Source organism: Cygnus atratus, chromosome 17 (assembly GCF_013377495.2).
Source record: "Cygnus atratus isolate AKBS03 ecotype Queensland, Australia chromosome 17, CAtr_DNAZoo_HiC_assembly, whole genome shotgun sequence".
Classification (NCBI taxonomy): domain Eukaryota; kingdom Metazoa; phylum Chordata; class Aves; order Anseriformes; family Anatidae; genus Cygnus; species Cygnus atratus.
Window position 1 is genome coordinate 14,529,046 of NC_066378.1, and position 134,895 is coordinate 14,663,940.

At 61.1% G+C, this 134,895-nt stretch overlaps 8 protein-coding genes across 13 annotated transcripts; 4 read left to right on the forward strand and 4 right to left on the reverse strand.

Annotated features, from left to right (window-relative positions):
* Window positions 1-14,427: 14,427 nt before the first annotated feature.
* On the forward strand, window positions 14,428-30,362 carry SEZ6L (seizure related 6 homolog like). Its single transcript, XM_050714292.1, has 17 exons — window positions 14,428-14,485; window positions 14,764-15,450; window positions 15,734-15,867; window positions 20,268-20,460; window positions 20,908-21,093; window positions 21,240-21,405; window positions 22,298-22,464; window positions 23,397-23,591; window positions 23,673-23,811; window positions 26,041-26,237; window positions 27,182-27,376; window positions 27,593-27,784; window positions 27,987-28,181; window positions 28,836-28,868; window positions 29,652-29,766; window positions 29,904-30,006; window positions 30,282-30,362. Exons 1-17 carry the CDS (start codon window positions 14,428-14,430, stop codon window positions 30,309-30,311), a joined length of 2,985 nt encoding a protein of 994 aa, XP_050570249.1. The 3' UTR covers window positions 30,312-30,362.
* Window positions 30,363-36,348: 5,986 nt separating this feature from the next.
* On the forward strand, window positions 36,349-45,888 carry ASPHD2 (aspartate beta-hydroxylase domain containing 2). 2 transcript variants are annotated; one of them, XM_050714167.1, is made up of 4 exons: window positions 36,349-36,480; window positions 39,620-40,706; window positions 43,047-43,160; window positions 45,728-45,888. In XM_050714167.1, the coding sequence occupies exons 2-4, from the start codon at window positions 39,827-39,829 to the stop codon at window positions 45,730-45,732; spliced, it is 999 nt and encodes a 332-aa protein (XP_050570124.1). In that variant the 5' UTR covers window positions 36,349-36,480; window positions 39,620-39,826; the 3' UTR covers window positions 45,733-45,888. The 2 variants fall into 2 exon arrangements, with proteins under 2 accessions (XP_050570124.1, XP_035421640.1); XM_035565747.2 differs by having other exon boundaries at window positions 36,350-36,480; window positions 44,443-45,888.
* A 1,754-nt stretch (window positions 45,889-47,642) lies between these two features.
* On the reverse strand, window positions 47,643-61,095 carry HPS4 (HPS4 biogenesis of lysosomal organelles complex 3 subunit 2). The gene is made up of 13 exons (XM_035565688.1): window positions 61,038-61,095; window positions 60,815-60,905; window positions 60,215-60,358; window positions 59,105-59,212; window positions 58,898-59,014; window positions 58,686-58,780; window positions 57,046-57,118; window positions 56,287-56,320; window positions 55,546-55,642; window positions 54,172-55,090; window positions 51,436-51,568; window positions 50,513-50,621; window positions 47,643-48,954 (listed from the first exon to the last, which is right to left on the reverse strand). Exons 1-13 carry the CDS (start codon window positions 61,061-61,063, stop codon window positions 48,783-48,785), a joined length of 2,118 nt encoding a protein of 705 aa, XP_035421581.1. The 5' UTR covers window positions 61,064-61,095; the 3' UTR covers window positions 47,643-48,782.
* Window positions 61,096-61,176: 81 nt separating this feature from the next.
* Window positions 61,177-63,627, forward strand: SRRD (SRR1 domain containing). The gene is made up of 7 exons (XM_035565707.2): window positions 61,177-61,288; window positions 61,361-61,401; window positions 61,670-61,803; window positions 62,342-62,440; window positions 62,516-62,670; window positions 62,910-62,955; window positions 63,227-63,627. The coding sequence occupies exons 1-7, from the start codon at window positions 61,182-61,184 to the stop codon at window positions 63,449-63,451; spliced, it is 807 nt and encodes a 268-aa protein (XP_035421600.1). The 5' UTR covers window positions 61,177-61,181; the 3' UTR covers window positions 63,452-63,627.
* An 862-nt stretch (window positions 63,628-64,489) lies between these two features.
* TFIP11 (tuftelin interacting protein 11) lies at window positions 64,490-72,962 on the reverse strand. The gene is made up of 12 exons (XM_035565689.2): window positions 72,663-72,962; window positions 72,211-72,370; window positions 71,382-71,538; window positions 70,753-70,880; window positions 70,130-70,282; window positions 69,015-69,524; window positions 68,194-68,300; window positions 67,804-67,972; window positions 67,356-67,599; window positions 66,549-66,691; window positions 66,105-66,270; window positions 64,490-64,932 (listed from the first exon to the last, which is right to left on the reverse strand). Exons 1-12 carry the CDS (start codon window positions 72,851-72,853, stop codon window positions 64,577-64,579), a joined length of 2,484 nt encoding a protein of 827 aa, XP_035421582.1. The 5' UTR covers window positions 72,854-72,962; the 3' UTR covers window positions 64,490-64,576.
* A 181-nt stretch (window positions 72,963-73,143) lies between these two features.
* Window positions 73,144-89,112, reverse strand: TPST2 (tyrosylprotein sulfotransferase 2). 5 transcript variants are annotated; one of them, XM_050714176.1, is made up of 8 exons: window positions 89,007-89,109; window positions 82,749-82,873; window positions 82,317-82,389; window positions 78,212-79,130; window positions 76,608-76,806; window positions 75,252-75,302; window positions 74,149-74,197; window positions 73,144-73,369 (listed from the first exon to the last, which is right to left on the reverse strand). In XM_050714176.1, the coding sequence occupies exons 4-7, from the start codon at window positions 79,045-79,047 to the stop codon at window positions 74,168-74,170; spliced, it is 1,116 nt and encodes a 371-aa protein (XP_050570133.1). In that variant the 5' UTR covers window positions 79,048-79,130; window positions 82,317-82,389; window positions 82,749-82,873; window positions 89,007-89,109; the 3' UTR covers window positions 73,144-73,369; window positions 74,149-74,167. The 5 variants fall into 5 exon arrangements, with proteins under 5 accessions (XP_050570133.1, XP_050570135.1, XP_035421583.1 ...); XM_050714178.1 differs by lacking the exon at window positions 89,007-89,109 and adding an exon at window positions 88,635-88,652; XM_035565690.2 differs by lacking the exon at window positions 89,007-89,109 and adding an exon at window positions 84,052-84,066.
* Window positions 89,113-89,679: 567 nt separating this feature from the next.
* Window positions 89,680-92,013, reverse strand: CRYBB1 (crystallin beta B1). Its single transcript, XM_035565708.1, has 5 exons — window positions 91,885-92,013; window positions 91,032-91,150; window positions 90,522-90,654; window positions 90,262-90,404; window positions 89,680-89,863 (listed from the first exon to the last, which is right to left on the reverse strand). The coding sequence occupies exons 1-5, from the start codon at window positions 92,011-92,013 to the stop codon at window positions 89,680-89,682; spliced, it is 708 nt and encodes a 235-aa protein (XP_035421601.1).
* Window positions 92,014-95,107: 3,094 nt separating this feature from the next.
* CRYBA4 (crystallin beta A4) lies at window positions 95,108-96,579 on the forward strand. Its single transcript, XM_035565742.1, has 5 exons — window positions 95,108-95,146; window positions 95,270-95,388; window positions 95,932-96,073; window positions 96,196-96,338; window positions 96,432-96,579. The coding sequence occupies exons 1-5, from the start codon at window positions 95,108-95,110 to the stop codon at window positions 96,577-96,579; spliced, it is 591 nt and encodes a 196-aa protein (XP_035421635.1).
* Window positions 96,580-134,895: the final 38,316 nt, after the last annotated feature.

Below are 134,895 nucleotides of genomic sequence, written 5' to 3' on the forward strand. Positions count from 1 at the left end.
GCAGCCATCTCGTCGGTGAGGAGCTGGAGCTGCTCTCCCAGAAGGGGGTTTATAGCTGACTTTTAGATAAAATCGGTAAGGCAATTTCAATTAAAAGCAAACTTTTCAAGCTATCTAATCAGAAAAAAATATAAAGGCTTCTTTTCAGCTTTTGTTTCCAGCCCACAGAGGAGCCCATGCCTGCCAGCGGTGAAATGGCTGTCTTTATTGTGTAGATGGCTGTGAAGGACATAGCGCCGCGTTTCCCATTTAAGAATGCATTGAAGCTTTCTTGGAATTCATTAGGAAAGGTAGGGAGGGAAGGGTGCAACAAAACAGGAGCCCTTACAGCTACAGCCTAATGTTCTCCTGACAGTGACACATGGGAGGATTAGCCTGTTCCCCCCAGAGGCGCATCCTTTCAGTTTTTTCCAGCGCAAAATGTCTTCTACAGCATCTACATTCAGAAGCGTTCCCATCCCTCTAGCCGGGGCTTTTCTAGAGTGTCTGCAGCACGAGGCAGGCTGCAGCCCCCCCCCGTCACGCCGCAGCTGCTCCCCAGCATCACGGGCAGAGGCCACCACGTCTCCTGGCGAGGACCTGCCTGGTGCAACCAGAGCAGCTCTGCCGGGCACCACCACGTGCTGGCTGCTTTCAGCCTTCTGCTGCTTGCTCCTGCCCCAGAGGCAGAGGTTTCCATGCCCCCCAGCCCTCCCCAGGCATTGGGGCCGTGCCGTGGAAGCTGCTCTGGCATCAGGGTGCGGAGCAGGGGGGGCTGCACTTCATTACCGCGTGTCGGTACGTTGTCACCCAGCCGCACAAATCGAATTGAGTCACGGCAAATAACATCTCCTCAAGTGACTCAAATTATCCAAGCTGGCTTCCATGGGCAAGGGCTGTATTTTTCCACATTGCTGCTCCACATGCATCAAACCGGCCTCGCAAGCGAAGTCTTTCTTAAATTATACAGCATTGCCTCTTTGATCAAAACAAAGAGCCTGAAAGAATAGCAAAGGCAACAGTCTGCTTGAATTCAGGATTATGAGCCCAGAGTTAGAGTCTGCTCTGAAAAAGACATTCAGCTCTGAAAGATTCCTTCCTGAGTCCCCCTGGCACCGTTCCCAGCTGCAGTCCAGAGCATTTGCCGGCAGAAAGCACAAGTTATGAGTCTGTGTTGAACCTACTGCCGCTCTTCCTGCTCCGGTTGCTGCTCCCACGAAGTCAGCTGCTGGGTTTCACGTGCGCAGCCAGCACCAGCCCCGGCCTGCTGCGCTCAGCCCCCCTGCCCCTCACCGGCTGCTGCTCCGGGAGCGCTGCCTGGGCTGCAGCCCACCTGCAGCAGCGGGTGCAGGATGCGACGGTCCCCAGGGGGTGAGGGCTGGGGAGATGCCGAGCACCTTGCGAGGGGCAGACAGTGGGGTCTGGGTCCTGGTATCAGCCACCTGGGTTAAACACAGCGCTGCCAGCATGGAGAGCGGCACCTGAGGGCTGTCCCCACGTGGGGACGGCCCAGATCCACTTCAGCAGCTGCTGGTCATCCCTTAAGCATTCCCAGTCGTGCGTCAGAGACAATCCTTAAAAACAGATAGATGTATCTGTGAAATCAATCTTAATCATACTATTCTGCTATCAAAAGTACATTAAAAACAACTATTACCCTGTAGGAACATAAACAATAGCAGTAGTAGGAAAGAAACGTACTCAGGCTGGACCACACACTGGTTTTTTTATAATTCGCTGATTTGTTACCTGCTGGGAAGAACAGAGTCAGGTATTTTCTCACTGCATTTCCCAGTCAGCAGGGTGTGTCAAAAATAACGATATAGCCAGGAAACACGCACAAGCACCAGCGATATGACATACATGTCGTGCAGGAATACATGAGGAACATCTGACGAAGCCCCCTCTGCATGTTGATTCAGGTATCAAAGCACTTGCGGATGGGCTCGGTTGGTGGTGTTCTCTCCCAGAACAGGAGCAGTAAAGCAACTGCAGTGTCAGGCACCTGCCAAATCCTCGTTTCAATGGGAGCAGAAAAGCTGCAAGCTGGAAAGTTGCCCCTGAGGAGCCCCCACGCTGCCCTCCTGCAGGAACCTGGGGACCAGCCCTGCTCCTGCTGTGCCCCCCAACACACCAGGCACTGCTTGCACAAGGCAGGGTTTTAGGAGCAACCTCGAGGGCCAGTATATAAGAGCTTTCACACTTAAATCAATCCAGCTGTGATTAATGAACAAAACAAGCAATTGTTTACGTATTCTGTTTCCTGATCTTCTGTGTATGGAGCTGCTGGGGGACAAGGAGGGAGATGTGTTCCCGAGCCCCCCCGACTGCTCACCTGGGTGGGATGGGGGCACGGGGGCGCACAGCACGGGCCGGGCAAGGTGTGCTGCTGCGGGTGGTGCGGGAGGGAAGGGCTCTGCTCTGCTACCGGGGAGCACCAAGTCTGCTTTGCCCCTTTACGAGAGCCTTCTCGCCCCAACTTGGCATTCCGGGGGAACATGGGGGCTCCTGGGGGCGAGCAGAGACCTGGCAGCAGCACCACGAGTGGAGGGCCAGGCACTGGTCATGCGTGATGGCTCGTGGGGCACGTGGAGCTGCTGAGCTCCGGGAGGCTCGTTAGCAGGGGGAGGCTCGTCAGCAGGGCGCAGGGGCTGCTCCGAGCGGCCGTGCCTGCCATCTATGCCCTGGTGCGCTTGCGCTCTCAACAAAGAGCTTGTCATCTTTGTTCCCAATGTACTTGCACCCCCACAAAGGCTATCATTATCCTTTCTGTTATAATTAAGATCAATCAAATGGAATAATAGAGCAGAGGTCAAGGAAGGCTTTTACTTCCTTGGGGAATAAGGGACTGCTTTCGTCAGAAGTACCAGGGAGCCGGTTTAATTGTTCCAAATCTCAGAAATTACTATCATGCCTTATAATTGCATGTCCTCCTGTATCGGAGGGAGGAGGCCACCGAGAAGTCCTTTGTTTCAGAGCACGCTCACTGCCTGGCCCCGAAGCCGGCCCCACAGAACTCCCCTGGGGGTCACCGAGGGAGCCCCGCAGCCTCCGCACTCCCCCACAGCCCTGGGGGCTGCTCCTATCGAGCAGCATGGCTAGACTAATTTTTACCAAGATCTGACGGGTAATGTCACCAATACCGGGCTGGTAGGAAACTCTCTGAGTGTGTATGGGTGCGGAGCTTGCAGCAGCCCCCTTCCCGAAGAGCCAGGCTGGCAGGACACGGAGCTGTCCCTGGGAAGTGGGGGACCCAGCGGATGGCCACCATGGCCTGCCCCAGCGTGGCTCTTTGCACCGAGGTCACCTGAAGGCTTGTGGTGCGTTTGCAAAGGTGCAAGAGGCGTGCGGCGTGGCGTGATGGGGTGCGGTGCCATGCGGTGCCATGCGGTGTGGTGCAGCATTGCACCGCGGTGGGGCTCCCGTGAGGCTGCCTCACTGCTGGGGCAGCGGAGCTGGGCAGGGGCTCATCCAGCATGGCTTTACTGCCGCTGGGACCGCGACCGTGCAGGCACAAGCAGCTTCTCTGTGCCATGGTAATTCAGCACGGACCCACAGACTGGTGTTGGGAGCGGAAGGGCTGGGACGGGAGCACTCTTGGGCCAGCCTCCTAAGTGCCACCCAACTGCTCAGCCCCGGGCACAGGCTGAATTCTGCAGGGCAGGGCGCAGTGCCCAGGGCTGCTGCGTGCCCTTTCCTCACTCAGCAGGGATGTGGTGCTGTCCTCGCCACGCTGCACCCCGGTGCTGCACCGATGCCTCTGCCGGGCAGGGCAGGGCTGGGTCAGGGTGCAGCCTTGCTGTGGGGCCGTGCCGTGGGGCTGCACTGCGCCTCCGGCAGGGAGGGTACCGCCACTCTGCCACCACACAGGAGGACCCTGCTTCTTGGCTGACACTGCGACAGCTAATGGAAACATCTTTGCTATCCATATTAATTAAAATAAAGTGCAACGGCTCGTCGTTAGGCTCTGTGGGAGAAGCCGTACATAGGTTATCATCATCCAGCAAGACACAGTGCAGAAATGGAATTAGTTCTGCCAGGCCATACTTAAAACACAGCTCACCGATGACTGATACAGCTGACAATTAATTTTATAAAAAGCAGTGCCACTGAAGTGAAGGAAGGTGGGGAGGAGCAGCTGCCGCCCGCCTGCCCGGCGTGGTGGCCCTGGGGTGGGCTGGGGGCCCCGTCCCCGTGTGGGGCAGGGCAGGGTGAAGCCCCCCCTGCCCGCCCAGAGCTACTGCTCTGCCTCCAGCAGGAGGAATGCATTTTTATGGGAAAAAAAGCAAAATAAAAAGATTGAAATTTAGATTTCTTTAGCCAAACCTTTTCTAAAGACAGGCTCATTTCTGGAGATCAGGGCTTTGCCAGGACAGCTACCCGGGCAGCTCGCAGGGCACGGCCCCATCCGTGGCGCTGCGGTGCTGCCGTGTGCTGAGCCACGCTGTGCTGGGCAAGACGAGAGAACAGGGGTACAGCCAGATCCCAAACTGCTGTGACACGGCGAGGAACAGGCAGCTGAAGTGCTTTGTTGCTTTCCTTTGAGGGAAAATGCCAAGAAGCGAAGGAGGTGACTCTGACAAAGTGCATCACGTCTTCCCCGGGGGGTTTCAAGCTGACAAACAGCGTTTGGGAGCAGCACGTGCCCTGTCCCTGCCCCGTGGGCCACCTCGTGCCGGCGATGCCGCTGCTGTGCCGGGCCTGGCACCGGCACGGGGCTGGGGGTGCTGGGCTCTGCCCCGGTGCTGGCGGCCTCCAGAGCTCCGGCAGCCCCGTAATCGATGCAGCCCAATAACTGCGATAACCACAGCCATCAGTAACCCAACACTTCTCCTGCCTTCCTGACTGCGAGCAGCGGGACTGTTCGCAATCTGTCAGGAATCATTAGGCGCCAGAGCCGCGTAATTTCGGAGGAGTGCACCAGGGGTCTTTTCAAGGGCAGCAGGCAGTGACAGCCGGCAGGCGGGGAGGTTCTGCACAGCCTCTGTGTGGGGAGAGAATGCAAACAACGGCATTTCTCGGGGAAAGTTTGTGCCCCAGGGGCAGGTAAGGGGGGGACGACACAAGCACCCCTCTGCAGCGGGACAGAGCCACCTTGGCACCCAGAAAAGTGATGGAGCAGAGCCCCGCTTTGTCCCCAGGGAGGCAGGGGCATGCAGGTGGGCACAGCCTGGGGGTGGGAGAAGCCCCCGCACCCCAGGGCCACCCCCCTGCAGCCGTCCCCTGGCCAGCCCCTGCCCGTCCTGCCCAGCAGAACTGTCTCGGGGCGCCCCAAGCACCCCACGGGCAGGCACACAGCGCTGCCGGCAGCCACCTGAGCCCCCCGAGGTTGCCGCCTGTCTGTTCTGCTCTCGGCAGCTTGGACGGGATCCACATTTGGATTCCTGTTCCATGCTGTGAAAGAAATACAAATCTTGCCAGGCAGCTCTGGCAAAGGCAGCTCAGCTGTACCCCGCGTCCTGCCGCGCACGGAGCTGTGCCCTCAGCTCCGGCAGGAGCCCTTCGCGAGGCTGCGATGTTGCGGCGAGGAGCGTGGGGCAGTTCTGCTCACCTGAGTCCCTAACGCTGTGTCGTCATTTCATATTTTCTTTTCTGGAGTGGAAATCAAATCAAACCAAGCAGCGAACGCGCTCCAGACAGGTAGAACAAAATCAGGAGATTCTGAATAGTCAGATAATCCGCAGATGTGACCGCCTGGGAGTGAGAGCATGAATGATTTATAACTACGCAGAGAAATAGTCATCTGTTATAATTGGACTAAACTTTGTGTCCCAGATGTTTTAGGGCTGTGTGTTTGTAATTGTTTCCCAGCAGTGCCCGGACACAGGCGGGTTCAGCTAACCCAGACGGTTGTCGGTGCAGCGCTGCTGTGCCCAGTGCCACGCGTCCCAGGGCCAGGATGAGGCCGACAGGGGACACAAGCAAAGGTGGAGGGAGCAGGGGACAGGGGAAGGTGGCCACCAGGTCACTGCCCAGCAGCGTGGGTGCTCTGAACAGAGGGATGCCAAGGGACACATGGACAGCCCCTGTCTGGCACCCTGCTCCCAGCGCCTTGGGGACATCAGAGCCTTTGGGGCAAAGCCTTTCTGGCTGTGCTGTACGGCCCCTTCCCAGTGTGGGGCAGCTCAGGAGGGTCCCAGGACCACCACGGCTCTGCGGTAGGGGCTGCAGGGGCAGAGGACCGGTGTGCCCTGTGCAGGGGTGAAGCTGAGCGTGGCTGGGGCAAGCTGAGCTGTGGTTCAGCAGGGCTGACCTGCTCCCGAAGGGTTAATGGCAGCACTCACTTCCCAAGATCTGCTACAGCGCATCTTAATAGTGATGGAAGATTAATTATTTTAGTCTCAGATAGCTGACTAGAATGGGCTTTTTGTATCTAAATATACTCTCTCTTTAGGAACCCATTTAATTTTATACCCTGATATAGATGACTAGGCTGGATGATTAGTTGAGAAAGAAGGAGCTTCTCTTCCCCCAGTTCAATTTGTAGCCTGAAAGGCTGCCAGAATGCTCCATTTCCTCCCTGCGGGCCGGCGCTGAGGAACCAGCACCCCGGCACCACATCGCGCCGCCCTCGCCCCCTGCCCTGCGTGAGCGACCTGGGGGCGCAGGGGGGCAGTGACACGGGGGGGGTCGTGTGGGGCCGGGCAGGTCCCGTCCCGTGGCGGTGGGGCTGCAAGGGGCCAGCCTGGGGCGCACCTCTGAGCGTGGAGGTTTGGTGCAGGTGTCTGGGCAGGGTGACCCTGCGGGGAGCCTTCTGGTTGCACCGGGTGAGGCCCGGCCCTAGGAAGGGGAAATTCTCCGTCCCACCACCCTGCCACCACGGGCGAGGGGTGCCCGTGGCTGGTCCGCGGGGACAGGGGGACCGCAGGCAGCGGCTGCAGCGTCACAAAGTGCCCCCGGAGCCGCGGGAGCTGGCGTGGCCAAAACAAATGCCTGCGAGTCAAAGTCGTATCGATTCCAGCTCCATGAAGCAGCACTGGGGAGGAAAATCCATTTTCCTCATAGCTGGGAGAAGTGTGTAATTTCCAGGCATCTGTCAGGTGGCCGCGGATCGTTAGAGCAGTTACAAGCTTCTCTGGAGCATGGGGGGAGAGGTTTGCAAGTTTAATTCGTGTATTTGTTGCGGTAAAGCAAATCAGGCACAAGCAGTACATATCCCCTGTTAAAGCGGGTTTTTGGACGAGCATTTCATTGCCAAGATGTCCCCCACCCCCTGAACAACCCCTGCCACAACCCCCGCTCGCCCACGGCCAGGCCTTGGGGCTTTTCGGCCCCTCTCAGCCCGGAGCTGAGGCCAAGTGCTTTCAGAACGGGATTTCTTGCAGCTGTCAGCCTGCGCGTGGCTGCAGCATCCTTCACCCGCTCCTGTTCCCTGCTTGGAGCACCCGAACCATGCCGGTGCCCCCGCGGCCCCCCTCATCCCCAGCATCAGCTCTCCAGCACCTCATCCAGTAGCATCCTCCTGCCACCACCCCATTTTCTTCTTGATGCTTCTCAGGTGCCGTTTATCTGGCTCTGCAGCTTTCTGGCCCCGAAGAGCTGCTGCCTCCCAGCCCTCCCTCACTTCCCTGCCCCGCCACTGGATGTGGCCGCAGCCCCTCTTGGGTGAGGAGCTGGGGTCAGCTCTGCTGCTCGCTCCCTGCTGTGGGGACGTGGTGTCCCAGGGACGTGGGGACGTGGTGTCCCAGGGATGTGGGGATGTGATGTCCTAGGGACACAGGCACAGGAGTCTGTAGGGACCAGCTCAGCGCCTCTGTGGACACGGAGGACCCCAGCACCCCGCCGAGCCCTGCCCTCCCCACGCGCTGCTTTCCCTGCGCGCTGCATTTCACCTGTGGTCGCAGGACAGACCGACAGCACGGAGCTGCCACGGCACGGGGAAGCGAGGTCCGTGTCCTCGTGCCCTCCCTGGCCACGGCGCTCTGCCATCACCCCGCGCCGCCAGCATCCTCTGCCTGTAATGAGAGGTTTCCATGGCAACCTTATTTGAGTGTTGCTAGTGACACAGATGTAAATTTTAAAGTGAAATATTCAGACCATAGTGCTACGAGCATAAATAAGCCCCTGCGCATGGCTAATTCGCCATCAACTTAAAGGCGCTCCGAAGCCCCCGGGGCCACCCGAGCCCCGGTGGCGTGCGGCGGTCCCCAGGGAACCACGGCCCTGTCTGGCAGCCGGCAGGGCCAGCGCAGCCCCGAGCTGCGGGGCAGCAGCACGTCGGGCAGCAGAGGTGCTGCACCAGCCTCAGCACCTGCCCGGGGGGCTGCAGGTCGGGGGGTTTTGTTGTCCTGACTCCCGATAACCGCAGCGAATCCTGACCTCCGGCACCCCGCGGCTCGCTCCAAGCCCCGGCTGTGCCGCAGCTCATTTCTTGGCTGTAGATCAAGCCATAGGAGAATTATTTTCTATTTTCTCTGACTGCGATATGAACATTTGGATGAAGCCCATCTCGAAGCCTTCCCGTCCCTGCTCACCGGCTCGCTGCCGCACAAAATAGCCTTTGCGCATGACGCTGGATCAGAACCACACGATGCGAGGGGCAGATACTCCTCTGGCTGAGTTATCTGCGCTCCCACATGTATGACTCACTGATGATTAGATTGCTACTATTTTATTTGCTTATAAATTGAACTGTCAGGATGCTAAGGAAACTTCTTTTTCCACTGGAAAACTTAATTTGCTGAAATAGTAACTGCGGGAGAGAGCAGGTTTCACATTTCCTGTTGGATATCCAGGCGGTATCATTCAGTTTTGACATTTTGAAAATGAAAGACTGTTTTGATTCAGCTTTTTCTGCTCTTCAAGATTTAAGGCAAAAATGTTTTAAGACTTGAAACCAAACCAAAACATTTCCAAGCCATCGCACCGGCGTGTTTTGATGGACCCAACCTGCTTTTTTTCAGATCCCTGCTTCACACTCAAGCTGTCTTTTTCTCTTCCCTGTGACGGTGAAACCTCCGCGGTGCTCGCTGGAGGTGGGCACGGGGTGGCAGCCCCCAGGATCACAACGTGCTCCTTCCCACCCATGCTGCCCTCCAGCAACACGGGCAAGGGGTTGCATCAGGGGATGCTCCTTGATGCCCCGCTTCCATTTGAGATAAGGACCAGCCCCACATGAACTTGTGGAAGAAGGAAATTTGGGATTTAATCAGCAGTGCGTGCGTCTGAAGCATTGCAATGCACAGGAAATTTGACCGTGTGAGTGAGAATGGTGCTGGCGGTGCTCAGAGCGCGGTCCTTGCTGGGCGAAGCCAAGGAACCCCTCAAGAAAAAGCCGGAAAGCTGGGAAGGGCAAGGGCAAGGGCTGGCTTTTCCCCTCGGGAGCTGCAGCCACCTTCCCCCTCCATCCCCAGCCGCAGAGCCCGGTGGTCCTCCCCTCCTGGGGGGACTCGGCTGCTTCCCAGGGAGTGCTGCAGGGGCTGGGGCATGCAGAGGCTGGGGTGCACTGAGGTATGCTGGGGTTCACTGGGGAGTGCTGGGGTGCACTGGGGTGCACTGGGGTGCAGGACCACTCCTGGCACTTGGGGATGGGCTCGTGCAGGACGCCCGGTGCGGACCTGCTGCCTGCAGACTGAGCACCCCATCAATCCGCCTCAGCCCGGCGCACAGAGCGTGGGGTCTGAGCAGCATCGTTAACAGCATCCGTGTAAGCTTCTCAGGGCTTCTGGTATAATCAGCTCACTAAAACCTTGAGGACGGCAGCTCCTGAACTCGAGCAATCAAGCCGCAGTCCTCCGGCAGCCTGGGAAGGGGCGCGCGCAGCCAGGCAGCGATAGCATCAGTATTAGTAATGGGAACCCAGCGATACAGCTACTCACGGTTTAGCTCTTTCAGGAGCACAGCAGCAAAATGAGTGCCTTATGATTATTTCAGCATCCTTTTATCAAGCATGTGCAGTTCCCTAATTCCTCTAAGCCCCTCCAGCTGAGATCCTGGCAGCAATCAGATTTCCCCGCTCCCTGCGGCGCGGCGTGGCTCCAGCAGCGCACAGGCGCGTGCCACCGCCGGCCACGGGACACGGACCTGCCACCCCGGCTGGGACACGGGGGATCCATGTGTCCTTGGTTTGTGAACAGCACATGCACGCTGCTCTTCGTGAGGGAGCGCTGAAAGGGCTGCTTCACTTTTATGGAGAGCGAGAGCTGGTAGTAAATGAAATCGTGGCAAAGGGGAGAGCTTTGGCTTGCATTTAATTAGCTTTTTTTCAGTCGCCAGGACTTACAATCTCATTCACTGCTTTGCTTAATACGTGACATGTCACTCATTTGGGCCATCAAAGCAAATTCCAGGCCACGACCTGAAATCTGTCGCTGCGTGTGCACAGAAAGCAGGCTTATTTCTGAGCAGCAGGAAAAACAAACGTCTTCAAAAGCGCGAGACAAAACCGCCCTGGCTGGGCAGGCGGCTGGTGCCCTGCGAGCAGGGTGCCCAGGGCAGGGGGGCTGCCGGGGCTGTCTGCAAGCGCTGGCGGGGCTCCGAGCATCCCTCCCAGCCTCCAGCCACCTCCGAGGTGTTACTGATCCGGTGACAACATAAACCCTTGTACGCTGCGATAGCTCTGCTTTCTGCAGAGCTGGTTTAGCAGATTAGATCAAGGTCAAACACGATCATGTCTCTTCCACCAGCTCGGTATCTGCGGATCGATTGTGCAGAGCTGCAGGGATTTCGCCAGCCGGGCAGGTTCCTGCTGCTCCTCCCCTCCGCAGCCCGGCCTCCCAGCTGGCAAGGGGCACGGGCATCCTGCAGCACCCAGGGGACATCAAACAGCCTCAGCCCATGCTGGTGGTGGCTGCGGAGACCGCAAGCACAAGGGGAAAAGCAGATTTCTTGCATAAGTTGCAAGCTTAATATTTTTTTTCCTGTAAATATTTGCTCAAACACATCATCTAAAAGGCTGTAATGCGGAGTTCAGGTGGAAACTGTCGCAGGGCCCTACAAGGGCAGAGGAGATGTGCTGCAGCAGCAGTCAGACATTGAGCCCATGTGGCCCAGGACACCCCAGACAGAGCTGGCGGGGCTGGCAGGGCTCAGAGCTGTGCTTCTTGCCCCCAGGGGGGGGCTTCTGCAGGCAGCAAACCCAGAGATGCCGGTGGGAAAGAGGTGTGGGGATGCCCAGGCCAACCTGTGCCCTGTGCCCAACTGGCCCCTGCACCCCGGGGACGTGACAGAGCGCGGCGCTGGCCTGGAGGCGATGCGCTCAGGAGTTGGCATCGTTAGTTACTGCTCCTTCTTGTAGTGAGGAGGATGCCCTAATTTGTCAGGGACTCCAGAGCCCCCCCACATCTTCATCTCCCCGCTTCAGCCCGGCCGGCATTTGCTTCCCTGAAATACGCATTTGCCCTTTACAAACTAAAGCCTGTTAAGTGTCTCATTACAGAGCCGCTACACAGAGTGTTTTATTTCATGCTTTGTTCAGGACAGAACTATTTAAATGCATCCTGGCAAAGGATCTAATAAGAAATTAGTCAACTTTCTGAAAGCATAAAATACGGCTTAACGGCGACATCCATTAAGAATCAGAGAGCACACGGCAAATAACCTGGGGACGCTTCCTGCTGCTTCTGCTAACGCGGCGACTTCAAGGGTGCAGGTTCCTGCGGGACCACCCCGACTGTCCCACCGTGTCCCCCTGCCAGAGGCCCCCTCCATCTGCGTCCTGGGGCCAGCGGCCTCTTCCTTGTCTGACAACCCCGTCCTGTCCCATAAAGGAGAACCCGCTGCCGAGCACGAGCCACCGGGCAGCGCCACGGCCGGAGCAGCCACCAGCAGCAAGTCCCATCCATGGACCAGGAGGGGAAGCTGGAAGCAGAGGAGAGCCCGGCAGAGCTGCCAGGGCGGTGCAGCTGCAGGGTGCCCATCTCGCCCTGACACCAAGATCAGCCCATAACGGGACGAGGAGGGGAGCACGGAGCAGCGAGGGGACGGTGCAGGGCCCAGCAGCGTGCGTGGGGACCGAGGCACCCAGCCCCGGGGGAGACGGGGCGTGATTCAGAGCTGACACAAGTCAGTGGCTGCAGACAACGTGTGTGAAATGTCTCCTAATGTGCTAAGGGAATTGGCTAATGAATTTGCTGAACCACTGCTAATTAAGGAATTAATATTTTAAGTCGTGGAAAGCATAACAGGAGCGGGGAGAAAGCTCTCGGTGGCTGGGGCTGGCTGCGGTGTGGCTGGGGCTTGGGGCTTGGGGCAGGCACTGGCCGGCCCCCTGGTCCTGGGACAGCACCAGCAGCCTCTGCAAGGAGCTCTGAACCCCCTGGGGGCAGGAGTGGCCTGGGGGCCATGGGGGCAGTGCCCTGGGGAGCGCCTGCCCCTGCCAGGTGAGCAGGGAGCCCACGGGCTGTGGTGGGGAATGCCCCTGGCTGCTGCTGTGAGCTCACCGCACCTCAAAAGCACCTCTCCTGCCTTTCAAGGCTGGATTTCAGAAACTCCATCCTTCAGGATAGCTCTCCCAGCCCTTGCTGTTCTTTGTTGTGTTCTCTTACCTTTGGCTCTCACCACAAACTGCTTTGGTTAGCAGGAGACCAAGCAAAGTCAACTGTCTGTCTGCCATTTGCCCCTGCCCAAGCTGCCCGTGTCTGTGTGCCTGCCCCCTTACACAGCAGGGGATGTTCCCCCCGCTGCACGGTGCCTGCACTGCTGACACCGGGCTGCTCGTGCTGCAGAGCGTCCCGCTGACCACCTACCTGCTGCTTACCCCTGCGCAAGCCTCAGCAAGAGAAACGATTGCTTGGTGGCAAAGGGGGGTGGCGGGCACCACTGGGATGTTCAGGGCCAGACCCTGCCACCCCATTGCCGCTGCGGGTCCCTTTTCTCCTTGGCCTGTGTGCAGGTGACAATGCCTGGTGTCCCTGGTCCAGCCGGGTGGGTGCCGACCCCTTGCAGTACATATGAGCCCAAGCCCTGCGAAGGCCCTGATCCAGCAAGTCCAAGGAAGCAGGGACTGAGCTTTCCACATGCAAGTCACCTCTGCGTGAGCGCACACCTCTGCGGAAAGCAGAGCGGGTACCCGAGTGTTTCCAGGATCAGCACTTAAATATACAATGAGAGGCAACAGATGGCTGGAACAAACAGGCTGGGGGAGCTGCAGAGCAGCCGGAGGATCATGAACAGCATAACAAGCAGCTCCGCCGCGCGCTCTGCAGCGTCACCGCCGCGGTGGGCTTAAGGTCCCTGCAACTTTCTTCCTCGTCAGGCGTCCTCCTGGCGAAATCCTCGGGGCGGGCAGGGAGGAGCAAGGCTGGCAGGGCTTGTGCTCCAGGCATCGTGGCACGGGCAGGAGCAGCTCAGGCTCCTGCAGCCCGGGCAGTGCTGCGGGCAAGCCCTGCCCAGAGCCGGGCTGAGGCTCGTCGGCACCCGCCGGCTTTTCCGTGCTCTGCTGATCCTGTCCTGGTGCCCATGCCATCGGCTGCCACGAGACGCTGGTGGTGCCCCGTGGTGCTCCACGCTGCCAGCACTGCCACCAGCCGGCAGGACCGCGCTGTCCTGCTCTGCCCTGGTGCTGGTGCTGCCAGCACGGCACCAGCAGCACTAACACATCAGATTCAAACGTTCAAAGGCATTAAAGTCACCAGGTGATGTTAACGGTGGTTGAACTCTGGGGACACTGCATGGTAATTACCCATGGTAATAACCCGAAGTGCCCCTGCGTTCCAGGTCTCTCATCAAAAAGCTCCTTTCTTCCTTTCCATGCCGGTCCTACCCTAATTGCTAGAACCTGAAATGCAGAAAATCAGGTTAAGTTTAAACGTAAGTGTTGTGCTTTTGTCTGAAGACGCTGTAATAGCAATTGAGACGAAATCCCCGGGGTGAGCCAGAGGATCACCGTGCCTTCCTGGAGGACAGCTGGAGCAGGGCACGGGGCTGTGGGGGCAGAACCTTCACCCCCGCTTACACCCCAGGCTGCACGTCCCCAGGCGGCCCCGCCGCTGGGGTTTGACCTCCCTGGGTTTGCACTCGCTGCCCCTTTGGGCTCCGGCGCCTCGCTGCCCCCGTGTCCCCTTGGCGCTGCCCTCAGGAGCCCAAGCACATCCTCCCCATCGCCGCCTGCACGCGTTGCGCGCCTCCCCTGGCAACTGCTGTTTCCATGGGAAATGTCGCCGCTCGGCTTCTGCTGGCTTCCTGCAGCACTTCGCAGAGCTGCGGTGGTGCTTAGAGCTTATTTCTCGCTGTGGGCTGCAGCCCAGCCAGACCCACCGGTGGTGCATACATCCACTTTTCACGCAATTAGCTCCCCGGCCGGGCGGCGGTGGCGCGGCTCTGCCTGCCCTCACCTCCCGCACGCGGCTTTGCCCCTGCCCGAGGAGCGGCTTCGCAGGTCCGGACGGTGCTTTGGTGTGGGGGGCTGGAGGAAGGTAATCGTGTCTGTTCTCCGTCAGGCAGCGGCGGGGGGAAGACAATAGGGAAGAGCCGCGGGCTAATCAGGCTCTGAAATAACCGTATTTGCTGATGGCAATTGCAAAAATAAAGGCTTTTCATAACGGCGAGGCAGAGAAACAAACTCAGCGTGAGCGAGCAAACCTCTCTGAACAGCTGACCTCTAGATAAAGACACCAAATAGCAGCTCTGAAACGGCACGATAAGGCCACCGAGTCCCAGCAGAAAGCCAACTTTGAGGGAATCAGCACAGGTTCATTACTGCTTCCCCGGAATAAGCACGTCTGGGAGAGCAGCGGGCTTTCAATCAGCCGCCGCTCTCTGGGGGGCTGATTTTGTGTCGCGGGCACAGCTGTAATTTCGTGTCCAGAATTGCCGAATTCCCACTTTTCCCCCCCTCTTTTGCAGACGGCAGGCCGGAGGCAGCGCTGCTCCCCGCGAGCCCTGACCCCCCGGGCGCGGAGCAGCCGGCGGACGAGGCGGTGGGCAGCGCCGGGGGGCCGGGGCACGGCGCAGCCCTCAACCTGCTGCCCCCGGCGGAGGACGGCGCTGAGCCGGCGGCAGAGGGACCCACGCTGCCCACGCGGAGCCACGTCCCCCCGGCACCCGCTGCCGCCCCTGGGGCTGATGCAAAACAAACCGTCAAGAAAAAGCTGCCGGCTCCAAAGCAAGCGAACGCAGCCAGGAAGCACCTGAAGCCCAAGCCCACCCTGCCGGGGCCCCCCAAGGCTGTGAGCGTGCCAGGCTCCAGGCTCCCCGTCTCCTCCCAGGAGCCGCCCGTGCCGGCAGAGGCAGCAGCTGGGGGGGACACACCGAGGCTGAGCCCTCCCGAGCTGCCCTGGGGGGGCCGGGACCCGACCAGCCGCCCCGTGCTGCAGATCTCCCCGTCCACCCTGCCGCCGGCGGCCGCTCGTCCCTTCCCCAGCGGCCCCAGTGATGCCAGCACGGCCCCGACCGCGGCTCCCACGGGGGCTGCTGTTAACCGCACGGACAGCGCGGAGAGCGAGGGGAACGGCTCCACGCTGGAGGAGAGCCAAGAAACCACCACCTCCACCATCATCACCACCACCGTCATAACCACGGAGCCCACCCCGGGTAAGCTGGCACGGGGAAGCTGTGCCGGGGGTCCGGGGGGGTTCCAGCAGCGGCGGGGGGCAGCTCTGCCCGCTGGGGTCCTGGGGACACCTGGAACCTTCTGCGCTTCGGGGGCGTGGGTTTCCCCAAAAGCTGCCCTGCAGAAGTGCCTGAGCACCTCCGGTGAGAAGGGTTGCTTCCTTAGCAGTGGTTTTCCACTCAAGAAGAGGTGGGGTGGGTGCATGCTGCTGGCGGGGCCAGCCTGGCCCCCAGGGCAGTGTCTGACGTGCGTCCCCCCCTCCAGTCCGCTGCAGCGTGAGCTTCTACGACCCCGAGGGCTACATCGACTCCACCGACTACCCCCCGCTGCCCCTGCACAGCTACCTGGAGTGCACCTACAATGTCACCGTCTACACGGGCTACGGCGTGGAGCTGCAGGTGAGAAGTGCGTCGGGGGGAGGGGGTCACCACGGCTCGGCCCCCCCTGCACCACGGCAGCAAAGGCTCAGCGGGCTGTGGGCAGGACCAGGCACAGCCACCCTGGGCTCCTGCGCTTGCTAAAAGTGCCCGTCCTGGAGAAAAAAATAGACAGTTTTCTTAGGCTGTGTAATAAATAAACTGTACGAGGGAACTGGTACATCCTGAACGTCAGCTATGATCAAAGCGCTAAAATGCCATACAATTAATTTAGCAATGAGGTGCTGCCAGGCGATTTGCAAAAGAGACGCTCAGCCCTCGTGGGAAGGGGCGAAGCAGCGCGGCCGACACGTCCCCTCCCCAGCCAGCATTGCTTGGACAGGCTTTGAGAAACTCCTGCCCTGGTGCGGGGCCACGTGCCTGATGGCTGGCAGCGAAACCACGTGTGCAAGCAGGCATTGCACACCATGCAAATGGGCATTGCACACCATGCGAGCAGGCGTTGCACACCGTGCAAACTGCGTGCTGAGCTGGGGAACCAGAGCTATGTCTACGTGGGAAGGGGTCTGTAAATGCGGGCTGGTTTTCAGGGGAGTGCAGAATACGCAGCAAGGGCAGGCTGTGGCACACCATAAGCAAGGGCCCCCCCAGCAGGCACTGTGCAAATGCCTTAAAGCCTGGTGAAGGCTGGGGGGGTGCTGGGGAGCAGCGCGGAGGGGCAGGGGAAGCCGCCAAGCACCCTCGGCACGTTTCAGACACTGTCGGTTCAGGCTCTGTGCTCTGCTCTGCCGTCTTTTGTTGTTCCTGTGTTCTCCCCATGTCACAATTTGTATCCAATTAAAATGCATTAACTTTTAATCTGTGTAGCCAAGCAGGGGCATTAAAAAGAGCGGCAGTTCCAGCGAGCTGGTCCGTGCCGTCCCCTCGGCTGGCACATGCGAGGGGCTGACCTCGTGGTGCGGCCATGGCCATGGGTCGAGCCCCAGTGGGGACAGTACCAGGGTCCCAGCAGCACGGCGCAGCGATGCTGGTGGCACGGGGCCACGCACTGCCATTTGTGCATGTCTCAGCCACTTCCCCGTGGCAGTAACCCTGCCTCCCCAAATCCTCAGGGTGCTAGGGACAGCTTGCGCCGCTGTAAACTCGCTGCTGTCCATAACCCATCGGGTGACACCGCTCCTGACCTTGCTCCCGTTGTAAGCTGAGATTTTAATGGAGCGTAAAATTAGCCTCCCCACCCCCCGAGCCTCGCATTTTGTTTTGCTGCTGCTTCTGAGGCTTCCAGACAAATGAAATCACGGAAGCGGGACTGCACTGCCTGGGCACAGCCTGCCTGGAGCGGGCCCTGCCCACGCCGTGCTCAGGCTGTGCCGGTGCTGGTAACGGCAGGGGATGGGGCCGGGGACAACCCCTACACCCTGCCTCAGTTTCCTGCCTGGTACCAGGGGTGATGGACTCACTCTGTGCCCCTCTCCTGCTTGCACTTTGGGGAGTAATTAGTGTGGGCATGCTGGCAGTCAGTGGTCCTAATTACGCCTTATTTCCCACTAGAAGGGTGGGCCGGAGGGGCTGGAGGGCAGTCGGCACCACTGCCCATCCCTAGCTGGAGGGCAGCACCGGCAGAGACAGCCCCCACATCCCTGGTGCTGCCCGTGCCTCGCCTGGCACCGACGGACTCCTGCATCACTTTTCGGTTCTTTACACGTCCAAGTACCGCGAGCTTCAGCGGCTCCGAGGCTAATTACATCGGGCAGGTGCTGAAGTAACACGGTGCAACTTCCTCGGCTGCCTCACAGTGCCAGGGATAATTGGTTAATGTTTAAATGATTTTGATTTAATTCCCAGCCCCTGTAGTGGAGATGAGCAGGGGAGGCCGTGCAGGGCGGGAGGCGTGGGGCAGGGCTCTCCTGCCCGGAGTGGGGCAGCAGGGAGCCGCGGGGCTCCCGGGGGAGCGTGGGGCAAGATCTGCCCAGGACTCAGCACAGAGGGGGCTGAGCACCCGGGGTGGGTGCTGCCTGTTACCTCTGCGTGTCTTGTTAAAGGCATCCCTAGGAGGGAAGAAAAGCCCTGCAAGGCGCTGGCCCCGCAGGAATGTCACAGGAGAGCCTGGTGCTGGTGCAAGCAGCTGCAGCATCGCAGCCCTGTGCGGAGGCAAGCTGGGAACGACCCTGGGCTGCTCCTCGGCTGCGCTGGGAGCAGTGCACGAGGCCCCTCTGCTTCCCTGAGGGCAGATCCTGAACCCTCCGGAGTACGGGTGAGATCTGCTTTTGGTGACGAGCGGGCACAAAGCCTGGCTGTCCCGTGGGGCGTCAGCGCAGTGCTGGGGCTGCCAGGGCCGTTGCAGGCAGCGTCCCCAGCACCGCCAGCATCCCTGCACTGCACTGGTGCTCACAGCATCCTGCAGGGCCCAGCCGAGCTCCATCCCTGCCCAGGCCAGGGCCCTGCAGCAGCTCGAGTGGCAGAGCCGCCAGCTCCAAGAATATTTTGTGAAATTGTATTTATTTATTTATTTATTTAAATCTTGAATTTTCTTGGCAGGAAATAGAATTTCCCTAAAGAGATTTTCTAGTGGGTGAGCAAGCCTGCCAGTCTGAGTTAAGGATCCCTCCTGGCTTCCCAGCAGACTTTTTAGGAGCTGACACAGGTTCCGTCTCCGATCAGAGCAGGAACTTGTCCTCCGCAGCCCCTGGCAGGAAGCGGCGCATATGGAGCCTTTCGCAGCGGCTGACGGTCCCTGGCGCGCGGCCACCGCCTTCGTCTGGAGCTGCCGGCTGCTCCGGAAAGGAAGGGGTCCCCTGGGGGTGCCCGTGACCCGGCACTGCCACCTCTCTCTCCGTGACGTCCCCACACCCCGGCCTGGCTGAGCGGGGCTGAGCGGGTGGCAGAGCGGTGCCTGCACCCCGTGGCACCCGCAAAGGGGCTGGGGACACCGCAGCTCCAGGGGAATGCTGCGCCTTCCTCCGCTCCTCTGGGGTCCGTCTGCCCAATGTCCCCCCTCCCCAAGGGCAGAGCTGGTTGAGGGAGGCAAGGAGGTGGTGGCAGAGCCGAGCTGCCTGGGTGCCCTCAGCTGCTGTGCTCTGGTGGCACCCCTCAGTGTCCGCTTCCCGATGTGCTGGAGCGGCTCGGAGCTAGGCAGCCTGTTTGATGCCAGTCGTACTGGAGGAAGCTAGCTGGGGAACAGGTTTGTCTTTGATTTCAGAACAAAATGTGTTAGAAACCCTGGAAACGGCTGAGCGGTGATTCAGACCAGGCTCAGGAAGCAAAACTGCCCCAGCGAGAGCTGGAGGGAAGTCATTAGCGCGGCGCGTAGCCACTTAGCTGCTCTTGGATCCCGAACTCCAAATAACTCATCCCCAGCGATGGATAATTCACCCCACTTGTTAGTGAGCACATCTGAGCCAGGTGTGATGCGCGCGCACGGCGTGCCAGGCAAGCCACGCTCCCAGCACAAAACCTGGAGGCGAGGAACTCGTGTGCGGCTGTCGGGTCCGGGGCTGCCCTCCTCTGCCGGGGCAAGTATTCTGCCTGCACCAGAGGCTCTCCGCTGCAAAATAGGGCAAAGGCAGCTCCTGGGTTAGAAGCACGGCCCAGGCTGGACCCGGGCTGGCTCTGCCCCTGCTCAGCCCTGTCCTGCAGCACCAACTCCAGCAAAGGCAACGAGGTGAGGCCGGGGCTGTTCCTGGCACCGTGTAGTGCTCAGGGGCAGGGAGGGAGCAGCGTGGCAGGCTCGGTGCCGTTCCTCCCGGGGAAGCCTTGCTTCTGCCCGCAGATCAGAGGGGGCTGCACGCGGGACGGCTCCACGCAGCTCCTGCCACGTGCCGCCAAAGCGCCCTGGCGCCGTGCTCGCGCGGCAGCCGCACATCTGCGCTGCGTGCAGCGGGGTGGGGAGACGGGCACGCTGGTGACAACAGCAACAAACCCTTGCAGTCACAACATCGCCGGGAGGGTGTGCAATTACAGGCTGAGGCTGCGGTGTGCGCTAAATATAGAGCCCTGGTCCTCGCACACTTAAGGAAACAAATGATCTGATGAGCATCTTTCTGCTGAAATATGAGCCCATTTATTAAGCTAAATGGACGTGAAATGCAAATGTGGGGTTACTTCTTCAGCTTTTTCCAAATAATAATTAAAGCCTTTTGGGACTGCTCATTAGGCATGTTTGCTGTGACTCCCCAGCCGCTCCGGGTGCGGGACCCCGGGGAGGGTTCCTGGTGTGAGTGCAGGCAAGCCCCGGGCCCGACAGAAGAGCCCTGCTCTGGTGGCACTTGTGCTGCACAAGTGCACCCGACCTCAAAAAGCATATCAAGCAAGCACGACACGCGGGAGCTGTGTGTGCCTGGGGCTGGGACGAGGCCGTGCTCCCGGCCCCCCGGGACGGCCGCCTTCGCCCCCGCAGCCTCACAGCTCTCTGCTCCCACCAGGTGAAGAGCGTGAACCTGTCGGACGGCGAGGTGCTCTCCATCCGCGGCGTGGACGACGACAGCCTGGTGGTGCTGGCCAACCAGACGCTGCTGGTGGAGGGCCAGGTGATCCGCAGCCCCACCAACACCATCTCCGTCTACTTCCGCACCTTCCAGGACGAGGCGGTGGGCACCTTCCAGCTCCACTACCAGGGTAGGTGCCCCCCGCCGGCTCCTCGGCCCCGCGGGGTGGGAACGTGCTGGGCTCTGACCCCGAGGCCGTGCACCAGCCAGGGCAGGAGCGAGCAGCAGCCTCCGTGGTGCCCTGGAGCAGAGGGTGTGACATGCGCTGTGGTGGTTGTGCTCCTCGCCCCATTGCTGTCCCCATTCGGCAGCTCTTGCTGCACAGACTCTGACTAAATGTCTATTTTTTCCTTGAGAAGCCATAAAAAATGCATGTGTTCAAGCAAATTTATTCTAAAATAGAAACTGGGTCTGCCCAAAAGCAGTAACAGGTGCAAAAGCAGCGCGGGGTGCAGCCGGCCCTGCAGCGGGTGCTGCCCATGGCACCGCGGGCGCATCCAGCACGCCCTCGGTGCTCAGCCCTGGCCACGGGGTGCCTCGGAGCAGCCCAGCCTCGAGCCGTGCGGTGTCGTTCCAGTGTTCATGCTGAGCTGCAGCTTTCCACGGAGACCCGACTTCGGAGAGGTCACCGTCATGGACCTGCACTCGGGGGGGATCGCCCACTTTCACTGCCACCTGGGCTACGAGCTGCAGGGCCCCAAGGTGCTCACGTGCATCAACGCCTCTCGGCCTCACTGGAGCAGCCCAGAACCGATCTGCTCAGGTGCGAGCCTTGCTGGCTGGGGGGGTGTCGGCTCCCCGCTGAGCTCAGCGGGGCGTCTCCCCCCTCTGCGGTGCAGAAGCCCCCCCATAAATAAGCGCACGGCCCCGTGCCCCTGCCCTCACCTCGCCCGTGCTCTGCGTTGGCAGCGCCCTGCGGCGGCACCGTGCACAACGCCACCATCGGCCGCGTCCTCTCGCCCAGCTACACGGGCAACCAGTCGAGCAGCATGTACTGCGTGTGGACCATCGGGGCCCCCCCGGGCCAGAAGCTGCACCTGCACTTCGAGAAGCTGCTGCTGACCGAGAAGGACAGGTGAGGTGCTGGGAGCCCGCGGCGGGGTCTGCGCCGAGCTTTGTTCTGCTCAGGGTGAGGAGCAGAGTGTTTTTTGGGGGCTGCCCAAGTACCACCAAAGCTTGGAAGCCCCGGCTGGGCTCAGCCCCACCTCCTGCCCTCCTGGTGCCAGGGCTGTGGGTGTCCCGGGGGCAGCGCCGGGAGGAGACCTGGTGAGGAAGGGGCAGAGGAAGGTCCCGGTGCAGGAGAGGAGGTCCCTGGCTGAGGCATTCAAGCACTCAGGAGGCAAGGTCTCTGAGCAAAAAGGGCTGCTTGCTGTCCTGAGGACGTGCTCCTGGTGCTGGGGGGTCATGCAGGTGCCCTGCCCTCGCCACGTGCAGGGTGCTGCAGCGTGCTGGGTCACGCTCGTCCTCTCCTCCCCCTGACCACCCTGTGCCCAGCACTGCTCTTCGCCAGGGCACGAGAAGCTGCAGGTCCCGAGCCGTCAGCATCCGTAACAGAAAGCACACGCTTATGGCAGTGATGCTTGTGTTTAAAGAGCGTTAGAATCTGGTCTGGCAACAGGCAGTAAAGCAGGTTTATGGCTTGTAGTAAAGCCAAAGGATAAAGCTCCTGTTTATGGCACAGTAAAAGAGACTTTTCTGGTTGGTGAAGTTCCGTTTGCATGATTTCTTTAAAATGCCGTGTTCTGGGCACACCGGGGAGCAGGCGCTGGTGTGAGGAGGAAGGGCTGGGTCCCCTGCAGCCCCGTGTGTCCCCATCCCCAGCAGGCACCGCGTCCCCCAGTGCCTCCCTCCCTGGGAGCGGGTCCCAGGGGCCGGGAGCCAGGTCCGGGGCTGGCCAGGGAAGCGGTGCTGTCCCCGCAGGGACCTGGCAGAGCTCCCCCTGTAACGCACCGTGTGTCCCGTTGCAGGATGGTGGTGTACAGCGGGGACTCCAACCGCTCCGCCGTGCTCTACGACTCGCTGCGAGCCGACAGCGTGCCCTTCGAAGGGGTGATCAGCGACGGCTCCTCCATCCGGATCGACTTTCTCGCCGAGGAGCCCGCCGCTGCCACCGCCTTCAACATCCGCTTCGAAGGTGACCCCCCCGTCGCGGCAGACCCGAGGGCAGCGGGCGGTGGGGGCTGCAGGAGGGGTCCCAGCCCCCATGCTCCGTGCGCTGCCGTCCCCGTGGTGCTGGGCACGCAGGGCTCTCCAAACCTCCTGTGGCTGCGGCAGCTTTGGGGAATGTGTTTCCCTAGCAAGAAACAGGAATAGTGAAATCCCGTTTGCTCCAACAGAGGGCCGTGTTGGTAAGCGTAGTGCCTGTGGGAGGTGTCTGTGTGCCTGGCACAGGGCTCCTCCGAACCCGACCCGAAAATGCCGGCAGGCTGTGGGAGGTGCGCAGCCCCCACGGCCAAAGGCCCCGTCTGCCCCCATCCCTCGGTGCCACGCAGGGCCGGGCTTGTCCTGACCCCTGCCCTGTGCACGTCGCCTGCCCTCCCGTGGTCACCGCATCCATCACGCTGGGTGTCAAAAGCTGTTGTGATGGTTCCTGCAAAATTCTTTCCTCGTGCTGGTTGAGTGGCCTGGCTGATATTTAAGTCCCACATTTCTGAAGTGTAATAATCTGTGCCCAGAGTCAACAGCTATATTTTTACACTTCCAAAACCTCCTGGCAAACCATCAAACCATGCTGGCCCCCTCGTGCCTGCCACCCACAGCACTCTCAGCTTCAGGGGGGTAGGACCCAGCGCCCTCACTCCTTCCCAAAGGAAGAAGCGGGGTTTGGTTAAGCCTGCGTGGCTCAGGACAGATAAGCGATTGTTAATCCTAAAGTACAACTTGGAAGAGGCATTCGTGTGGCAGCGTGGCTGTGCATGGTGGGGACAGAGGGACAGGTTTCTGGCAGAGCCCTGGGGCTCCTCCAGCACCCCCGAAGCTGGGAGCAGGGAGGGTCGAGGAGCTGGGAGGCAGCGCCGTCCCCAGCCAGCTCCGTGCCCGCACCACTACCGGGGGTTTCTCTCACAGCCTTTGAGCGGGGCCACTGCTACGAGCCCTACATTCAGAACGGGAACTTCACCACCTCCGACCCCACCTACAACCTGGGCACCACCGTGGAGTTCACGTGCGACCCCGGGCACTCCCTGGAGCAGGGCCCCGCCGTCATCGAGTGCGTCAACATGCGGGACCCCTACTGGAACGACACGGAGCCGCTGTGCCGCGGTGAGTGCCCTGCCACGGGGCGACGCCGGGCCCTGCACCGATGGCACGGGCACCGTCTGACCCTGCCTGCCTCTCCTGCAGCCATGTGCGGGGGGGAGCTGACGGCCGTGGCCGGGGTGATCCTGTCCCCCAACTGGCCGGAGCCCTACGCGGAGGGAGAGGACTGCATCTGGAGGGTGCACGTGGGCGAGGAGAAGCGGCTGTTCCTGGACATCCAGCTGTGAGTAGTTCCTGGGCACCGCTGCATGGCCCTGCCCTGCCACTGCCCGGCCCAGCCCGCTCCGCTGCAGCATCCCCCTGCCCAGGGGCCAGCTCTGCTTCTGTTCTCCCCCCTCGGTGCTTCTCTAATCCCCTGCAGTGTGCGCAGCACCCAGAGGGAGGCACCAAGTGCTGCTCCAGAAAGTCAAAGTGCTGTTGCAGCTTCCATTGCCTTGCAGCTTCCATTGCCTTGCAGCACCCATCGCGTTGCAGCACCCATCGCCTTGCAGCACCCATCGCATTGCAGCACCCATCGCCTTGCAGCATCCATCACATTGCAGTATCCATTGCCTCGCAGCACCCATCGCCTCGCAGCATCCATCCATAGTTCATTGCTCCTGAGATGGCTCCTGGGCCTCTCCCCAGCAAAGCCGGCGGGAGCAGCGCCACAGCAGGACGCAGCCACGCGCAGCTCAGAGCAAAGCACAGCCTCATCGTGAGCTGGTTCATCCAGGGCTGGAAAAGCCTAGGGAGATCCACGAGGAGGAAACCTCAGCTGGGTGCCTGGGCTGATGTGATGCAGGCGGCGCGGGGAGGCAAACGGGGGGGTGAGGAGGCAGGCGAGGCTCTGCCCAGCTCCTCTGTGCTGCCTTCTTGCTCCTGTGAGACCTGCATCGCTTCACCAAACGCACCAGTTCCCCTCTGACTGCCCGCCCACCCGTGCTGCTCAGGAGCTCCTCGTGTTGGGGCAGCCCCTGGCCACCTCTGCCCGGGCGGGGGCAGGCACCGCGTCCTCACCGCACCTCTGGGTGCTCGGAGGGCAGTGGGTTTTGGCACCGGGGGGGAGCCTTTGGCGTGATAAGGCTGCCCATGCAAAGGGAATCTCCTCCAGTGCTATTCTGGGTTTTCAAGAGGGAGGGCGTTTTTTCAAGTATGGGCTTAGAGTCATAAAGGTTTTAAGGCTTTCTGTAAAAATCAGAAGTCAGAGCTCCCAGCGCAGCTCTTCCGGATTTGTGGGCGCTTGGGCTGAGCAGAACTGGAGGCCAGGCGATTTGAAGTCATCAAACATAAATGTCACTGAGAAAATCATGTTTGACAGAAAGCAGAGATTTACTACAAATGTCAGCTTGCCATGGGGATTAACTGGGCGCCTTCCAAGAACATTCTTAATAAAATGTTTGGGGATCAGCTCAGGCGTCTCCAAACAAGGCCGAATTAGACGGACAGATGTGCAGGGCAGGGGTCCTGCGGTGACCGAACATGTCCCGGGCCCATGGGTACTGAGCGGATGCAGGTGGCCGGATCCTGCCGGGAGCCTGGCTGCAGCACCCCAGCACCATCCTGCACGGGGCTGGGCAAAGGCAGCACCAGCTCTGGCCCCAGGGTGCTACGAGGATGCTTGCTTGGGCCATTGCACAGGACATCCATGGGCAGGAGCCCGGGCTTAGCAGGGGAGGTTGCTTCAGCCTCAAACCTGGCGGAGACGTCTCCTGTGGGGCCGGAGCACCCTGGTGCTGTGCCCTGCCCACAGGGAAGGGGAGGACGCGGTGTCCCAGGCTCTGTCCCTCCGTGAGCTGGGCGCTGGGTGCGCTCCCGCTGCTGGTGAGCCCTGCTGGCCGGCAGGACGGGGCAGGACGGCAAGGAGCAGGGGACTCGTGTGCCCTTTGCTGGGGAGAGAGGCGAGAGCCCTTCTGTCCCTGCCAGTGCCTTTTGTCCCCAGTGCCCCTTGTCCCCTCCTGCTTGGGGGGCAGCTGGGGACAGCCCCATCCCTGCTGCAAGGGGGGTGGACGGGGGATGCGGCCGGCGCTGCGCTGCTGGCTCAGGAGCAGGGCTTGCTGCCTGCATGTCTTCCCTCCCTGTCCTCCCCCCGTGCCCTCCCCGCCGCCCCCAGCCCCGCCGCTCTATGGGCGGCCCCACACCGCTCCCTGCTGCGGCTGGGGCACGGCGGGGGTCCCCCCAGCCCCACGGAGCCGGTGCCGCTCCCCTGGGGATGCTGGCCCAGGGAAGCTGGGATGCTGGATGCTCGGACCCTCCTCAGCACCAGCAGCAGGGAGCTGGGGCCGGGGCTGGCGGCGGGGCTGCCGCTGGAGGAGCAGGGGTGCTGACCCCCTGGGGACAGGCAGCCCTAGGGCCGAGCCCTAGGACGGGGTGTGGGTGGCACTGGGGCAGCAGGTCACCTCGCTGCCCCTCGGTCCCGCACCACTGCGTGCGGCTGACCGCCTGCCCAAGCTGACCGAGCTCTGCTTTCCAGCCTGAACCTCACCAACAGCGACATCCTCACCATTTACGACGGGGACGAGCTCACCGCCCGCATCCTGGGGCAGTACGTCGGCAGCAGCGGCCCCCAGAAGCTCTACTCGTCCAGCCCCGACCTCACCATCCAGTTCCACTCGGACCCCGCTGGGCTCATCTTCGGGAAGGGGCAAGGATTCATCATGAACTACATAGGTAGGGGGTGAGGGGGGCGGTGGGCACAGGGCACCACAACGTGCAGCTGCTCCAGGCTGGTTCTGCAAGAGGGCAGTGGCATTTTGGGCCCAGTGCAACTGCAGAGCAGAACAGGGAGAGAAAAACTGCAGGGAATCGGGGTGCAGGACTCCTGCACACACACACACTCTGTCGGGCACAGAGCCGATGGCACCGAGGCACTGCAGTGAAGCACAGTCCAGGGGAGGTCACTAAAGCCGGTCCCCATGTGGGCTCCAGATGTCCCCACCTCCTTGCTCTGGCCATGGCTTGCACGACACCTGGAGACGTCTGTTCACATCGTCCTTTGGCACAGCCACATCTGCCAGAGCGGGTGCCCAAGGAAGGGACAAGGACTGGAAGGGCTCTCCTGCCCCGGCTGCCTGCAGTCCCGCTGCCTGCCTCCCTGCCCGCCTGTCTTCCCCTGGCAGGCTTCTCCCAAGCACGTTCCCTTTCTGCTGCCGACAGCCCCAGTTAGAGCAAGCAGAGCGAGCTGCAGTGCACATCACCTGCACGGCCCCGGGTCCCTGCTGCAGCGCTCGGCCAGGCTCTGCCTGCAGGAGACCCTCGCCGGAGCAGCCCAGCTCACCAGCAGGAGCGGCACCGCTGGTTTCATGCACCTGCAGTCAGAACAGAGCCTGGCGTTCCCAGGTTGCTCTTTTCGTACAGACCCCAGGGAAGGCACTGCCTTCATCAGCACAGCCCTGGCCTGACCTGAGGGTCAGAGGCCGGGGAGACTCAAAGACCCCCCCCGGCTGCCCCTTCCCCCTGCCCAGAGGATACCCCGCGCAGCCTGGGCTGCCGGCTGGGCTGCTTGCAGTGCACGGGGCCGCAGAGCTGTAGGGAAGGATGCGCGGCAGCGAGGAGCCGCATGTCCCTGGGCAGCAGCTCCGGGGGTGGCAGCCAGCACCTCCGTCTGCCTGCAGAGGTGTCCCGCAACGACTCCTGCTCCGACCTGCCCGAGATCCAGAACGGCTGGAAGACCACGTCGCACACGGAGCTGGTGCGAGGGGCCAAGATCACCTACCAGTGTGACCCGGGGTACGACATCGTGGGGAGCGACACCCTCACCTGCCAGTGGGACCTCAGCTGGAGCAGCGACCCCCCCTTCTGCGAAAAGAGTAAGTGCCCCTTGCACTGCCCTGCCCTGCTCCGCCGGCCCTGAGCAATGTGCTGGCTGTCCCGACCATGCCCCCAGGACCCCCACCGCATCCCCAGGACCCCCACCACGTCCCCAGGACCCACACCACGTCCCCAGGACCAACACCACATCCCCTTCACAGTGGCTGCCGGGTCGCAGCCCCGAGCTCATGACCCAGACGGCCTCTTTTCCCCAGTTATGTACTGCACAGACCCGGGGGAGGTGGAGCACTCGACCCGCCTCATCTCCGACCCGGTGCTGCTGGTGGGGACCACCATCCAGTACACCTGCAACCCCGGCTTCGTGCTGGAGGGCAGCTCGCTGCTGACCTGCTACAGCCGCGAGACGGGGACGCCCATCTGGACCTCGCGGCTCCCGCACTGTGTCTGTAAGTCCGCTGCGGTGGGGCAGCTTCTCCTCCTGCCCTGCCACTCCTCCGCTCCTGGGGGCCCTGGGACCTTCCCTGCACCAAGACCGTGCCCAGCCACCTGCAGTGGTGCAGGGTTTCACCTTGCCGGCAGGCTGGGTGCGATCTCAGGAGCTGCCTCCCCAGCCCTTGGGCTCACCCGGGGTGTGTTGTTCCCTCCCAGCCGAGGAGTCGCTGGCGTGCGACAACCCGGGACTGCCAGAAAACGGCTACCAAATACTCTACAAACGCCTCTACCTGCCCGGCGAGTCCCTGACCTTCATGTGCTACGAGGGCTTCGAGCTCATGGGGGAGGTCACCATCAAGTGCATCCTGGGCCAGCCGTCGCACTGGAGCGGCCCCCTGCCCATCTGCAAAGGTAGCGGCACAGCGGGGGCGCGGGGGCAACCTGCGTCTGTGCCGGGCACCCTTGGCTGGCCCGGGGAGGGGGAGCCAAGCCTGTGGCCACCACATGGGGTGCGCTGGGCTGTCTGCTTGCTTTCCTTGTGCCGCTCTCCCCGGAGCCGTTTGCCCAGGCTGAGCAGCGGTGCTTCCGCCGGGTGTCCACATGGGCTGAGGCGGGAGAGGTCGGCCCTGGGAACTGCCCTCGGCTCTGGTCTGAGCAGGCTCCGGTTGCAGTGTGCCTTCTGGACACGGAGGGCCCTCCTGTTGCCACTAAGCTGCAGGGATGGGTTGTTCTTAATTCCTGCTTAATTCCTAATTACATGGAAATGCTCTCGAGCAGTGGCACTCCGGAGGGTAGAGCAGAGCCATCCTGCTGCTGTCTTTTTGCACAGCCTGCTCAGTCACCGTGCATGCACTTACACAGACTGACTGCGTTTTAAAAGCTGAAAGCTTGCAGCAGTTTGGGACCCCACGGGGTATGGGGAGCTCAGGCCCGTGCTTTTCCAGCTCTAACTTCCACGGCAGCCACAGGCTGGGGCAGTGAATCCTCAGCAGGCAGAACACCGAAAGCAGCCAGCAGGCAGTGCAAGCCCAGTTCCCTACCAGTAACTCCCCGTTTCTCTTCCAGTGAACCAGGACAGCTTTGAGCACGCTCTGGAAGGTGAGTGACACCTGCTGGATGAGCCCCTTGCACAGCTCAGTGTGCAGAGCTCTCCCTGCAGGGAGCTGAGCCCCCCCCCCCAACCTCCTGGCACCCCCAGGTGCTCCCCAGCCTAAAACCCCACGGCACCCCGGCAGAGGTGCTTGGGCTGAAACCGGTGCAGTAAGTGCTGCATGCACATGGGGGGCACCGAAGGACCTGAGCAGTGCTCCCCGGTGTGTGTCCTCAGCCCTGTTTGGTGGTGGGGGGGGGCTGTCTGGCACCTTGAGCTCCTGGGAGGACTGGTGCAACCCTGCAGAACATTTATATTTATATTTATATTTATGTCTATGTTTATGTTTATGTTTATGTCTATGTCTATGTCTATGTCTATCTATATCTGTCTATATCTATATCTATATATCTATACCTATATCTATATACCTATATCTATATATCTATATCTATATATCTATATCTACATCTATATTTATATCCATATTATATTTATATTTATAAGGTGCCTATCAGCATATTGATAAACATTATTTGGAACCCCTCTGATGGCGGGGTAAGAACGGGAGGTGGCCTGTTAGTACCCCAGCACTTCTGTTCCCACCAATTAAAAACAAACAAACAAAAAAAGCCCCGAGACTGCCTGGGGAGGAGGAGCGGGCTCCTGCGGGTGCCTCTGGCCCAGGCAGACATCACCTGGGCGAGGAGCGAGGGCAGGAGCGGAGGTGGGGGGGGGGGGGGGCACCGGGTGCTGGGCAAAAACCCGCGTGAGAGATCTCGTCCTTTTAGTAGCAGAAGCTGCTGCGGAGACATCGCTCGAGGGGGGAAACATGGCCTTAGCCATCTTCATCCCGGTGCTGATCATCTCCCTGCTGCTGGGGGGAGCGTACATCTACATCACCAGGTAGGGCTCTGCAGGGCCCCCCGAGGACCAGCCGGGGCTGTCGAGCATCACCTGGGGTCCCGCGGGAGGACGGGGTGGGTGCGTGCTGGGGTTTGCCCAGCGCCGTGCAGCCGGGTGACTCTGGCATCGCCCCGCAGGTGCCGGTACTACTCCAGCCTCCGCCTGCCCCTCATGTACTCGCACCCCTACAGCCAGATCACGGTAGAAACGGAGTTCGACAACCCGATCTATGAGACAGGGGTGAGTGCTGCTGGGCCCCTCGCTCCCTGGGGGCTGCTCCGTTGGCTGGGAGCAAAGGGTTTCAAAGGGTTTGCCGCGCGTGCGGCATCAGGACTTCAGGGAGCGAGTGGACAAACCGTGAGCGGTCCCGGAGGCTTACAAAAACCCTGGGCTGGGCAGGGAGGGGACCACTCTGGGGAGCAAAGGGACCCCTGGAGCGCCTCTTGCCCCCTGGGGATGGGGTGGTTATCCCAAAATGCGGCTGCTGCCCTAAAACGGCTTTTCCTTCTTTTCAGGAAACCAGAGAATACGAAGTTTCGATATAAAGACAGCGCTACGAGAGTCTCCAGCTGCGAACTTAATGTGCTCTCATAGAACTTCCTCAGTAACTAATCCAGAGACTACGTGGAGTTTGGTTGGACCCCTGGACCTGCTGTTGTCTTTCCTTTTGCCTCTTTATTGAAGATTTTACTGTTTTCTTCACTGTATTTATTCTATTTAAACTGCGATAGGTGTGCTGCAGAGCCCCGGGGTCTGCCTGGACCCCGGTGCAGGCAGCAGCGGCAGAGGGGGCCGAGCCCCGTGCGCCGCACCCCCCCGCACCGGCCATGCACGCACAGAGGGGTTTTGCAGTACTTTTGTTGTTAAAAATTAAAAACGTCTCCATTGCAAGAGCCTGCAATTGATTGCTCAGAGCCGTCTTAGGCGCAGGGTTTGCCGCAGGGTCCCGCCGGCCCCGTCCCATGCCCCCCATGGCAGTGGGCACCGGGCGAGGGGACCGTCCCCGTGCCGGGGAGCGGGACACGTCTCAGGAAAGCATCCAGGTGTGGAGCCCCGCTCACAACACCTGGGGAGCAGGGCACAGCCCGGCACCTGCGGGGGACATGCCGCTTCCATCTGCCCCTTCGCTTTGGATGACGGAGAGGACACGAGCAGGACTCACAGCTCTGCAGAGAAGCACCAGCCCGCAGCCTCTCCACCGCCCGGCCCAGCTCCTCCGGGAGCTGCAGGAGCGCTCCCCGGGCACCAGAGCACCTCTGCTCCCTGCTTCTCATCAGAAACACTGCGTGGCCATCACCAGGAAAGCCCAAGCCCGGCTGCAGGCTGCAGTTGGCCCTTCGCCCCGCGGCAGCATCTCAGGGTAAGCACGACGGACCGGGCTCCCCACCGCCGCCCCCACGAGGGGCAGAGGGGCCGCTGCCTGCCCCGGGGTGCGGGCACGGCGCTGGGCAGCGATGGGGCAGCAGCTGAGCCTCCGTGCCTCCACGCCCCTCCCGGAGCTCTGCCACGATGCCCTCGAGGTTCGCACTTGGCTCCCGGGCTGGCAGCTGGGCAGAGCCCAGGCGAGGGAAAGAGGCAGGGGGGGAGGTGGAGGTCCGCTGGAGGAAGAAAGCAGGCAGCAGGGCTGGGCTCCGGCACGGGAAACCAACCCGGGGGCAGAGGGGGCAGAATCAGCCCCCCGGCACCACTCTGACCGTGGATGAACCCTGCAACAGCCGCTCTTGGGGCCTCAGCATCCCCGCGCTCCGTCACTGCAGACATGGGGGCGTTTGCCCCAGCCAGAGCTGGGTGTCCCCGGCACGTCCTGGGCTGCCGGTGTCTTTTTTTTGTCCTTGTAGAACGGCAACTGTGACCACGACTGTGTTCGGGAGTCTGTTTTAGGCTAGGGATGGTTAGTGCATCTCTGCAGTGTACAGCCGAGACTTAGTTTTTTTCCTTTAAAAACGATGAATGTGTGTTTGTAATTTGTAAAGGTTAAAAAAAAAAAAGAAAAACAACAAAAAAAAATGTGCCAAAAATGTACTAAGCATTTCATTTCCCTTCATACATGTCTGTTTTTATAAGAACAATGTGAAAATTGCTGGGATTAAATATTTTTGAACATGATGAAGTACTTCCGTGGGAAGCTGTAGTGTTCGGTACAACCTTAATACAACTAGTTCTGTATTTTTAAACATCTGAAGTCCGTTTGCGGGGCTCTGAGCCACAGACGAGCCAGCAGCATGGCCTTGCTGCACCAGTGCTGCGGTGGCACGGGCAAGGGCTGGAGCTGGGCACCTCGTGCACCTCGCTGCGGGGCAACGGCACCTCTGGGCACAGATCCCTGGGGCCGGATCCTGCCCTGGTGCAGCCCCGCAGTGTCCCCAGCTGCTCGTCCCCATGGCACCGAGCTCTGGTGGCCTCTGTTCACCTGGTGCCTTCCCGCCTAGGTGTGCTGGGACCCACCCGGGACCCCCCTGGGGCCCCCCCAGGACCCCCTGGGACCCCCCTAGGACCTCCCCGGGACCCTCCTGAGACCCCCCCGGGACCCCCCGGGCGGTCCCCGCGGAGGTGCAGAGGGGCTGGGGGAGCCCGGCTAGCACAGCCCCGCCGGGCGGGGGGGCCGGGGGCCTGATCCTGCCCGTGCCCTGCTCCCCCCGCAAGGCCGGCAGCCCCCCCTCGGCGCCGATCCGCACCGGATGCCTGCGGCGGGGCTGCGGCGGGCCGCCCACGAGGCCCCCCCCGATGGCCCCGCTGGGGTGGGGGGCACCCAGCGGGCGCCGCCTCCCCCCCCCACCTCCCCCCGCCCGGCTCCGCAGCGGCGGGTCCCGCGGTGCTGCAATGCGGAGCGGGCGGGCACGGCTCGGCGCGGGGCTGGGGAGGGGCGGGCGGCGCGGGGGGGCGGCGGCGGTGCCCCCGCTGCGCCCTGGGGGTGCCCGGCAGGGCCCCGGGATTCCCTGGCAGCGGGGGGGCCGGGGATGCGCAGCCCCCGGGGTGCTCGGGGCCTCCGCAGAGCACCCACCGTGCGGCCGTGCACCTCCCCGCACAGCCCGACACAACGGTCCTGAGCTCCCCAGGCGTGCTTTTAAGAAAGGCCGTGGTGTGCCAGCGGCTAATTGCTTCATTTAGCAGCCGCCAGGCTAATGCACGGGAGGGTGAAGGAGCCAGAGCGCGATGCAGAGCAATCCCCAGGGAGGAAGCTCGCGTTATTTTTGGACAGAGATTGCAAGAGAATTAAAATGAAGGGGAAGAAAAAAAAAAAAAAAGCCTCGGTGCTGCCGATTCTCCTCGGTGACGTCAAGCAGGAGCCAATCTCTGGCCTCTCGCTCCGTGCAGATGAAGCTTTGTCTGGCGCAGCTCGCAGCCTCCAGCCGCCTCTCCCCTGCGACGGGCGCGAGTGGGGGCGCGCAGCGCTCGCTGCCCGGCAGTCACGTAGCCGAGGGACCCGCCGTGCCCACGGCACCCGCACGGCATCGCTGCCCGCCCCGTGGCCTGCTCCGGCACGGAACGGCTGGCCGGCGCTCGCGGAGCAGGCTTGCACGCGGCCATTTGCTGGCTGCCTTCCTGCGCCTGCCCAGACCACGGGGCTACACCTCAGCAGAAGCCAAATGTGGCCGGGGGGGCGCGGGGGCAGCACGCCGAGCCTGGCCGAGCACGGAGGGTTACGGCAGAAGCCGGGCCCTCGGCCCCCTCCTCTGCCCAGGCACCCGTCACCGGCTGGGGCTGGTGTTAGCCCCTTCCAGGGCAGAGCCAGAAAACAGCATCTGGCTGGGTACGGCTGAAGAGCAAAGACCACGAGGGCTCAGAGCTGGGGGAGAGCTCAGAGCTCAGAGGTGGGGGGGGGGCTGCAAGCAAAGCCACGCTCAGGGGATGCTGCGCACTGTCCCCCTCCAGAAGACGTGCTTCAGTACTGAATCCCTCGCAAGCTGGTCTGGAGGGGGGGTCAGGGGGCAGGAGCCTGCAGACGTGTGGGTCTCCTTGGCTCGGGGAGCACAGGGGGGAGCCCTCCGGGAGCTCTGCCCCAGCCCCAGGCTGGATGCTCCAGGAGATCTTGGCCCCGGACACTGCAAGCGCTGCTGGCTGCAGCCGCGTCCTGGCAGCGGCACAGGGAGGGCACCGCGCGGTGTCTGCCCCGGGAGCAAACCTCGGGAACGGGGAGAGGGAATCACTGGAGCCAAGAGGCTGCACCGCAGACAGGGCTCCTGCCAGGGCGTCTCTGGCAGGGCCGTGCCAGGCTCTTCCCGGGGCTGTTCCTGGCCCTTCGGGGCTGGGGCTGTGCCTGCAGCGTGGCCCCCGAGGATCCCGGCTGAGGGACCCCAGACCCAGACCCACACGTCTGGCTCACGGGGCTGACGTCTCCCCTGAGCTCCCCAGCAGCAGTGAATCACCAGGCCAGGGAGAGAGGAGAGGAGTTGATAGGGCGGGGGAGACAGCGGTGAAGCATAAAATGGAGAGGAGGCTGACAGCAGCATTAACCCCTGGCTGCATCGCTGCCAGCCCTGTGGAGGAGCGCGGGACAGAGGCATCGGGTCCCTGCACCCTCAGCACGGGGCAGACACGTGCGGTGCAGGACGCGTTACAAGGAACCTCTGGGCTGCCTGTTATGGGCTTAGCGTTACTGGGGTGCGTGCATGCCAGGGAGTCGGGATGAGACTCCAGTCCTGACATCCCCTTCTCCCTGCTCTCCCCAGAGCTCTCCGAGCTGGGGAAAGGCTCCACAGCCGACTGGTTGCACTGTGGGGAAGGGTTTGGCTGCACTGGATGGCGAAGGCAGCCAGGCGACATCCTAAAGGAAGAGGAGAGAGCACAGCAGCTGGTCCCGCAGAGAAGAGGCTGCAGCAGAGCTGAGGACCAGGGCCTGGAGAGGACCAGCGGGGGGCTCTGGCAGCAAAGAGCAGAAGAAAGTCATGGGAGCGATCCAGACCAACACCGAGAGCCAGCAGGCACCGTGACTGCCGACAGAAGGAGGCTGTGCCTGCAGGGAGGAGGCAGGAGGTGCAGACCGAGGCTGAAAGGGGCCTGGGTAGGAGCTGGAGGGAATAAGCTCACCTTGCAGGGACAAACGGCAGGGGAGGGCCTGGGGATGGGGAAAGCGCTCGTGAGAGCACAGGAAAACAGCAGGAACACAGAGGAGGAAAAACGTAGTGAGACGGAAAACGAGGTGCAGCTTGGGTCTCCAGCACGGCGAGGCACGAGGCTGCTCTGGAGCCAGCACCCCATGGCCGTGTGCCTGCTCCGAGCGGTGCCACGTGTCCGAGGCAGCTCCACGTGGCAGCGGGCAGAGCAGCGCAGCCAGGAGAGCCGGGACTCCGCCTGGCATCAGCCCAGCCCGCAGCTTGCCTGCCCCGGGGGAACGCCAGAGCTGCGGGCCTGGGGCTCCGGTCCCTGCACTCGCCGGCATTTGCTTGGGCGAATGGGAAGCGGGTTGGAGGGGAAAAGAGCAAGCAAGCAGGAAGCAGAAAGGCTCAAGACAAACCGTTTCTCCCCCAGCACTTAAGAGTCATTAAGGGACCCCCCAAATTGCCAGAAGTTTTATTTCCTCTTCAGCCAACCTGCAAAGTTGGTCTCTTCTTTTCCACGGGGCTAAAGCCTGCAAGCATTCAAGACCAGTTTAGAAAGGGAGCTTTTGGAGAGAAGGCAGCGCTGACCTGCTGGGGCTGGCCGAACAAGCTGGAGACAAGGGTGTGCCCTGCGGGGACAGCTCCTGCACCCGCAGCCAGGCGCTGAAGCTGCCGTGGCCCAGGGGGCTCAGCCTGGCACTGGCCCGCAGCGGAGGCAGGAGGCACCTTGGGGCAGCAGGACAGGATTGGGAGATGCCAACGGCCAGGTCGTCATTTACCGACCGAGGGCCCCTCCTAAATGGGGGGCAGGAACCGGCTGCGAGCCCGGGGGGCCTCGCGTGTGTCTGCCACCCCTCTGGACCGCTCACAGCCCTGGGACCTGCGTCCCCAGGCACCTGCATCCCAGGTGCTGCATCCCAGGTGCCCACGGCCCCAGGGCCAGCACCTCCTGCATCCCGGCAGCCAGCACCCCAGCCAACAGCCTCTCCCCATCCCGGGTGCTGCAGCACAGCCGCAGATCCCCGGCTGGGCAAAGTCTCGGGCTTTGCCTCCCTGGGTGCTCCTTGTCCTGGGGGCCGGCACCCCCTGCATCCCACACACCAGCGTCCTTGGGGACCCGCAGCTCCTGCGGCCTGGGTGCTGCCTCCCCGGGCGCCCGTATCCCTGCAGACGGCGTTCCCCGCGCCCTGGATGCCCGCATCCCCCGGGCCAGCAGCCCCCACATCCCAGCTGCCGCATCCCCGGGTGCCCGCGTCCCCCCAGCGCATCTCCGGGGTGCCCGCGGCGCTGGATGCCCCCACCCCAGCCGCTGCACCCGGCTGCCCGCATCCCTGGGGGCCGCGCCCCGCACCCCGGGGTGCCGCCCGCCGCCCGCCGCGCTCCATCCCCGGGTGCCGCGGCCCGGCGGCGGCGCGGGGGCGCGCTGCGGGGGCGCGGGGCCGCGGGGGCGCGCTGCGGGGGCGCGGGGGCGCGGCGCGCCGCCCCGAGGCCGCGGCGAGGGGCGGGCCGGGCGGGCGGTGCCTTGGCCCGGGGCCCGCAGGCTGCCGCCCGGCGCGGTGCCGGCGGGGGCGGCGCGGGCCCCTCCTGCCCGGGCTGCTGGGAGTTGTGGTCCGGGGCGGCGGCGCGGAGCGGAGCGGAGCGGAGCGGAGCGGAACGGGAGCGGAGCGGGCGGCAGGTCGGTACCGCCGCATCCCGGCGCAGCGCGGCGGAGCGGGCGGGGCCGGGCGCTGCGGGCCCGGGGCGGGGGCCGGGGGGCGGCACGGCCGCGGGGGGGGCACCGGCTGCGTGCGGCGGGAGGGCGGGCGGCGGCCGAGCCCGCGGCGGGGGGCACGGCCCGGCCCGGCCCGGGGCTGCCGGGGGTCGGCGGCGGGCGGGCGGCACCGCGGGGCCAGGTGCTGCCGCCGCACCGGGGATGTGGCGGCGGGGCACGGCCCGGCCGCCGCACCGGGGACGTGAGAGGGGCTCAGCGCCCGCCGCCGCCCGGTGCGGAGCGGCCGCCGCGGGTGCCCCCGTTGGGCACGGCCGTCGGGAGGGGCGAGGCTGCGGCCGCCGGTGCCGGGCCGGGCTGCAGCCCCGGTAACGGCCCGCCTGGCCCGGCCGAAGCCGCCCCCCCGGGAGGGATCGGTGCCCCCGGTGCTGCCCCCCGGTGCTGCCCCCCGGTGCTGCCCCCCGGTGCTGCCCCCCGGTGCTGCCCCCCGGTGCTGCCCCCCGGTGCTGCCCCCCGGTGCTGCCCCCCGGTGCTGCCCCCCGGTGCTGCCCCCCGGTGCTGTGCCGGGCCGGCCGCCTTATGTAACGCCTGGCGTAAGCTGCCTGGCGCGGGGCTGCCCCCACGTCCTGCACAACTTCGGCACCGCGGTGAGCGGAGCCCCACGGCCTGGGTGTGCCGTGGGCTGGCGTTAGCCGGTCCGCTCCTGGGGTCTCAGCCCGCGGGGGTCTCCCCGAGTCCCGTCTCAGCCCGGCGGCTGCAGCCCCGAGCGGGTCCCGGCGGGGGCTGCGGTGCCCCCGGGGAGCTGCCCACAGGACCCACGGCCGAGGCTCGGCCTGAAGCCACCCCAGGGAAGCCCGGCCCGAATTCCCGGCGGGTCCCGTGCCCCTGGGGAGTTGGGTGGGGTGCCGGTGGGTGCAGGGGCTTTGATCCTTTCCTTCCCTGATGGTTTCCCCTTGATTTTCCCCATCTGAGGTGCTGGCCGCAGCCCTGGGGCTGCAGCAGAGCTGTGCTCGTGCTGGGGACCCCCAGGCTGTCGGACCCCGCTCCCGCCAGGCTTGCACTTCATCCATCAGCTTCAGCTTCTGAAGGAGAGCCTTGCTGCTGTGCTCTGTGTCAGGGCAGGAGAGCTGCTGTGAATACAGATGGCTCCTGGGCTCTGCCTGCCTTCCTGGGGCACGTCCTGGCACCGCTGAGCCGGTGCCGCTGGGGCTGTGCCAGCATTGGGGGACACCCCCGCGTCCGGCCCCGTGGCTGCACTCGGGAGCCAAGGGCTGGGCTGGAGGAGCCGGCGTGTGTGGCGGGATGCCAGCCACTGGGGAGGGAGGAAAGTTGTCTTGAAATTTCCAGGCGGCTACGACACGCCACGTGGATGGCAGGACCCGGGACGGGGCACACGGGCACTGTGCTACGAGGAAGCAGGGTGGAAGGAGCTCAGCTGTGCACGTGTCCTGCCCGTGGGATGAAGCTGCCTCAAGCCTGGGTCCCCAGCCCTGCGCTGGGCCCACCGCTGCAGGGTCAGGTCCCAGCCAAAGCTCCATCAGCTGAGGTGCATCACCCTTCGGTCTGTGGGGAAATGCACATTCATTTACGAGCTGCAGGACCTTGGCAGGGAGGGCCGGGAAGGGCTTGGATAGCTTCCCTGGCTAATAAACCCGGCCTCCTCCTTCCAGTCAGTGCGCTCACAGATGAGACAGATAAGCTCCCACAGCATCTCCCTCCCTCCCCTTAACCTCTGCCATCCTCGTTTCTCTCCTCTGAGACGGAGGATGCGGAGCTGGTGCCCTGCAGCTCCCGCCTGCCCTCCAGACGGGCTCTGCAGCAGCTGGCACGTGCAGGAGGTGCAGTTTGGGCACGGCGCTGGCGCAGGGGGACCGGCTGAGAGCCTGCAGCCCTCGCTCTGCTTCCGTGTGCCCCGGGGTGGGCTGCACCCTCCGCACGTGCCCGGCTGCCTCAGCCCATGGACGGTCCTGGTCAGCAGCTAGCGGCTGGTTGGTAATTGCAGGGCTCTCCTTCCGTGCTGGCAGCGCGCTATAGTCGGGGGTAGCCCTTGGTGTGCTTTCCGACCTGGTTTGTGTTTCCCTTCTGTTTCTCACCGCTGCCTTCCCTGCCCCTCTACCCACCCGGGGATGGCGCTTGGGGTGAGCAGGGGCCACGCGTGGTTACCAGGAGCAGGGGCATGGCCTCACCCGGCTGCTTCCCCGAGAGCTTTGGTGTGGGGCAGGGCAGAGCTGCCTGAGGTCAGCGCTGCCGGCGTGGAGCTCCGAGGGCCTCAGACATCAGGAACGACCCTGCCGTGTGCTCAGTGGCTGTGCTGTGAGGATGGAGCTGGTACGGTGCTCTGCCCTGCTGAGGGGCAGCGAGCGGCCGCTGGCTGTGTGTGGGATTTGCCCCTGCCCAGGGGAGGGAGGACAGGCTCTGCTTTTCGGGCTGGGCTGACACTAGCCCAGGTGAGCCGGGCCGTGGTGGCAGTGCTAGGAGCCATTCAGCTCCTGTGACCCGAAGGCTTGGGAAGCTTCGGCCAGTGGAATCAAACCGACCGTCCCCAGACCTGCCACTGTCATCGCCGTGTCCCTGCCACGCCAGGTGGGCACCAGTGGGAACCCGCAGCGGGTGCTGGGCTCGCTGGGTGCAGGTGGCAACCTCCTGGTCTCTGGAGGCAGCGTCATTTCAGAGCGTTCAGATCCAGAAGATAAATCGATGTGCTGCGAGGTAGGGCTGCTAAGAGACTGTTCTGAGCTTTGCTCCTGGCTCAGCCAGATGTGGCTCCTTATCAGACGGATTTCAGGTGTGATAAGGCAGCAAAGCGGAAGAGAAGTGTGGGGAAAGAGCAGGGGAGGAAATGGGGCACTGGGAGCTGGGGGGCTGGCTCTCCCCACTTACCTTCCAGTGGACGTTGGGATTCTTGTGGCAGATGCTGTTGGGAGCGGGTAGAGGCTTTTCTCAGTGTGGGACAGCACTGGGCTCCTGGGCAAACAGCAGGGCTCCTTGTCTATCATCCCCTCTCCCCCCATGAGGAGCCAGTGTCCCCCACGGCCCCAGGCTGAGCCCCTACAGAGACCCCAGGGGAAGCCAATGCCCCGTAACACCTCTAAATTTGTCTCTCCAGAGCCTCCCCGGTGCTGCATTTCAGGATGATCCGCCCAGGAGCGCAGGCGGGGACCCTCTGGGCACGTCTCTGCTGACACCGTGGCTCTGGCACCCCCAGGCCGCCCGGCCGCCCGCCTCCCCGCGAGCTGCCGGCGGCTGCTGCCCATGCGGAGGTGCCGGGCGCGCTGGGGACAGCCGCAGCTCCGCTCCCCCATGGCAGACCTGCATGGTGTGGGTGCCCCTGAGGACCGCCAGGACTGACCGCCGGGCCCCCCTGCGCGCCAACCGCTGCGCCAACATGTCTGTGGAGTGGCTGGTGGACTGGAGCTGGTCCCTGGACGGCCTCCGGGATTTCATCGCCACGGGCATCCAGTCCTTCCGGGACTGCGACGCCACCGCCCTGGCCGCCGTCGCCTGCCTGCTGGTCCTGTTCGTGTGGTACTGCTACCACGTGGGGCGGGAGCAGCCCCGTGCCTACACCACCGTCAACGCCCTGATGCAGAGCGCCGAGGCCAACGGCGTGCAGAACGGGTACGTCTACTGCCACTCGCCCGAGTGCGTGCGCTGCACGCACCACGACGGGCTCAACCAGAAACTCTACCACAACCTGCAGGAGTATGCCAAGCGCTACTCCTGGTCCGGCATGGGCAGGATCCACAAGGGCATCCGCGAGCAGGGCCGCTACCTCAACAGCCGGCCGTCCATCCAGAAGCCAGAAGTCTTCTTCCTGCCGGACTTGCCGACCATGCCCTACTTCGCCCGGGACGCTCAAAAGCACGACGTGGAGTTGCTGGAGCGCAACTTCCAGACCATCCTGTGCGAGTTTGAGACCCTCTACAAAGCTTTCTCAAACTGCAGCCTCCCGCAAGGATGGAAAATGAACAGCACGCCCAGCGGGGAGTGGTTCACCTTCTACCTGGTGAACCAGGGCATGTGCGTGCCCAGGAACTGCAGGAGATGCCCACGGACGTACCGCTTGCTCGGCAGCCTTCGCACCTGCATTGGCAACAATGTCTTTGGGAACGCTTGCATCTCCGTGCTGAGCCCGGGCACCGTCATTGCGGAGCACTACGGACCCACCAACATCCGCATCCGCTGCCACCTAGGTAAGCACCCCGCGGGGGCCGTGCGTCCTTGCGGGACGTCCCTCGCCGTCCCCCTCTCCGGGCAGCCTGGGGCACTGCTCCGGCCACCGAGCTGCCTCCCAGTGTGGGTCCATCCTGTATGTCCCGGGTTTTAGGGCGAGGGACACAGTTATTGCCACTGGGAGGTGTGAGCAAAGAGCTGGGCCAGGCGCTGCTTCGGTGCCAGTCCCAGGGCAGGGAGGGGGTCTCTGGGGGTCCTCTCCGGGGGAGCGGGCGCTGGGCAGGCGGTGCGGTGCTCCCCGCCCCGCGGGTGCCCAGGAAGGGGGGAGCCCACGCGGCACAGATGGCTGGGACTCTGCCGCGCTGGAAGCAGCGCAGATCGCGACGGGGGAGGCACCGCACGGGCCCTGCTGGCAAACACCGAACGCGATTGTTCAGCCAACTCCTCTCGGGTAAACACACGCCGGCTGCGACTGGCCATTTAATTACAAGTGGGAGCTGGTCTTCTGAGCTATCTGACGAGCTCTCCTGCCCTGGGGAGCCGTCGGTGAGTCGGGAGCCAGCCCCTGAAGCACCTGGGAGAGGCAAGGGGCAGAGCGCGGTTCCTGGGCGCAGAGCGAGGCACGGCTCAGCCTGGTGCAGGCGACAGCAGTGCAGAGCCGAGGCCAGCTCTGCACCTGGAGCGTGCGTGCCTTGGGGAGACGAGCGATGTGGGCCGTCCCCTTGTCCTGCATTTCCCAAAGTCCTGCTCCATCCGCTGCCTGCTGCTGGCCCTCCTGCCAGGACACAGCCCCGTGCCCGGGGCGTGCCGACAGCTGCTCATCTTGGTGACGCCCCCACCTCGGTGCTGCTGTCCTGGCTGTCACTGTGCCCAGGCCATGGTCACCTTTGAGACAGCCAGTCCTTCCAGGTCAGCTTGCTCTGCATAGCCAGAACAGCAGGCAGTGTAGATGAATCTTCCTGGGTTTTCCCCCAGCCCCCCCATTGCTCTGCCAAGCACCTGGGGCCAGGCACAGCCCCAGTCCTGCTGCTCCAAGGGACAGGGACACATCCTGCAGAGCGCTGGCCCAGAAGGAAAGGCTGCGCGCTGCTGCCGCCTCCTCCTGCCTCCCCTGGCTGCTCAGCTCGCCCCTTCCAGCTGGAGCGACTCCAGCTGAGGCCACTGTGCAGGGAAATGGGTTTGGGTTTTGCCGTCTTTGAAATGTACGTTAGGAAAGCAGAGCAGCTTTTATGCTCCCAGCTCTCCTGGGTAGCTGGGAGTCCCTGCTGTGCTTGCTTGGATTTGGCATAGAAACCCCTTCCTGCTCGTTTGCAGCATCATTGCCACCTGAAAGTCATGGGAGCGCTGCCCCTTCCCCACCATGGCTGCACCTCGGGGCAGGTTGCTGCACCAGCTCCAGCACTCCCCCTGTGCCACGGGTGGCATTCCTGATGCACGGGGTGGTGGGATTGTCCCTCACCAAACTGTCCCGACTTGTGCTAGTCCTTTAGGAACAGACCCATTTTATTCCTAGGGCTGTCCTTCTGCATCTTGCCTTCACGGAGCCTCTTCTCTTAGGGCAGTTTTGCAACCCTCCTGAATTTCTGTCCAAGCAGCTGCCTGGTGGGGCATTGCTGCAGCAGCATCTCGGCTGGGTGACCAAGTGACAAGGCACACGATCCTAGAAATGTGGAATGCCTTGGGTTGGAAGGGACCTTAAGGTCATCTAGTTCGAGCCCCGAATGCAGGAGGTAACCATGACGAATGGTGCAAGGTCAAATGGGGAGCAGGGGCAGAGCCGTGCATTGAGCCCATTCCTTAAGTCCCAGTGCAACGTTTTCCTCCTCCAGCCTTGCAGTGGGCAGTGTAATCACACCAGTGCTGGAGGAAGATAAGCGTGCAGGCTCTGCCTTTGCTCCCGAAGCTACAAAAATGCACCAGGAAACTGGCTTCCTACATACAGCTCGTGCCTGTGGGCTCCTGGGACTTGGCAGCCGTTCCGGGTACAAAAGAGGGTGCCCACGATGCTGAGCTCGGTTTGGGTACAGCAAGGCACTGCAGGGGGGTGCCCCGCAGCCCTGGGCACAGGATGGGCAGGAGGGAGAGGGCAGGGGCCGAGCTGCACTGGTTTGGGAGTTCAGCCTGCGAACCCAGTGCCCTGGCGTTGTTTGAGCCCTGCACTGAGCCCTGCTGCTCCTGTTCCCGGGGGGCAGCAGCCCCTCGGCACCCCTTGGGCTCCACTTTGCCCGGGGGCAGCAGCGCGGAGCTCGCGTGGTGCTCACTGCTCCCATCTCAGGACTGCTCCCTGAGGGGCTCCCTCGCCGCGGGGAGCGCAGCGCCGCCTGACCACCCCCCCCCTCTTCTCTCCTCTGTGCCTGAAGGTCTGAAGACCCCCAGCAACTGCGAGCTCGTGGTGGGGGGCGAGCCGCAGTGCTGGGCGGAGGGGCGCTGCCTGCTCTTCGACGACTCCTTCCTGCACACCGCCTTTCACGAAGGTAAGCGCGGAGCTCACACGTCGGCGCTTGCCTGGTCCCCCTTGCCCAGTTGACCTGGAGTCCTCTCCTCCCCGGGGTGCTCTCTGCCCTCACCCTGCAGCCTCGCAGTCCTGCAGTGATCCTGCCAGCCCCTCGGGGCCCTCCAGCCTCTCCCCACCCAGTGTTGAGCACAGAGAAGCTCCCTCACCCCTGAGCGCTGCAGGGCTGCCCAGGCACCGACGCTGGCAGCCCCGTGCCCCGGCTCACAGCGGCGCTGCCAGCTGCAGCCAGCCCTCTCGCAAGGCAGCCGCTCAGCGCCTGGTGTGCCAGAGGGGCCTTTTCCTCCATTGGCAGGAGAAAAGCTTCACGGCCCCCAGCACCCCGTTCACTGGCCCCCGGCACCCCGCTCCCCAGCCCGCAGGGCTGGCTCTGCCACCCGTCGTGCCCCAGGCGCGCCGCGGCAGCTCCTGGTGCCTGTCCCCTCTCTGCATCGGGTCCCAGCTCCTCTGGCTTTTCCCCCAGCCTCCCCCCCGTTTGCGGAGCTCGATCCAGCCCAAACCTTTCGGTAGCTGCAACACCGGGCAGGGTGAATTTGTGCTTCCCGTGGCGAGCACAGCAGGACGCAGCAGGGTCCGGCCGGTTCTGCTGCCCCTCTCCGTTACCGGCGGGGCTGTTCCGCTCCAGCTCTCCTGGATTAGCCGGCATTAGTTGCCGATGGCATAAAAGCGTCAAGCTGAGCTGTTTTTTGCAGGAGAGCGTGTGAAGAGGGTGGGAGAACAAAAGCTGTTGCTCCCACATAAACCCTGCTATGGAATGGGGAAATGCAGCTCATTGCAGCGCCGTGGGGATGGGGAAGGCCAGAATAGCGCAGCAGCGGCTCCGTGCACCGCTCTGAGACGCAGCTCCAAGGACGGCTGCTGCTGAACGGCAAACTCAGCACCATGCCCGCTGCCCTGAGGTGCCACACGTTGCTGTGTGATTGCAAAAAGCGGGGCTGGGGCCCTGTCGAGAGCACCCCACCCCAGGTGCTGGAGGCACTGGGCTCCCGGTAGCAGCTGGGGTGGTGTTTGCTGGAGTTGTACAGGGCCGATCCTGCTGCAGCGTGCACGATGCAGGGCTGCACGCAGTGACCTCGCCGAGTGCCTCGGCTGCCCATGCTCCAGGGGTCCTGAGCTGTGGGGCTGCCCGGTTCTGCGGCAGAGGCCGGCATCCCGGTGCTCAGGCAGGCACAGCTCGCTCCGACACGAGCAGGGCAAGGAGCACAGCGACCCCGCGCCTCACCCCGCTGCTGCGTCCCTCCCAGGTCCCCCGGAGGAGGGTCCCCGCGTGGTCTTCATGGTGGATCTGTGGCACCCCAACGTGGCAGCCGCCGAGCGCCAAGCCCTCGACTTCATCTTCGCCCCGGGACGCTGAGGGCGCTGCCTCGCTGTGGGGGTGAGGGCAGCCGGGACCCGGCTTCGTGCTGGTGGCACCGCCGCAGCCCCAGCGCCGCCCGCGGCCGCCCGCCCCGGGGAGGCTGCTCACGGCACCCGGCGCTGGGCGCTCCCCTCCGGGTTCTTGTAAATGGAAACGTCGACGTGTATCAACGCCCATCTCCTCCCTCCCATCACTGGCTTCAGGGATCCTTTTCCACCACGACGGTGCATTTCCTTCCCTCCGTGGTTAGACGCGGCACCACTCCTGTACGTGTTATGTTGCTACCGTGTTTTTGCAGTGTTCAGAAGTAGAGTTACCAGGGTGTTTGTTTGAATGTGATAGTGTAAAATTTCTCGCGGCCATCAAAAGGACAACGCTCCCGCACCAGAACAGCGAAGCAGCCAAACAGTGGAGCTCTGCGCTCAGCCTGCCCCTGTCCCGTTTGCGGTGCCGTGCAGACAGACGGATGGACGGACAGACGGACGGGCAGCAGCAGGCACCGAGCACCTCCCGGGGGGCAGACCCAGCGCCGGGCACGGCCAGCCCTGCTCTTTAACCTTGCCAGAGGTGTTACCCATTGCCTAAATCCCCTCCTTGCGTTATCGGCAGCCCTTGGTTTCCACAAGTCGAGGCTGGGAAGCCCCCGCAGGGGCAGGGAGGCGTTTGGCACTGCGGAGGTGGGCTTTGGGTTGGCTGCAGCCGCAGGGCAGCGAGGCAGAGCGGCCGGGCTCCCGGCTGCTGGCTGCCCCCGTCCCGCAGCCAGGGCGAGCAGAGGGAGCAGCTCCCACGCCCCTGAGCGCACAGGAGAGGTTTCCAAAGGCCGCCTGGGGTGTTTAATTCTGCAGCACAAGAGCCCTCCGCCTGCCCCCTCGCAACCGACACGCTTCGCTGACGTCTCTCCCAGCTTTCGGGGTTTGCCTGGGGGCTCCGGGGCTCGGCGCTGCCGCGCGGTGTGTGACCCTGCCCGCAGCACAGCACGCCGCGGGTGCTGCCCCTGCGCTGCTCCTCTGGCTGGAGAGGGGCTGGGTGACTCCCCCACCCCCTGCCCTTCCCGGGGGGACGCAGCCCAGCTCCAGAGCGACTTCTTTACAGACTTCTCGGTGATCGGATTGCAAGGGAAGGCAGAGATTTCAAATACATCCAAGATATTTTTTACACCTGTCTTGTTACAGAATAGCTGAAAGTGCATGATTTCTACCATGATTTCTACATGCATTGATTACTTGGGAACAGACTCTGAGGAAGCAGGCTGGCTTGGCAACTGTCTTACAGTTTGGTAACATTCATACAGTGGATAAGCAAAGATTATCAATAAACCGTTGTGCTGAAAACAGAGGGGGCTCTGCCTGCTGGTGTAACTGTTCCAGGGTAAAGCAGAACGCCGAGGAGCTGGATCCTTTCCTGAGCCGGCCCCGGCCTCCCGAGGCCCCAGCAGCTCGGTTGGCGGGGACGGAGAAAAGTGCTGAAAATAACGGGAGCGCTGGGGGTGGGAGGAGGTGAGGGGCCTGGTGATGAGCTTGCGAGCGATGCAGGGCGAGGGCACCGTGTAGCACGCCCGGCCCTGTGGCACCTCCGTGCCCCGCAGCCTCCCCACCCAGGGCATTGCCACCGCCTCCGCTGCCACCGCCCCGGGGGGCACCCACTTTGCACCTCCCCGCATTTATCGCGCCCCTGGGGGCCGTGCCGCCCCCTGCAAAGCCAGGCGGCTGGCCCCAGCCTGCGCTTCCAGCGCACCGCCTGCCCCAAGGCAGCAGAGGCCATGGCCCAGTCGGCAACGGGAACTGCCGCGCTAATTCGGCGCTCTCCAGGCTCGGCAATAGGGCCACCAGAGCCTGCACGAGCCTCCCAGAAAGAAACAAAACACAGCATTCTGGAAAAAAAACCCTCAGAGCTGCCTGCACTGGCACAGCAAGGGCAGCAGGCAGCTTCACCAGGAGCAGCTCTGGGGCAGAGGATGCTGTGCTGCCACCCAAACGCTTACTGTCCCTGTGCCCAAAAGCCAGTGGAGCTCAGCGAGAGCCCCCCGGCCCCGTTAGCAGCAGCACTGCGCCCCGGCAGCACGGCCAGGGCAGCAGCCGCCGTTCGTCTCATTACACTCGAGCACGACCACTTTCTGAAGTGGGCCCTCCAACGCAACCGCTCAGTCAAGGGCCTGGAGTGCTTTGCCGTGCTGCCACCAGCCAACTTCCCCACCCACAGGGCTCCAGCAGCTCTCGGTGGCCAGACGCAGCTCAAGCAGCAGAACGTGACGAGACCGTCCCAGCTGTTGCGCTGCCGCCAGCCGGCACAGCAGATTGTGGCGGAAGATTCCTGAAGACAGCAGGCAAAAGCGTCCATGTTGTGCTTCGCTGCTGTGCCAAACTCCCTCCTGTCCCTCTCAGGCTTTTCCTCCATCCTCGTGTTTCCTGGCCGAGCACACAGCCACTGCCCCGACGCCAGGCTAGGAGTCGGCCCCCGTCCTCCGCTCTTTGCAGCCCGGAGACTTCCTCACCCCCCGAGCATCGCAGAGGGGCCCTGGCTCAGGGCAGCATCGAGCGGAGCACGGGTGGGAGCCGCTTGGCCCGGTGCATCAGAGGAGCCCAGAGCACCGCAGGGCTGGAGCACGAAGCACCACTGCCTGCTGCCTCCTTCCCTCACCTACACACCTCTCTGTGTTGCCCTCGAGCCGAACCAGCACCCAGCTTGCCCGTACCCCAGGGAAGTGGAGGTAACCTCACTCCGTGCGCTGGCTGTCGCCCACCCAAGGCTCAGGGACAGCCGTGGCTCGGGCTGTTCAGCGGTTTCGCACCTCTGCTGCTAGCAGCCGACAGGCACCGGCCAGCGCTTCCACACAGAGCCTCCCTGGCAGGGCGCTGCTAACACCGACAGCCTGCTCACCATTTCGCAGGAAAGCCAGGAAGGCACCTACCTCGAGCTCTGCGCTCCCGACAAGCAGCTCCTGCGCAGGGACGGTTGAAGCAGCAGGCGCTGCCCGTTCGGCCCCAGCAGCGCAGGAGCTCGTCTCCGGGGGGAGCTGGCAGGCAGCGCACGGGTCACCCGGCCCTAGCCCCCCCGCAGGAACCACAAACAAGACGACCAAGCAGTACGTGGGACTCTGGCTGCTGACACACAGGTCTTGTCTCGGAGACTTTTATTTTCACAGTGATGTGCGCGTGGAACAGCAGCTGTCTTTGAAACACACAGCACAGCCAGGAGGGGGGTGCTCAGCCCTCGGACCTAAGCACCCATCACCGCCTGTCCCACCAGCAGCTGCGCAACCTGCCCAAGCAGAAAGACAACAGCTGCTGAGGGGCTGCAGACCCTCTTTGGTCCCGTTAGCTTAAGGGGCTCCCACTCACCTCCTCTGCCAATGGAGTGCAGACAAACCGAGCAGCGAGAGCAAGGAGGTGAGGCAGGGTGCTGCAGCAGGAGCGGGAGGCAGCGGGCGGCCCAGGAGCAGGCAGCAGGGAGTAGTGCTCTCAGTTGCACAGCCACCCGTTGGCCCCGGGAGAGGCCAGCAGGTCACAGCACCTTTCTGCTGTTGGTGGGCAGCCTGGAAGGCAACGCTGCACTTCACAACCACTGAGCAGGCACGCGAGGAGGGACAAGGATCTCCCAGATTCAGCTACAGAAAAAAAAACCTACTGACAGCTACTGGCGGAGGGCTAGGAGTTTTGTAGAGCTTGTTCTATTCCAGTTAGCAGGAGAGCATGCAGGCTCTGTTAATCAAGGTAAGGCACAAAGGTGCAGCAGGGGATCGTTTCTATTTATTAAGAGGTATAAATAAAGCCCGAGTCTGACCAGGGCAAGCATAGCAACAGAACTCCAGGCAGGCGCAGTGTCTGGCTGTCATCTCTGAAAGCAAGCACTGCCCAATAACCCAGTGTCCTGTGTAGCTTAGAGCACAAAGAGGTTTTTCTTTAGGTCAAGGCACTCCAGGAGCCTCTGCCTACGGCAGCAGAGCACCATCAATAGTTACAGTCAATGTAAACCAAACACCCCAACACAGCTATTTTCTATCTTCAGTCTTTGGTAAGTGCTAACGTCAACGATATCCTGCACCAGAACAAAACGTGCTGCAGGAATAGGGCAAGAAGGGTACCTCTCATCAGGGCAAGGCAGGCTGGAGACCCCGTAGTTAGCACGGAGCCCCATGCCTCCTACAGAAAACATGGCTTTGAGATTTTGCTTCTGGGAGATGAACCGTCTTTCATCACGGGCAGAGACACGCTGCCTCGGTGCACCAGCTCAAAGTAGATTCACTCCGTGCTTCAGCAGCTTCTGCTTGGCCTTGCCTGGCAAGCTAAACGCACTGTCGTGAGGGTTGGGAACGCCCGAGTTGCGGAGCGGAGCACCCAGCTGCTGGAAGTAGGTTTCCTGGACGGGGTTCCGGCAGGCGTACATGGCCGTGGAGGCGTTCCTGGTAGGACAGGAGAGAAAGCAGCGGTCAGGATTCGCAGCCTTGTGTAAGACCCCCTTCAACTCCCAGTGCTGGGCACTGGGGTGCTCACAGCACTGGACTCCCAGCCACTCAGAGGGACTTTGAGATCTATTTCAGGAAAGAAACACAATGCTGAAATGGGCACCAAACCCCTGCAACTTATTGCCAAAAGGCCACAGGGAACCAGACCCTCCTTCCTTCTCAAGGGTCCTGGCATCCTGAAAGAAAAAGGGTCATATCCCTCATAGTCTGGAACCTATTCAGCAGCATTAACACCCGTGCACATGTCCATCCTCAGAGAATCTCCCTTACTGGCAGACCAGCCCAATACACGAGCTGATGGCTAAATACTCCTCGTGTCTAACGCCCCGTCCTTCCTGCAGGAACCGAACTCCCTGCTGCTGTCCACACGGCAATCCCAGCACAGCACCCTTGCAGCAGGAACCTTACGAGGTTTAGTCACGTGTGATGAACCCAACACGCTGGTCAGACACGGTAACCAGGAAGGCTCAAGTCATTCAGTAAAAACCACCGTCAGTATTTACCTGAGAGAGGTGGGAGGAAGCAAAGCAAAGGACTCTGTATTCCTCTGTGACAGCGGAAAGCGGCAACTGATATGTTTGCTGACACCCTTCTGTGACAACTCTCCATAAAAGAAAGCAGTTTTAGTCATCTTGTTACTCAGCCTGATTCACACAGTGAGTTGCTTTTTTTGGGGCAACGCAGAATGCGCCAGCTTACCCCGTACAGGGTTTAAGGAGCCAGTCAATCTAACGCTAACCATGGAGTTCTCCAGCATTAAAGTGTATGACTCACATTCCCTTGGCAAGCAGCATCAAAGAAATGCAACAGTAATTCCCAGAAGCATCTTTATTCCATCACGTTTTGGACAAACAAGCACGGCCAAGCAAGCAGAAACTCTGCACACACAACACGAGCACCCTGCTCGAGATCAGCTGCGGGAACGGGAGCGCTGGAGCACAAGAGCAGCTTCTGCTGGGGCTGTGCGGAGAGCTGGCTGCGATAAGACCATCCTGCTTGGCGCGTTACAATTGAGTTTGCCACGCACATTACAGCGTGTTTCCAACCCAACAAGCCGTGCAAGAAAACAAAATCTAGGTTGCCAATTCTGGGTGCTTTTGGCTCCCAGCCGAGACACAAATTATTAGGAACAGCTATATTTAAAACTGTGTCTTAGAACCTTATGGTGCCAGGAACTGGTAATATTCTGGAATTATATCTTAATTCAAACCTGGGGCACAGCTCAGCTGCGCCTCCAGCTCACTCGTGCTGGTGCCATTTTAGCTTATCAACACCCAGATCAAACTACAGACAGAATATTAAGCAGCCTGCCTCTGAGGAGCGGACTTCAGGGAATGAGGTGACAGGACTGACCGCGGCAAGAGACACCAGCACGATTACAGCACGTGCCAAACCTCAGCGAGCTTTAGAAAAGGAGTTCCCCCCTTCCGCCTACTTTGTGTGCTTCACAGCAGCCCCGTGCCTGGAGGAGGATGGAGTAACAAACACACCTTACCTAATTATCATTTCGGAGGCAGTCGGAAGCTGACTGAAGTCCGAGTGGATCAGTGTGGCAGCCCTCAGGAAGTGCCGATCCAGGGGGCCAGGTGTAAGGGGCAGGTTGGCTGCCGGACAGGAATAAGGGGGTGTTAGGAGCCTGCGCTGTGAAGCAGTGAGCAGGAAAAGGCTGGGGATTTCTCCCGCAGTCCCTGGGTATCGGCAGAGCAGACCGCACAACGCCCTCAGTCACAGCGTGATCTCAACAGTCAGCGGCTGACTTGTGCTCAGCCACGCACAGCCAAAAGGCCGGGTGTGCCTTTGCCCATGTGTACACGGAGCAGAGGGGTGACAAGGGAGGCCTGAGGTGGGATTACCTACAGTCACCGGGCTTCCTCTTTCCCTAAAGTGATTCCTCTAAGCTGGAGAGAGCCGGGATGCTGCCTGTGAGGCTGCCAGAGAAGGGGGCACGTCAGAACGAACGGGAGCAGTACGTGCAGGGGGCCTCCTGCGTGGGCTGCCCGTCAGCGCAGGGCAGCGCTCTCCAAGCCGCAGGCTGCTGCCTGCCCCCAGCCCCTGCCTGCCGTAGCGAGGAAAGGCTGAACAAAGCCAGGGGGCTGGAGGTCGTGGTCAAAGAGGGTGTCGAGTCCTTGGGCCCAGCACTTCGCAGGGCCCCAGCCAACATCTCTCCAAGCAACGTGCCAGTGGCAGCTGCTCCATCTCCCAACGGGCTCCGTCTCTGAACCACACGGCGTGCTCAGCAAGCCTTCAGCAGGCTATAATCTCACTAAAGATGAAGTTTCCTCAACTGAGCCGTATAACTGGGCCATTTCTTAGGGGTTAACTGCACATAGCTTAGCGAGCAACGTTTCTGAGTTGTCTGAAAATGAGGAAACCTCACGTAGCTCCTGCTCTGACGCAGCCCGGCAGGCGAAGGCTTACCTGTGAGCACGTTCTGGATGCAGTCGTAGTGCGTGAAGCTGTAGGTCGCCTTGGCTGAGGACACAGAGTCTCTGGGCAAAGTCTCCCTCAGGTGAACTTCGAGGCCATTCAGAGAAGCCAGGCTGCTGTGGTACTGCACACAGGGCAAAAGAAGGCAAACGTCAGAGCGGGCTTCCCAGGGGGCACCGGAGGGAGCGTGGTGACCGCTGCCGGCAAGGCAGGGACCAGGCCCCCACGCGGGAGCCGCCGGTAACTCGGGCAGAGGAAAGCAGTGAGACGGGGACCCAGGAAGGGGCACCCCAACCCGAACATCAGCCGTTACACCGCCTGGAATTGCGGCTCCCCCGGCTCAGCGCAGGCCTGGTGCCCCGGGGGCTCGCGGGGCTGCAGCCCGGGAGGATGGATCGGACCGCCACAGAGGCTGCAGCCTCCGCCAGCCCCAGGGTGATTAACTCCCTGATCCCCCGCCCCGCTCCCTCCTCGGCCGCCCAGAGGATCAGGCCTCCATCTGGCACTAGGGCAGGGCCTGCCCTTGGCCCCGGGCACAGAGATTTGCTTTTCTCTCCAGTGAGGAGAAGGGACAGCACCCACGGACACGTGCCGGGGCCAGAAGCCTGCCTGCTCTGCAGGAAAGGTCTGCCTTAGGAACCGCTCTCCCCGGGGGATGATCTGCGCTGCCACTGCTTGCTGCCGCGCAAGTAGCATATTTTACCCTTCTTTGGTGTCATTCAGGGGCCTCAAAGCGTTTGACAAATTAATTACAGCTAAGCTTTGACATCCCTGAGAGCTGAGGGTCATTTGTAACCCACAGATAAACAGAAGAACAGACAAGCTGAGGCCATGCCTCAAGCCCAGCGCGGCGCCAGCAGCGCAGCCGCCAAGTTCCCAGCTCCATGTCCTAGAGCAAGGCGCTCTTCCTCCCGGGGTGACAGGACAGGCAGCACATCTCCTCCAGGAAATAACAAATACCTGCTCCAAGAGGAAGGGTGTAGCCAGGAAAACCTGGAGAAAATTAAAGCTGGGCAGAGGTAAAGGTTGGCTAAGACGAGATCCGAAGCAAAAGCACGCGCGCTGGAAGCAGCATGTCTGAGGAAACAGGAACCTGCACGGAACAGCCCCTTGTCAGCACTGGGACTACACGAAGGGAAAACGAGCCAAAGGCAGCACAGCAGTGTCACACGGGAACGAGTGCTCATCTCGAGACGTGGTGAGCCCAACGACCAACTGAGCCAGGACGGGCCCACCTTGCTCGTTGCTGGCCGTGCCCAGGGTCTGATGGAGGAGGAGCCACGCGTGCCTGCCACCAGCAGTGCTAACCCCAAGGCGTTTACACGCTGGCTGTGTCCTTCAGACGTTCCCTCTCAGCAGCAAGTGGGGCTGAGGGCACGAGGCAGAGCAGAGGCTGGTGTCAGGCAAGTTCCTGACGGAGGGTCCGGCCTCCCCAGCAGCTCTGCGCCCCCACGAGCTGCGGGAAGGCACCGCCAGCCCCTCGGGACAGAGGGGAGCCGAGGGCGTCTGCACAGCACCAACACCCTCCAGCTCCTGAGCAGGTCGCTCCTCCCCGTGTGCACCCCACCTCCTGCCCCAGAGATGCACTGGCTGCTGTGTGGCCGCCTGTTCAAGGTGAGCAGGAGGGGGACAGCGATTTGGCACCTCTGGTGCAGAGGGCTAAGGCGTCCTGGCCTTGGCTGGCTTTGCAGCAACCCCTTCCCTGGCAAGCCGGCCCCCGCGGGCCGTGCATCCCCCCGGGGTACGGGGGGTCACGGACACAGCCCCCGAGCCCAGAACCAAACCTCGAGGTTTGTAACCTTGAGGCCGTGCCGCTGCTGGGGGCCAGCATTAGTCCGAGCCCTCCTCCAGCTTCCCGTCTGACAGCTGAAGAAATGAGGTTGTTCCTATGGCAACCGGCCCATCAAACGGGCCTCTGCAGCTCTGACGCAGCTCCCCAGCTGAGGCAGAGGCCAGGCGGCAGCTCCGCAGCCTAACGCTTCACAGGGAAGCGCCGGAGCACGCACGTCCTTCCCCCGCACTCGCGAGCGCCTCATTAACTGCACCGCAGTGCCTGGCAGGGAAGCCTGCACGCAGCAGCCCGCCCAGCAGCAGGAGGCCTCTTGGATCGCCCCGGCACATCACCCGCACGCAGCACTCAGAGGACACCCTTCGCGCCTGCCCCGGGCTCCCCGGGGAGAGCAGGGCCAGGGAGAGGCGGGCTGGGGGCCCGGGGGCCCATGGGGAGAGGAGGCGCCGCTGGGAGCTGCTGCCAGGCGCCTCGCTGGTGCTGCTGCGCCGAGAAGCTGCGACCCGCGACGCGGAGGTTACGCGCCGAGCAAACCCTGCCTTCCAGAAAGCACCGCGGACCTGGCGGGGCTCCCCAGCAAATCCCAAACCCAGCACAGCCCCGCGGCAGCCTGCAGGGCTGTCTCGCACCAACACGTTCTGCTCAGGAGTGCCGCGCTGGTGCTGACAGACGACAACAGCTACGGGAGCGACCCGTGGCAGCGCTCCCACCTCCCAGGCTGGCTCCTCACGTTCACTAACAGATCTCCGTGTTGTCTGCGTGTGGCGGCTACCGCCACGCCAAACAGCTTTGCCTTCTGTGCCACTAAGCAGGTGAGGAAAGAGTCGGGAACAGACTCACTGCTCGCTCTGCACCTCTGACCCCCGTCCCGCACCACCACCACCACCGGACCGGCAGCAGCCAAAGACCTGCGGGTGCTGAAGACGTCTCCTACTCACCACATCTTCGATCGAGCTCTGGTCATCTCTGAGGTGATCTTCAGCCAGCAGGGAGAGCACGAGCCCCTTGATGCAGTGGACGTACAGGCTCATCGTAACTGGTCTGCAGTGCCCGCTGGTCTCCGCACCACCCTGGGCTCCCCGAGTGCCCACCCGGGGCCAGCCGCTCTCCCCCGCCCCGGGACGGGCTGTGCTCCCTGCTGGGTCACTGGGCAGGCTCTCCTGCACGCCTGCAGCTGGCAGCTCACGCCTGCTTCTGAGCTCTGACCGTACACCAGTGGCTGGACAATCCGCACCCCGGTTACCACCAGTTGCACCACTGCTTTCTGCAGAGACGCTCGTGTGGCTCAGAGTCCCTTCCCTGTCTCGTTCACTTGACTTCCTTCTGCTCAGCTCCTGGGCAGGAGAGCAAACAGATGGACTGGCGCTGTCTGCAGGACGGCTCTGGGAACTGTACCGTTTGACGTCAGAGTCCTCAAGAGATTCCCCCGTGCTCTGCCTCTCCTGCGCGTAGGGGTTTGGGAAGGAGAAGCCTTCCAGATATGGACCTGTGGTCTGAGCGTGTTCAGCAGCACGCAGTCTGGAAGGGCTCGGCAGCTCTTTCACGGGTCTGTCCGATGAGAAGGACGCTTTTCCACCGAGCTCTGACCTCCTGTTGTCCGGGCAGCTCAGTTCTGCAGCTGGGGAATTCTTTGCCCTGGCTTCCATCTTGGGGAAGCTCTTCAGAGCACCTGTGTCTGCGAGGCTGCCTGACCGCACACCATCTGCTGCTGTGGATGTGCTCGAAGCTTGCTCAGGGGACTCCTGCACAGAGATATCGTTCAGGTCTTGGTTTCCTTGAATTCCTGTTGATTCTGAAGTTGCCTGGGCGCCAGGAGCATTCGTCTCTCCTCTAAGGCTTGCTGGGGACATGGGCGACCTAGCAAGAGGTAACAAGTTGATTAAACTACTGAGCAGGATCTGTTTAGAGCTATTATCTACTTAATAATTCTATCACTTCCTGCTACAAAGAACATCTACCTCGGCAAAGGAAGGGGTACGTTCTAACACAGCTGAAAAGCACGGCCCACATACGTTGCGGACTGCTGGGCATGTCACTGCCTTATTCACAGAGCACAAAACAACTCTGGGAACTGAGAAAGGAGAGAGCATCACAGTTGGTCCTGGGAAAGTTTTGCTTTAGGCTGCTTCACAACAAAGATATGGACACCACGGATTCTGTCCAGCCTAAAAGACCTCAGGCCCCTTCAACAGAAAGACGCTAGAGTTTGAACTAATGTTAGAGAAAACAGTAGCAATGGCTGGTGAGGACACAGTGCCACACGTAACTCCCTAGCTGCAGAAGCCTTTTTAGGTGTCAGACTGACTTCCTACCTCGTCATCCACTCCACTGGGAAGTCTCGGAGCACTGAGACTTCGTCTTCTGTTAGGAACACGGGGATGATACGGACACCCTGCGGCAATGGAGAACCTGCAAGAGCAACGGAGGTTTGAGAGTTAAACGACCATGCCCCAGCACACAGAACAGAAGCCAGACTCCCTCAGCACAAAGCCTTCTGCAAGAGGAGAAGGCGTGCAACCGTCCCGTATGCAGGGGCATCAGAAGCTCTCCAGGTCTGACTAGGCAGCGTCTTCCCATCCTCCTCGTACACTTAGTGCCTGACAGAGTTAAATTTCTCCCCCCCCCCCCCCTTTTTTTTCCCCTCCAACTGTCCTGGCAGAATATTTATTAACTGATGCTCAAAACCGATGACTGAAGGTTTGGACTGAAAGCAGCAGCCATCTGTTTTCAAGGTTCCATCAGTGGCCAAGCAGACACATGGGTGACTGGAATTCAAGCAGGCATGTTGGGAATCTGCAGCACTCATGACTAAACCCAAAAGAGCAAACTCCTTTGCTTAGCTGAAGGAACTAGTTCTGATTACACAACACCCACTGGCACATGCTGACTAGCAGCAGCGATGCCCTCAGGGACTTACTCCCGCATTCAGCAAGAGCTTTGACACAATCCCAGAAAACCTCCTCATACTCTGACTGCAGAGGGCACAGCCCAGGGGGCTGCCCGCACTCTGCTGCCGTGTGCCTGGCAATCAGCGCTCTGCAGCTGGTGCTCACCGTGCTCCCGCCGCTCCTCGCCTCCACGCTCAGCCTGCAAGAGAAGTCAACAGTCAGCTCCATGGCACGACTCAACGCCTGCCACCAGTGCCACCAGGTCATCCCCTCCAGCCTCCTCAGAGGACAGCGAGTATCCTCCCTGTGACTACAGCAGGCCCCAGACCATCCCCTTCTGCGAATGCAGTTATCAGTTTACCACGCTGGGCAATGATTTATTCCTTAGGTAGCCCTCAAGGCCGAGGGGACTTCCCAAGAACCAAAATCCACCTGAAAGCAGGGACAAATACACCACAGTCTGCCATTACTGCCCGCTCGGGGCACAAAAACTTGCTTCTCTCCAGCAGAGAGAAAGGAGAGGCATTCCTCATACTGGATCTTGATGCATTTTTGGAGAAGATCTTGAACCCCATAAATAATTACATCTGATAAGCTTTAATGACAATGAAACGTGATCTATTCATCACTTTTGGATGCTTGAGCACTAAATATTGATATTTAGCACTAAATACCCAAATTTAGGTAACACGCTCATCAAAACATCATATAGTTGAGAATTCACGAATTCAGACTGAAGCAAAAGCAAATTTCTAGTGTAAAAGTCTTGAAACCTTCCTCAATCTTAAGTAATAAAAGCTCTTATCATCAGCATCAGTATTTGTCCTTCTCCATAACCACACACGAGATCTGTGGGACACGAGCTCCCAGAGGGCATCCCCACGACCGCCCATCTGCACGCAGCGAACGCGCTCAGCAGCATACCTGGCCTGAAGACTCATCGCCCTGGAGGAGAACTTTAGCCGTGAGAGGAGGCGGCAGCTGGGTGCTCACAATCCTAGAAGTGCAAAACAAAGTCACCCATGAGCAGAGCATCACCTGAAAGTCAGCTGTAGATTCTCGTGGCTCAGTGCATCCAGGCAGGCTGAGCCAGCGGCAGCGCGGTGCTGACCCTAGGCTGTTCTCTGAGCAGACCTGACTGGGCTGCAGGGCCCCGCTTCCCAGACAGGTGATCTCTGGGGGGGTCTTTTCCATGGCACCCACCCCTCCAGGTTGTGCTAGACACTCCGCGTGGGTTGAAGGGCCAGCCTCAGGCATGGCACCACACCCCCCACAAAAGGAACGCAAGCTGGGTGACCGTCAGGACTCTGATTCTCTTCGTTGGGTCGGGTCCACTACAAACCCTGCCGGCATTTCCTCTGGGCCAACAAACCTGGTTTTGCTAAGTCGGGACCTAACACAAGCAATGTTTCCTGCCAGCCCCTGAAGAGCTGTGAGCAGTGGAGAAGATTCAGGAGGACAAACGCTCCAGGTATTGCAATGCAGGCCCCTCATACAGGGCTTCGGAAGGTTTGTGATCTCTCAACGTACACCTTGCTGAGATCCACTTTCTTCAGATTCTCCAAAAGACTCTAAAGAAAGGGAAGTTTAACCCCAGCACAAAGCCCTCTGCAGTGCTGTAGCAAGGTTCAGAGAACTCTGACGATGTTTGGTGAAAAAACCCTCTACCAGACAGAAGAGCAACACAGTGAGACACACACGGGTGACGGGCAGACACAGGACAGGAGCCGGTTCTCAAATCAGACGTCTGCTTCCAGGGCAACACGCTGCCAGGTTTAAGGATGCTGCAGTGACTCACGCTCAGTGTCCTGCTTGCAAGAGTGACATCATTGCCTTAAAAACGTCTGGCCAGCCTCTGTCAGACCTGGACAACAGCACACATTGTGGCATGACTCCAGCGCTTGTAAGATGTGCTACAGGCACAGCCTATGTCGAAGGGAAAAGAATGCTACTGCCAAGAGATCCTCCAAATCCCCCAAGGCCACCCTCGAGGCTTTCCTTGATGTCGCTCAGTGCCACACCTGCAGCATCTTCAGCTATCTGTGATTTATCTGTAGTTGAAAGATGACAGGATTTCCCACAGGAAATTCTGTCTCATTCTTCTGCGTACTTTCTACCAGTACAGACGGTGGTCCTGGCTACAAGGCAGACAAAAATATACAGGTACGGGCACTCGTGTGCCCTGCAAGACAGCAAAGAGAACGCTAAGTGAAAAGAATGACGTACACACTTCTTTCTTTCTCTTGGTGACTTCCACCTGGAAAGTCTAACTCGTTAGGTCCCCACATTTCACTGGATACCAAAGACAGTAGCCTACTCCTTAAACTGAAACCTTGAATTCCTTCACACTTCAATTTTTCCCACTTACAAACACAAGTGACCATTTATCCTCCCTGAAATACAACAGCAGACAGGGATGACCTTGCCTGAAGCATTAACGGTCCTACCAGTAACAGGAAGCAGCCCTGTGTGTACAGCTACTGTCCCTGCTCTGCTCCCTGGATGCACTCCAGGATCGGAGCTCTGAGAACGGGTAGATTTAAGGGCCACGCCTGGTCACTTACAAGCCTTTGTAGAGAATACAGCCTGCCAAGACATGGGGAGACCGCTGGCAAGTCTGCAAGATGAGAGCTGCTTTCAGTAAAAGCAGTGGGTCCACCTAGACAGGGAGAAACAGAGGTTATGCCAAAGAACCCCGGGAAATGCTCAAAATAGCAAATAAAAACAAAAACTAAGGCATTTATAGAGCCATGCACTGCAGAGGACAGACTTTTACCTTGTTTTTGTCCAGATTCCAGAGAGAATTAAAAATCTTGTGGAGGTCATTGGTGTTTTTCTGGATGTGTTCAATGTATCTGTCCCACTGCCTGTTCAGTTCCTCCTGAGAAAACGCCTGCGGACAACCAAAATCCACGTGGCTGTCACTCCACGATCCCTAATGCACTCCTAGCCAGACACATCACAGCTGCTGATCTCTAATTACCGTGTAAGCGTGGTGCACAGGTCCATTGTAGAACGTGAAGAGGCTGATCACCTGCTCCAGAAACCGTCTACAGCTGACGTCAGGGAGCTCAACAGCGCAGCCCAGCACCTTTAATGCAGAAAGCCATGAATGATGAGTGTGACGACTGACAAAACCCAGGGACAGCAGGTGAGAGCAACTCTTATGGCTTTCAAGCGAGTATCAAAGGCATACGGGCAGTTCTGTGGCAGGCAAACATTCCCCAGAGTCTGATTAAAAGAAAATTCAAAAATACCCAAAGAAGAGCCCCGGCACAGACAGGGTAAGTAAATGATGACGGCAAGCCGGAGTTTTAGACGCTCTCCCTTCTCACCATACGTTAGGTGACCTAGCTCAGTGCTCTAAACAGTTAACAACGTTGTCCTGAAAGTAAGGACTTTAAAATGTTCAAGTTCACCTGTAATTTACAGCAATCAAGACGTTTCATTTAGTTTTTGAGTTGCTGAGGAAGAAAGAGAAGTGCCAGAGCCTTCTGCCTCTGAACAGTGCTGCCAATTACCAGGGCCTGACTGGTCTCACACCCGTCCCCAGAGAAAGGTTTCGGGCATTTTTGTCGTGACCGTGCTGCACGCTGCTCTTTGTACGCTAAACGTCTCCTGACGCTGCCAAAGCTTTGCAGCAGGAGTACTGAGGGCTTGAAAAACAAAACAGTCAGACTACCAAACAGGGAGACCGAGCCCTTATTATGAGCCACAGCGCGCGGACTTCTGTTCGCAGTCACCACCTGCAGCCCAGGGATACGCAGAACAACGCAGACCTCGACTTTTTCCAGCCATTGCCAGGCACATCCTCAGACAACGCGCTGGGTGCGCGCACACAAACGAGGCAGGCGAAGCTTTTCCAAACCAGGCGAAGCGACCGCCCCTGCACGTGCTCGCACACTGTGGCCACCAAAAGGTAAGTTACCTTGCAATGAAAAGCTGTGCATTGCAAGTTCTCCCCCTAGCTCTCCCCAGGTCTAGCTGTGTCAGGCCCGCACCCTGAAAGAAAAAGCCCTCTTAGCCTGATGAAGCAGTTTAGACTTTCTCACTGTTCTGGCTCTGCGAGTGCCTCCAGCCCCCCCGCACTCACCCACAGGTGGTCTCCGTCCACTCGAACGGCGAACTTGAGCTTCCTCAGGCGGATGAGGCTCGGAGGAGCTCCCGAAATCTCCGCCACGCAGCGCACCGCTCCGGCGACCTGCCCGCACAGCAGCTCCTGCTGGTCAGGGAGCGTCTGTCAGGGGAGGCAGGCAAGAACGGCTTACTTCTCTCGCTCTTAACAGGGCTCGGAAAAGACACGTCGCTGCTATATTCAGATATAATTAATTACAAGTTCAATTCTAAATCAAATGCAGTCGGACCGGGAAATCTGGGGGGAAAATATAACTGGACTGCTTTTTGTGGGCAGCCCAAGGACCTGCAGGTTGTTCAGGGGCACTCTTTCACCCCGGTGTGGGGCTGTTCCAGAACCAAAGCGGGCTCTGCCGGAGGGCCCGCGACCGGGGGAGCCGAGGGCTGACGCCTCGCCGTGCCCAGCCCGACACCCGGGCCTCGCGGGGCACAGCCCCACCGAGGGGAGGCTTCCAGCAGCTCCTGTTTATGGACGCTGAGCAGGGACGGCTGCAAGGCTCCTCCTGGCAGCCCCCGCACCACAGCCACCGGGGGTACTCGCGACCCAGGCGGGCGTTACCTGGCGGGGATGGAAGTAGCAGATCCCGGCGCTCGTGGGGTCCCCCTCCTCCCTGACCTTGGAGCCGTCGTACAGGAAGAAGTAATTCCACCTAAAAAGGCGAAGCGTCGGCAGGAACGGCCGCACGTCAGACGGGCGCCGCGCCCCCCCCCGGCGCCCCCCCCCTCCCCACCGCCTCTGACAGGACCCCGGGGCTCCCCGCACCCCCCCCCACCCCGCTCACCACGGGGCCGGGCCGGGCCGGGCCATGGGGCTCGGGCCGGGCCGCGGGGGCCGGGCCCGCTGCTGGGGGGGGGGGAGGGAGGCGCTGCCGGCCCCGTGCCCGCCCCCGTGTGACGGCGGCGCCGACGGCGGCCGCGCGGGGCCGATGGCGGAGGGCGCGTGGGGCGCGGCGGGCGGGCGGCGGCGGCGGCGGCGGGGCCGGGCGGTGACCGCCGAGGGGGGCGCGGTGCTGCGGAGGCTGCGGGAGGCGCGGTGAGTGCGGGGCCCCCCGGGGAGCCCCCCCGGCAGGGAGGGCCCCGCTCACCCCGCTGCGCTTCCCCGCAGGGACGAGCTGCTGAGCTCCGGCTTCTGGGAGGAGAGCGCCGGTGCGTGCGGGGGCCGGGAGGGGAGGGGATCGGGGGGGACCGGGGGGAGGCCGGAGAAGGCCGGGGGGGACCGGGGGGGGGACCGGGGGGCACCGGGGGGAGACCGGGGCAGGAGCGGGGGGGGGGGGCGGCGGGGCACCGGGGGCACCGGTGTGCCGGTATGTGGGTGTACCGATGTGCCGGTATCTCGGTGTATCCCCGTGCCGGTGTACGGGTGTCCCGCTGTGCCCGTGCCGCTGTACCGGCGCCTGACGCCCGCCCCCCCCAGGAGCCGTTCGGGCCCCGCCGTGCGGCGCGGGGCGGCCGTGGCGCTGCGTCTGCTACGGGCTGGGCCGCTTCGGGACGTGCCCCGGCGGCCGGCACCAGCTGGCCTTCCTGCTGCTGCTGCTCGACCTGCTGGCGGTACGCCGCCCGCACCGCGCCCCACGCGTGTCACAGCCCCCCCGCGGGGCCCGGTCCCCGCCCCCATCCCACCCCTGTCCCGACCCACGCACGGCCCGGTCCCAGCCCCACGCGCGTCCCCCCACGCGTGTCACCCGTCCCACGCAGGGCCCTGTCCCCGCCCGTGCCCTCAGCCCCACGCGCGTCCCCAGCCCACGCAGGGCCCGGTCCCACCAGCACGCGTGTTCCCGACCCCACCCGTGCCCCCAGCCTCACACTTGGCCCGGTCCCCGTGCACGTCCCCAACCCCCTGCGTGTCCCCAGCCCGCCCAGGGCCCTGTCCCCACCCGTGTCCCCCCCACGCACGTCCTCACACCACACAGGGTGCTTTCCCGTGTCCCCACCCCATGCGTGTCCCCTGCCCCCACAGGGCTCTGTCCCCACGGGTCCCCCACACGTGTCCATGCCCCACGCTCAGCCCTGTCCCCACCCGTGTGTCCCCCGTGCGTGCTCCCACCCCACGCTCCGCCCTGTCCCCACCCCACGCGTGCCCCCGCAGGTGCCGCCCGACCGCTGCTCGGTGTTCGACCCGGCCTTCTCGGAGCTGGAGGTGGCGGCGCTGGGCGAGCTGGGGCTGCGGCTGCTCCCGGAGAACGAGGTGAGGGCGGCCCCGGGGTCCCACCCGCGTCCTGGCCCCTGGTGCAGCCCGGCCCCACCGCCGTGCTCCCCGCAGGAGGGCAAGCACCGTGTGCAGGAGGGGCCCACGCTGTTCTACATGGTGCACTGCGGGAAGGCGCTGTACAACAACCTCCTGTGGAGGAACTGGTCCCCTGCAGCCCTGTCCGACATGGTCATCATCGGCAACAGCTTTAAGGGGATCGAGGAGAGGTGCGCACCCGCCCCGGCCCTGCTCTCCTCTCTGCGTCCTTCCCTCTTTATTTGCCTTTTTCTGACGCTTCTGTCAGGGACGTCTGCGTGGTGCCCAAGGCTGGGCTCAGGTTCAGCGAGCTGGCGCAACAGCAGCCCTCAGGCATCTCTTACCCCCCCTGCCCCCCGCAGCTGCAGAGTTGTGTCCAGCTCCCCGGAAGGGCACGGACCTAACGCTAGCTCCCGCCTTTGTTTTGCAGAGTGCCGTCAAGAATACTGGAGAGAGATTACTCCTACGTAGCAAAGGTGGGAAGCACGGGTTTTTTAAAAGCTACTGGTTTGTGCTGGCAAAGCGCCTTTTAATGAGAAGGGGAATTAATTGCAACTGTAAAGAAGGGGGTTGTTTTTAAAACCTCCTGCCTTCTCAGCTAGAGTATAAAAATGAACCCCTTCAGGATAACTTTTTGTTGTCTGCAGAAGACACTGAGCAGGGGTACAGCTAACACCGTTCCCATCACCATGTAACCTCACAGAAACGTTTTTACATCATACATAACATTTTTTCCAATGTGCTTAGGTCTTAAAAGGGACAGAGGAAGTAGCGCTCCCAGCACACCCTCGGTACACGGACACCTTTAACGACACCTCCGTCCACTGGTTTCCCCCGCACAAACTGGAGCAGCTCTCCGCGGAGGTTTGGGAGTTTCTGGAGGAGCCGACGTACCAGGAGTGCGAGGACTTGGAGATCATCAGGAAGGGGGACGAAGGTAACGGGCGCAGCCCCACGGCAGCGCAGTCCTGACTGCTCCCCGGGCGGCTGCCCCGGGGCCGCGTCCCTCCTCCCAGGGTAACGCCAGCGCGGAAGAGAAGCCCCAGCACAGAGCGCGTCACCCCCACCTGTGAGCGTGGCGCCTGGATGCTGAGCCCTATGGGACAGTGTTGTAGCTTAGTGGTTTTTTAATAAAAGTGGAAGCTGTGCTTTGTCTCATGCTCACTTAACTAGAGCAAACTTGGTTAACTGCTGACACCTGCCTTTTAAACCAGCCGCAGAGCATGGTGACCGCGCTTCTGATCTCCCCTTTCGTGAACAATTCAAAGCCTTCGCCTGTATCATGCACGTTTTGACGTATAGCGACGGGCAAGTAATTTGAGGGAGGTGCAGTTGAAAGCGGCAGTAGCTGGTTCTAAACACAGGCTCATGAAAGGTCTTCCCCAGGCAGGGGACTCGAGCTGTTCAGCGCTACTCAAACCAGCTCTCCAGACATTCCCCTCTGAGGAGCCACGTCATTTCCCTCTGGGGAAAAAAGTGCCCTGAACTACTGAGTTCCTGTAGCACATTTGAACGTACCAGAAAAGCAATCGCCCTTCCAGCTCTGCTTTGACAGGGCAGAGAGGGGCACCGGGAGCTGATGCGGGCCTGAGAGCTGGGGCAGGGACCAGGCTGAAGAAGCCCGCGGCACACCTGGAGAGGCGGCCCAGGTCCCGGCCGCAGCTGGCAGAGAAGGGCCCACTGTGAGGGACAGCATCAGGATCATAATTATCACTGCCAGGGCAGCGCAGCAGCTGAGCAGCTGTGAAATCTTCGTGAGGGGAGCCTTTCACGCTGAGCTGCTGTTGGTGATGGCCCTGCTTCGAGCAGAGAGCGACTGCCAGTGGTCCCTTCTAACCCTCACTGGCCTAATGATTTCAAACAATTACTGCTGCAGTGGTGTCACAAGTGGCAATTACACAACATCCGAACTGCTGGCTCCTCCTCAGCACCACCTTCCGTGAATAATTTCACCTCTTGACCCTGTCGAAGCAGCTAAGAAACCAATCCTGGTATACAGCTGAAGCTTCGTTATTTACAAATCTGTAACTTCTTTATTTTAAGACAGTTACCCTAAAAATATCATTGAGATCATCTTTACAGGTCGAAGCAGGAGCCTCACTTCGCCATATCGATGAGGCTCTGGAGGGAGGTCGGCACCCAAGTCTTTTCTCCTTGCACAAACACAACGCCCCTGTCGATGTAAATCACAATCCGTCCAAACGTGTACAACTGTTTCCCTTCGTGCCGCTTGCCGATCACGGGCATGAACACGATGTTGTGCTCCTCTGCCTTTGTCTGAATCAGGTCCTTGAAGTTCATCGGCACGGAGCTGGCAGCCATGCCGATGCCTCGCTGGGCCATGTTCTCGGCCTCTCGCCGCTCCTGCATGGCCTCATACTGGAAGTCTTTCCTCCGCTCCGTGTGCGTGAGGTACGCGATGTTCTCCCGAGCACCCGGCTGCATGTAGCCACCTGGTGGGCAGACAAAACGTGAGAACAAGGTCCCAGCCCGCTCCTTGTGCAAGGTCCCTGGGCAAAGTCAGTCCAGGACACAGTAAATATTATTTAAATAAGTAAAGTTGAGCCATAATGTTCTGAATCATCCCTTACAGCTTTTGTTGCTTAAGTTTTAGTGTTAACGTTAATACGACAGACTAGATAGCTGAATCAGAGAACTGCAGCGAAAGAGACAGGGTTTGATATAATCCCCAACTGAATCTGAGCGTGCACAAGAGGACGCTGCGCTCCTACTGGAAAAGGGAAAACGACAACAAACAGCAACAACAAAATGTACTCCTCAAGGCCCCACCCCAGCCCGTGGTCCCCACGTGCCACCTTTGAGTTACAAACAGCGACTGTTGCAAAACACGGCTAAGGACTACAGGCACCACGCTGCAAGAAGCAGCGCTGCATCCCAGGGCTTTCACCGTGTGCAGCTGCACGAGTACCATGCCAGAAATTTCTCAATAGCTGAATTCCTCTTAGTGCAATGCCTGCCTGTTTTACCACAGGAACAAACACTTAAAATAGAGCTTAAGGAATTATCCGTGTTTCTGATGCAAATTCTCCATCACGCTATGAAGCAAGTGGCTAAGAACACAGGTAAACAGCAGTCTCTGAGGGCAGGACAAATTTCAGGCATTGCTCCCGTGGGCATTTCCTGCCCTTTTTACTCAGTTCAATTTCCAGCAAATTCCTAACAATCTCTTTTATATCAGAGGGAGGGTCACGTGGAAGGAAGGGCACTGCTCCAAAGCTAAGGAGAAGAACCTGTATCTCACCATAACAGGAGGAAAAAAAAACAAACAACCCCCACTAAATTATAGCTTCAGAAGCCAACGTTTTGAAATGATGCTCTCTGCTGCTCTCTCCTGACGTAAAATACGCTGTATCCAGGCTAGGCTGAAAGGAGAATCAGTAACCTCATGGCACAGACAACCGGACATTAAAAAACAGTTTGTGCTTCAGTGAAGCACAGATAATTACCATGGGCAGAGCAAAGTAAAAATCGCTTTGGTTCTTAACGCTCACTGGAGCAGCTGCAGTGCTGATTAGCAGGGCCATTCTTAAATACAGCCTCACAAGAACCAAGCGCTGCGGTGCTGCCATCACAGCAAGCGGAGCCATCACAGGAAGCCACCTACCAACGCTGGAAGAGACAGCCCGGTTCATGATATCAAGAGCTTCGTTAAATTTGTCTTTGATCGACGGATGTGCCAACACTTGGTCTGAGAACATGGACTTCCAGCCCAAGTACCACTTCGTAATCTCTTCGTAATTGGGGCTGTTACTGAGCCAAGAGCACAGCACCTGCAAAACAACATGACCAGTCAGATTCAATTGGACACACTTGTGAAAGAATGTCCGTATAACGCATTACTTTATTACTGAGCTTTCAGTAAAAGAAGGACCGTGACAGTCTGAGGAAAGAGTCCGGTCTCCTGCGTATGGAGCTACGACAGAGACAGCTCCACGTAGCAGTTAAACCATTTCAGCGCCGGGGCAGCAACTGATAGGCCAGGGTCACTAAAACGCTGCACTTCGAATCACGCCTGTCAGAAACGACTCAACCTTGGTAAGTTCCTCACCTGCAGCCACTTGGGGAAGAAGTGTTTCTCCAGCAGCCCGACAAGACTGGAGACAGAAATCATCCCCTCCCAGTCAATCACCCAGTAGAAGGCATCCATGTGCTGCTGGTGCGGGTTTATTATGAGTTCGTTCAAACACATCCCTAGGAAACAGGAAGAAGAGTTACCGGAGAACTCCACTTCCGAGCGCCCTGACCTATTTCACAACGATATATACGCGACTTGAGGAGCCACGGTATTGCACCAGGAGACATTTGGGCTCTTTAAACTGTTTGCCTGATCCCTGACGCTGGAACAGTGCGCTTCCATTTCCCACGATCACAATTTGCTGCCAGAGCTGAGAAACTGAAAACGTTCAGCTGTTGTTGCTTTTGGTTTTTTTTGGACCACAGGGCTTTTTAGCCAAGTCGCATGGCTGACTGAGGGATTGCAAAATCTCACGGTGAAAGCATTAACCCAGGCCTAAGAATACAGGAGTATGACGCCACAGAATGCCTCCCCATCGCTATCCGACAGCCATCAGATATTCCTGTCAGCTGAAGGACAGAGGAATCAGATGACTTAGAAAAATAAAACAAAACACTGAGGATAATCACAGGACTTCCCCGTGATTTCTACAATGTCTGCGCCTCTTAAAAAAAAGCACAGTAGTGGTAACACAAAAGAAGGTGCAAACTCTGTCTAAACTCACTAGTAATTTTTGAAGTGACACTGACAATTGTGCCCACGTGATTTTTCAAGGGTTAAGGGGGAAGGTGACAACTAGCAGATACAGCACGTAAATTGATGTTATTTGGCTTGTCTCACCTAGCTTAGGCACGATGTTTTTGACCATGAAGGCCTCCCACGACCCAGGGGTGAACACGTCCTTCCAGGGCTGAAGGATGAGTTTGGCTGAGGAGTCGCTGGGATGCCATTTCTGCAGCGCGTTCGCCAGCTTGTTTCGGATGGGAGAATAGAGCGGCTCTAATCGTGCCTGCATCAGGGGAAGCCAGGGATGGATCCACGAATGGATTGGGACTGTGTCTGTCAAAGGATTCCAGTTTTCAACCTTAAGGCAAAACACGGAAGAGATTTCCTAAGTCTATCCGCTGGCAGCAAGTCTTGCCAGATACGGAAAGGGCCATAACGTAACCCCCAGTTCCTAAATGCACTGACAGAGGCAACAGGCTGGCGTTTTGGAGGCGGTAGTTGGCTGAAATTGAATCGCTGGCTCAGAGTAAGGCTTCATTCTAGCACAGCTCTCCCATCTTACCTCTTTCTGTAGCTTGGGGAAGATGAGCTGATCCAGAATGTTATCCAGTATCCACACGGGAACAACGTGTACCCAGCTATCCAAGAAATCCACCATCGATCCACAGTTCCTCGGTTGCCACTGAGCTACTATGTTTCTGACGTACGGCATCCAGATTTCCCACATCAGTCTGGAAAAAAAAAAATCAAAGTTAAGTTTAAAGCTGTAGCCCCAAGCCCAGATAAACCAAACGGGTAACTTCTTTAAGAGCTACTCCCTTTTGTATAGTAAACAGCTGGATTTTAACAGACACCTCAAGAGACTCACCTGGAAAGCACACTTTATCTCTTCCGTCACTGAGGAAGCAGCATTTGAAGATACTAAACAAGGTGCGATTAATTTCTGATTTACCTGTGAAAAGCATCTGTCGAGAGGTCCTGCCCACCGTGCGATAAGAGCTGGTCGTTTTCTAGAAGGCTCTTCCACTTGGCTATAATCTCCGTGCCGTACGTACAGTCCTGGGAACGATAAGGCGTAAGCGGTCTTTACCCTTTTTCATTCCTTTCAGCTGGTGTCTACAGAGAACAGGCCGACGGCACGCCCAGCCCCAGGCAGCTTTCGCTCCGACTCCGAAGACAAGCTAGCAGCTTGCAGCAGTTATTAAAGTCCCACAAGGGAACCCCCCCCCCTTATGGATTTATCGCACCTCCAGAAGGAGGAAGAGGATTGTCAGAACTTTTCCAGGGGCACAGAGAATACAGACTCTGAACGAACCACAGCCTAAATGGCATTAGGAATAAACGCTGCATACCCGACTGCTTGAAAAACAGACCCCTCCGCTTTCCGGAAAATAAGGACTAGGGATTTAGCTTTTATTTGCCTTTTCTTCCTAACGTCGTGAAAAGGCTTGATTTTACTCTTACAAGCTCCCAAACTGTCAGCCATTTTACAGAACACTGGCCTTGGGCCTTAGGGAAGGTCTGAGTACGTGTGCAGGGTGGATCCACCTTCCTGCACGTTTATCTCACTCTGACATGAACGCTGGCGGCGTGCTCTGGAGCCTTCTCTTCTCCTGCCAGCTGAGAGGAAGGGTCCCTCTCTTTTTTTTTTTTTTTTTTTTTTATTTTCTCTCCAAACTGGACAGGAATTCTGGGCAAGGAGGGGGGAAGTCAAGATGATAAAAAACTTAAGCCGTCAATTAAGAACTGCGGATAAATGGAACTAGTGCGCACCTTGAGGGGATCCCAGTTCTTGAAGTAATCTTTCATGAGAGGATAGACTATTGCCACTGCCAGGTCTACCCTATCAGACATTCTGTATTCTTCGTAGTACTTGTCTTGGAGCGTCTCAAAAATCTTTGCACACTCATCCAGGGTCAAGGGATTCTCACAGTTGGGCTGCATCCGTCTCTCGCACTCTTCCACCATGTCCAGGACCTTGCTGAGATTGCTGATCGCGGTCTCCTCGTGCGAGAGGACTTCAGACATCTTCTGAATCTCGTGGGTCAGGTTGACGACCATGTCCCTCTCGTACTGCAGCTGCCGGTCGCTCTGGATGATCTCCTGCTCCGTGATGTCGATGAGGAGCTGTAAGTTGTGCTCCAGCTCAGGCAAGGCAAATCCCTGCGGCTTGGCGTCTTTGCCCAGCGGCTGCTGAGGGCTGTCGTCTGGGATGTTGTGCTTGTGGCTAATTTGACTGTAGCTGTAATAAACCTTTTGTTCCCGGCCCGTCATATCTATAACCTTCCAACAAACGAGAAAAAACACGTCTTAAAAACGTATTTCATGTTAAATCAGGAGGAAATCCCTTACCAGACTGGGAGATTTTCAACGACCTTCGTTACTCCTGCAGGCTAGTAATGAGATCTGGCATTCTGACGGGGGCAACAGGACGCTACCTCTAGAAAGGCCCACTCCTGGCGCGAAGATTTACAACGCGTAAAAAGCACTTTGCAGTCAGAGCTGGAAGACACTACCTCTGAACTCGATTTTACTCCTTCTCCGAGTTAATCTGCAAACTGCGTTGATGCACGCAGTATCTTGTTTTTGTACAGAAGTCTTAGGTAATTTAATACTTTTTAAAAACACGTTAATTTTAGGTGAATATCTTAATTAAGCGATGTGAGCTATGACGAATGTGAAACAACTTACGAAAGCAAACAAACCCAATGTCCCAGGTGATGTTGTGGTCTATTAAATGAGTCGATAATGAGTCTGAGGCCTCGATTTGCACGAGGCTGTAGACAGTCGGTTTTTAGAACTGCCTTCTATTCAGGCTAAAAAGCACTCACACCATTTAGTGGACGAACTGGCTTCCAGAGATGCCACCGCTTGGGTAGCAGCCTTACCTTGACTTGAGACAGCTCCTTCTGAGGGGCTGAAAGCTGTTTGTTGATCCTGCCCTTGGCTTTCAGTTCTTCTACTGTCTTATAGCTGTATTTGGGCTTTTTCTTGCCTCCATTGGGATCCTTCCGCCACTGGCTGAGCTCTTTTTGAAATTCCTAAATGAAAACAAAGAGAAGTTGCTGTTGATGCTCTGTCTCACCCCCAAATTGTCTATTTTCTATGGAAAAAATAACCACCAGATCAATGAAGAATGCCGTAGAGCAGAATAATAAGGAAAGAGGTAAAGCACAGCAGCCAGCTGGCTCAGCCAGCCACCTTATTCTCAAGGCTAGCAGAATGTTTCTTACTTTTTTTTTCTCCCTCTAAGCAGAAGCCAACTATTTATTTGGGAGGGGACTGTTTGAGGGTGGGGTTCTAGGAAGACTACCAGAATAAAGTGAGCCAGAACCAACAAAAAGAACACTGCAAGGACAGGAAAAGATACCACATGAGTTGCATTTAGATACGTCTTTACCTTCGTATCTAAAATGACCTCAGTTAGTTTTCTTTACCATGGAAGAGGATTCTAGAACTGATTTTGTACAAGTAAGAGGGAAAGCAGGTGTGCCAGGAGCCGTACAAATACCTCCTCAGCTTCTTCTTCTGAGTCAACAACAGGGAAGTCTTGCAGAGACTGGCTGGTTCGTTCAGAGCCGTATGCTCCCACAGCTCCTTTGCCTTTCCTCTGTTTGGCCTCAATCGGGTTGATAATACCTACCAAGACAGTCGTTACGTCAGGAGGAAGAACAGCTTAACTCAGAGAGAATATTTTTCTTACAGTACCTGAATTATCTGATCAGCACAAACACCCAGCCGAGCACTCCACCCCTGTTCCTGTGCCATCCTTTTCCACTTCGCTAACTTCTTAATGGCCACAGAATCACTGACTTGCATACGCACACACAGTGGTACTCACATCTGTACTTTATTGCTTTTTTATTCTATCACAGACTGTAACATCTCCTTTTCTGTGAGCTGCCAACCCCGGGCATTTCGTCTCCCTTCTTTCTTCCTGCTCTCACTTGCAGGAGAACAAGAACACAACACTGGCCTTTGGTAAATTAAACACAACTGAACCTTGCCATGAGGGCCCAGATCACTCGCAAGAGAAACAAGAACTCATTTGTAAGCCACCTCAAGATGAGAGCTCTTTAAAGAGCTCAACCTCTTCTCCAACTCACAACTTCACGAGAAACAACCAGACAACGGCAGTACCTTGAGCATTCTTCCCGAGACCTTTTCCGGGAACATAACCCATCTTCTGGAGGAGCTTCTGCCCGATTCCCTTGGTGTGTCTCTCCCAGCTGCCAAAGTCCATGAAAGATTTTGTCCCCCCTACGAAGCCTTTCTGACTAGGCTTGAAGTTACCGCCCTATTAAAACACACAAACAGACCGCAAAAGACGTTTAAGGAACCGTAACAGCCGAGCCCTGCTGAGTTTCTCTCCGAGAGGCAGAACTGCCCAGGGGCGCTTCAGCCGTCACGGCAGCGCACTGCTGCTTCTCCAGCTCACCACATCAGGGAGCCACGTCTGTGCCGACGGAAGCTGCCTGCCAGGTAGCAACCCACGGGAGCTGCTAGTTATCAGGCTCTGTCACTGCCTTCGGCTGGAGCTGTTTCCTGATTCTTACCGAGTTTGATAGTTGAAAATAAGTATTGTATTTATTTTTTACCGTGTAACACACTGGGATTAGTCATACCATTCAGTCAGATTAAAAATTTGGGGGAGAATTTTGGTTGACCAAAGAAAGGAACTAAAACATGCACGTTCTTTTAGTTTAACCTCAGCTGGCCAAAGGATTATTTAGGAAGACAAAAGAGCCCACAAGGGAGTGTTTTTCCGAAGGGCACGCAGCATTACATCAGAATAACCGTGAGCAGAGAGACAAAACGCCTCCCTTAATTGAACGCTGCCCTGCGTGGCTCCCTGGTTTCAGTTACTTCTCCCTTTCCTTAGTGCTCCCTTATCGCTCCACGGCCTCTGACCACCACCTGAGCCCCACAGACACGTTACACAGAGCAGAAACTCCCCGGGGCCGCTCACCGTTTTGAGCTTCTTTGGCACGAACTCCTTGGGCATTTCCTCCTGCTTGGCGGGCTTCTCATCTTCCTCAGAGTCCTCCTCCGACCCATCCTCCGCCGCCGCCGCCGCCTTCTTCAGCCCGGCGCTGATGAAGTTCACGGGGGCCGAGTAGTCTCTGGAGCTGCACCGAGACACACCGGGGAGCGGTCACCGACCGGGACCGGCCCCGGGGAGCGGGGGGGCGGCACTGCGGAGCGGCACGGGCGCGGGGGCGGCCGCGGCTCGGTACCGCGCCTTGGGGCCGAACGGGGAGGGCTGGGGGGCGGCGGGGGCCGCGGCCTGGCGCTGCCTTCACCGGGGCGCAGCGGGGGATGCCCGGGGGAGCGCCGGGGCAGGCCGGGGGGGGCCCTCGCGGCCGGGAGGCACCGGGCCCGGCCCCGTCCCGTCCCCTTCCCCCCCACACCCCCCCGTACCGCTTGCCGCCGAAGCTGGGCCGCTCCTCGTCCGAGTCGCGCTCCGCCCACACGCCGTACGTGGCCTCCTCCTTGGAGGGCCGGTGCCGCGCGCGGTGCGGGTTGAACTCGTTGTGCAGGTCCCACTCCGACACCTCGAAGCGCTCCAGCTCCACGCCGTCCTCCGCGCCGTACAGGTGCGACATCGACATGGCGCCCCCCGGCACGGCCCCGCCGCCCGGCCCGCTGCTGCCCCCGCTGCTGCCCCCTCAGCCCCCGGTAGCCGGAAGCGCGCCGTCCCCTTCCGGTACTTCCGGTACTTCCGGTACTTCCGGCACCGCGCCCCGCCCCACCATAGAGACGCCGCCCGGAAGGAGCGGCCGCGCTCGCGCCCCCTGCGGGTGGGGGCCAGCCCCGGGTCCTCCCGGGGCGGGGCCGCCTATATTACCGCGTGTATGAACTAATTACCGAGTAACTCAACCACAGCCCGCACACGGCCGCATGTAGTAACACCGCATATATTAATAGACTCTTAAATACAGTCTGTACACGGCGGGGGCCCTTACGGCCCGCCCCCGCCGGGCCCGGGGCTGCGACCCCACAGCGGGGCCGGTACCGGCGCCAGGCCCGGGGAGCCCCGGCTGGGGCGGGGGCCGGGGGCACGCCCGGCCGGTCCTGTCCGCGGGCAGCGCCTCCAGCCGCGGCCTCCTGGCGCTGTCCGCAGCAGCCTGCAAGAGAGAAAGGGAGCGGGCGTCAGGGAGCGGCCCCGAGGCGCCCCCCGGTGTCAGGGAGCGGCCCCGAGGCGCCCCCCGGTGTCAGGGAGCGGCCCCGAGGCGCCCCCAGCGCGGCCCTCGCGCCGCCGGGACCCCCGAGCTGCCCCCACGCAGCAGCCCCCCAGCAGCAGCCCCCCAGGCACACCGAGCTCCGGCTCAGGGCGCGCCTCTGTTCCCACCCAATGCTCCCGCCTTTATTTTCATTTTATTTTTTTAGCCCGGACACTGCTGTGAAATGGGAATTCCCAAGCGTTCGATTCCGGCAAGAGAAATGGCTGTTATGTTTCAGCACGGAGGCTGCCTGAAGAGACGGAGGCATCCAACGCGCTGCACTGACGGCCACTCTCGAAGTCGAGGGCAGCAGGCCGGGTGTGCTGAGCGGGCAGCAGCCGTGCCGGCCTCCTCCTCCCCTTCCCACAGCCGCCCCTTGCCACAGCCCCACTTTGTGTTCCCCACAGGGGTGCTCGGTAATAACGCTCCCAAGCGGGTGACTTCAATTTTGCCAAAGTAAGCCTCTTTCAGGGCTCGGGGGAAAAAAAAGTCCTGGCAAATCACCTCACGTAACAGTACGGCTCTGAAAACTTAAAGCAACTGTGAAAGAGATCATTGGCATGGTGAGCGTGCCTGGAGCAGCCTGGCTAATCCGCAGGCACAAGAAATTACACGAGCAAAATGCTATCCCTAGAGCAATGCAGGCGATTTGCACAGTCCCAAATTAAACTACAAGGTCTTACCTGGAAATCATTAATTTTATTAGTGAGAAGATGACGTGTTCTGCATCACCTACAACAACCAAGAAACAGAAGGATCAGTTTTAAGTCACCGTCTGCAATTCAAAGCATTCCCAATGCGCTCCCTGTATCAGGAAAGGGAAACGGCCAGGACAAAACGGTGCCACGGCACAGAACCAGCAGCCACGAGACTCGGCCACAGGCCTGCAGCTTCTCACTTCCCTCCTGAACGTGCACCGCGAGCCACGCGGGGTGGCCACTCAGGAACTGCAAGCGACACCTCCTGCAGTGAATACACGTGGGTGCTTGCTCCCCCAGCAGCCCCGTTTCCTCACTGCAGGGTTTGGCTACGCATGTTTGCACGTGACTGGGGCAGTGCAGATCAATCTGCTGCTTAAGGAGTCCCCATGCCAAACAGGTCAAACTGGCACCTTTGATCAAAACATCTGTGTAACTCCACACCAATCTACTGCACCTCCTGTGCAGGCAGGCAGTGCTTTCTGGAGAGTCAAGAAGTCTATTTTGTTTTTAAGTCTTTATATGTGATGGCTGTTGGACAGCTCTGCACTGTAAAAGATGGTCATCAGCTGTTCTCAAACACCGCTCTGCAAGGAGGGAGCCATGCAGCGTATGTTTGACACTGAAATACAACCACAGACACAGGAACAGGAAGGCCTATCTGTATCCTGAAATCAGATAAGCAATCCTTCCCGAAACATGGCAAGACCCAGGACAACAAAAAACTTTGAGTTTCTGAACAGAAGCAAGGTGGAAGTGTCTTAAAGTAAGAGAATGAAGAACTCGAGTTTGAGGAGTGAACGCAGAGCTCTACAGCAATAACCCACAAGCAAGAGCAGAACAGAAAGAGCTGACGGGGTGAATGAGCAGGCTGTGAGCAGCACAGAACACCACTAGGATTTGTCGTGACCAAGACAGGATGTCAAACTAAAAGCGTGGAGGGTGGAGCGGTGCACAGCAGGAAGGACAGAACAGAGCAGTGCCGGGAGCGCTTCCCCAGCTGGGCTGCCCAGCCTGCAAACGCCCGTAAGAGGGAGCAAGGGACCAGGCACCCAGGGCAAAGTGCTCAGATGTGGCATGGGACGTACCTGCAGGTGACCTTTCAAGTTGGCTGGCGTTTTATATTCCCCTTTTAAAACCTGTGGAAAAGAAAAAATTACTGACCGCTTCTTGGATAGCGACTGTACGAACATCTGCAAGTGCACCCTGCAAACTGCGGCGTGTGGCCTGGTACACGTGAGCCAGCAGAAACCTCGGGAGCATTGTTCCGCCTCGTGCTGGTGCCGTACTGGGGCGACAGCAGGAGGCTTGCTCCCAAGGGACTGAAGGCAGAGGCAGGGAAAGGCACCCCGCTACAGGGAACTGGCACAAGCTGGTCGTCTTGATCACCCCCAGCCTTGGGAGAGGGTTTCATCTTTACCATCACGCCAGCTCTCCAAACATAACCCAAGAAGTACCGAAAGGCCCAAGTCAGAGACCCGCAGTCCCTAGCTCTGCCCAGTGCAGATGTTCACTCAAATCATCCGTGTCCTCCAACAGCTCTCAGCAAGCACAGAGAGCAAGGAGGAACTGCGAGAGCCCAGAGCACTCAGAGCACAGACCGGCTCCAGGGAAGCTCTTCTGGGCTGCCAGGTTTGTGCTGCTGCCCTCCTGCCTGCCCACAGACCTGCCCGCAGCACAACAGGAACAGGCACCCCCACAACAGGAACAGGCACCCCCCACTCCCATCAATGTGACGAGGGACACCTCGTCACGGGGACTGCACACAGGGCTGGGGGCTGCAGAATCCAACCCCAGTCCGGGCAGGACCGGTCCACCCCAAAGAGAGAAATTCCCTCTCTAGTAACTGCTGTCTGCGGCTCGGCAGCTTCTTCCTCCCCGTTCTGATCCAGACACGTGAGTCAATGTTCTAAAAAAAGTTCTTCTGGTTTTGCCCAAAGACATTATGAGCCTCCAGTCACTTTCCCCGTGGGACTGCGGGAGTGGCTGGCGAGCTCCACGCAGACACAGCACAGCCCGAGCTTTCTCGTGGGGCCAGACTGGAGTGTCTAGTGCCAACACCCCCACATCCAGATAACGTCGCCGTACACCACTAACCCCCACGGCTGGGTTCGAGACTGGGGCTGGATCGGGGAGGGACAGGTCAGTATCTGCCACAACAGAAAAACGAACCCACCACAAAATCACAGGGAGCACAGTCGCTCCGAGCCACGCCAGGCTCCGTGTACCGCATGTAACTCCGGAAATCTGCTCGGTGTAACCGCACAGCGACTGCTCAGGCTCCCACAGGGAGCAGAGCTTTTGTGTCTCCGCTCTTTTTTGACTCGCTTCAGGAGCCCGTGCAGCTGCAGGCGGCTGTGTGGGTGCAGAGCTCTGCAGTCCAACGCCAACGCCCCTTCCCGTCAGCGCCTGGCCGCGCTCCAGGCGGCGGCGGCGACACTCACTCTGTGCGTGTTGTTGACGACCAGCGGGTCCGGGTGGCCGTAGTGGGGCGGATTGGCGTACGGGTCGTAGCCCAGCCTGGCAAGCATGGGAGCTATGTGGGCCATGTCCTGCAGCACATCCCCCGGGATGTGCCCGATCCATTTCGATAACGCCTCCATGTTCACCGGCTTGATAACCTGGTCTGTCGATCTTTCTATCCTGGAAGGAAACAAAGAAAAACGTAAAACAAGGCACTAAAGCTGCTGTCGCTTGGGTTTCGCAGACACGCTGGGCTGGCGGAAGCCTTCAGCTGGGCTAGCTGCCACCTGAACGTTTTGCTTTCGGTGCCCAAGACAAGTGTGCGGCTCAAATGCTGTTCTGCACCTGGTGTGAGCGCGGGCAGAGCCCCCACGGGCACAGTGGTGCTGCTCCGGGGGCAGCCGAGGTGCCTGCAGCCCTGGGGCTCGGGTCCCTGCGTGACCGCGCTCACACGGGCACCGTGTGAGCTCCCGCCTGCCTCCTCGCCAGCTGCTGCTCCAGCCAAACCGCGGCTCCACACGAGCCACTCGCCCTGCAATGGATCCCGGCCGCTACACCCAGCAGGACCAGCTCTGACAAGCAAAGCCAGCCACGGAGCCCTGCTGCGCTGCACTTGCTGCTCCCCTCCCACCCTGCGTGGGGAGGACGCCCAGCCCAGGGCTGGCTCGGCTGCAGCCCAGGGAAACCACACCCAGCCCCGCAGAGGCAGTGCCGCGCGCTGAAACGGGCAAATGTGCACAGCGGCTGCAGCCCGGGAGCCTCGGCACTGCTACCCGGGCGGTGAGGCACGAGGGACGCGCAGGGCCACACGGCCCCGTCGGCACCAGCACTTCCACGCCGGCCGCACGCCCCGCGCTGTCCCCGAGGAGAGGAGCGGCCACGTGCCCCGCTGCAGCTCCCCGCAGCGCTGCTCTGGTGCATCGAGCTGATGCAGGCGAGAGGAATTTATACCAAGACTGCTTGTGTGGTTCCCATAAACGGCCGAGTACATCTTGCTAAGGCAGGCTTAAGCTTCCCTGAGGAAAGAAAGAGCAATAAAAGACCCGAAGAAGGTGGGCGAAGGCAGGCACCTCCTAGAGCCCGGAGATGCAGAGCCAGCGAGGAGGGACCTGGGTGTGTCTCCATGGGAGGGAGCATTCGTTTCGTTCTGCAACACCAGCACCGACAGAATTACTGCCCACAACGTGACTCATCAGCAGCAAAACTGCAATCTCGCTAGGAAGATTTGAGGATGGGTGGAGAAAAGGCACGTTAAAGAGCTCAAGCTTCTGAGCAAGCAGTTCTTTTCGAATTAAAGATCGATGTCACTTCTGCACTGTCAAGAAAGATGAATAAAACAGTCACCCGCTCCTACAACCCTCGTCTGGCAGGCTGCTCGCTGGGGTACAACAGACTGCTACCATCAAGTCCTCCTTTGCTCAGAAACGCAAACCTGCTGCAGTGAAACTGGACGTGCTGCAGCTTCTACCCCTAAAAAGCACGCACCGACACAGGGAACGGATCTTTGCCCCCCGGTTTTAGCCCTGACTGGCTTTGTGTAACGAAATGCTCCTCGGGAAGCAGAGACCAGAGCTGAGACACTCACTTGGAAAGGGACACTCCGCCGGGCTTCCCTATCAGCTCCTCGTGGTGCAGCACGGCGTCGCTCCAGGAGATGTCCAGGAACTTCATGATGGCATGCATGGACTGCTCGGGGTGCAGCACCAGCTGCTCGTAGTAGACGGGCAGGCAGCGGGACCGCCCGATCTCCAGGCACTGGGAGTACATCACCTCGATCGCTTTGTTCCACTTGGTCAGGCAGTCCCGGTAGCTGTTCAGGTCAAAGCCCGCGATCGTCACTTTCCGTGTGATCATGGAGTGCACCGAAGCCCGGCCGTCTCGAACCATCAGGAGGAACTTGGAATTGGGAAACAGCCTGGACAGGTAGACGGAGGACTTCAACGTGAAGGGGTCCTTGTTACACAAATACCTGGCCGGCTCGCCGTGCTTGGCGATCACCTCCAGTATAAAGGCCTGCATGGCGGCGTCCAAGACCTGGTCCGTCACCCCCGCCTCGTCCAGGCGCATCTTCTCCCGGCCCGACTTGGACCAGGCCTGCCGCATCGCCAGCACGCGGGGGATGATGCGGGTCTCCTCCCCGCAGCGCACCTCGGGGTGGGCGTCGAGCATGGCCCTCATCAGCGTCGTGCCGCTCCGGGGGACGCCGCCGATGAATATCAGGGGCATCTCCTTGCTGTAGCGGTACTCGACGTGGTTGGAGTCCATCATGACCAGCTCCTCGTTCTCCGGCCTCATCAGCCGGTGCCTCCTCTTGTTCAGGACCTGCTGGCACTCCAGGACCTGCTGGCCAAGGTGCAGAGTCACCATCAGGGCGACCACCGAGCCCACCGCCAGCAGCACCCGCCTCATGGTCACCCGCATCCTGCTGTGCTCTACATGGGCTGGAGACCAACAGGCGACCACGCTTCAGCTTTCAGCTAGCGAGCGTCCAACCCAGCGGGCATCTGCAAGAGAAAGACAGCGCCTCCGGTGAGCGGGGCCGGCGCCGGCCGCAGCGGCACCTCCGCGCCCAGCCTGGCTCCTCGGGACGCCCGCGCCACCCCCGGGCTTTCATCAGCTCTTACCTATCAGCGCTTTTCAGGCTGGGTGTCTTCTCCCCAGCACGTAATTAAAGCGTGTCTGAGAGCACGCCCAAAGAGATTACTCTCGACTGTTTCTGCACCCAGGATCTCAGGTTTGCGGCTGGAGCAAAGCTCCACGGACGTTTTGGAGAGGAGGGACCACCACACACCCAGTCAGCTCTTAGAGAACCGTTTCCTTACGGCACCGACCGGCTTTGCCTTCATCCGGTTACTCCTTTGGATCGAGCGTGTATTAGGTTAGGAGAAAAATCTCCGGCTTTACTTCCACCAACAGGGTAAGTCACCTTTAAAGAGCCTGCTCCACCCCAGACGAACCCCGACGCTCCCACCCTTCTCCTTCCTTCCAGCACGGGTTCCCTGCACCCAGCGCACCACCTTCCTCTCACTCCCGCCGGCCACCTGTTTCCTTCCCACAATGTCTGTAGTTTTACATGTGCTGCCACAGGGGAGGGAGAAGGCCGAAATAAAGAGAAAACCAAAAGCATCTCATGCAAATTTGAAGCGCCCGACTCAGAAGAAGCAGTTACCCATTAGAACGAAACGAGTTGAGAATTTAAACCAATTTCAGGGGTAACGCGTCAGTAACAGCAGCGTGCGGTCTGCGCTCGACACCTGCACCCCAGACTGACCTTACACTGACGTCCTTGGAGCCCTCCCGTGGTCCCAGGCCAGGTGTCTGCTCCGCGGGACGCTCCGGCAGCAGGCTGCCCGTCCCCGCGCCGCTGCCCGCGGTGGCTCCCAGGAGAACCGGCACCGTCCCACGCCCGCCCCCTTCTCCCTCCCTCTGTGAGCGCGGGTTTTGCAATCCTCCCGGGGTCACGCAGGGATTTCGAGTTCCTTGTGATTACACGGCCGGGGCGGGAGCCGAGGCGAGCGGAAGGAACGGGACGTCCACGCGCTTCAGTTCGCCGACAAGCAAAAGAGCCGCCTCGGAAACGCGGCCTCCCCTCTCCGCTCCTCGTGAAGGCGCGCCGCTAGCAGCGGGCGGCGCGGAGCGGGGAGCAGCCAGCAGAGCCTGCCCGGCGCAGGCCGGTGGCACGGCGCCTGTCCCCATGGCACGGCGCCTGTCCTGGTGGCACGGCGCCTGTCCTGGTGGCACGGCGCCCGTCCCCATGGCACGGCGCCTGTCCTGGTGGCACGGCGCCTGTCCTGGTGGCACGGCGCCTGTCCTGGTGGCACGGCGCCTGCCCCGCAACCACGCGCCCCATCCAGCCCCTGCCCGCTGCACCCGGCTGCTCCCGCCCGCCTGCAGCCCTGCGCACCACCAGGGGCAGACCCGGCGAGGCGGCGCCCGCCTGCCCGGCCAGGTAGGCTCCTTCCCACCCCGACAGCAGAGTAACGCCACCCCGGGACCACCCGCGTGGCCGTGCCACTGCCTGGGCTGACTGCTCTGTCACCGTGCCAAGGGGCAGCAGTGCCAGCTGCGTGCCCGCGCGCTGTGCAAAAGTCAGAAAGCCGAACGCGGGTACGCTCGGTCAGACCGCAAGTCGCGGGGAACAACAAACAGCTCCCTGGCATTTAGTCAGCACCAGGCGCAGCCGGAGCCAGTGATCGGACAAGCCCTGTCTGCTCCACCCTGCTATCTCGATCTGCTTCAGTCATGTAAACGTATTCAAATGTTCACCCTAAAAGTAATTGCTGAAGGCCACAAGACCCATTGCAACGCATTGCAGTCGGAGCACTCGGGATTTAAGGCCAGCTGGAATAATTAGGGCTGTGCAGACCAAGACAGGCTAATTAGCAGGAAAGATCAGCAGTGCAGAAGGAGGCTGGGAGCACAGAAGTGCTCTGTTCTTTGCAATAGCGGCTTACAGGGAGCATTTCCCACCGCGACGCTCCCCGGCACAAAGGAATTCTCTCATTTTGCTGGGCAGAGGGGAAGGCTGGCTGCGAGCCCGCCCGCGCCACCCCTCGGCTCCAGGGAACCCGCGTGGGGGCTCGACCCGCCTGCCATGGGGGCACACGGCCCCCCCAGAGCCCACCCCGCAGCGGCACCGCTGCCGTGGGCAGGGGAGAATGCCGAAACGCGGGGGCTGACGGCCACGGGCAGGGACACAGCTCCTCCATTCCCGCTGTGAGCTGGACCCCCCCCTGCTGCAGCACACCGCTGCCCCCCCTCAGCAAAAACCCCGCTCTGCCCCCCGCGGGGCGCCACGGGACCGAAAGGGCTGAAGCACGCTGAACGTCTCGGAGGGGATCACCCCCATACCTGGGCCGGCGGAACCAAGAGCGGCGAGCGCTCAGCAGCATTCTGCTGGGCCACTGCAAACAGCTCCGGCTTATTTTTGATTCTTGAGCGTAACCCTCCCGTCAGAATTTCCCCAAATTTACGGGGCCCATTAGCCTATGAGAAGGCGGGGTCGGACGGCTCCCTGCACAGCAGGCACCGTGCTGTAAAACAGCCTGGCACAAGCGGGCAGCACGGCCGGCTGGTCAGAGGCACCTGCGGGCCTCCAGGTACCTACCTGCCCCTGAGCCCTCCCCTCCAGCAGGAGGCAGGGGGCTCTCGGCCTCCCCTCCCGCACAGCGCCGCGGGGACAGCGGGCAGCAGCGGGGAGCAGCGGGGAGCAGCGGGGAGCAGCGGGGAGCAGCGGGGAGCAGCGGGGAGCAGCGGGGAGCAGCGGGGAGCAGCGGGGAGCAGCGGGGAGCAGCGGGGAGCAGCGGGGAGCAGCGGGGAGCAGCGGGGAGCAGCGGGGAGCAGCGGGGAGCAGCGGGGCAGGACACAGCTGTGACCAGCTGCAGGCAGCGCAAGGCTCGTGCAGGAAGCCGAGTGTGAGGGAAGATGCGGGCTGGTGGGGAAGTGACAGCAAAGCGGTGACCAGCAAGGACACCAGAGGCCCTGCAGGCAAAGCGCCTTCCATATTTTGCATGCTGCTAAGACATCCGTATCAATCAGGCTTAAAGCGTTCCTCGTAAGCTACCAAAGGCAATAAAATATTAACGGAGCATCAGTGAAGGTGTGGGCAGACGTATGAAATATTCATCAGTCCACTGCTGGGACCACAGGGGAATCAACCGCTCTGGCAAGAGCTCTCCATGCAGGCCTACCTCCTCCCCGCGTGTTCATCTTGCTGCTAGCCGAGTGTCACGCCGATACACACCCAGGTGGCCGCAGAAATACCTGATGGGGAAGAAAAAGCACAGGGTCGATTTGTTTGTTGATCACAGATAGGTACGAGCGTGGTTACAAGCGCTGCTCTTCCTCCTTGGCACCGTCCCCGCCGCACGCACGCCTCCTGCCCGAAAGCTCCCTCCGAGCCCCGGGAGAGGCGGCCCTCGGGGACACCTCCGGCCAGCACCCAGAGCAGGGCCGGGGTGCGGGCGGCTCGGCAGCCCTCATCCTGCCCAGCTGCGTTTTGGTGCTGGCAGAGCTGGGACAGCACAGGGAGAAGAGGGGCGGCAGGACGGTGGCTGCTCTGTGCAGGAAACTGAGTGCCCTGGAAGGGAGAAGCCCCAGGGGAGCAGAAGCAGCTGCAGTACCTAAAAGCAGGCGGCCAGCCGTCCAAACGTGGCACGGTTCCACTGCACACAAGTGACCGGAGCAGCACAGCCTGTCCCAGAGGAAGCAGCTTCAGACTCGCTCACCGCAGGCTTTGTTACAAACGCTGGAATCAGACAGAAGCCAGAATGCTGTCAGAGCTCCCGAAGCAGCAACAGCAAAGGGAGCCCAGAGGACACCTCGCGCCCAGGCCCTGAAACTCGAAGCTCGCAGCTCCCAGCAAGGCCACGGGGATGCAAAGCTCAAGACCAGAGCAACGCCACGGAGCTGCGTGAAGCTGATATCCCCCCGGTGCCAGTTCAAGGGCGAGAGCCGGCCCCAGCACTGCCCCGGTGCTCCCGGCTGCCCGGCGCAGCTCCAGCTCCTGGCGGCTGCAGGACCGAGCCCGCCAGGCGCCCCCGAGGACACGACACTGCCCGTGCCCGTCCGCGGGCCCCGGAGCACGGCGCAGCCCCGCAGCCCTCCTGCACTCAGCTCCCCTCCGTGTGACGCCGTCCCAGCCCGGGAGGATGTTCGTGAGAACATCTGAAGCGCAGACACTGATTGTTATTCCAGCTACCCAAGAGTCTCCTCCTCTCCTGCCCAGCTGCCTTCGGACGTCACCGGCCCCTCTGCCTTAGCACTGATTAGGAACAAGAGGGAAACTCCACCCGGCGGGGACGTCGCAGTGGGGCAGAGCTCAGCTGCAGCACATGCATCGCCCTCCTTCCCCACAGGGCCTCCTCCGCCGACCCCGGGATTCCAGGTCCGGACGAGGCTGCAGGTCTGCGCGGCAGCAGCCGCATCCCCGGGTGCGCCCCTGCAGCAGCGCGAGCTCTGCAGCACCACGAGCCGTCTGGTGCACCCAGCGGCAGCGGTTTAACAGCCGCCCCGCTCCGGAAACCCCTCCGGCTCTTGCCCTCGCACACACGCACACACACGCTTGCAGACTTCCTTCCTGCGCCTCCCGCCGCAGAGCGGGGCCGTGCAGCGTGCCACCGCGCAGCCGGGCGCCTGCAGCGCCCCTACACCACCCCTACACCCTCCTGAGAAGGGGTCCCGTGGCAGGCAGAGGCAGGGGCACACGGCCCCGAGGGGACACGCTGGCTGCAGGGCAAGACAGCAGCTGCTTGTGGTGCTGAAGGCACGGCCAGTGGGGAAGGCACCGCGCCGCAGCCCCGCGTCGCTGCCTGCTCACTGCAAGGCAAAAAGCACGGCTCGCCCGCGCTGCCCATCGCCAGGCCCTGTGCTGCGGGGCTGTGCCGTGCCTGGGGACGCCTCTGTGCCGGCACACGATGAACTCACCATACACAGGCGGGCAGAGCTCACAAACAAACACCGCTGGAGCGGGACAGGCACCCCGCACACCAGCTCGCCCGGGGACGGCCACGTTCCAAGCGCAGACGATCTGCAGCGAAGCGATGTTGCGGGTACATTTTTCAAAGCAGTGACGCGTTACGAACAAGCAACCAAAACAGCTCCTACAAGAAGCGTAACGTGATCAGAAAATGCATTTTCTTTTAAATCATTCCCAGAAACGGTTGCTGTTCTTCGCAGCTCCCCCGAAAGCCATAGGTGGGGCATGGAAAAATTTAGCTCAAATCCTTGGTGCTTAATAAAGGATGAGGAACTGCGAGCGTCCTCGTGGTGGAACAGCAGCAGCAGCTGTGGTCAGCAAAAACACACTAATGCATCTAACTGGCGTCTTTGCAAATCAGCAAAACTTAATTACTTAATTGATAGCCTTCAATTAATTCACGCGCTGGAACACACCCGGCCTGCCGGGAGGCGACCTCGGCTGGTGCACCCCGGGCCCGCAGCACAGCGGGGCCAGGCGGTGGGAGAAGGGCTTGTACGTGCCTGAGATTATGCTGCTGAAGGGTACCAACAGTGTTCAAACTGGAAAAAAAAAAAAAAAAAAAAAAAAAAGAGCTGCTTTTAAGCAACCACGTGACGAGAGCAGCAACACCGAGAGCAGGGCGTTTTTGCTTACTAAGGCTAAGGAGGTGCTGAAGGCCACAAAGCCGGGAGCATCTACAGGAACCAGAAGCCAACCCCACTAAAAATATATGGATTTTAGACCACTTTGGGGTTACGGGTCCCTTTGAAAATCCCCAGATAGAACAAAGAGCACTGCGGCTTGCATTTGCAGCACCACAATCCCGGGCACAGCGGTGAGAGCAGCACGAGGTCGGAGCTCAGGCATGGCCTGCGGCTCCCCCACCTGCACACCACGCTGCCCTGGCAGCCCCATGGGTCCCACCCAGCCTCCTCTCCAAGGAGCGTTTACCTCCCAAACCACAGAGCCCCCTGCATGGAGGCACGGGGGGATCTCCTCGCGCCGCTGAGGACCCAGGAGACGAGCCCAGGCCCAGCCGACGCAGGAGGGCAGAGGCAGCGCCCCGGCTCGACGCCGGCCTCCCTCGCTCAGCGGCGCCCGGCAGGTGCCAGGCGAGGCACGAACGGGGTTTGTTTGCTGCCTCGAGGCTGTCACCACCAGAGAAACCTTTCATTTTCCTGCTCAGTGCTAAAATGTTCCCGAAGTAATAAAAATCCCACCAGTTCTCGGTATCTTCATTCCGTCTGCCTCCCGTGCCAAGCGGAGCCATGGCATTTTGTCATTCTCTGAAGGAAACTCAGGATCCACCTCTGCCAACCCCTCCGAGAGGCAAAACCCGACCAGCCCCGCTCTCCAGCTGCCCTATTAATTACGAAGTGCCTAAAATGAAAGCTGCCTGCAAACGGCAGCGCTGGAAGCATCAGCCCCGGTGACCTGGAGCAAGCTTCCACACCCCAACAGGGCTCGGGCGGGCTCTGCTGCCGTCCCAGCCCCTTGGGAAAAAGAAGGAAAAAAGCCCAAAACGTGCTGCGGTGGCGACGGGGGCCGGAGAGCCGCCTGCCCACCGCCAGGGCCCGCAGCCGGTGGGGAAGCAAAGCCCGGTGTGCTGCTCCCCAGGCGCTCCTCCGAACGAGGAGGGCAGCAGGGCCGGGAGCAGGGCTCGTGGGGAGGACCCACGCCGCGAGGAGACCCGCTGGCCCACCGGCCCTGCGGCAACGCGGCCACGGCCGCACAGCACCCCCGGCCCCAGCGGCCCTCGGCGTGCCTGGGGCTGCCCTCGTTCGTCCTGGAGACAGCAGATTTCTGGCTAGCGATGGGGAAGTGGCTCTTGCCACATCTCATTTCACAACCCTCGCTGCTTCAGAGATGCTCGCAGCCCAGCACCGCGCACCAGGGCTGGCGAGCAGGAGCCCCGCGCAGGACCCCCGCCGCGGTGACGGATGTGGCCACCGGGCAAGGCGCAGCCATGGGCCCTCGCCGGGGAGCATCCGCGGTGCACGAAACCAGGCCAGCAGCTCTGAGCTTCAGAGGGACGTTTCTGACGTTTAATCAATTCACAGCTCCTCCTTGCCCACGACTGTAATTACATCGCGGTAATTCCCTCGGGGGACAAAGCCAAAGCCCCGCGGGCACCCCAGAGGACCGGCACTGAGAGCTCACAGACCGGCACCTCCGCTGCTCCTGCTTCTCCCCCACCCTCGCCCCTGGAGCCACCGACAGGAGCAGGAGCAGGGCCCGGGGCAGCGCAGTTTGCGTGCAGGCACTTATTCCTCCCAAGCTGCGTCCTGACGGGCTGCGCAAGTGAAACCGAGAGCGCCGCAGGTTTTCCTGCACCGAGCTGCAGAGGGACCGGCGAGGGGAGCGCCGTGGCTGCCGAGGGCAGGGGTGTGCACGTTAATGCACCAGCCTCGCTGCAAACCCAGCTCCGCACTCCCAGAACTGAACAACACATTCCCCACAAGTGTGGGTGGTCAGAGCCTGCCATGCAACAGGGAGAAAAAGAAATCAAAGGAACTGCTAGAAAAAATACCGAGCATCTTCAAAAAAATATTTTCCAAGTCCCCATGCCAAACCGTCAGTCTTAACGAGCTCCGTTCCTGCACGCACAAAGACCAGGATCTGCAAAGTAAAGGTTGTTTCTACAAGAGAAACCCCAAAACCTCAAATCTGCTTAAGAAACAAAATCAAAATATTTTATTTCCCTATGAAGCAACACCAGCCATCCCCAGCCCCGAAGGCACCGAAGGAGGAAGGTGCGGGCAGGGGGCATCGGCTGCAGCCTGGCCCCGACCCCAGCCCCGTGTGGGTGCGCAGCCCCCCTCGGACAGGCGCAGCGCCCCAGTGCTGCCTGGTGGCTCGTGCAGCGCCCAGAGCCCGGGCAACTACTTGCTCCCAAGCCACGGCCCAGGGGGAGCTCGTCTCGTGGCACCGTGGATGGATGAAAATGGAAAGGGGCCCTTGTGAGACGGCTGCCCCGTGCTCGCCGTGGCTGCCCTGCAGGACAAGCCACCCCACCTGGAGCCTCAGGGCTCTGAGCCTGACCTCGGCCGTCATTTACACGCGCAGACGAACCGAACCACGGCGATGGGCTCGGGGCGTCCTCAGCGTGCTGTGCCAGCAGTGCCTGCAGCCTGCGCGCGGCCGCTGCCGGCACCACCACCCACGCCAGAGCCGTGCCCCGGCACTGAGCAGGAGCAGGGCAAAACCCAGCGCCTGCCCCACGCAGCTCAGGGACGCAGCCCCCAGGTCCGAAGGGCTGGCGGTAGCTGCACGGCAAGCACCCAGGCGCTGGGTGAGAAGCAGCCCTTCCCCAGCCCCGAGGCCGCCCGCCGAGCAACCTGCCGCTGCTGCCGGGGCTCCTCGTGGCCAGGTCCTGCACGGCGGGTGGGAAGGCCGGGTGGGTGCCCCGCGGGTGGGCTGCACCACAGCCGGAGGGAGCTAAGGCACGCGGGGGACAGGGCGGCAAAGCTGCTCCCACAGGCCCTGCCTGCTCGCTGCCTGCACTCGCAGGGCTGTGAGATTTGAAGCACAGCAGCTCTCCTAGGGCAGGAAGGAGGCTGAGGCTTCCTAAAAGCATCACGGATTCGTCAGAAGACATCAGCGCAGTGCCAAGCGAAACCACCTGCTGGGGGGTTGCCTCCTTTCTCCAGAAACGTTCCTGACAGGCACCGCACTTCGCAGAGCTCCCGCGATCCCACCCATCCCTACGGCCTCAGCACATCCGTAACGCAAACCGCCTTTGGGATTAGCTGCTTAAGACGGCAGCAGGAGCCGCTCACGCGTTTTTGGAGACCCGCAGGCAGAGAGCGGCAGCCCCGCGGCCCTTCTGGGGGGGCACGCGGCGACCGCACCCACAGACCCCGCGGCAGCTCCCACCGCTGCGCGCAGCCCCGAGCCGCCCCCGGGCGCGCGTTGGGGCATTGCCGGCTCACCACCAGCCCCCGGTGCTGGGCAGCGCTGCAGGCAGCACAGCCCCCACCCCGCCTGCAGCGGCGGGGACGGACGGGACGGAGGCACGCGGCCGGCACGGTGCGGGTGGCAGCGACGCCCGGGCCCGGCTCTCTCCTGGACGCAGCACCAGGGAGCACGGGCCCCAAAACTCCGAGGCCCCGAGGCTTGCTCGGGCGGCCGAGCCCTCGCGCGGGTGCTGCGCTGCGATGCTCGGGGGCGCGCGCGGGGCTGCGGGCAGCCCCCAGCCGCCAGCCCCCAGCCGCCAGCCCCCAGCCGCCAGCCCCCAGCCCCCAGCCCCCAGCCGCCAGCCCCCAGCCCCCAGCCCCCAGCCGCCAGCCCCCAGCCCCCAGCCGCCAGCCCCCAGCCCCCAGCCGCCAGCCCCCAGCCCCCAGCCGCCAGCCGCCAGCCGCCAGCCCCCAGCCCCCAGCCCCCAGCCGCCGCTCCCACGCGGAGCTCCCGGAGCAACCCGCAGCGGAGGAGGGAGCTCCGCGCCCCGGAGCGGACCGCCGGTGTCCGGGGGCGCCCGGGTCCCCGCAGCGGCAGCGGCGGCAGCCCCCGCCGGCCCCCTCCCCGACCCCCACCTCCCGCGGGATCGCACCCAGGTGGGGCGGCGGCCGCAGCAGGGTCCGGAACGGCCCGGCCCCGGGGCCGTTCGCCTCCCCGAGCCGGGGCCGGGCCGCGGGGGGCCGGGTCGGTGCCGCCCAGCGCCTCCGCTCCCCGCCGGGCACCGCGCGGGGCCGGGCTGCGGGCAGGGGGCGGCCCCGCGGCGCTGCTGGGGGCGCGGCCGAGCCGGTGCCGGCGTCCGCCCCGCTCCGCGGCGCTCCCGGAGCGGCGGCGGCGGCGGCGGCGGCGGCTGGGGACGGCCCCGGCACGCCCGTCCCGCACCCGGGCACGGAGCCGAGCGCCCCGCACCGGGCACCGCGCACCGGGCACCGGCAGCGCCCCCCCCCCCCCCCCGCCCCGCACTCACCGGTGCCGCTGCCGGTGCCGCCGGCGGCGCGGAGCGGCGGGGACGCGGCGACGTCACGCGCACGAGGGGCCGGGATCCCCGCGCCGCGCGCCGCCCCGCTGCGCATGCGTCCTGCGGCGGGGGGGGCGCGGGAACGCGGGGCGCGGGAACGGGCACGGGGGCGGGGGTGGGCGCCGGCACCGGGACGGGGACGGGGACGGGGACGGGGACGGGGGACGGGTGTGGGTAGGGGCACCGGTACCGGCACCGGCTGCCGGCCCGGCCCCGCCGCCCGCCCTCCCCATGCGTGCCCGGGCCGTGCCCGTGCTCCCCGGGGGGCTCTTGTGCCCCGCGCGTGTGTGCGTGCGTGTGCAAGTGCCGTGCACAAATGTCCACGCGTGTGCGGGCGCGGGGGGTGCAGGCAGCACCCAGCACCCTGCAGGCAGCACCCACCACGCGGCAGGCAGCACCCTGCATGCAGCATGCAGCACCCCGCACCCCTCCCGCAGCACCCCGCACCCTGCCCGCAGCACCCAGCACCCCCCCGCATTACCCCTCCCGCAGCACCCAGCACCCCCCCGCATTACCCCTCCCGCAGCACCCAGCACCACCTGCACCGTCTCACTCTTTATTGCTCCCAGGGCAGGCACCGCTCAGCACCGTGCGGGGCCGGGGCCGCCCGTTTTGGGGGCGCTCAGTCGCAGGGGGGGGCGTTGGGGCCGGGGCGGGCGCCCCTCTGCTCCCACTGCACGTCCCTGACGCGGCGGATGGACTGCAGCTGCGGCTGGAAGGCGCCCCACTCGTTCCAGTGCCTGAAGTCCCCGCTCTCAAAGAGGTACTGGTAGCCTCGGTACCCCGGGTACTGGTACCCGACCCAGCTGCAGGGAGAGCACACGGGTGTGAGCGGGGCCCGTGGGCGCTGCCGGCCCCCTGCTCGGAGCCAGACCCCGGCCACGAGCCGTGAACCCGCCGGCAAACATCCCCGCCGTGACACCCTGCCCGGGGTCCCCACTGCCCGGCTGTGCCCTGCTGCCTGCGGGACGCCTCCTGCAGCCGGGGGGCTCCGTGCGGGGCTGGCACGGGGGCGAGGCGGGCAGCGGCCCCCTCCCAGGCCTCTCCCCAGCTGCGGGCAGCAGGAGCACAGCTGGCAGGCTCGGGGGCAGCACGCGGAGCCCCCCGCACCCAGGGATGGGCGGGGAGCAGCGCAGCACCACCGGCTGCCCAGGGCCCGTGCGGGTGCTGTGCAGCGAGCTGGGGGAGCTGCAGCCCGGCTTACGTTCCACTGGGCACCTTCACGCTGCCCACGCGGTCGCAGAAGCCGTAAGCCCAGAGGCTGGGCACGTCGTCCGCCTGGATGTCCATCTTGTTGCCCTTGAAGTCGGCAGACTCGTACAGGGAGATTTTGTGGTCCTCAGCCTCCTGGGGAGGACAGCGGGGAGGCGTTGGGCGGCCGGGGCTCGCAGCGACGAGGCACCGCGCAGCACGGACCCAGCCCCAGCCCCAGCCGGAGCCGCCTCCTGTTCCCGGGCCACTCACCATCCTGATGGGACGCATGGACATGAAGCAGTCGCTCCGGTAGCTGCTGGACCAGGTGTCCCAGCGAGGGTACTCGCCCTTCTCCAGGACGAACATCTCCCCGCGCATGTTGGCTTGCTCGTAGGCCACCCAGCTGGGGAGAGGGGCAGGGCGGCGCGAGGGGTCAGGCTCCTCTCGTGCTCCACCAGCCTGTGGGGCAGCCGAGCTGGGCTCCCAGCACCCGAAATATCCGTGGGTGCCGGGACCGAGCCCGCCGCCCTGCGCCCGCCTTTCTCCCGGCCCGTGGGGGGGAGGGGGGCAGGAGCTCACACCCCCCTGGGCACAGCGACCGCTGCTCGGCTCCACAAATGGCCCCGACAGCCAGCCCCGCACCCACTGCCCTTGTCACCAGGAGAGGGACAGGCGCTGTGCCCAGCTGCAGGAGATGCCCACGCATCACCCTGCGCCCAGCGCGCCCCTGAGCCTCGGCGTCCCCACGGGCACGGGTCCCTCCGGGGCGGGGTCACTCACGGTCCGGAGCTGACAATGACGCTGCGCACCCGGTCGAAGCCGCAGTCGGCCAGGTTCAGGCACTCGGCGGTGAACTCCATCTGCCTGCCCTGGAAGTTCTCCTGCTCGAAGACGATGATCTGGGGGCGGAGGGAAGGGCTCGGGCAGGGCACGGCGCTGCGTGTCCCGGCACGGATCCTGCGCGCGTGTCCCGCCGCCTGAGCACGCCGAGGTCCCCCCCGACTGCCGCTCCCTGCTCTGGGAGCTGCGGCCACGCCGGGTGTCCCCGTGCTGGTGCCCCCGCAGCGGCTGCAGCCGGGCTGGGATGGAGCTGTGGGGCCAGGAGCTGCACCCGCACCGTGCCCCCTGTGCCTGGCACCGCGGAGCTGTCACGGGGCACCCGCACGGCTCGCCCCTCGTCCCCAGCCCCGCCGCAGCTCCCCGGTAGCTGCGTCACGCCGGCCTTTCGGTGCTGTCCCCATCACCCCCGGCAGCACCGCGGGGCTCCCTGTGCTGGGCTCCTGCCCTCGTCGTGGGGCTCCCCGGGGCCACGATGGCCGGGTGGCAGCACCCAGCCCCGAAGCTGGGGCGTGGGGAGAGCAATCCCGGGACCTGCGCTCTCAAACAAGATGTCCCGGCCGAGGGGAACCGCGCGCATCCCCTGCGGCAAACCCACATCGCTCCCGGTGCTGCAGCAGCTCCCCGAGCCCTCTGCCCCGAGAGCTGCTGCCAGGCAGGGCCAGCGCCGGCCGTGTTCCTCCTGCTGCTGGCGGAGGCTGAGGGTCCTTCCCCCCTGGCCACCCAAGCTGTCCTCCTGCCCGCTGCCCCTCACCCCGGGACCGTGTGCCTCCACGCGGGGATGTGCGGGGCTTACCCGGAAAGCTTCTGCGGCGGGCTCTTCGCCCTTGCTGTTGGTGATGGGCGCGGGGTCGGAGGACGGAGCCGGCGCTGGGGCCGCCTTCTCCTTGTCCTCCGCAGCGGCGGTTTTCGTGGTCTCAGACATCGCGGTGGTCAGCTCAGGTCTGGGAGCAGAGACGCCAGCCGCAGGTTAGTGGGGGCACGGCCGTGGGCCACCCCACCTGGCCCCGGGGACGGTGGTATTGGGGTGGCATTGGGGTGGGGAGGGGCGCAGCCGTGGGGCGAGGAGCTGGGGGCTCCCCCAGGCAGGCTGGGCAGAGGCAGCGGGTCCTGCCTGGGCAGCGGGGGGTGGCGGCTCACCACGCTCCCCTTCTGCGGCCAGAGAGCCCCGAGCACGGTCTCACTGTGCAGGGGTGCCCTGAGCTCCCTGCTCCCGCCCCCTGCCCTCCCCAGGGCCTGATCCTGCACCGGGGCTGTCCCGCACGGGCGTGCGTGGGGCGGGCAGGGCGCACCCCCCTTTGTGTGTGGACCTCCCGTGGGCACCCCGATGGCAGCACCGTGGTTTAGGGTTATCCAGCAGCTCCCGCAGAGGGTGGCGGGGTGCTGGAGCTCTGAGACGGGCTCGGGGTCCTCCAAGCAGTGGCACGGTGCTGGGCACGGATGAGCCCCTGTGTTTCTCTCTCCCCCCCTCGGGACCAGCTGGAGCGAGTGCTGCAGCCCGCGTACTTTGTCCTCTTACCTGGGCAGCTGCTGCTTCTTGTTGGAGTGAGCGGGCTTGTGTTTCGGGGTGCGGCAGGGCCCCCACTTTATAGCCTGGCAAGGGCAGACCCCGGGCGGGCGCACAAAGGAAGTGCGAGCTCATCAGTGTCTGCGCGGCCGCCCAGTCATCACATCCCGCACAGCGCGGCCGAGCTGGAAGCCTCTCCCCGGCCCCGCGCCCAGCTGCTGAACCCAGCACTTTCCTTTGTGCCCGCGGCACAACAGAAGGCCTGACCATGCCACTTTGCAGCGCGCTGGCACCCGCGGACCCGCGCAGGGCATATACAGCCCCCGCGTGCCCGGACCCGCACCGGCACCTGGCTCCAGCACCGCCACGGCTGGGCATGGCGCACCAGCCCCCTGCCCCACGGCTGGCCCGGACCTGGCCCCACAGCTGCCCCGTGCCCACCGCCGGGGGCAGGAGCCCAGCCCAGTGCTGGCACCAAGCCGGGCAGAGCCGGGGATTGCTCCCAGCCCCCACTGTTCGGACCCACGGCTTTTGGCACAGGGAGACCTCAACTCTGGGGGCAGCGCCTGCGGGTTCCCCAGCCTGGCGTTGCATTAACCCTGCCTTGGGTCAGCCCGTCTGCTTTCTCACTTCCCCTCTGAACACCGCCTATCTTGCTTTAAACACCCTCCATACCGGCCAGCACCTGAGTGCTCTGCCCTGAGGATGCCAGGATGCAGGACTTCACTGTTTCAAAATCCTTAGAGTTGTTTCTGAGTTTTTTTCCCCCAGGTGATGTGCAATCAAAGCCGTCACTTTCTGAATATCTCAGTCCATAAAACCGGCGTTCTCCTTTGAGGATGCTACAGCTGGCCAGCCCGTGCCATCCCTGCTTGCCATCCCCACTCATTAGCGAGTTTTCAGCACATTTAGCACATGCTGTGCTCGTTTCCTACCGCTCCTACCCCTACAGCGTACTGGTACCAAATCCCACGCTGGGTTCCAGTGCAGCGGTGCTGTGTCAGCCCCTAGAAAGGCAGGTGGAGGGGACGCGGGTGCTGGGAGGGTGCTGAGCAGCGGTGCTGGTGGCAGCTCAGCCGGCAGCACCGCCCCTACAGCACCCAGGCGGGGGCACCCTGGGGAGCCCCCTGCCCGGCTGAGCCGCCCCGCAGCTGCTCTCCGCCTGCCAGCCGTGGTCCTGCTCGCCGTTTGAACCCCTGGCATTTGTTTCCTCCCCATCCCATCAAAGACTCCCGGTGCTCCTGCCGCAGTGTCAGCACCGCTGGGCCAGCCCTCGGCACCGGCAGCAGTAACTCGCCCGGAGCGGTGCACTAAATGAGCACAGAGCCCCGCTCAGGGGCTGCCGGCTGCCATCCTCTCGTTCCCCCCGGGGGTGAAGTGTTAACTCGCAGCCACGCGGCTCAGCTGCACCACCTGGGATGCTTCCCAAAATACCAAACAAAAAGCGTTTATCGATCACTCCTCCTTTCCCTGCAGTTTTATCGACCGCCCCGCCGTTCCCGCGGCAGCACGGCCGGCTGCATTTGGTGCCCCGTTACCTCCCGGCACTCCCAGGGGGCAGCTTCCTTACCTTCACGGCAGCCAGTTTTCGTGGCTCTTGGCTTTCAATTTGCATTAATTTTCATGTTTGTGAGACAGATTTCTATTTTAAGTCGCATTTGCTGCCTCTCAGAGCCAGGGTGCGTTTTTTTAACCACTCTGCCTTGCCCGTGGCTCCCGAGCGCTGATCAGCAGCTCCTGCCCACCCTGCAGCTCCCGTTCTGCTGCCTCTGCTTCTCCCTGCCAGCCCCCAGCAGCCTTCGGACGGGGCATTTCGAAGCCTGGAGGGGCTGAGCTCTGCTCTTGGGGCTTCCCCACGCTGCTTCGGCCACGGAGCTCTTCCCAGGTCCTTGAGCATGGAGGCGGGAGACTGCTGCAGGGATCCCTAAATCTCGACCTCGACCATACCCCGAGCGCCTCCACACGCGAGGGTGTGTTTTGGCCTGCCTCCCTGCGCTGCATGCAACAAACCCCCGGTGCTCCCTGCCCATGGTGCAGAGAGGCAGGGACGCCTCCGGTCGTGGTCCCAGCAGAGCCTCGAGCAGGTGAAGGGCTCCTCTGGGGAGCAGGGCAGGCCGCAGGGCGATATCCCGGCTCCACAGGTCTGGGGTCACCGGGAGCCGTGGTGTCCCCACTCACCAGCCTCTGTGCAGCTCTGCCTTTGTTCCGCCCGGTCCCTCCTCCCGCCGTGTGCTGAGTTAGGGCTTTCCGTAATGCTCTCCCGGCCTGGCTCTGTCTGGAGCTATAAAAACCCTGCCCCAGGGCTGCCGGCCGCGCCACCTCTCCGGGCGCTGCTCCTCACCCCGGTAAGTGCAGGAGGCCGGCAGCAGCGTGCGGACCCCTTCGGCCTCGCTCTGCCCGCACACCCCACACAGCGCGGCCCCACTCACGGCCCCGGGGCCGGGCAGCGGCTCCAGGCGGCGGTCTGCCAGCAGCCCCGCACCAGCCTCCTGTTCTCCTGCACAGAAGCACCATGAGCCAGCGCCGCAGGACGGCCTCCGGTCTCTGGAAGGTACGGGAGGCCGGGGAGGACCAGGAGCACAGGCGGAGCCCCGCGGACACCTGCGCACGGGGGCGCAGCATCTGCTGGGGGCCTCTGCGTCCGCAGAGCCTCTGATCCGCCCGTGCTCCCCAGATCGTGGTGTGGGACGAGCCCTTCTTCCAGGGCAAGAGGCACGAGTTCACCGCCGACTGCTACAGCACGCCGGAGCGCGGCTTCAGCACCGTCCGCTCCTTCAAGATCGAGAGCGGGGCGTGAGTGCGGGGCCAGGGGACTGCAGGGGCAGGCGGAGGTGCCGGGTGCCTTCTGCCACCCGAGCCACGGGGCTGCCTCCCGCGGGGAGCGGCCCCAGCCCTGCCGTGGGCTGCCGTGGGCACTGGGGGTGCTGCGTGCCGTGGGGTGCTGGGTGCCGCGGGGTGCTGGGTGCCGCAGGGCGCTGGGTGCCGCGGGGTGCTGGGTGCCGCAGGGTGCTGGGTGCCACGGGGTGCTGGGTGCCGCGGGGTGCTGGGTGCCGCGGGGTGCTGGGTGCCGCAGGGTGCTGTGTGCCACGGGGTGCTGGGTGCCGCAGGGTGCTGGGTGCCGCGGGGTGCTGGGTGCCATGGGGTGCTGGGTGCTGCGGGGTGCTGGGTGCCGCAGGGTGCTGGGTGCCACGGGGTGCTGGGTGCTGCGGGGCGCTGGGTGCCGCGGGGTGCTGGGTGCCGCGGGGTGCTGGGTGCCATGGGGTGCTGGGTGCCGCGGGGTGCTGGGTGCCGCGGGGTGCTGGGTGCCGCAGGGCGCTCACCCCACCTCCCCGGCAGCTGGGCAGGCTTCGAGCACTGCGGCTTCCAGGGGCAGCAGTTCGTGCTGGAGCGCGGCGAGTACCCGTGCTGGGAGGCGTGGAGCGGCAGCAACGCCTACCGCGTGGACAGGATGTGCTCCTTCCGCCCCATCGCCTGCGCCGTGAGTAGGGCCCGGCGCGGGGCTGTGGCGGCCCCCAGACGGCCCTGGACGGGGAGACGGGCAGGGGGCAGGGGGCAGTGGGCAGGGGGTGGCCGTGCCCACGCGGTGCCCTCTCGCTGCAGGACCACCGGCGCAGCCGGCTGCTGCTCTTCGAGCAGGAGAACTTCCAGGGCAGGAGGGGGGAGCTGAGCGACGACTGCCCCTCGCTGCCCGCGCTGGGCTGGGGCAGCAGCGCCGTCGGCTCCTTCCTCGTCTGCTCCGGCGCGTGAGTACCGGGGGCAGTGGGACCCGCGGCACCGGGTGTCTCTGGCCCCGTCACGGTGCCACCAGCCCTGAGACGCGTTGCGTTCTGCTCCAGGTGGGTCTGCTCGCAGTACCCGGGGTACCGCGGCTTCCAGTACCTGCTGGAGAGCGACAGCGGCGCCGGCGAGTACAAGCACGTGCGGGAGTGGGGCTCCCACGCGCAGACGGGCCAGGTGCAGTCCATCCGCAGGGTCCAGCAGTGACCGCCAGCACCGCAGCCACCCGGCCCTGTCCCCGGCCCTCGGGCGCTGCCTGCCCGGCGCGGTGCTGGCACCAAAGCTCAATAAAAGCTCCGTTGTACGAGGCGGCGCGCTCGCACTTGGGGGAGGCGTGCGGGCAGGGCGGTGGGCGAGCGGCTCTATCGCCGTGTCACCGCCGGTGTGCGGCTGCGGCAGTGCCGTGTGCCCAGGCAGGCACTGCAGGGGCAGGGACGGACGGGGGTCTGTCAGTCTGCCCTGCCGTGGCACAGCCATCCGCCTGTCCCTGTCACAGGCAGGCAAAGCCCCTGCCCAGCTCATGCAGGGAGCAGCAGAGGGGTGCAGTGACCGTCCCTCGGCTCCCCCAGGGATCCCCATGCCCCCCCCACCCCCCAGACCCCGTCTCCTCTGCCAGCACCCCGCTGGGGCAGCGCTGCGGCCCCGCCAAGGCGGAGGAGGACACTGCAGCCACCGCTGAGCCTGGGCAGGAAGGACCGCGGGGTCTGGCAGGCCCCAGCAGCACGCTGTGCACCCATCCTGCACCCACACGCATCCCCCTCCCATGCACACACCCCTGCACACCTCCGCACCCATGCACACACCTGTGCACGCCCCCACGAGCTCATGCATGCACCCCACAGCCGCGTACACGCCCCTGCACCCCCCTGCACACCTCTGCACCCGTGCACAGCCCCCGGCCTTGCAGCGCAGCCGCTGCCCAGAGCAGAGCCCCAGGCCCAGGGCTGGGTGCCCCCCCTGCGCCCCCCCAGCAGCACAGGTCCCCGCTGCTCCTCCCAGCCGCTGCTGATAAACCACTTCTTTGGCAAGCGAGAAAATGGTGGTCAGCTGGAGCTGGAAATGTGGCAGGAAAAAGCCGGTTTGGAAATATTTCTCATTTCAGAAGCACTCTGGAGAAAAAAGGTTTGATGTGATTAAAATGTCCCGTTCCTGACATTTGCAAAAGAAAGACCACCATCGGAGACAATGCTTCCCGGGGACGGAATTCTCTTCACAGGACATAATAATTAAAAGGACGGAATAGAAGAAGACCAGACGGTTTGGGGACGGGCTGAGTGAAACCCTCCGGCTGCCCCAGGACATCTGGGGCTGTTGGTTGGAGGAGCTGGTGCCCATCCCCTGGGCAGAGGGGACAGTGGGGACGGTGCCACGTCTGGGGGGAGCCAAGCTGGGAGCAGGGCCAGCAGCTGCCACTGGGACCGGTCCTGTGCTGCTGGGCCCCTGGGGTCCCCTGGGGACCTGGGACAACAATGCAAGGGGCCAGTGGCTGCAGATGGCTCTGGGTGGCTTCGGGCAGAGGCAAACCTGCCTGTGCCCCAGGCCCGTCGTGCAAAGGGCAGGGCTCTTGGGGTGCCCCTCCAGCAGCCCCCTCCTGCCAGGCACGGGCTGGGGGGCTCCACGCTCCCCCCACGCTGCGGGGGGCCGCAGGGCCACCTTGTGCCAAGCCAAAATCACCTGGGGCCGTGGGAGGGGTGAAGGTGACCCGGCCGCATTTCCAGCATGAAAATTGAATGGGAGCTGCAGCATCCTCCCGCGCCGTAGGTAGGGCCGAGGCGGCGGCGGGGGCTGCGGGGGGAGGAGTTTGCATGGCGATGTCTTGCTCGGGGATCCTCTCTGGAAGGCTCCAGCACAAAGGAGCCGTGCGGCGGCCACGAGCGTGCGGAGCCCGCCCGTCCCCAAGCCCGGCCACCGCCTGGACACCAGGTAAAGCCGCCCTTACGTTTCTCTCCGCGCTTTTCTGGACGGAAACCTGGCTGCTCTCCGGGTGCCGCCGCGTGCCGAGGGGGTGCGGCCCCGGGAGCCCCCCCCAGGGGTGCGATGCCCGCATGCACCCACGCCCGGGCAGCTGCTGCGGCACCGCTCCCAAGGGGCCGGCAGCACGCGGGGCCAGGCGCTGCCTCGCCGTCTGCTCCCACAACAATGCCACCCCCCGGTAAATTCGCACTCCCCGGCTATAAATCGTCCCCACGCGCAGCCAGGCCCGGGGGCAGCAGTCACCGACTCCTCAGCAGCGCTGCGGGGCTGGGGGTGCCGCTGCCCCCCCCCCCCCCCCCCCCGCCTTTGTCAGGGCCACAGCTGCGGTGCGTGGTGGGGCCGCCCGCAGCCCGCGGGTCCCGCAGCCCCGGTACCAACATCACTGCTAACTGAGGCACCGCCTGTTTGTTCTGGTTTTGGTTTTGTTTTTTTGTTTTGTTTTGTTTTGTTTTTTTTCAGAAACCTCATCAAGAATAGGGCTCGAGACAGGTAAATGGATTCTTGCCTAATTTTCAATGCTCCCGGAAGGAAGTTAGCCAAAATGATGGTTTACTTCTTTGTCTAGAAACCACCATTTTCTCCTAAACCCGGTGATTTTAGGTAGGGGCTTTAGAGGAGGGGCTGGGGCCAGCACCGCTCCAGGCGCTCCAGCGCAGCCCTTCCCCTGCAAAGAGTTAACCTGACAGATGCCGCCGCTCCTTTTGGGGAGCCATTTTCTCTCGCTATTGTTTCGCCGCCCTTTGTGTGCGGGCACACCTCGCCCTGGGAGCAGGGAGGCACCCAGAAACCAAACCCTGCAGCACCCCCGAGCCCGCAGGACCCCCCCGCACCCCTGCGGCGGGCACAACAGACCGGGGGGGGGGCTGTTGGGGCCGGGGGGGGGGCTGCAGGGAGCAGGGGTTTGGGGGTCCTGCCGCGGGCAGGGCGAGGAGGGCGGCACCAGCGTGCCCACCGCGCTCAGCACCGTGGTGCTGTGCCTGCAGGGCACGAGCATCATGCCCGCCTGCCTCCCCGCTCCTGCCGTGGCACAGCTTGTGTCCCCCGGCTCCCCCCTGCCACCGGGGGGGCTTCATGCCCGTGAACCCGGGTGCTGCGCCTGGACGCCCGGGTGCCACCGCCCGTGGCTCAAAAGGAGCGCGTGGTGGAAAATTGGCAGCAGCTTGTTTTCCTCCCCCTCCTGCCCCCCCAGATGTGCTTCCCTGCCGGCCCACAGAGGTGTCCGGCAGCAGGCACCTGCCTGCAGCCACGTCCCACCTGCCCCACCAGCACCTCCCAGCTCAGCACCAAGCAGACCCAGAGCCTGGGCAGAGCTGGCCGGGGCTGGGGTGGGCTACCCAGCGCCGTGCCCCGTGCCCAGCCCCTGGCCAGGAGCCCCGAGGCTCTGCTGGTCCCTGTCCTCCCTGCAGCAGCGCCCAGGTGCCGCAGGAGGGACGCGGGTGCAGCGGTGGGTCTGGGGGCACCTGCAGGGCACGGGGGTCCCCTCGCCGCAGGACGCTGCCACACTTCCCTTAGGGCAGCGCCGTGGTCGGGGGCTTCAGTCCCGAGCTGAGCTGCGGCTCTGCCTGCGTTCAGCCCGGGCGGCTCCTCATCCCCTTGGGCACCCAGCACGTGGAGAGGGAAGCCGCGCAGAGCTGGTGGCCTGGCATCCCCGTCTCACATCCCTGCCCTGCAGGATCTGACCCCTTCCTTCGCGGGAAGGGCGAGGGGTTGGGGGTTCAGAGCAGGGGACACCACTTCAGGGGTCTAACCCTGCAGGCCTGGGGAGCCGCAGGGACCCGTGGAGCCAGGGGTGCCCTGCCCGCATCCTGCCCGTGTCCCCCGCGGGGCTGTGCCGGGCGGAGGGCGCTGCGCCTTGCTCTCTTGCTGCGTTGGTTGCTTTCTTTTGCAGCTGCTAATGACTGACTGAGGTCTGTTCACACACAGTCCCCTGCGCAGCCTCCGCGGCGGAGCAGCCAGGCAGGACAAGGGGACATTGCACGGCGCTCGTGTAGCCGGTGACGACAGGTAGGACACCGGGGGGGGGGACACGGACGTTCCTCGGTCCTGCCCGGCCGTGGCAGCCCCGTGCTCACCCACACCCCGAGACCTGGGACGGGTCAGTGCCGCTGCAGTGCTGCTCCCTGCACTCTGGGCTGCTCCCCGCACACCCGGAGCAAAACCCTCACAGCTCCCCCCAGGCTTGGTCCGTGGGTTCACCCCATCCTGAGGCTGCCTGCATGGGGGGGGGGGGGCTGCATCTCCGAGGGGTGCCCGATGGTGGGGAGGGGGCGGCCATTGAGCTGCCAGGGCCCTAACAGCATCTCTGCTCCCCCAGCACCGCCAGCCCCGGGGCGCTGCCCCAGCTCTTGCCCATCCGGGCTGCCCGTGCCCGAGGGAGCAGGGGCACAGGGAGCTGCGATCGCTGCCAGCACGAGGACCCCCAGAGCTGCCCGGCCCCGGAGCTGCCCGGCCCGGCACAGCCACCCGGAGAGAGCCCGGCTGCCACAGGGACACAGCCAAGGAGATGGCGGTGGCGGTGCCTGAGGACACGGGTCTGCCCGCACGCCGCTCTCCTGCCAGGTGCTGGGGCCCCTTTCCTCCTGCTGCTGCGGCTGGTGCAGGGCAACGGGGAGGGCATGGGCAGGATGAGAGCCGTCCCCCTCCCTGAGCATAACAGAGGAGGGGGAAGGGGACGGGCGAGGAGCTGGCTCAGCTCCCCAGGAGGACACAATGGCCAGAGCCAGAAGGGCCCCCCGCCATCCCCACCAACCCTGCCCCGTCCCTCTGTCTGCTGGCAAAGTCCTGGTGCTTTCTACAAGTGCCCTGCACCACTGCTGCCTTGTCCTGGCGGGACCCTGGCTCTGCACCGGGTGTATTTTGGGGAAATGCCAGGTTTCTGGACCAGCCTGGAGCCCCGAGGGGAGCAGGGCTCAGCACATCCCTCGCGGGGCCGCACAGGGCTGGCAGCACAAGCACGTGTGCCCTGTGTGCGGCTGCAACAGTCGCGCTGCTGAAGGTCCCGACGGGGCACAAGGCCCCTGTGGGACGAGGGCACCTGGAGGCGACAAGGGGCAGCGGGTGCCTGGGAGCCCCTGCCCAGCCCTGTCTCGCTCCTCAGCACGTGCTCAGCACCCGCTCCTGCAGCCAGCCCCACCGAGAGGCGGCCTCTGACGGGGAGGGGACGTGGTGCCAGGGCACATTGCCCCCCGGTCCATGTCGTGGTTTTCTCTGCCAGCCCTCCTCCTCCTCCTCCCTCTGTGTGCCGGCGGGCTCGGTGCAGACCCCAGCGGATGCCTCTGCAGAAGCCCTGCTCTTGCAGAACTGCCCCTGCCCGGTCAGCAGGCACCGCCAGCACAGGCTGCGCCGTGCTCTAGCCGTGCCTTCACCCGTCCCCTTCCTCTGCTTCCTCTGCTTCAGCGCCCCTGCCCTCCGAGCCTCGCGATACTGAGGCAAAGGCTCAGCACTGCCGGGGCTGCCTCCTTCTCAGAGCACGTCTCGTCCTTGCTGGTGCCGGGGCTGGGAAACACGACTTGCAGGGAGCGCTGCTCGGGGGGGGTTTGTGCCCCACCATCACGGGTGGTAGCGGCAGATCCTGCAGAGCCATTCGTTCAGGAAGGGGGTTACGTTACGCAGGCCGAACCATCCACTGACACCCTCCCAAATCTCGATCCAGTGGCAAAGCCCAAAAACGCCTCCTGCTCTGGGAAGCTGTCACCCAGGAGGGCACTGCCTGGCCGTGGGGGGACTAACCGGGACCGGCTGTGCATGCGTGCGCTCTGCTCCGTCGGTAACGCACTAACCAGGGCCCCCGGCCCCTCGCGATAACTAACCCACTAACCAGCCCCGGCGCATGCCCTACTAACCGCTCCTGTCTCACCTCCCACTAACCACGGGCAGCCTGCGCTGTCCTTAAAGGGGAACGGAAAAGCTGGGTAAGTACGGGGTGCTGCGGGGTGCTGCGGGGTGCTGCGGCACGGCACGGCACGGCTGGGGGAACGCAGGGGCAGGGCTGGGCAGCGTGGCACCAAGGTGGGCAGCGCAGGGCAGAGCAGGGTGGGCAGAGCAGGGTGGGCAGCACAGGGCGGGCAGCACAGGGCAGAGCAGGGTGGGCAGAGCAGGGTGGGCAGCACAGGGCAGCACAGGGCAGAGCAGGGCAGAGCAGGGTGCCCGCAGGCAGCCCCCCGCAGGGGCCGCTCCTGCCGCAGCGGGGCGGTGATGCCCAGGGCCCCGTGGGGGTTCTGCTGCTGACTGGCAGCCCGAAACGGTTTTATCAGCAGAAGCTTTTCAGTTCCTTTTTAAGCCAGTGGATCTCTCTGTCACTAACACATTCCTGAACTGAATTAAACAAACTAATTGTCGCTGCTTTTCTCTTCATTTCTCTTCCAGTTTGTATGCTCTCTAAGTACGACCGGTGATGCCATGCTTCTTTTACTAACCGCCTGTACTAACCTTGCCGTACTTGTTTCCCTACTGCTACTAACAACTATTCTTTGCACTTTAACTCCCTGGTGCTGTTCATCATGGCAAATGAACAGTGGCCTCCTGCCTGCCCAGGGGACTCGTGGCTGCCGGTGCTGCCCAGCAGCACTGCTGCCCTGGTACCTCTTGGAGGACAGTGCTCGGGCTGCGGGGCTTTCCAAATTTCCCTATTGGCCTTTTCTCTTCTGAGAAAACCATGTGGTTACATGAAGAAAAGTTGTTGAGTGGAAATAGAAAAATGCCAAAGCTGTTAACAATTGGTAATGGCCATAAAAGTGCAGCAAACCCAGTTTGCGGAGAGATCCCCCCCAAGCAGCACCGTTGCCACGAGTCCCCCAGCACCAGTTCAGCTGTCACGGGAACGGCCTCGTGCTGCCTCCCCGTGTGGGTGCTGCCACGCGGAGATGGGTGCGGGTGCTCCCGGGTTCTCTTCACTCCCTTTGTCTCTCCGCAGTTTATCTCCTGCCTTGCTGCATGCGGGAAGCCGTTGCCAGCAGCGTGGTCCTAACTAACTGCGAGGCGCCGAGGGCCGAGGCTGACCACGGGTTGGTACTTGGAGCATCCTCCCAGCCACTGACACGGCCAGAGGGCAGGCAGGGACAGGGACAGGGACAGGGACAGGGACAGGGACAGGACAGGGACAGGGAAAGGGAAAGGGAAAGGGACAGGGACGGTGATGGTGACGGTGACGGTGACAGCGACAAGCCATCCAGAGGCACTCCGCTCTCGCTCCGCCTGGCAGGGTGAGAGTAGTGCTAATGCTGGGGCTGGTCTGCAGCCCCTGCTTTGCTTCCATAGGTCCGTAATTAGGTAAAACTTGCCCTGAACGAGCACGGATTCTGCCGAGGTGAAGGCTTCAGGAGCCCCCTGGGTTGGCACGTGGGGTAGCGCTGTGCAGTGGGGCATGGGAGCAGCAGCAGGGCAGGACGCAGCCCTGCAGGACACCAGAGGCATGGCACCGGGGGCGAGGGGATGCGCTCAGCAGCTCCAGCTGCTCCCTTTCTCTGTCCTCAGTGGTTTTTGCTTTTGCTCACTAACCTGGTGCTGGTGACCTTTGGAGGTAGCCGAGTGTCCGTGGCTGGCCTGCCTCTAGCTGCTGGCAGCTCTGCTGCTCCGTCAGGGCGCCCACACCCAGCGCAGCCCCCCCAGACGGCTCAGCACCGCTGCTGCCTCCACTCAGCCTCTGCTCAGGCTCTGTTCTGTGCTGTCAGCCCGCACCCCCAGCGGGGGGACGCCTCGCTGGGCTCTGGCTGCCCCCACGGTCCTGCGCCCCCAGCCTCTCGGGTGTGCAATCTGTGGCCAAAGCACCCGCGGGCAGGCGGCTGCCGGCCTCCGCATTAACCCGCTAACCGTGCCCCTCCCCGTCCTCAGCGACCCCGGGGTCAGGAGGAATTTTTGGGCTGATCCCGATGTGTTCAGTTGAAGAGGGTGCCTGCCCCTCCCGGATCCGGGGGCAGAGGTGGTGCTGAGGGGTCCAGGAGTCGGCTCCGCAGTTGGAGCAGAGGAGCGGGGATGGGGAAGGAGCAGGGGGCGGAGGAGGGCAGGAGGAGGAGCGGGGTCCAGCACAGGGCAGGGGTCCCCAGCAGGTCCCCAGAGCCCTCCAGCCCAGCCCCTGCCCAGGGACCCTCTAGGGATCCACCGTGCCCCCTCCGAGGGGACGGGCCACTGGTGCCCACTGGGTGGCTGCTCCCCTGCACGGCCACCCCTCCTGAGCAGAGGGCAGTGGGTGACAGAGGTGTCACAGAACAGCCCGCGGCTCCTTCGCTCCGCCCTGTCCCCTCAGGAGTCCCCGTCCTGGCTGGAAGAAGTCTGTCTGTCTGTCTGTCTCTCTGTCTGTCCCTGTTTGAGACCCGCCTGAAGAAGGGTGGTGACCAAGAGGGGATCCCAGCAGAGCGCCTGGCCCTGGGGTGCCCCAGCCTGTCCAGAGCACACCGGCTGCGGGCTGCCTCTCGTCTCGGGGTGTGAGAACCTCACCCCATGTGCATCACCTCCCTCCTGCCCTGGCCGGGCTGTGGCGTGCCCGGTGCCTCGCAGGGCCCATGGGTGGGAGAGCACCGGGGCTGGGGCACGGGGTGCTGGGGCAGGACACGTCCCCAAGAGCCTGCTCGGTGCCGCAGCGTCCCCCATCATCCTGCAGCGCCGCGGGTCTCGGTGCTGGCATGGGGCGAGGATGCTCCGGGGTCAGGGATGTGGGGCCGAGGATGTCCTTACTGCCTGTAATGTCTGCTGTGAACATGGCAAGTGTGCAAACACCTCGTGTGTGGTGTCTTTGTGGGGCAGGGGGGACTGGGGAAGCTGGGGGGGGGGATGGTCTGCCTCCTGCCCCTCCCCTGGGGGTCCTGGGCAGTGGGTGCAGGCACCAGCCCCCCAGCTGCTGCAGCTGCAGGCCAGCAGGGTGGTCAGTGGCTCCCTCACCCCATGGGGAGCAAAAGGGGTGCTGGGCTGATGGGCAAGCAGGGGGGCAGTGCCTGGGGGGGGCTCAGGGGGATGTCCCAGGACAGAGGCTTTGTCCCACAGTGACTGGGGCAGGGCATGAGAGGGTGTCACCTCCCCCAGCACCAACAAAGGATGGACTTGGAGCGAAGAGACACCCAGCACTCCCAGCACACCCCCAGCACCCCCAGCACACCCCCAGCACATCCAGTACACCCACTTAGCACCCCCAGCACACCCCCAGCACCCCCGGGCAGCCCTGTGCCGGGTGCGCTGCTGGAGCTGGCCGCAGGCACAGCCCCGAGCCCTGCTCCAGGTGCACGCCCGGGGCCCGGCTCACGGCTTTTGGAGCCCAAGAGCTGCAAGGGGGGGCCGCGGGGAGCCGGGGTGCGGGGGGAGCCTGCCCAGGGACAGCCCACCCAGGGGGTGCGGTGCGGGATGCGGGATGCGGGATGCGGGATGCGGGCGCGGTGCCGGCGGCAGCAGGTGGAGCTCGCGCTCCAGCGAACCCTGCGCGGGGAGCCCGCACCCAGCCCGCAGCCCCCGGCCACGCCGGGCAGCGGGGGGGGGGCACCCAGGGGCTGAGCGCAGCCGGGGCTCTGCGGGGTCCTGGGGGGCGCCCAGCCCCGAGCCGGGAGCTGCAGGGGGGGCACGGGGACCCCTGGTGTGGGGCACCTGCTGTGGGACATCTGCTGTGGGACATCTGCTGTGGGGGCACCTGCTGGGGGGCACCTGGTGTGGGACTATTGCTGTGGGACACCAGCTGTGGGGCACCTGCTGGAGCCCGCAGGGACGAGCAGCGCAGGCTGCACAGGGACATCCCCACGCCCACGGAGGAGACGCTGTGTGCAGTGCCCACGGGGCACAGCTCCCACTCGGGCACACCAGGCACGCCGAGCAGGACAAGGCGCTTTCCTGGCCCGCTCCTAGCAGGGGGCCGCTGCCCCATGGCTCGGGGCCGGGTGCTGTGCGTGCAGACCACCCCTGCACAGCCCCTTCCCCTCCAGGCAGCGCGGGAGGGAAGCAGCCAAACCAAACCGCCGTGTTTATTTTCCCCCCGGTAAGCAGCATTTTGACATGTCACAGCAAGTCTCTCAAACACATGTTGACAGAAAATGTGTACAAGCAGGAGAAATGTTGTTCATTTGCATCAAATTGCAAAGTGATTCCGTGAAATTGATATGTGGCATTTCGCTCGCGTCTGCAGGTACCGCAGGTTCCTCCGGCACCATGAGCGAGGAGCCGCCGAGGGCTCCCGCGAGGGAGAGCTCAGCCCGAGGGGGTTGTGGGGGCCCCGAGTGCCCCCCAATGTCCCAAACCACCCCGGTGCTGGCCGTGGAGCTGCCAAGGGACCGGGGGAGGCAGGCAGGACACTGCCGGGCACACCGCTCCCCAGCCTCCTGGGCTGCTCCCCCCTCCCCAGCCCTGGCAGGGCCCCTCTCCTGCCCTGCCCAACCCTTCCAGTGCTGCCAGGGGTCCCTGGAGCTGCTCGGGTGTCCCTGCGGATGCCCTGGGTGCGGTGCTGTGGTTGTGAGCTGAACATCCCTGTGGAGCTGCTGGGCTGGAAATGGCTCAGCGTCAGGAGCTGTGAACCATCCCGATGCCTGCAGCTCTGCTGCGAGTCCCAGCTGCACCGAGGTCACTGAAGAGGTCTGGAGTCTCTGGTCCCAGATCTGCAAAAATGACGTTAAAAAAAAAAAAAGTTATCCTTTTTTCCCCTCCCTATCTGCACTCCAAGAGCTGTGCTCACACGGATGTGTCACCCCCGGGCTCGGGAGGTGGCTGGCTGAGACAGGAGGCCCACGGGCTGTAACCTCACAGCGCGCACATCGCAGAGACCCCCCGTGAGGTTTTTCCTGCAGTCCCAAAGCACGGCGTCGTGTGTCTGCAGCCCCCAGCACCTCGCGGGGGTGCCAGGGGGAGACTTTGTTTGGCCTGAGTGTCGTGGTGCAGAATGAAATGCAACTGCACAAGTGGCCTCTGACCTAACCTCATTAGGAAGGTAGAAGTAATACTAATTACAATCATGAAGTCCCAAACTGTGCTTCTCCCCGGCATAATTTATTTCTGGCCACTTCTCATTCTCACAACTAATTCTGCACTGAGTTCATATTCAGAAAATATTAAAAAGATGGGCGGTGCAAAAGGACACCATTTCGGGCACGTTATCGGTGCCTGGGCATTTACACCCAGGGCGCGGGTGCTCGTCTGCGGGTGCCGTGCCGGCCGAGAGGAGCCCGCTTGTTTTCCAGATGGTTGTGGCTGCTTCGTATCTCGCAGCAAACAGAGCCGAAAGCCATGTGTGAGATAACGAATAAAGCCGAAGCTTTAGGCAGGAGATCCCTGGCGCATCTTGAAGCAGTTAAAATATCAGCGACAAACTTCCGCGCGTGCAAAGCCAGCGGCCTTTCTTCTCCCACCTGTGCGGAACCAGGCGGTGGCTCTGCCTGGGCCGGGCAGCAGCCCCAGTACCGAACCCCCGCGGGAGACGGGGCGCACGGGAGCCGTGCTGGCAGCAGCCTGTGCTGCGTGACCTGCGGCCACCTCCGCGGGGACTCGTGCCCCTTTGGCAGGGTTACGCAGGGAAGAAAAGTCCCTCGGTCACCCGGCCAGGCAATCGATGCTCGGTGATGGATCGGGCTGGTTATTAACAAGTTAGAGGCCCATTTAGACAAAAACCCAATTCCTATCAGCCCAGGAAATATCAGCGGCCCCTGGGTAGCACCGGCTCTGTGCAGCAGAAGGGCTCGGGGCGGCTCCTGCAGACCCAGGTGTCTCGTGCCGGGGTCCCGCAGTGTCCCCCCAGTGTCCCCCCACATCTCTGCTCCACCCAGACCGGGCTCCCGGCCCGTGCCGCCGCACGTTCTCATTAATACGTGGGTTTGTAAGGCGCTCCGTAATTAGATGCTAACTGAGTTTTCTCTAAGTTGGGTGAGGGAAGGTCACCAAGGTAGAACTGGAGTCAGCTTATTGTTATTATCAATCAATAACCTATTTATTTTCCAACATTCCTATTAACCTCTGCAAGCCACTCGCCGTTTCCATTTGAAAGGGCTGTGCAGCCTGCTTTGCTGACTGGACAACTCTGATTGAAAATGTAACAGTGACCCGACCCCAAAGGCAGAATCCAATTAAAATCATTTTCATTTGTAGATTAATATTTTTTAACATGTTCTACATTCCTTGCTTCAGCATTTCACACCGGAACTGCTGTCTCATTACACGAGCAGCCCGTATCGATAGTGTCATGTGAAAATAATTACAATTAATTAGACACCTGGACAATAGGATCGTCCTTTTACGGGGAGCGGGGGGCTGTGTTACCCATGGCGTGCCAATGTGGCGGCGATGACCGGGGTGCTCCTGGCTGGCCACAGCGGGAGGGGACGGCTTCTCTTGGTGCCTGGCCCCTCGTACTGGCCACCCGGCCACTGGGTGCTGCAGGGAGGGCGCTGAGTGCAGGTCACCTGCGCCCTGTCCTTGGGCACCGGGAGCCCGAGGGGTGCTCTGTGCATCCCAATGGCCCCATCAGCCCCGTCCGGGCCGTGGGCAGGTGCTGAGGTGCTGAGGGAAGCGGCCGGCGCCCCGGTGCTGGGCACGGCGCAGTGCAGGGCCGGGGTGCCGGGCGGTGCAGTAATTGGCTGATGGAGCCTGGTCTTAATGTAAAGTCTATTATTAATAACGTGACTTTGATAATAAAAAGATTAAAATTAAGTTTACGGTTTGCTGACTGCCCTTTCCACACTGTAATCATCTCTCATTCATATTCATGAGGCGCTCATTAGTAACCGCTGCTTACAAGCGGGCTGAGCAGCCAAACTGTTCGCAGCCACTGCCTCCTTAACTGCTTAACTTGCTCGCTGATTACCAACATCAAATTAACTCTGCAGAACGGATCTAATAAGCTTCCTGGTGGCTTCAAACCTCCTTGAAAATTGCTCTGATGTCTCCATGGGGCCCTATTAAAAAAATTCTTCCCCTGTGAATATTGCACTGCTCCGCGGGCAGCGCGCCGGGCTGCAGCTCCAACACCTGACCTGCGTCACGGGGCTGCCGTGGGTGTCCCCATGCTACTTGTTGAGGGACACCCCTCGGAGCCATCACTGGGGCCGCCCGTTGGGTGCACACGGGCGCTTTCACAACTCAGGCGGCCGTTCAGACTGATTGGGTGGCCACTAAAAGCCCTGGGCACCTCCCGCACCCCCGCTCTGGTCAGCGGGACCATGCGGCCACCTCATTCCGTCGGCACTTTTACAGGTCCTGCACCGCCCCAAGAGCAGCCGGCATCCAGCACCTGCCCTTCATTAAATGCTCCCAAGTCTTAATTTGACTGTCGGATAGCTTGGGGCTTGTGTAATGAAAGAATAAATAAGAACAACCTTTCATTTAATTACATTTTTTAGATGTGGAAAATGCATCGGCCGGCTGGCGGTGCGGAGTGCCGAGCTTTTTGGCAGTGTTGAGGAGGAGCTCGAGCCCAGCCCGATGCCCTGCCACTGACGGGTCACCTGGCCCCAGCTGGGCTTGGGGACACCAGGACGGCAGGAGACAGCCGTGGGCTGGGGATGGCGCAGTGCCAGCAGCGGCTGAGCTGGGCGCGCAGGGCGGGGGCGGCTTCATCCCAATTAGCTCTGATTGATATTTCTGCAGCGGGCTGGCTGCACAGCTGTGCCCATGTGGAGGGATGCTCGGCATGCAGGGATGCTGGGCGGAGGGATGCAGGCGCGGAGCATGGCGGGATGCGAGGCCGAACCTTTCTGCCTCATTGCCATGGCAACCGCGGGAGGCAGCGGGCTGCTGCGGGGGCTGCGCGGGGCGCTGGGGAGGCCGTGCACCCTATGAGCAGGTCTGAGGCTGGGGTGGCTGCGGAGCTGCCCCGACACCCCCTGAGGATGGACAGGTGGGGGGCCGCTGTCACCCCGAGCCCCCCCTCAGCTGTGCCTGGGGCTCGGGGCACCCATAGCCCTGCAGCCGGGTGGGATGCCAGGAGCTGACCCCAGCCCCAGCTTGCCCCAGCAGAGGGGCGCATCCCCCTGGGGGCACGGGCCTGCTCCTGCCCTGCCTGCAGGGCAATGTGCATGCTGCCCCTGCCCCACGCTGCCCCTGCCCACAACAGCCACCCCTGCCCAGTGCCGATGGAGCGAGCGAGGCGGCTGCAAATCCCCGCAGCAGCAGCTATGCTCTGCATGCTGGTGAGCGTGCCTTGCAGCAAGCCGGGGACAGGCGAGATTTAGTAGGCAGGATGCTGAGAATTTGTGGATCAGCTGCCTGCTTGATGGCAGAGGAGTCGGGGAGCTGGAGGGAGGCAGCAGCCGGCACCGCACCAGCTCCAGCCCCGCACCCGGGGCTGCCTGGGCAGGATGGGCAGAGATGGGCACCCTCTGCCCGGTCCTGAGCCCTGGGCCCTGTGACTCCAGGGCTCGTGTCACCCTGCACCCAGGGTCGGCAGTGTCCCCCTATGTGCACGGGGGGATGTGTACCACCTCCTGCCCCAGGGTGGGAGAGGAGCCCTGCATCCCTGCCCACACCATCCCTGCCCCAGAGCTCATCACAGCCCCACCTGCCCATGGCACAGCCCCGGGCGGCGCAGCCCCTGGGAGCCGCAGCATCCCCTTACTGCAGGACAGGAGGGACGGGGACGGGGATGGGGATGGGCAGGCACACCGCAGGCAGGAGCAGAGGGCATTCCCACCAGGTTCCGAGCAGACAAGAAGGGGGAAGCACAGCATTGTGCAATGCCGCAGGAGACCCTCATGGTCAGAGCCCAGAACTACCCAGAGCTAGGCAGCACCGGGCAGGTAGAAGCTGGTCTGCTCCTCAGCCCCTTACTTTGACTCCCCATCCCTTGCCCACAACCCCCTCGCTCTCACCTCCCTGCATATTCTTCCCAGGCACCTTCTAGAACTGGTATTAATGATGGTTTATTTCAAGTTTTCAGCCCACTTTCTCCCAAGAAAATATTTATACTGAACTCCATTTTCCATTTCTTTTCAATTACCACCGTGCCTGATCACCTCCCCACAACTCTCCTCTTTAGCCATAAACACAAATCCTATTACCTTTTCTCTTTCTGTGTATTTGCCCTTTGATTTAAGCTGCATTTTCTCCCGTTTTCATCAGTTCTGGACCTCTCCTGCTGTATATCTCCCAGTTTATCTACTTTCCAAAGGCCTCCTCTTATTTCTCAGGCCCTGATCAATACGGCTGCGGAGCCGGCTGGCAGCTCTTCTCCAGCGCTGCCTGTAGTTTTTCTTGGGGGACTTGTCCAGTATTTCTTGTTAAGCTTCTGTCTCAGCTTGTTCCATTTCTCATTAGGTTTTAGCACTGGCATTGTAGTATTTCTTGTATTTCCACGCTGCCCGCTGGATCTCTTGTAATTCTTAATGGCGAGGCTTAAAGTCTCACTCTTTAGTGGACTCCGGAGCCCGTTCTGCCAGGATTTGAAGCGGCAAGCAGCGTGACACTTTTATTTTCAGGTGGAGAAAAGCATGTCTCTGGTTCCAATCCAGGCCATGATTTTTTCTAACAAAAGGGGCAGGGGGGATTATTCCTGTTTTATAGCTGTTATTCCAGAGGACGTATTTACTGGGTGGAGGCGGCGGGGGCTGGGGGCTCTCCTGGGGCAGGGGTGCATGGCAGGGACCCCTGCGGCCCCCCCGGCTCCCCCAGAGCCACCCACGCACCCCCTGGGGCCAGGGCTGACTGGCCAGCACCCAGGCTGTCCTGGAGGGTTTTTTCCTATGCGTTCCTCTCAAAATGTTCCTTCTGAGAGAGAAGCTGGTTTTAAAATACACCCCAGCTTCCCAGCTGTCAGGAGCCAGCAGATGTATTGCTCTCCATGGCTGCATTTCTGAGTATTAAACATGACGCGCAGTAGCCACCGCACAATATTTCCTCAGATGCCACTGCACCGCAGGAGCCAAACAGTGTCCTTTAAAATAAAACCAATTTTTCCTGTCTCCTCCACAGAATAGTCTTATTTATACACACTCAAACAGCTGTTACTGCAGGTTAACCAAAGGTTGTAAAAACACTTTTCAAATGCCCTTAACTTTGCTTGGTTTGTTATTGAAATTGTTAATCTTGGGGTTAGATTTTTTCCCTATCAGGCTGGTGTAAAATAACCCAAATGAGCCCTTCCCTGGCCACGCAGGGCTTCGTGCCCGTGTGTGCATGTGCACAACGAACGCCTCCCTGCCGGGGCTGTTTTGGACCCCGTGGCAGCCTAGGACACTTTGTTTTTCACCGTTGAGGCTTTTCTGACCTTGCAAAACTCTCCTGATTATGTCGATGTCTTCTGTTGCCTTGATACTCCTCTAGACCAGGACAAATGGGATTTGCAGCAATTAAAACCACTTCTAGCTCATTTCCAATTAATAGTATTTTAATGTTCATACCTGAGACTCACTCTCAGCTTAATTGATCTCATCTGATCATCTCATCTGCAGGAAGCAACCTGAGTGCTGCAGTAGGGTGCACACTTCCCTGCCCCCCCCAGCCGAGAGGCTGGAGGCTGCCCGAGGCTGCTCCCCCAGCCCCTGCGCGGTGCTGTGCCGAGTGGTGTGGTGCTGTGCAACGTGGTGCTGTGTGAGCAGATCCAGTGCTGTGCGGTGTCACACTGTGCAACACGGTGCTGTGCAATCTGATCCAATCCTATCCAATCCTATCCAATCTAATCGAATCGAATCGAATCGAATCGAATCCAACCCAACCCAATCCAATCCAATCCAACCCAATCCAACCCAACCCAACCCAGTCCACACTTCCCCATCTAATCTCCTCTTTTCCTCCCCCAGCCAAGTGCTCGGGCAGGCCCCTTGCTGCCTCCACCCCTCTTGCAGCTGCCGAGGGATGCCCCTTCCCCTGCACCCAGCACTCACTTTGCCTCCCGAGCCCCTCGATAGCCCCCCGGGGTCCCCACCACACTGCCCGGAACGCTCCCGGCTCGCTCAGCCCCTGCTCGTGCCGCTCGGAAGGGACCCGCACGGCGGATGAGTGATGGGCGTCCTCCCCCGTCACCCCAGCACGCCATTTCCATGCAGATGATTCTCCGATCTAGGCGTGGGAAACCAGCGCTGATGAAATCCAATCTCATCTTCAGCCTGATTGTGATAATTTGCAACGAGCTAGGGGAAAGTGAATTATTATTAAATGCAAATAAAAGTTATCTAATGTTGTTTGGGAGCTGCTCCGTGCCGCAGCACCCCATAAATCAGGGGGCGCTTTAACCCGGGGCCGTACATCACCGCAGGCAGCCACCACCCCCGGACACTGCTGCTGTCCGGAGCAGCCCGGACCCCCAGCCACCTTCCCGTGAGCTGGAGCCTGGAGCCGGGATGGCCCCCCCAGAGAAGGGGAGGGGGGCGGCGTGGTGGTGCCGCAGCCCCCCCAGCCCCTCGCAGAGCTGCGGGCATGTGCCAGGAGCTGAAGGGGGGCCCCTGGATCCGTGCACAGGGGCGAGTGCCCGGCCGGGGGGCAGAGGCATCCGAGGTGCATGGAGGAGCAGGGAGGCACCCGGAGGTTTTTATGTCACTGTAAATTGTCTACCAATCAAAAGGCTGACAGAGATGTATTTTTAGACGCTGCAGCACAATTAAGTCTTCTTGTTAGTCTCAGGAGGAGAAAGAGGTTGTTGGTTTACTTGCAAATGCTTGAGGTAATTCTCTAATGGCTCCTCCACCATTACACAGACACTGTTTTCAATCTCTTATCATATGTAATCCCTAATGATTTCTCTGTTATGTCCTGTTTTATTAAAGCGCCATTGAACTATAGCCTATTGATTTAGATTTCACAGACAATTGAAATTTAAATTGACTCCAAATTGAATGTCTCCATGCAATCTGTGTTCTGTACTAAAGATAGATAAAATGCTTCTATTTTTGATAACAACTTATAGCAGAGGCACATTTTAATTTCGAAAAGTGTGGAAGGGAGTCATGATTTCCATGACAATGTCAGGCAGCCGGGACGGCTGCACTTGTCGGCGGCGCTTCTCTGACCTGCGCAGGCATTTCCCATCGCCCAGGGGCTCGGAGGGAGGCGGGCAGAGCACTGGCAGCATGCTGCAGGTAAGCGTGCATGCTTTGTTTTGGTACAACTCAGAGAAAAACCGAGCTGATGCCATGAGGGATGTGGAGCATGAATTCCTGAAGGGCTCCCAGCTCGCTGAGCACGAGCCGAGCAGCCTGCACGTGGGCACTTGGCCACCGGGATGCTTTTCCCTGCACGGCAGCGCTGTCAGCACCGTGCAAGCGGGGGACGGGGCAAGCAGAGAGGCACGTGGCTGGCACAGCAGCACGCAGCTGGAGCATGGCACCAGGGATGAAAACCCTGCAGGGCCCCTAAATGTCTGCCCTAAATGTCCCCTGCATTATTAATAGCTTCCGGGCAGATCTGCACAGATCTGGCTCTAGCACCAAAAGCTGAAATGTTGGAACTTCCCCTGGAACGCAAGGTCCTGGGAGCATCAGCCCCGGAGCTCACAGTGCTCTGCTCCCCTGGAGCTGGCCCACACCTGGCTGCGGGCTGCCAGCACCATGCACCTCGTGCACTGTGCACCTCGTATACCATGTTCCTCGTGCACCGTGTGCCTCACGCACTGCCCCTCTGTGCGCAGCCCAGCCCTGCCGCCTGCTGGGTCTGACCGGGGAGCAGGATGCCGGGATGCTGCTGGGCAGGACCAGCACCGGGGAGGCAGCTGGCCGTGGGGGCTCTGCCCGGGCCCCGTTTCCAGGAGGAAACGGGAGGAGCAGAGCCTGGGCCCAGCGCCGTGGCTGCCCACTCCCCTTCCTGGGTGTCCCCATGGGCCGCTGGGCGAGCGCAGCCATCCCACCTCTGCCTCCCAGGAGCACGGCTGCCTTGGTATAAATAATAAAGAGTTACAGGCTGCGATCTGCCACAGACTCTACTTATATGCCTCCCGCTAGTAATAATGTCTGTGTTACAGCCGACCTTAATGCCAGCAAAGATAATTCTTTCCGTGCAATGAACTGTTTATTGGCTGATGGATGCAGCCCGGTCACGCAGGGCGATCCCTGCCGACCTGCCAGCCCGCAGAGCCCCCGGCCGGGTGCGGGAGCGTGGGGACCCTGCCGCGGCCGGAGCATCCCCAGCTCCCGCAGCAGTGCCTGCAGCGTGCCCGGTGTAGGACGGGCACTGCCTGCCTTGTCGGTGGGCGAGGGACCACGAGAACCTCAGCACTCTGGTGCATCCCCGAGCCCCAGCGCTGGCGGGGGAGCGGCTGGGAAGGCTGAGCGTGGCGGGGGGGAGTTGCCGGCCCCCCGGCATCCCCAGCTCTGCCGCCTCCTGGCACCGTCATCTCCAAAGAGCCGCGGGGCCCGGGCACTAATTTGGAGTTCAGATTGCCCCCGCGTGTGCGTGCATGTCGATGTGTGTGCACGCATCGGGAGCGGCATCTGATAAAGTGTGATACGTTCCAGGCTTTTAGAGACATTTACGTTTAATCTACGGTTTAACATTCCTAGCGGGAATACTTCACAGCTGAAGAATGTTTTCCCCAAGCCTTTAGTCTCATTTCTGACATTTCACCTGTCATATTATGTGCTTTTCAGGGGAGCGAAATGGCAGCTTGTCTCCTTAAAAGCAATGGACACACTGTTTGTCAATGAGACGAGCTCTGGGCACAGTCCCGTGCTCATTTAGAAACAAAATTCACCTCAAATGATGTTTTCAACAAATAAGCCGCCTTGCCAGCGTCTTCCCAGCAGAAGAGTGGAGGCTTTTGGGTGCGTTCAGCACGGCGCCAGGAGGACAAGGGGAAGGCCTGGCTGCGGGGTGGGCGCGCTGCACGGCTCTGCTCCAGGCACAGCACCGGGTGCTGGGTGCTGGGTGCTGGGTGCTGGGTGCTGGGGCAGGACACCCAGCCAGTTCTGTGAGTGTCCATGCTGGGAAGGACAGCCTACCCCAAACTCCTTGGTTAAAAAAATGGTGTGTCTTTAAGGCCCACCTAAACTCCTACAGCCAGCGCTGTCACCTAATTTATCAGGTTACTGCGGTTTTCTAAGAATGATAGACAGTAATTAAAACTAAGCTAATAACCTCCTCACTCCTGACATTTCTACAGGGGTTTTGTTCACCATTATCTACATATAGATTAAAAATTGTAATTGGACCAGAGATAGGGTTAGAAAAATCAACCACCTTCCAACTGATAGTTTGCTAGTGAGTGACACTTTGAAATTTTATTTAATCTGAGAAAATTGAGTTGAACTCAAGTAAAGTTGAGTTATCGTGAAGTACCTGCGTTGGTTAGGAAATGCACTTCCCTCCTCCACCAAGGCACCCGGGGGAAGCAGTGTGGGGGCCGCGGCACTGCCCCAGCCCTGCCTCGTGGCCAGAAGCCCGGAGAGCTTGGGCGTTGCCAGCAGCCCGGGCATGTTGGAGTGCCTCGGGAGCCCCCTGCCACGCTGGCAGCTCACGGCACAGCCACCTCCCTGCCAGGCTTGCAGCTCTCCGCTGCCCACAGGCATCTGGAGCACGAGTGCGCGGTGCTGCGACAGAGGTGCCCTCAGGAGCCTGCTCCGTGCTCCTTCACACAGCTGCCAACTCTGCAGGGATCTGCCCTTTATTGCTGCTGCTGCTGGGGGCATTTTGTCCTCCCATCTTTTGCAGCAGGGCTTATTTGTGTGCCTGGGCACAGCGCAGGGCCCTCGGCAAAGGCTGCGCGCCTTCTGCACGGGAGCTGTGCCCCGGCTCTTGCTGCGGTGACGTTTCCCTGGAGCACCGTGCCGTGCCACCAGCATCCCCGAGGGGACACGCGCGGCCCCCAGACCCCAGCACGGTGCCCCGCGGGGACGCGGCGAGGCGGCTGACACGGCGGGGCGGGCAGGGGTCAGCGAGCAGAGCCGCCGCTCTTGAATTTCCTGGTGGTGCAGACAAAGAGCCCCACGGACCCGCCGAACCTCACCGCACCTCCGGTGGCTATTGCTCCGGTGTTATTTACAGTGATTTCTATTCCAATCCATGGCAATCTATGATCACTATAGACACTTAATTATTACTGCAATAATTATTATAACACAGTATTAGTAATGGAGCAATGACAGCATTTATTTTAAACCATGACATATTAACTAAGCAGGGCAGTATTAATTGCAATGGTGAATTATCCTCATAGACACTATTTCAATTATTGTTTTGTCACTATTACGTTTATGACAGTAATAATTACATATCTAATACAGTCATTATTGTTAGATATACAGAATAAGTCTGAATAAATGCAGCAATTAAGGGATAATGTTCCTGGTGGGGAGTTGAGGAGCAATAAATGACTTTGGTGGCTGGTTTTAGTGCTGGAGCAAGGCAGGGACCCTCCTGACCGGAGAGGACCTTCGGCAGCGGGGCTGCCTGGTGCTCACGGGCGCTCTGTGCCGCTCGAAGGGCTGTGCTGGGGTCGAGGGCTCAGAGCAGGGCAGCCTCCTCGCTGGGTCTCCAGCCCAGCCAGCACGTTGCCCCGAGGCCCCCGAGATGTGAGCAGCCACACTGGGCTCCAGCCTCCCGCAGGGGGAGAGGTCCCCGGGCAGCCCGGGACGCAGCTCCCTGCAGCGGGTCCCCAGGGGGATGCATCCTGCGCGGGGCCAGGAGGGACAGGCCTTGCCCCAGCACCAGTGCACGCTGCTGCTGGCGTGGGCACGTCCCCTGCCACCCACACCGGTGCCACCGCAGCGGCTGCAGCCCCCCAGCTGGGGCCGGGCTGGGGCCTGCGCTGCTCCCCCAGCACCCCGAGAGGGGCAGGGGCTGGGTGCTGCACACCCACACAGACGTTTCTCTCTTTGCTGTTTTTCTCCCCTTTGTGTCTGCTTTTATTTTGTCTCCAAGGAAGTGAGATCAGCTCCAGCAATAGCGGCAGCAGCATCTCCGGGCAGTCTCAGCTAAGCCCCCGAGAGCAGGTATCACCAGCACCCGTGCTTCCAGCAGGTTTTGGTTCTCCTCTTTTTAAAGACCGGCTCTTGCCAAGGGGGAAGGAAATAAATGGCTTGTTAATTGAAAGCTTTGCTTAATACTCAATGTGTAAGATGCTATAACTGCTTTCTTTCTTTTCTATGCCTCTAATAAAAGCCTAATGAGATTTTTAATGTTGATTGTTGCCAGGGGTCTGAGCCAGCACGAGTCCTGGAGTTTGACCCCCTTTGCCCCAAACACTAATGCAGTGGGGGCTGCAGCCACCACCCCCCTCCCCGGCCCCATGAGACAGCTGCTGTTGCAGCCCGGCCCCAGGACCCCCCACGGTACCCAGCCTGGGTGCGCACAGCCGTGGGGCTGCCAAACCACCCGGTGTCTGGGGGCGCAGCACGCGGAGGTGCAGGGTGCGGTGGTGCGGGGTGCAGTGCAACGTGTGGCGGTGCAGCGTGTGGTGTTACAGCGTGTTGGAGCATGCAGTATTACAGTATGCAGCAGTGCGGCGTGCAGTGTTACAGTGTGCTGGAACACGCAGCATTGCAGCGTGCAGTGTTACAGCGCGTTGGAGCATGCAGCAGTGCAGTGCGCAGCATTGCAGCGAGTTGCAGCATGCATAATCGCAGCGTGCAGCAGTGCAGCGTGCCAGCTGGTTGCAGCGTGCCAGCTGGTTGCAGCGTGCAGCAGTACAGCAGCGCAGCGTGCCAGCTGGTTGCAGCGTGCAGCGTTGCAGCATGCAGCAGTACAGCAGCGCAGCGTGCCAGCTGGTTGCAGCACGCAGCGTTGCAGCATGCAGCAGTACAGCAGCGCAGCGTGCCAGCTGGTTGCAGCACGCAGCATTTGCAGCATGCAGCAGTACAGCAGCGCAGCGTGCCAGCTGGTTGCAGCGCGCAGCGTTGCAGCGTGCAGCAGTACAGCAGCGCAGCGTGCCAGCTGGTTGCAGCGTTGCAGCGTGCAGCAGTACAGCAGCGCAGCGTGCCAGCTGGTTGCAGCGTGCAGCGTTGCGGCATGCAGCAGTACAGCAGTGCAGCGTGCCAGCTGGTTGCAGCGCGCAGCGTCGCAGCGTGCAGCAGTACAGCAGTGCAGCGTGCCAGCTGGTTGCAGCGCGCAGCGTTGCAGCGTGCAGCAGTACAGCAGCGCAGGGTGCCAGCTGGTTGCAGCGTGCAGCAGCACAGCAGCGCAGCGTGCCAGCTGGTTGCAGCGTGCGGCGTGCAGCAGTGCAGCAGCGCAGCGTGCCAGCTGGTTGCAGCGCGCAGCGTTGCGGCGTGCAGCAGTGCAGCAGCGCAGCGTGCCAGCTGGTTGCAGCGTGCAGCGTTGCAGCGTGCAGCAGTACAGCGGCGCAGCATGCCAGCTGGTTGCAGCGCGCAGCGTTGCAGCGTTGCAGCGTGCAGCAGTACAGTGTGCCAGCTGGTTGCAGCACGCAGCGTTGCAGCGTGCAGCAGCACAGCAGCGCAGCGTGCCAGCTGGTTGCAGCGCGCAGCGTTGCGGCGTGCAGCAGTACAGCAGCGCAGCATGCCAGCTGGTTGCAGCGTGCAGCAGTACAGCAGCGCAGCGTGCCAGCTGGTTGCAGCGCGCAGCGTTGCAGCGTGCAGCAGTACAGCAGCGCAGCGTGCCAGCTGGTTGCAGCGCGCAGCGTTGCAGCGTGCAGCAGTACAGCGTGCCAGCTGGTTGCAGCACGCAGCGTTGCAGCATGCAGCAGTACAGCGGTGCAGCGTGCCAGCTGGTTGCAGCGCGCAGCGTTGCGGCGTGCAGCAGTGCAGCAGCGCAGCGTGCCAGCTGGTTGCAGCGTGCAGCGTTGCAGCGTGCAGCAGTACAGCAGCGCAGCGTGCCAGCTGGTTGCAGCGTGCAGCGTTGCAGCGTGCAGCAGCGCAGCGTGCCAGCTGGTTGCAGCGTGCAGCAGTACAGCAGCGCAGCGTGCCAGCTGGTCGCAGCGCGCAGCGTTGCAGCGTGCAGCAGTGCAGCGGCGGGGCTGCAGCATGCGGCGGTGCAGCGCAGCGCAGCGCAGCCCGGCCCGGCCCGGCCCGGCGCGGTGCAGCGGCGCGTCCCCACACGGTGTCCCTCTTCACCCGCCGCACGGCCGCATCCCGCCCCGGTAGCCGCCGCCATCCATCACCGCCGCCCCGGCAGTCCTCTCCCAGACAATGAGGGAAACTCGGCCTTTTCAGGAGAGCCACTTTGTTGTTTATACAAAGGAGTTTGGCTGTTAACACATGTAAGGTAATGGGATCCCCCACCGACTGCTTCCAGGGCCTTACGCAGGGTCTGCCTGATGGATTACCCACACCATTCATCTAAATTATGTCACAGGCAATAAGCAACTTGCTTAATCTGTCTAAATGAAGGGCCTGGTTGGCTGCTGCTGCCACGTGCTCGGTGCTCCTGCCTCGCAGCTGCCGGCAGCGCAGCCCTGCCACGGCCCCTGCCCGCACGGCACCGCGCTGCGCAGGGGCCGGAGCCGCCCGAGAGCCCCCGTGCTCCTCCCGACCCCGCTGCCGGCTTTTCCCCAAATAAATCCACTGGAAGGACCTGCCGGGAGCGGGTTTCTGTGGGGTGTTCTCACCACCGCAATGCCAAGGGCAGGGACTGTGCTAGGTGCTGCACGGAACCCAACCAGGCTGCAGCCAGCGCTGTCTGGAGAAATGGCATGCCTGAACGCCTGCAGGGGAGGCTTTTCTCAAATGCCAGGAGACCTTTTAAAACTTTTTGCCTGCTTTGGCCGGCGTGGGCAGGTTTGGTTCTCTCTGTCCCGGCAGTGGCAAGCAGTGAGCCTGAGTGGCGGGGGTGGGCCTGACCTCAGAACACGCCTTTGGCTCCTCTGTGCCCTATAAATGAGAGGAGAGCTTCACAATCATCCATTCAGTCATTAGCATCTATCCTGCGCAATTCTTGAATAAGACAGAGACTGGCATAAATGCGTGTTGATTTGCAGGGATAAAGATTAATTCTGCCCTGCGGCTCTGCGCGCGCTGTGCGCATCGCCTGCTCCCTGCGCCCTGCCCCTGGCTTTTGGCACGGGGCGGACACCAGCGTGCAGGATCACACCGCGCTGCCGACTCTCCCTGAGGCAGGGCGCAGCACACAGCCCCCTGCTCGGGCCCTGTGGTTCCCCGAGCCCTAGGGCAGCAGGGCTGCATGGCCGCGGTGCCCTGCCAAGGCTCTGCCGGCTGCTGGTGCCGCGGTGCCGCGGGCTGTGGTGCTCCTGTGCCAGGGAGGCTCAGGGCGCAGCACCTCTCTCGGCCCAAAACCACCCAGGGCATCCCAGGCCCTCTCTTCAGAGGGGAATTTCCTGTGAGTTTGCTGACGCAATCTGTGCCACATCTTACCATAATTATTTCTTTTATAGGACAGCAGCAGGGCTGGGCTGGCCCTGTGCAAGGAGCTGCCCCGTGTCCTGTCCTGCAGCTTTGGGGACTGGTCCTAAATCAGATGAGGGCATGCAGAGGAAGGTGTGATGTGGTGGGAGGCAGCGCTGAGCTGCAGGAGCACTGACCCAAGGGTCACACGTGTGCAATGCATTGCACACGCACATGCATTGCACCATGAGCAGCGTGCAACTGCTAACCAGGCCCTGAGCACCAAAACCATCACAGCAAACTCACACAGCAAGGAAACCCCGGCTGTGCTTGCAAATTACTAAGAAACTAAATGCATTAGGAAAAGAGACATATAATTCATATTTGTATAAATTCTTCAGGTTTTTTTTCTTCTTTTTTTTTGCATTTTCCAAAATAGTATTGAGGACGGGCATTCCCGATAATATATGTTTATTTCTCTTTATTGTATATCAATATTTGAAAGGAATTCAGGCTTATAATTACCAGGATTCTTAGGATGTTTGAAGTTTTGGGACTGAGTCCAGGTTGTCCCTCTCTGTGTCAGAGGCTTGCATTAAGCCCTGCTGCTCCCCTTGGCCTTCCCCTGCTGCCCCTCTTGCTGAGCCCATCACACTCATGGCTCGAGGCCGCTTGTCGTGTCAGAGTTCCCCTGAATCCGGAGACACCTGCAGGATTGCCACAAGTGCCTGGATCCAACGCCTGCTCCATTATCCAGCATGGAGAAATCTGAGCCCTTCCCACACCCTGCTCCAAAAGGCCCCACCGTCTCTGTCGAGGTTCGTACTGCAGTGACACGTCTGTCCTGCTGCTGGCCCACGCAGCCGGCCCGTCCCGGCTCACAGTGCTCGCAGATGTTGGCAGTAACTTTCTCTGGCTCTGCTTCCCACAGGGGATGAGGTGCAGGGAGAGTTGTCCCCCGCCAGCCCCACTGCCCAGGCCCCCGAGCCTTGTGGTCTCAGCCCTCCCCAAAGCCCCGCCGGAGACCAGGCACTAGTGTGAGCTTGTGGTCGAGACGAAGACAGAAGGTGGACGAGGAAGAGGAACCAGATTTTCTACCAGTTTGGTGCCAAGCTGATGACTGGACATGGTGGCTAATTTGACAAGTCAATTGGTCCTCCGGTGACGGTGCCTGGCTTTCTGACTAACGACGGCGGATGAACTCCCTGTTAAGGCAGCTTACAGTTGAATAGCTCTGGGCAATCACCCAGTCGAATGCTCAAAATGTTGCAAAGTAAATTGTCTAATAAAGCAATAAAGTAAGGGCCCTGCTAAATGATTTGTCTTTTAACTATTGTAATGGAATTTTTTTAACATTGTTTTATGTAGGAATGCAAAAATTATTACAAGTAATTAGAGCCATTTCAATTCAAATCTCTGCTTGGGCTTGACATATTTTGCATACTTCCACTGCGTATAACAAGTCAGCTCATAAAAATGCAGGCAGCTTGCAAGCTTCGCAGCTCGGGCGAGAGCGGAGGTTGTCTAAACTAGCGGAAAACTGACTTTGCTTTAGCGCAAGAAAAGGGGGGGGGGAATCCAACACCACGTAAATTTATTTTGTCTCATTAGGGAGAAAGGCATGACGAGGTTCTGCACTGCCGCAGAGCCGCAGCATCCCCGGCTCCCATGGCTCTGCTGGCCCTGGGACATGCCGGCTGCTCCTCACAGAGGGACTGACCCGCAAAGGGGCATTTTGTATTTCACCCTCATTCCTCAGCCCCTCTGAGTATGCTCAGGCAGCCGTGGCTTTAAGCACATATTCCTCTGCCCTGTCTCAGAAGTAGGTGGTTTCAGCAGGAAGTCCCCAGGGCGCCGGGTGCGCAGCAGCCCCTGGCAGCAGCAGGGCGCACCTCACCTCGTCCAGCCGAGAAAAGCGGCGCTGCGGGGGCAGCTCTTCCTCTGGCTGCGGCAAACCCCAGCTTCCAGGTGGCAGGGGGCTTGGGCAAAGCCCTCCCGTGGGTGCCCCACGCAGCCACCAGCAGCACCCCTCTCATCCTCCACGGTGTGTCTGTGGTCTCACCACCAGCCTGGTAATGAGGCTGCAGCCCATCGGGCTGTGTTGAGGCATCCTGATGCCCCAGGGCAGCTCCGCGGGCTCCCACCCAGGCACTGCTGCAGCTCGCCACTGGTGCAGCCGTGCCAAGGGATGAGCGAGGTGGGAAGGGGCAGGAGCGCGGAGGTGACCTTGTCACCGAAGGACGAGGGATGCCACAAGGCAGTGCTCAGCCCTCGCAGCAGCAGTGCGACACAGGCAGGTGCATTTCTGCCCCAGCACCAGAAACCCGCAGTTATTACCCTGTCAAGCCTGGGATGGGGACAGGGATGGGGACGGGCACGGGGACTCGGAGCCGCTCAGCCGGGCTGGCTCCTGCTCGTGCCCTCCGCAGGGACGCGCCGTGCCTGACAGCGCCGTAGATCTGCTCCTGACAATCAGCTGGGATCTTTTACCCACCGCTTTATGTATCACACCCTGTACACAGCATCTCAATACCAGATCTTATTCTTTCTATTTGTCTTGTTTGAAAGCCCCTGTGTAAGAGAGACAATTTTTTAACTGTAAGATAGATTGCCTGGAGCTGTGCGACAGCAGGGATAGGGAGACAGGGGATGATGGATAACGTACAAATGATTAGAGGACAGGCCGCACAAATCCAGATGGAGAAAAAAGGCTACCAACAGCGTCACGCCTCTCTTCTCCTTTGGTCAGTGCTTTCACAGGCGGGTGGCTTCTGGCCGTGGCTCCTGTTCTCCAGAGCTGGTGGGGACTAACACAGAGCCACACCGCAGGGGATGCCTGCACCGCAGGACCCCCCAGCCCGCTCCGTGCTGCACTCCAGGCAGCAGCATGGCCAAAAGCGGGCAGCAATCCCGCAGCGTCTCCTTACCCCTTCTCTTGTCTCACTCCTTGTCCCAGGGAGTCCCAGGGCGGAGAGGAAGAGGAGTGCCGACAGGATGGAGGAAGGGCAGCCTGAATGGGTGCAGGGGTGTGAGCCGAAGGAGATCCTCACCACCACATCGCAGCTGGAATGTGGCTGAGCTGGAAACAGCAGTGGGATCGCTGACACAGCCTCTGGGCACCACGGTGGGGCCAAAATCTCTTGTGTGCCGAGGATGGCACACGGCCTCTTCCCCTGCACCAGCCTTCACGCTCCGCTACAAACCACACGTGCCCCTCACCGAAAGGCGCAATGTGCACGGTGCCACGGAGCTGCGGTGCTGCAGGCAGGGCTCGGTGCACGGCCCTGCTGCTGCCCAGGAGGACGGTGGCCGGGCTTGCCACCAGGCGGGTGGCACAGAGCCCGATGCCCGTGTGCCACCGGCTGCTGCTGCGACCGCCTGCGGACACGAAGGCAGCAGGAGCTGCGGAGCCCGGCGGCTGTGCGGAGCGAGCTGCCAGCAGAGCAGCGCTGGGCTTTGGGTTTCCTCCACTGTCTCATTAATCCTGATTTACAGAAAAAGGCAGCAGGCTGGGGCCCTCTTAACAGGCTGTCCAGGCTGCTGATTTGCCTTCGCTGAAGACAACGGTGCCCCCGAGACGAGGCCACACTGAATTATTCAAATCAGCATCGAGGAAGGGGAGCGGGAGGCAGCCGCGTGCCAGCACGGCCACGCTCCCACCCGTGCGCGGTGGCACAGCCCTGGGGTGTGCAGGGGTGTGGGCTGCGGGCTGCCTGTCCCACCGGCTGGCCGGCAGGGAGCCCCAAAGGGGGGAGCACCCCAAGTCACCTTCCGGCTTTATTCACACCAGGAGTTCGCTGGCTTTGGGATTAACGTGACATGGAGGTGAGGGTGCAGACTTGCCCGGTGCTGTGCCCGGTGCCGGAGCAGCAGCATCTCCCTGCCAGGCCGGGGTTGCCCACGCTGGGTGCATGAGGTGGCCGCTGCCACTGCTCCCCCTGCGCCTCGCCGTGCGGTCACAGCCCTGGGACCGGGCATCGACACAAGGATGGGAGCTCCCCATCCATCTGTGCACCAAATACAGATGCTAGCACCTTATTACACCTCTGTTCAGCTATTTTTCAACTTAAAGGGCTAATAATGCCTTAATAAAACTGTTTAATTACAGGAAATGTCTTTTATTAAACATAATTACCATACGGTTGCAAAGTACTTACGGCCACATTCATTATAAGGGAAAGTAAAGCTTCTCTGGTGACACCGGTGGTGTCTCTTATACGGCTGCCTTTAAATTATTTCCACACGCACCCACATTAATTGTTTGAAAACCAAAGGAAGGAGTTTGTCATGGGGCAGGAGACAAAGCCTGCACCCCAGCTGCTGCCCCGTGCGGTGGCCGTGTCCCTCCCGCAGCCGGGGCTCGCCCCGTGCCCAGCCACCAGCGGGCTGCGGGTGCTGAGCAGCTCAGGACACCAGGTCCCTGCACACGGGGGGACAGCTGCAGCCGAGCCCCTTCCCCAAACCCTGTTGCACGCTGGTCAGCAGCGGCCAATTAATCTATTACCCAGAGATACATTTTCCATTAGCTGCCGAATCACTGACTTCAAAGCAATTAGCACAAGTAATGAACTTCAGTGCTGCGGCAGCGGAGGGAGCTGTTAACTCCTTCTCCCCCGGAGGAGGAACCAGAGGTGGGGGCCGATGGCAGCCCCTGCACGTGGCGTCCCGACCTGTCTCGTGCTGTGCCAGCGGCGAGCGGCACGGCCGTGCGTACCCGGGGGCAGCAGCGGAAGCTCCCGCACCTCTCCTGCCTGGCACGGCCCCGCAGAGCAGATGTCCCCCTCCTTTCCATGCCTGCACAGTGCCAGCGATCAGTGCAGCCCACCCGGGTGATGTTCTGCACTGGGGACTTGTTCTGTCCCTGGGCAAACCGGGCGTGATCGCTTTGTGCAGGGAGCAGCACCACACGGGCACGGAGGCAGGGCCCTGCCCTGCTGAATCAGGGACGAGAGAGGTCCCCACCGGCGCTGAGCACCGAACACACGTCGCTGGGGAGAGGTTTTCAGAAGATGAAGGAGGCTCCGGGGAGGGTTTCCAAACACAGGACATGGTGTAAGGAAAGGGAAGAGCTCTGCCGTGCAGCCGCCTGGGCCAGCTCCAGGCTCAGCGCCTGTGCCAGGCTCCGCACGCAGCCGGGCTTTGCCTCTCACGTACCCCACCATGGCTCGGCCACGGGGGGTGGGTGCATGCAGGACCCCTGGGACCCAGCACCAGTGCCACAGGCGTGCAAGGATGGGCATCGCCTCGTGAGCCCCCCAGGAAAGGCCAGGCGGGACGCTGGGCTCAGCAGTGCCAGGGCTGGAAGAGGGGTGGTGGGGTGCGGGTGCTGCTCTGCACCCTGCGTCCTCAGCCAGGCTGGATGCAAAGCTGTAGGAGAAAGGATTGCACTCATTTTTCAGCTGCCACAATGTAACACGTAATTAAGTTTATTAATTGTGTATATTAGGGATGAAATGGAGACACATGACCGCTGAAGGCCGCCCCGGCAGGCATTTGTCTCGCAGGCGTCCCACCTGGAGGGAAGGCAGCTACGGCAGCCGGCCGCTGTGAGCTGCAGCAGGGCCCCAGGCTGCCGCCATGCCCCGAGCCCCGCTGCTGTCCTCCTGCGTGCTGGGAGCAGGGAGGGTGCTGGATCCTGCCAACGCCTGGGGAAATGAGCCCCGGAGTGCCGGGGAAGGACGGGGCATTGAGTGGGCAAGTCGTGCCCACGGCCCTTTGCTCAGATACTTATGCTTCAAGATTGCTTCATTTCCAAACCGAAGGCACCAAAGAAGCTCTTCATATAGCCTATGTGGTCTCCTAAAACACTCAACAGATAAATATACATAATATCTATTTATACGAGTACGTAAAATCCTCATAAATACGCATAAATAGGGCAAACCTGGCGTTGGTGTTCGGAGGCCAGGCGGGCAGCCGGGAGGGCACAGGCAGCTGGGGCTAGGAGCCGTTTCCCAGTGCCTGTGCCCCAGCAAATGCCGGGGGTCAGGACGGGAGCCCCCAGCTGCAGCCCTTGCCTGCAGGAGGATGGATGTGGACGGGGACCACTTGACCCTGCAAATCTCCTCACTTTGATACCTCCTGTGCAGCGGGAGGGACTCACTGCAGGGCACGGGGAGGGCTTTGCCTTGGCGATCCAGGGCTATCTTTCCATTCGGAAGCTGTGTTAATTGCTCCTGTTTGTGCTTTACCCTTGGCAGCTGTTACAGATACTATTCATCAGATGCAACATCATAATCCATTTGTGCTAACGAAGTGCTTTGCAAGGCACGGCTCTGCTACAAGAGTGATGAACCCGGATAGTCCGAGGAAAAGGAGAGATGGCTCAAACACGGAGGGGTGGAGAGACAGACAGATTGAGGCGTCTAAAGAAAAGCCAAATACGATTATTATTCATAATAAATAGACGAAGCCTGTTAATTGCGGTATTAACCTTGCAGTGCTGAAAAGTCTCCCAGCCCGGTTTGTATCTCAGCTAATTAACAGCACAGCCTCCTGTTCCTTGCTGCTGTCATTACAGGGCTATCAGTTTGGGGGATCCCGGGAAGCTGCTGGGAGCGGGCGCAGCGCAGGAGCAGCCTCTGACAGGTTTTCTCCCTCCAGCCACTCGCGGAGGTTCAGCCCTATTAGTGATTTGCTGATCTTCATGGCCCTGGGTGAAGCCAGAGGCTGAAAACTCCTCATTTAACCAGTGCCAGGATCCCTGCACACAGTTATTAGCCCTCCTCGCAGAGTGCTGGCTGTTGTTTAGATGCTGCCTTGGCCTTTTGTTCTGATTGGATTTAGTTTTTACCACTAAAAAAAAATATACAAGAGACAAGAGTGTAACAGCGAAGACGCTCTGGGGCTTGCTGCATAATTTGCACTAACTGGCTCCAGCCCACCCCCGGCGCAGGAGCTGCTGCCGCAGCTTTCACACAGCCTCCGGCTCCTTCGGGCACACATCCGTGTGCGGGTGCCTACGTGTGCGTTTTTTTTTTTTTTTTTTTTTTTTTTTTTCAGTGCAAACGGGTCTGCAGTGGCAATCACCATCTGCAGGACTAAACCTCATCCCCTGCCTTTAATCTCAGCTGAGAGCTCCGGAGCCTTCGGCTCAGCCCCAGTTCGGGCTCAGGCTCTCCGGGCGCTCAGCTCCGGGTGCTGGTGCTGCCAGCCCAGCTCCAGCAGGGCAGGGGAGCGGCCAGGTGCCAGCGGGTCAGCGGTGCCTGTGGAGCCGTGGCTGGAGCTGTGCCGAGGGTGCTGGGACTGCTCAGCTCCCTCCTGCACCCAGGCACCAGCATCCCCGGCACGGCGCGGTGCCCTGACGCGTGGGCACGTGGGGACAGCGGGAGGCCGAGGTGGCACGGCCTGGCTGCGGCAGCCACCGCGTGTTTGCAATTACACCCCCGCCCCACTGCGGCTTCTGCAGTACCCACAGGGCTCTTCCACCAGCGCTGGCTTTCAAAGCGCACCCACCTTTGGTTTTGGTGAAGAACGCCCCCGCAGAGCAGCAGAGCCTCTCCTTGGGGACGCGGGGCTAGCCCCAACCTGGGCATCTCGTTCATTCTTTCCGTGACGTGCCATTTGGGAACATCTGGTTAACATTTTCCAAATGAAAAGAGTTAAAGAGTTCTTCTTTGTTGAAAAATGGCTTTTTTTTTTCAAAATTGCTGAGATATGTGAAAAATCCCCCCCCCCTTTTTTTTTTCCCAAAGTGCTCTGTCCTTAACCGGGTTTCCCAAAGGAACCTGCTTGTACAATCAGGAACTGGCCATCAGGGGCCCCCCAGGAAGCTCCTGCCCCCTGCAGCTCCCACCCTGAGGGACGCAGCCCCAGTGGAGGCCCACCACCCTCTGCTCACCCCCTGTATGGGGCTGCCCCCCCCGGGCGCAGGAGGTGGGTGATGGGTGGGTGATGGGGGGTTGTTAGGGGGTCGGTGATGGGTTTGGTGGGCGCAGGGGGTGGGTGATGGCTTTGGTGGACCTCCTCCAGCAGTGCCTCCCCCCCAGCCCCCCCGCACCACCCTTTGCCCCCTGCACTATTTATCGCTGCCGGCTCTGCCCGGTGCCGGCGGTTTGCGTTAGCCAGCGAAGCGCTCCCGGCAGCTGTGCAGTTATCGCTGCGTGCCCCTTGCAGGAAGCCTGTTGCTCTGCCTCCTTTTTGACTGTATTTGCATGGATATGAGCGTGGGGGGGCACTCAGCTGCTGAGCAGCCTCTCACGCTGGGTGGATGCTGAAGTGCCGAGGCTGGCTGCCACAGCCGGCAGCTCCCTGCTGCGTGCCAAGGGCACGAACATCGCAGTGAGGAGACCCTGGGGGCATGCGCACGGGGCGAGCACGGGTCTGTGGGTCCCCTGGCCGGTGGTGATGTGCCCACGGGGTCCCTGATGTGTGGCCAGGGCCAGGGCGGCTCCACAGGTCCTGTGGCAGGCAGGGACGAGGGGACGGCCACCCTGCACCACGGGGACGCTCGGCCCGAGCCCACCTTCCCACAGAGGAAGCCAGGCGGGCTGCTGGCTGCCCGCAATAATGGGATTCGGGAGGAGTCTGTGGGGGGAGAGTTTGCATTTTTTCCCTTCAAATTTCCATACCTTGGATTTGATCGGGCCCTCTGGGGACCGCAGTGCCGTTTGATCTCATTTTGTGTTCCATTTCTGATGTTACACCTTGTCATGGTGTATTAAGTGCCATCAAGCTCCGTAATGCAGTGACATGAGAACCTGATGCTACATGATCGACAAAAATATGCTTGTCCCCCGAGAGATGCTGACAGTGTCATATCCACTACCTCCTCCCACCATGTGCAAGAGGCACAGACCCTCTTTCATGGCAGCTCCTGTGCTTCTGCCTGTACGTTTGAGTGGGGAAGCTGAATTTCGTTAAATCTGATGTCCTGGAGCCTGACACCTGCATAAAATGAGGCCCCCAATTAAAAGCAGGATCCATGCTCAAAGGTGGCCTAACCAACGCGGGCGGTGGAGGAGCCGAGCTGCCGGGTGCCGTGCCCAAGTTCCTGATGGACTTGCAGGGCTCCCAGGCCACCTGCCTGCACAGCAAACACGGTGAAAGCATCGCAATGCTGCAAATTCTGGAAAAAATTCGACACATGCACAACACAGAAAGCAGCAGTGAGATACCCCATGGCTGCTTTGAAAATCTTTCCAGGACATTCCAAGACAGCCTCTGGAAAGCCAAGAGGAGAGAAGCCACTGCCATGACCACAGGCTGGGCACCGGGACAGGCGCCGTCGGTGCCGGCTGAGCCACGGTGGCACGTGGCCGGCTCGCTCCGCGAGCGGGAGCAGGCGTCCGACCCTGCCGGGGCTGCCGAGGGCTTGCATCCGCACTTATTGCCCTTATTTCACTTGCTGGGATTTCTTGACAATCGCTAATGTGCAAGTTGACTGATTTTCATGGTAATATGCTAAACAAGTGCCTCTTTCTCTCCGCAGCGATTCCCCGGCTCAGCCAGAGCCCCCGTGATAGACTTGGTGTACAATACCCTGATGTAGTGAATGTGGCATGCCAAAGTAATTCTGAGTGAAATCCCAAGGGATTTATGTCAAGGACAAAATAGTGTATCCCATGGGTAAATATAGTTAGCACAGCTGCAAAACAGAATTTATTTCTTGTTTGCGATATCATTTTTAAAGTATGGCATAGGGAAAGCTTTAAAAATGAAATTATAGCATGCAATAAAAAAAGCTCATAGGCACTGTATTCAAATTATGCAACAGTAATATGCCGAGTTCATAAATAAACATCTCTTATTAACCCTTCTCATAGCAAAATGGTATTTTTCCCTTGAAATAAACAGTCGGAATGATTTGCCAGGGAAAACATCAGCGAACAGCAGCAAGCCGTAGCTGCGAGCGGCTCCGGCGGGGCAGCAGCACCGTGAGCTGGGCACTGCGGCCGGGCCCAGGACCGGGGCATCCCCGGAGCCCAGCAGAACCCCGGCCCCGGCGAGGGGCTCGGGGGGGCAGCTGGGTCCCACCACGGCTGCACACGCCGCGCCCTCCCGCGGCCCCCACCAGCGCCCCGGCCGGTCCCGGAGGTATCAGGCGCAGCGCAAAGTAGCTAATCAATTTTGTTTGCATATGCAAGCGGAGACGCTGTCATTTCATTAGCTCAAGTAAGGACTCGGCACACTTTGTGCAGCTTCAATAATTCTCTTTAAAGTTATTGAGAAATGTATGCTTAATTATATTTGCATATGAAAAATAGGGTCTAATTAGTTTGATTGATTATTATTTTAACCTTAATGACATTTTGAGTATCTGTCCCAACTAATAGCAAATGTATCTCTAATAAATCACGAATTTTTATAGCATGGTCTATCGAGCTTCCTTTTGAAATATATTTTATTAATACACCAGAATGTATTGAAACTGAAACAAGTCAAACAACTGCTCATTTATTAAACCGTTTAAATGTCAGTTTTATACAAGAGTAATATTACAGGAAATACGTTCCTATGAAAGACATCTGTAGGCCAGGGATACTCAAAATATTACTTATTTCGCTGAAATATATTAAGGAAATAAAAATTCAATTATGTCATTTATTGCACTAAATAAATTTATATCGACTAGCATAAATGTTTTGCATTAGCAGGTGTGCCGTCCTGCAAACTCTCTAATTTTCCGAGGTGGGGGCTGGCGGAGCGGGAGCGAGCGGGACGGGGCACCGGGGCGAGGAGCTGCCCTGCGGCTGGGGCTGGGGCTGGGGCTGGGGCTGGGCTGGGGGGGCTGCCAAGCCCCCCGGGACGGGCGGGCACTGCTCCCTGCTGCCCACAGCTCCAGCACCCGCCCATCCGCATGCCGGGGCAGCGAGCTGTGGCCAGCTGCGCCCTGTGCGCACGATGCGCGGCTTTGCAGAGCTCTGCCGAGGGGCCTGAGATCAGCTGAGGTTTGGGGTCTGTTAGGAGAAATCCTAGATTTTTTAGAAAGGTGTGCCCAGCATGGAGATTCCCTGAGCTCCACAAATGGGCTCACACTTCTGCCCTGCCCTGGAGAAGGGTGAATTCAGTGCGGGGCTGTGGCTCCCGGAGGATGCTCTGGCTGCTGGGAGCCGGAGGCGCAGAGCCGGATCGTGGGGCAGGCAGGGGCCTCACAGCCCTCATCTGCCAAGGAACGGGACGTGGGGACTGCTTTTGTGTTATCCTCGGGTGAAATTCGTATGCTATGGCGGTGTCCCTGCCATCAATGCCTTAATTAGAAATTAGGATAGTCACATTGGCATAAATTAAATCAGACTAAAGATGATTAACAAAGTAATGCAAGAAATCATTAAATTAAACCACTGTGCCAAGTCCACTGCTGATCTATCACAAATTTGGGCTGCTAATGAGGTCTTAATTAGTAAGTTAGGTCGAAATAATTCATGTCATTCAATTCAGAGAAGACATTTCTTTTTCCAAGACTCGATGCAAATGCATCAACTAATGGGTCCATAAATAAATAAATAAACAAATAGCATCTCTGTGTTACCAAAACTCAGTTACGTTGAAATGGCAAACGTTAATTTGCAAAAGAGTCATTTAGCACTGTCGGTGCCCAAGGCAGGGAAATGAGCAAAGCCTGAGCATGGCAGCAATGGGTCTGTGCAGCTGCTTAACGCGGGCACCCCTCGCTCCGGGCTCTGGTGCTTTTTGGGGTGCTTCTGGGGACTGCAGTCGTGAGACATCACAGCCCTTCAGGGAGGACGGGAGCCGAAGGGCTCTCTCCACCAGGAAGAGCAAATTTCTTCTTCCCTGCTTTGTTCTTCTTTTTGTCAGGTGTTCTGTAGTTGGAGACACGGCATGGTAACATTTCTGAGACCTACTCCTATTTTGGGTAGTGGCGCCGCATTTATGCTTGCACAGGCACAGAAGGTCACTACTGTAGGCACAAAGAGAGATTATTTAAAAAGCGGACTGAAATGTCCCTTTTGAACTTTTGTTCTGTGCTTCTCCTAGCGCCTCTTCCCCTCGTGTGCCGAGCAGGACTAAACTCCTTTTTCATCATCTCCTGATTCCCTGCTGACTCGCAGGGCGCTACAGAGACAAAACCACGACACTTGTGCGAACTGGGCAAAATCCAGCCCTGTTCTCTGCTAATCCCCAAGCCAAGGAGAAGGAGGCACCGCTGCAGGGTCTGGAAAGGGGCTTTAACTGCAAAACTGAGCCAGCATGGGAACAAGCGCCAAACACAGGCTCTGCTGGGGAGCGCCCCCGGCACGGCTCGGGATGCTGCCGCCCGGTGCCCTGCAGCTGCTGCCAAGGCCGCAGTGGCCCATCCTGAGCACAGCCAGGGGAGCGCGGGGTGGGCGCAGGGGGGCTGCCTGCAGCGGGTGCCACAGGAGGCATTTGGGGTCCTGGGGAGCCCAGCGGCTGCGCCACCGCAGGGCTGCAAGTGGCAGCGTCTGCAGCAGTTTCAGACTGGACGAGTAAATTGTTCCATTCCCTCTTCAAAGCAGAAGGAGCGGGGCTCTCAATTTGCTCTGATGCTTCTGTAAAGCTCAGCTTCACCGCCCCGCCTTTGTGTCTCTGTCCCTAAACCCCACAGCGGCCTGGGACCAAGCCAACATGAAGGAAGCGCAGCACTGTCACCGTCACCCACAGGGCGTGGGTGTCAGGAGGGCATCTGCGTGGTAAGTAATGCCTTTATATGCAGCGCTGGCCATGACGGATTTGGGGACTGTGTGCAGAAAATGATGAGGGTGTAGTTAGAAAGGTAACCTGAAGCATCTCCAGGCACGTCCCCAACACCTGCGATCGGCGCAGCTCCGCACCCCCTGCCCCAGCTGGTCCCAGCCTCTGGCAGGCCGAGCGGCAGCGTGGCTCTGATGGGCAGGGGATGGCCCCGTGCCCGCTGCTCACCCCCGGTCCCATCGTCGTCACCGCGCGGGCTCCCACAGCCGGTCCCTCCACCATGGGTGTCTCCCCACTGGGTCCCCAGCCCCGGGGACGGCGAGGCATGGGGACATCAATGGACCCTGCCGTCCTAACGCGTGAGGCACCCCACAATACGGGAGCAGTGGTAACAAGAGATGATCAGACAGAGCCAAGGAGGGTGACCTGAAAACCTTGTCTGCATGCATTCAGTTCTGCTGTCTTGACTACAGTGCGGAGATGTGTTTGGGGAATTAAGCAAAGCACATCACTTTTTTTGCATAATTGAATTCTCTGCATATTTTTTTCTTTCTGTGCATAATCTTCCTTTCATGTTGTTCATGTACTTCCTAGATAATTCAGAGGTTACTTTCCTTGAAAAGAAAATACTGAAAGAACCTATGGCACTATATCCTTAAGTATTCCACTTGTTGTAAACTCCCTGAGGAATCTTACCGACACTAAACATCAGTGAAAAAATATTCAATACGTTTTCAGAACAGCTCTTTGTACTTGAAATACTCTGGTTTATATTAAAATATTCTCATCTCCCGGTAATTTATAAGAATTCAGAGAAGTAAGAGGACTCTTT

Bases quoted from the DNA above. Each gene is read 5' to 3' on its own strand.
- SEZ6L (XM_050714292.1), top strand. From the start codon at position 14,428: ATGGCAATTGCAAAAATAAAGGCTTTTCATAACGGCGAGGCAGAGAAA. The intron at 14,486-14,763 runs GTGAGCGAGCAA...CCTCTTTTGCAG, and splicing joins GGCAGAGAAACAAACTCAGC to ACGGCAGGCCGGAGGCAGCG. The intron at 27,785-27,986 runs GTAAGTCCGCTG...GTTCCCTCCCAG, and splicing joins GCGGCTCCCGCACTGTGTCT to CCGAGGAGTCGCTGGCGTGC.
- ASPHD2 (XM_035565747.2), top strand. From the start codon at position 39,827: ATGGTGTGGGTGCCCCTGAGGACCGCCAGGACTGACCGCCGGGCCCCC. The intron at 40,707-43,046 runs GTAAGCACCCCG...CTGTGCCTGAAG, and splicing joins CCGCATCCGCTGCCACCTAG to GTCTGAAGACCCCCAGCAAC. The intron at 43,161-44,442 runs GTAAGCGCGGAG...CGTCCCTCCCAG, and splicing joins GCACACCGCCTTTCACGAAG to GTCCCCCGGAGGAGGGTCCC.
- HPS4 (XM_035565688.1), bottom strand. From the start codon at position 61,063: ATGGCCCGGCCCGGCCCGGCCCCGTG. The intron at 55,091-55,545 runs GTAGGAAGTCAG...ACCTCTTGCTAG, and splicing joins CCAGTGGAGTGGATGACGAG to GTCGCCCATGTCCCCAGCAA. The intron at 51,569-54,171 runs GTGAGTAGGAGA...CCCTGTGTGCAG, and splicing joins AGAGCTCGATCGAAGATGTG to TACCACAGCAGCCTGGCTTC.
- SRRD (XM_035565707.2), top strand. From the start codon at position 61,182: ATGGCGGAGGGCGCGTGGGGCGCGGCGGGCGGGCGGCGGCGGCGGCGG. The intron at 61,402-61,669 runs GTGCGTGCGGGG...CGCCCCCCCCAG, and splicing joins CTTCTGGGAGGAGAGCGCCG to GAGCCGTTCGGGCCCCGCCG. The intron at 62,441-62,515 runs GTGAGGGCGGCC...TGCTCCCCGCAG, and splicing joins GGCTGCTCCCGGAGAACGAG to GAGGGCAAGCACCGTGTGCA.
- TFIP11 (XM_035565689.2), bottom strand. From the start codon at position 72,853: ATGTCGATGTCGCACCTGTACGGCGCGGAGGACGGCGTGGAGCTGGAG. The intron at 70,283-70,752 runs GTATTTGTACGG...GTTTTCATTTAG, and splicing joins CAGAAGAAGAAGCTGAGGAG to GAATTTCAAAAAGAGCTCAG. The intron at 68,301-69,014 runs GTGCGCACTAGT...TATCGTTCCCAG, and splicing joins AGAACTGGGATCCCCTCAAG to GACTGTACGTACGGCACGGA.
- TPST2 (XM_050714177.1), bottom strand. From the start codon at position 79,047: ATGCGGGTGACCATGAGGCGGGTGCTGCTGGCGGTGGGCTCGGTGGTC. The intron at 76,807-78,211 runs GTGAGTGTCTCA...GTTTCCTTCCAG, and splicing joins GGCGGAGTGTCCCTTTCCAA to GATAGAAAGATCGACAGACC. The intron at 74,198-75,251 runs GTACGTCCCATG...TGGTTGTTGTAG, and splicing joins ACTTGAAAGGTCACCTGCAG to GTGATGCAGAACACGTCATC.
- CRYBB1 (XM_035565708.1), bottom strand. From the start codon at position 92,013: ATGTCTGAGACCACGAAAACCGCCGCTGCGGAGGACAAGGAGAAGGCG. The intron at 90,405-90,521 runs GTGAGTGGCCCG...TGTCCTCCCCAG, and splicing joins CCATGCGTCCCATCAGGATG to GAGGCTGAGGACCACAAAAT. The intron at 89,864-90,261 runs GTAAGCCGGGCT...CTCTCCCTGCAG, and splicing joins GTGAAGGTGCCCAGTGGAAC to CTGGGTCGGGTACCAGTACC.
- CRYBA4 (XM_035565742.1), top strand. From the start codon at position 95,108: ATGAGCCAGCGCCGCAGGACGGCCTCCGGTCTCTGGAAG. The intron at 95,389-95,931 runs GTGAGTGCGGGG...CCTCCCCGGCAG, and splicing joins TTCAAGATCGAGAGCGGGGC to CTGGGCAGGCTTCGAGCACT. The intron at 96,074-96,195 runs GTGAGTAGGGCC...CTCTCGCTGCAG, and splicing joins TCCGCCCCATCGCCTGCGCC to GACCACCGGCGCAGCCGGCT.